The 144,179-nt window shown below is 39.2% G+C and overlaps 1 protein-coding gene across 10 annotated transcripts; it reads right to left on the bottom strand.

Moving 5' to 3' along the window:
- Positions 1 to 43,381: 43,381 nt before the first annotated feature.
- CYRIA (CYFIP related Rac1 interactor A) lies at positions 43,382 to 101,099 on the bottom strand. Of its 10 annotated transcripts, none has more exons than XM_037391976.1 (13): positions 100,948 to 101,099; positions 83,655 to 83,705; positions 81,770 to 81,838; positions 63,491 to 63,570; positions 54,403 to 54,524; positions 53,325 to 53,430; positions 52,120 to 52,256; positions 51,953 to 52,030; positions 51,561 to 51,677; positions 51,385 to 51,464; positions 49,430 to 49,556; positions 46,787 to 46,908; positions 43,382 to 45,539 (listed from the first exon to the last, which is right to left on the bottom strand). In XM_037391976.1, the coding sequence occupies exons 4-13, from the start codon at positions 63,561 to 63,563 to the stop codon at positions 45,476 to 45,478; spliced, it is 1,026 nt and encodes a 341-aa protein (XP_037247873.1). In that variant the 5' UTR covers positions 63,564 to 63,570; positions 81,770 to 81,838; positions 83,655 to 83,705; positions 100,948 to 101,099; the 3' UTR covers positions 43,382 to 45,475. The 10 variants fall into 10 exon arrangements, with proteins under 10 accessions (XP_037247873.1, XP_037247878.1, XP_037247876.1 ...); XM_037391981.1 differs by lacking the exon at positions 63,491 to 63,570 and adding an exon at positions 55,765 to 55,898; XM_037391979.1 differs by lacking the exon at positions 63,491 to 63,570 and adding an exon at positions 63,759 to 63,838 and having other exon boundaries at positions 100,948 to 101,094.
- Positions 101,100 to 144,179: the final 43,080 nt, after the last annotated feature.

The following is a 144,179-nucleotide window of genomic DNA, read 5'->3' as shown; positions in this document are numbered from 1 at the left end:
CCTAGGACAATCTCCCTACCTTCACATCTCCAGAAAGCATGAATTAATAGATGAAGTTAGCTATTCTTCTAACGTCTTAAGTATCCTTGCTTTCAGAAACTGGTATATTCAGAAAAAGTCCAATGTTACTGTCTAACAACGCACTGATGGTGAGCTCTTACTTCTTCACGTAGTATGTAATATTAAGGCAACCACTGAAATGTTAACACCATATGCATGAAATATATATGTTAGATAATACATCTCTATGACCTCTGTAGAACCGCATTCAAAGAAAGACATATGTTGCAACAGACAGTCATGTGTCACCTAAAATCTAGACTCCTTGGAGTAGGGGTGGAAAACACATTAGCTGCTCAGACATGGGAGAGAAGGGTGCTGACAGTAGCTGGCTTGTTCTTCCAGCTGGAGATATGAATGTATCTGAAAATGTGCATCTCTGTCTTGAGCTTTCACATTCAATGTATATGTATAGTTGATGTTTGCTCCTCAGTTAAGCCAGAATGCAGACCCTTGCTATCTGTTGATTTGTGAGTGGCTACAAAATCAGGTGTTTTGCTGCCAGTAACTGGAACAGAAGAAAGCTCTTCTTAGCTTAAGGGAACTAAACTCAGATCTCCTGTACTCTAAGAGGATAGCCATAAGCTTATAGGTACATTCACCACTCTTCAAGCTGTTCTCATGGTAACCACCGTCCAGGTAACAAGTGTGGGACCAAACATACAGAAAGTAAGACAAGGTGTAATAGCATCTTCTGTTCTGCTGCTGTGGATTGCTTCTGCATTTCAACTTAAACAGACAAACACACACAGAAGGAAATTTTGTACGGAGCAGAACCATTTCCGCTCTCTCCTAACAGTGTTAAATTCACTGGAGTACAAAATCATGCTTTATTTTACCTGTTCTTTCTCTGGACTCATGGGTCTTACATCCTTTGTGGCAGAGTTTTCCATTTTCAAGAGCAAGGGAAAAAACAGAGTTACAGTTTTCAGTATGAATTTTTAAACTATGCATACTCTATTCCCTGTGCAAAATCATTAATGAATAAACTGCTCTGTTACCCCTTTCTGTTGTGTTTCACAGTGGTGGAACTCATTGTGACACATTTTATTCTGAACTCCATGCTCTTAGAATGTGTTAAGTCTGACTTGAAGAGTACAACACACTTAAGAGACTTCCAGTGTCTAAAGAGATTCAGGGCTTTAGATTAGACTGCTGTCCTAAATTTAGAGGTCTATATTCTATTTCAGAAACATAAATTGTATTTTTGAGCTTTCCCTAGAAACTCATTTTCAAACTGTGATTTATAGGTATGTGTTATTTATGGCCTTAAATATACTAGCCTGGTTTTGGCAAAGCTGAGGATCTTCTCTTCTCCTGGGTGTCATTAGAATTTTCTGTCACATTGGACCTCAGAAAAATACATTTTTTTTCCATTTAGTTATTAATTGAAAATTTAGGATTTTTAATGATCAGACACTTTGGCCTCAAAGCCCCTAGTGCCCAAATGCTTAGCTAGTGTCAATGATGGTTTACACCACCTGACACTCTGACTCCAGATAGCTAGCTCCTTGCTTTGGGAACTTAAAGTGATCATTTAGGCATTTAACCTTAGACACACAACTTTGCAGTTCAGGTCTTAACTGCTCAGTACTCATCTCCATAAAAGAAACACCTCCCTTCAGAAGATTTCACATGTTATCAGGTCTGTTTTTCATTTAATCAACAAGTAGCATAGCAACTGCCTTGTCTCTTATTAGCTGAGAGAGCCTAAGTAGATACTTCAAAGCCCCTCTTGAAATTATAATGAAAAACAATTTCTAGCTGAGAACAGCAGAACCATTTGCTTTATGTTCCCACGGCACCAGAGGAGAGAGAAGAGCAAAATGAAGCTGAAGAGTAATGTGTTGACAGAGAGAGAGGCTGAAGGCTATAAAGACATGTAAACCAATAAACATTGTATGTCATGCCATCAAAATATTTCAGAGGGCAAAACAGTTCAGGAAAATAGTCTCCTTTCGCAGCCTTACAGTTCGTTTTTTTCAAAAGCTGTTTAGTACAGTAAAATTATACTGGATGCCCCTTAACTTCCCGTTGCAGGGAACAGCCAGCAATCAAGTTATATTGTTACCCCAAGGGCTACCAGAATTGGATATTTAAATATTGAAAACTATTGTTGCAAAAGAGCCTTTGCTACTGCAGGTATTTGAGTACTTTCTCTTTGCTTACACATTCATATTTTATGCATTCTGCAAGAATTGCTTTGTTCCTGGATGTGCTCAAAATATTTGTATTTTCTTCTCTGTATCCCTGTCTGTGTCTATCATGGTATTGTAGAAACCCAGAGGGAAAAGACAGCCTAAAGCCAAGCTGGTGAGTCACTGTCGCTAAAGCTGAGTCCTTACTCTAAATGCAGGGAGAAGAGGAGAATAAGGCCCCAAACACACAAAATCCAACCTTGCTCTGCTGCCCTGAATGATATGTGGCTTGTCCTGTTTCATCATTAGTCACAGATAAAGCAGGTGTATGCTCAGGTCTCTAACTAGGACTCACTGGGGACCAAGGCCAGGCCATGGCAGAAGTGGCTGCAGAACCTGAGACAGCAAATGCTGCCAGAACTTCAGGAGAAGCTGGGGTGACAAAAAAGAAGACCTGAAGATGCTAATGCAGCCCCTGAAAGGCTGAGGAAAGCATCATCCAGGATCCATTTACTGAACCCATCAATGCTGTAGGTTGTTACTGAATGAAGCCCTGAAGATGTAGCAGTGCCCAGCCTACATTCATGAGACACCTACTGCAGCACCCTCCACTCACTGAGGAAACTGGTGTCTAGTCCGTCCTGTGCCAACAGAAGTGGCATATTCTAACTTTCCTATATTCCTGACATATTCTGCCTTTCCACATTATTCATTCAAGGATCTACACTCCGCTTTCCTCCTGGGTTCTTCACTTCTCCAAATAGCTGGGAAACTTTCTGCATCATTGTCCTTCTCAAAATTTTATTTTTCAGTGACTCAGGCAATGGAGGAAAAGAGACATTCCACAGATTTTAATGTAACTAATAAAAATGTGCATACTATGTGCAGAAATAAGCAAGACAATATGCCTTTTCTCTCAGACTTTGAGTACACAAGGCATGAAATGATGCTCCACCTCTATTCACTGGCTAATTACTCCTCCATTGAGGAACTAATTTGCTTAGATACACCTTGAAGTGATGTAATTATATTGCTGTAGACTGAGGCAACCCCTCTGCAGGGACTGCATATTCCCCAAGTAGATATGCCACCTTATTCGGATTTAGAATGGTACTCTGCATTTCCCAAATAAACAGATCTAAACAGGCCATCAATTAATCAGCAAGTATATTTAATAATTGCTAACACTCATTTTAGTACCTTTGATGATAGAACTCTGGAAAGTTTGTTTAGTTTTCATCTCTTGGACCACAAATTTATGTGGGCCTCATTATTTATTTACTTAATGGCTGCTACTTTCTAAATTCTTCAGCGCTTTCCAAATCCAGCCAAAAATTTCTTTTTTTCCCCTCACAAGTCCTACCACTTTCAATGCATTATTTCATTATTCCTATTTTCCACTCACAAAATTCTATATAAAACCTCATTAGCACATTTCTTTCTTCCTTCTCTATCTCACACACTCAGTTGCTGGAGCCCTCGTTTCTAGGCTGAGAGCTGGGCAAGCTGCTCCCCGGGCTGGAGCCAATCTGCAGGTCAGCCAGTCGGAGCTGTGACAGAAACAGTGAACTGTGTATCATCCCCCAGAGGCCAGCAGTCCTCCTCTCAAAATGCAGTAATTCTTTCTCATGTTCTGCTAGCCAGTGGCCTTTTACTTGATGCCCACCCCTCCATCTTCTGAGCTGGCTTTTTGGTTTCACAATGGTTCCATCTGAGTACCTAAGCCTACACTGAAAATGCAAGTGTTTTACGACAAGATCTTACTACAGTGCTTAAAAAAATATTAAGTGAATCAACAGCATAATTTTTAGTAAAGTTTAAACATTCAGGACTGTTGAGGTCTGCAGATATATGAAAACTCACAACTGAAGCTTCTCTTTTGAGCATTCACAAAAGGAAACTCATAAGTTCAAAGACTTCTATAAAGCTAAGTATGATGCAGATGGAGGAATAGAGGAAAAGCTGTCAATCTGTTTCAACACCTTTGGCTTTTAATGGTTCAAATGTGTCTTTTAAGATCTTTAAAACTGGCGCAGGCACAGCCTTTTCATTGCATGTTTGCATCACACACAGCATAAGAAGAGTGTCTTTGAAGCACCATGACGTCTGCAACTCTGGCTGGAGCAGTGCAAGATCAAGCCTGGGCCTGAGCCAGCCATGCCTGTACCAGAAGTGTGGGTACAGTGTCTATGTAAGTGAGAGCCCCTGCCCAGAGACCTGGCTTGCTCGGGACAAGAGCCATCAGGGAGTTCGGGCTCCAGTGCAGACTAACTTGACAAGAGAGACTTCAGGTGAGGTTTCACAGCTGCTCTGTGTTAGTTGACCCTGGTGCTGATGGGCTAATCCTGCTCTCTCCCTACCCCGCCTTCTTCCCACCCAATCCCTTGTGCCAGTGCCTCTATGATATAACCTACATTCCTTGTTTCAAAATTTGTTCTCACTTAAAATAAATATAAAATATAAAAAGTAATTTCAATTTCTTAGCCTTTGCAAATGCAAACCCATGGAGCCAAATGCATTATTCCTAACTGACACCACTATGGTTGATAGCAAGTAGGAGCCAAAAGGGCCCATGGTATTGCTGTTTTTAGGTGAAGTCTGGCTTATTTAAATTGATCTAATGTGGTCAAATTCTACATTTCTTTAGCTTCTGCAATTTCAGGGTCTTTGGCTTATATTCATAAGATCTAATTTCAGTAGACTGTGTAAATCATTGTTTTACACAAGTAACCATTCAGACATTTCCCAAAGCAGCTGTATCAGAACTCTTTTAGGTTTTACATGATTTTATCTAGAAAGATGGAGGATATCTCTTCCAATATATCTTGTATCCAAATCTTTAATGGAAGAGCATTAGTTTACATCCCAAAATAATTCATAATTGAAAATGAACACTGCCTGCAGCATGCCACCCTAGTTAGCCCAATTTATGGCAATACTCCCTAAATTGTGCTGAAGATTTATACAGTACAAACATACACCAACTGAAAAATACTGGAAAAGGTGGAATTTTTAAGGTCATTTCACCAAGAAAATATTTCAATATCACTCTTTAATTGCAAACTACTATGGTTTTCCAAATCAATAACCTTTAATTTAAAGATCCTTAAGTATGCTGTTGTCAGATGGGGCAAGTGATTCTACAGGCACTGGGCTCTCCAATGTTTATTGTTTCAGCAGTGGGCAGAAAGAGGGTTATAAGCAGGTTAGGCAGGATTCTGACTATTGAATCCTCCTATAAATCTGAATCTAAAAGAGCATATTCCAGAGCAAGGGAGCCTTGTCTGTGTTGAGAAGGTCAGTCACTTGTAGTTGATCTCATTGTTCTTCTGCTCTTGAAATACAACCTGCTCAGTGCTTCCACTCCAGCTGGGCTGAATCAGGGTCAGGGCACTCTTTAATCCTTCACCCAAACCAGCTTACAAACACACAGATTTAGCTGCAGTGCCTTCTGGTTGTGTAGTTTTCAGTCTTCAAGAAAACAACACCTTTAGGGAATTTTAGGGATTCTCCTGAAAAAGTCACACGTTCCCAGGATGTATGTGAAGCTGCTATTATTTCTCTGAGACGCCTGGGTTAGGGGGGAGCTCAGTTGGATTAGAAGCCATTTACATTGTTGCAGCAAGGGCATTTTTTATACCTGTGAGCTTAACATTACTGGCATTTCATTTTTCTCTTAATCAGCTTTCAGTGGAGTTGATCTTGACTTAAAACAGGGGATGACCTCTCAAGGTCATACCCTTTTTGTCATCTGAAAAGCATTAATCATAGGCCATTCTAGGACTTTTGTTTTTTTTTCTTTTTCCTCAACTGGCAGGCTTCGTGTCTGAGAGCAGAGTTTCAGATTTGCCCTGTTAGTACTTTCTATTATGGAATTTTTTTTGCTTTACAATTACTTCTATACAGATTATATTCTTCTGCCCATGAGTATAAGATTTCAACTTCTTCCAGTTTAAAATCGGTGTTGGCAAGCTGATTGTTCTGAACAGTAAACAAAAATTGCTACCAGGCCACCATTCTTAAAAGCAGTAATGAGAAAGTTATACAGTGATTTTCACCTAGGTCTCACAGAAATTGCCACCCCCTTTTGCAAAATTATATGCTTCCAAAAGCACAGACGTGACTAAAGCTGGCTCGATAATTTCTTCCAGTGATGTGCATATACTAACTATAATACATTTTAACTCAAATGTGCATGTCTCCAACTTCCAGACATTGGTTCTTGTCCCTTCCTTCCTCCTAGATTGAAGGGTTATTTAATACCCATTATGTTCTCCCTGTGAAAGTACTGTGATTGTGATCAAGGGCAAAACTATATCATGCTGGCAGAGGCATCCAAGGCATCTGAGCAGTCTCAGTTTATACTAACCAGCAGAAAGGGAAGTGTAGAGAGGTGCAGTACAGAGACACCAGAGCTGATTGCATGCTGAAGAGCCTGAATCCAGAGAACAGTGTAGTTGCATTTGCAGGCAGGCTACAATTAGAGGTAATTATCAGCACTTTTACCATGCTGAGACCTCACATTAGGTTGCTCCTTCACTTTGATCCCTAGGTCTTTTTCAGACTTCTGTTTATGAAAAGATCCAGATCATCTTGCCTCATTGCTTTATCCTGATTTACTATTTTACCAGGTTGGGGTTTCCCCCCGCCCCTGTTTAATTACAACTGTTATCATAAGTGATTTATTATTTACTCTCAAAAATAATCAGTGAAGTCGTTGAATTGTATCACGTCTGCTACTGATCCCCATGAAACTCCATTATAAGTATGTTCAGCTGTTGATAATTTCCTGGAGACAATCTCTTTTAAGATCTATCACTTAACCAGTTCTTAATTCATAAAACATTTGCTTTATTAATAGTATATGATGCCAATGTTTAAATCAGAACATCCTGTGCTGCTAAATTCAAATATTTTACAAAAATCAGATTACTGAAACAAGCTTGCAATTTCATCAAAGAATAAAGTGAGATTTCTTTGACATGATCTGCTTTTCATAAAACTGTGTTGTCTGGAATTAATTTTATTTCTATCCTTTAATTATTTTTCAGCTGATTCTCTTCCCAGCTTTTCTGTTATATTTTCTGGAACAGATATGAGATTAATTGACCTACACTTACTCCGGTCATCTTGTCAGACTTTTTGGAATATTGGCACACTGTAAGTTCACTGCCACTCTGATGGAATTTTCCTGGTATTCCAGAATTCAACAAAAATGAGGATTAAACATTTCCTAGAGCAATCTGTGTGCAAACCATCTTTGTCCACTGAATTAAAAATGTTTAATTCTACTTAAAGTTGTTTTGTATTTCCCTGAGATGAAGACAAGCCAGAAAGAAATTTGCTGTTCTCACATGGTAGAAGTACATCATCTGTATTTTGTTTCCAGGAACCCAGCTATTTTATGGATTTTAACTATTCTATGTCTTGTAATAAGAATCTGAGGATCTGTTTCTGACATCAGGAGAATTACCTGTCAACATACTTTTCTCCCAATATACATTAAAAACCTACATTTTATCATGCTGATATTTCCCCTCAATATTTTTAGTTTCTCACATCCTCTTTTCTGTATTTCTTTTTTAACTTCCAAGTTCCGTGCATAGGTATTTCTACATGTTGTATATCATTATGGGTTTCATTTCTTGAGTGTTGCTTTATTTCTTAAAGTAACCAGGCTTTATTTTAATAAACAATTTAGAGACTTGGATGTGAATCATTGGAAGGTTTAGGTAGGTAGCAAATATATGTTAAAGCAAAACCTACTGTCAGCATAGCTTTCCTGTCCAATCCCTCCTCTCCATCAGGTTTTCCAAACTGGTTTTGCCTTACTAAACTGAGACTTTCTGAAGACATTTTGAAGTAATTAATAAATAGAAAATAATTAATATTTGAGATACACCTTCGTTTTTATATATATATATAAATATAGACAAATTGCAATCAAAGGTCTTTAAACAGCGCATTTCCAGTCTAACACCACTCTTACCTTTATCCATCACTTAACCCCTCCTGTTACACTTTTGTGGAAGCTTGAAAGCATGGAAAGAATCTCCACTTGTTACTGAAGAAATTTAGCAGCAAAGCTGACTTTTATGATCACAGCAGCCTCTGTCCTGAAGAACAAAATGAAGTTGTCCCCACTTCAGTGGAAGTGTCCCTCCTAGTTTCTCTGCTGTTCTAAAAATTAAATCACTTTGCAAATACATTTGCTGTGACTGACTATACAGCCAATTTGGAAAAGGTTTAACAACTTCATATGTAAAGGACCATTGAACGAGTGTCCCTAGAGAAGGAAAAACCTGATTTCTCATTGGAAAGGCCAGCCTGCATGCAAAGGCAGGCTTTCCACTGAGTATCCTTCAGGTTTCCGCCAAAGCCAGTTAGTAGGGTAATTTGCAAAATATTACAGCGATTCATAAGATGCTTAAATGAACTCATTACCTCTTCTACAAGCATGTCACAAGCTTTGCAACACTCCTGCAAGACAGATTTTTTTTCTGTCTTTTACGGTAGTTTTTAGCTAAAGGAAAACTGGGATTCAAGTGAACAGTTCAAGATGATACACGAAACATGCAGCAGAGCTAGGATTTGAACACTGTTCTCCAAAAGCTTAGAGACATTAACCCATGGGCTGAGCTCCCTTTCTGTAAAACTACAGCTGTTCTTTGACTGAACAAGGAATTTGCTTCCTGTGCAGTCAATTCACTCCCCAGCAGCTCTCAGATTTACTTTCTTCCAGTTCTGTTATACAACTTATTAGCTTCTAAATCTGAACAGCAGATAAAGAAATGGGCAGCTCTGGAATGAGGCTTATGACAAAATGAATTATGATATTGCCAGATAGCCCACTAAACTGTTATCAGTCTAAAATAACAATAAGCTTACAATAAGCTATATTCTCATCTTCATCTGTCATTGTTCTAGTTAGGTTGTTTATTTAAGCCTCATAAGCTAATTACTGAAATTCATTGTTCTCATTAGTGCCATTTGTCACAAAAAAAAAAAAAAAAAAGTTTTCCTGCCAGAGTTGGAAAACTCCCACAGTATGCAGTTGGCTCCAGCACTTCGCTCATTTTTGCAAGCTTAGGCCAGCACAGAACATCTTTGTTTTGCAGTTGTCAAGGCTCTGAGCAGTTGTTGGGGTCTCTGCACACAGCCCATTTGCCATCACTTATGAACAATAGAAAATATATTGACAGCAACATGGGTATAATTCCCAGATGAGATTACTAAAGGTAATTTTTCAGGAAATGGAAGTGCTGCGAATTGATGTTAGCATAAAGGTTTAGAGGAAGAGAACACAAACAAGCAGGCTTTTCTGTGACAAACATCGTTCTTGTCTTGTGATAAACTTGTAACTAGATGCTGCCAAAGGAGTTTGCAGGAATTACAGTTTGCATTCCTGGCCATCTCATTCCAGTTCATTGGCCCGACTCTTTTTCCCACAGTGCATCTATATTCATGACTGCCTTTTTATATGAAATTGTTTATCCCAGAAGCTCCCCCTCTACTTAATTGAAAATATGGGAAAAGTAAGGATCCTTGTTAGCATTTCGTCAGTACCATCCTCAGGCTCTAGTGTTTGACTTTTCAGTAGTAAGCCAACTTTTACTACAGAATGTGGACATGGTCAGATAAAATTTCAGTTGGAAGTGCAATTTTTATTTGCATAGCAGGTGCACTGAAAATATGTGGTGTAAACCCTTGGAAATAAGATTGGAGTGCATGTCATTTTTTTGTGTGTGACATGACTGAAAAAGTGTGTACTTGTTCTTGTACACAATTTGAGAACTGCCTCGTAAAAAAATCTGCCTTTTCAGGATGACATCAAAGTTTTCTAAACTTTCTGAATTTCAAAAGCTTTAAGACATGGGCGTTTAGGCAGCCAAACCACATGTGAGAACCTGTTTCTAAAATACTGAGTTGTTACATCCCCCACATTTGCACACAAAAATGACCTGGCATCTCTATTTGACAAGTCTGTAATCTTTATTTTTCTGAAGCTACATTTTGTCCTCTTCGCTTTGTCCATAAATTATTAAACACACTGCATCTTATACACAAGCAGAAGTAACCACTCAAATTACCTAACATGAAACCATAACATGGTTGATTCAAAGTTTATTTTAATGAGGCTTGAGGAATTGATTTGGGTAGGAAGAACTTTAAAGTAAAACTTTACCTTAAGCCAACAGGAAGGCAAGGAAAGGGAAAGAGGAGGGAAGAGATACAGAAGTCTGTTGCAGTTTCTGTTTCATTTTACACTTCTGCCCCTTATCACAGAACAAGCAGTGCATGGGGATTAAGAGTCAGAAAACCAGGTTTAATCCACAGTCCTGCCAACTTGCTGTTGTCTGCCCATGTCCCTGCCCAGTTACTTCAGCTTCAGCTGTTTCTTCCCCTGAGATTTGTCCAAGTTATGGCCACTACTCTCTTCAGCAGTGTTTGGCACAGAATTAGCCCTGAATCCTACTCAATAGCATCGTGGCATCCAGTAGGTCGTGTACATGCTATTTAATGTTCAGTATGTAAAATTACACCTTGATCCTACCTGAAAAAGGGAAGGTGCCTGTGCCAGTTATTCCACACTGACAGATTGTACCTAAAATGCCATTTTTTATGAGATGACCAGCATCAAAGCATCAGCAATGTAAATACAGACTAAAAGTATGAAGCAAACTACCCTTTTTACCTCTCCTCTTCGTCCCTTCCTTCCGCCTCCACCTAGAGATTAGTAGTAGAAACAGTTTCTTACTTTCTATTCCTCAGACCCTTTCTTTTTCAGATCACAGGTCATAAACACACCTTTCTTTCCTGACTTTTTTTTTTCTTCTGCTATAGTGAATAACCTGACCAGTTCTAACAGTGACATTCCTTCCTGACATCATGATGAATCATGAATTGCTTAGGTACAAATGACACTGAGTCAATTTAGAGGGGAGAATCCAGAGAACCTACTAGTTTCTTTCATTTTGTAAATGAGGCCAGCCCTTTTAGCATTTGAATAAAATATATTAGAAAAATCAATTAGTAACCAGTTTCAATTGAGTATACCTGCAGAATGTGCTTTTATTTCCTTTGTCCAAAAAACCCACCACTGAATATGTTACCACTGAAGTATGTTGCTGAGCTATTGTTATTTCAAAGAGCTGAGAGACATGGAGGTAGATTTCTTCAATATTACGGACTGAAATCCTAAATTCAGAGGATCAAGGGGACAGTGGCATTTATTTCAATGGCACTGAGATTTCACCTTCTGTAGCAAACTCAGCAATTCTCTTTGCTCGCAGAGTACTTAGATCAAGCCTCTAGGACACTGCAGACACCAAAGCATTTTCTTCTTCAGAAGTTTTTCAAAAAGCCCTTTTGATTTGGATGTGTCTGTAGAGTAGATTCCACCAGGGCAGGAAGGTCACCCCTTCTTCCTTCCTGGAGGTCAGGGGAATGTGAAAAAGAGGATCACCTGAGCACATGCAAGTCTCCTTCAGTAATGAACTACGTCTGTTGCTAAGTAAGCGTAACAATTATATTACATCCACGTGCAGCTTTTTATATCTGAATTAACTGAATAGCATGAATGTATTATTTGATTAATTTTACATGTATATATATAAAATTTCAATTTCTTGGGCTAGGCTTCCTGAGTTTCAGTATTTTATGTTGAATAGTTTTTTGTTGTGACATGGAAACACCGTTGGCACCAGTAAATTGAATGTGGGCCACGTTGTTCTCTGTCACTGAGAGAACATTGCACTCATTGTGAATGCCCAAACGGAGGACATTCATCCAAAGTTCCTGCTGGAAAGGGTATTCACCCCATGATAGCTTCTGAACCATTTCTGAGGCGTTTGGAGTAGGGAGGTTGGCCCCAGTTAAAGACATGTCAAGGATCCTCCTAACAATTTAACAGCACAGATGATGATGTTCCAGTCACTGGGGTCGTTAAGTGGAGCTATTCAAAGCACAGTAATATACAACACAGTTGAACAGCTGCAGGATGAGGACTCAGAAGAGCACACCCCCAGTGAGGCCATCCAGCAGTACCCTTGCTGATGTCCTCTGCCATCACCTGCAGGATTTGAAGGTGCTAGCATACGGGGAGGAGGAGAATAGAGTACCTATGATAGGTGCACCACTAAAGCCAGTCAAGTGACTAATTTAAGTGGTTCTGTGACTGAGTAAGAAGTTGACAGCTAATCTCTGACTGTAGGATGGGATGTGGTGTATTTAGCACTCAGAGCTAATTTCATAATCGAACCAAGCAGGTGCAAATCCTCTGCAGTTCTCTCTTCTGAGCTAATTCCTTGACCCTTGATTAATAAGACTTCATGAAAATTAGGCAAGCTTAGAGCATCAGCACAAACTGAAAATGCAATCTAGTCTCAAATCATGTGAATTAGCATCTTATCTACATTTCCTGCTTTTTACAAGTGCCGGTATTTAGCTTACCACACTGACTTCAGAGTGTCAGTGTATTTCACAATGCAATTAGTCATTCCCAAGTGAAGTATTGTAATGGATTCTTTTTTGGTCTCCGTTGGTGATAAAGGTAATGGATGTTTTTGTCAAGCAAATGGACTTCCTCTAAATATCTGCTTCTCCACATCACTGCCTCTGAAGTAAATGGTGAGATGTATTTCTATAAATAGACAAGTAGCTGGCAAGAGAGGGAAAAAAGGAGAAGGGAAAAAAAGAGTGGGGAATCATATATTTCCTGACATTGCAACTTTCATGACGGTTTAATTACCACAAACGTACATTCTTGAACCACCCTTATCTTAGGGAGCATTGCAGGAAGCAGAGAATAATTTGGATGTTAACAGATACTGCTTAAAATACAAAAGGAAAATGAATCAAATGCCCCCATACAGTGTCTGTGGTTTCATTCTGGGGGAACTGATGTTCTCAGAAAAGGCTGAAGTAGCACCTCGGTACTAAGAGCTGTGGCTTACAGCAAGAACTGATATACTAATTTCCAGCAGCTGGTCTGCACTTGAAAAACAGAGCAAGCAAAGCCTGAGAAAAGCAATCAGTCAGCTGCATTTGTCACAACTCTATGAAGTCTTCAGTTATGGATATCATTAACTGAATAACAGTTTCCCTGCATGCAGTGAGGGGCAACAAGCCAAGACCAGGGGTAGAGTTACCTCAAAAAACACCATTGAGTGCCAGGTTTTAGGGCCTTCCTCTTCATAACGCTTCCTTTTGCCACCTAGAAAATACCCGCTGGCCAAAGAAACATCCTGGATCGCATTAAAATCCCATCACATCCGAATGCTCTGGGAAGAATTTTTTCCTCACGGAAACCAAAACTGCTGATTCCTTGGCTTTTCGCCAGCTCTACAATGTAAGAGAACAGAAATGCCTGGCATTTTGCCAAGAGCATGCACATGATTTTGGGAAGTACACGAGTAGCCATCAGAGGTAGAAAAATATTATCATTTATCTGTCAATAGTGGCCTTTCCCTTCTTGACATCCACCCGCAGACCTTAAAAGGAGAAATTTTGGTATTCTGAGATTTTCAGGAAACTGAAAGATAATAGGTATCTCCCTGGATACCTCACGGATTCCTGGTGGGCTGCTGTAGTTCTGTTTTTCTATTTAGCTGATTTTATGAAACAAGAGCATGCATCACACATGATGGAATATGTTCCACTATATTCACCAGTCCTGCCAGATCTATAAATTAAATCTTAAAGCTTCTAGAACTATACCTAGAGGAGAAATATTTCAGAAAAGTCTAATGATGCTTTCCCTATATTGTGTTAAAGCCCTCCATGCTGTTGCCCTTGGGTGACGTATAAAAATGTGACCAAGTCCTTTGCATATCCCAAGGCATACTTTCAATAGCCAAAAGATAACTAACCTGCAGCCAAACTTCAGTCTTCCGAAATTTCTCAGCATTCTCAGTATGTTATAGCTTTACTCCTAGAGCCTGCCTTAAAATCTAGGGTGCTACTGTCATGCACTTGTAGTATACTGCAGAATTTTATATTAAAGATGGATAAAGAGGTCCATATTTTAAATAATAATTAGGAAATGAATCTGAATAAAAAGATAGGTTAATATAAAATAGGATTTTATTATAATCTGAGATGAAAGGATTGATTAGATTCCATAAGGGTATGACATAGCTCTGAAAAAAACATTAACTGTTGTGTTTCCATTTCCTAGTAACTTAGGTAAAGTGCCTGAGCAGTTGGAGGACTTTAAGAACCTACTGGTTAAAGTAGGCCATTTGATTTGAGCCGAAGGATGACAGCTTCAAGGTTTCCCTTCTTCCACAGGTGAAGAGCACTACAAATTAAATGTGAGGGGCCAGCTAACATCTCTGTGAGTCTATGGTCATCATGTGGGACTGTGTCTCATTGCCTGCTTCTTGGCAAAAAGAATGCAGAGTTCACATCCAGGGTGGACACAGCTTGACTTCACTAGCATCTCACACGTTTGATCTGGTGTTACTACAAAACAGATATTTCCTTTTTAGAATTTTTTCCCCCCTCTAGTATGTTAGACTTCACAAGTGTGTCAGCATTTCTTCCCCTGCTGCTGGAGGAGATGGGCATAGAGAAAGGATGGCAACTTGCTTGGCTCTTCTCAAGAGCACAAATGCCTCCTTGGCATTTTCTATTTAATGAAAATAAAGTAACGTTATTTAAAATTCATAGCCTTAGCTGGTGTTTTGTTAACGTGATCTTATTGATTGTGATGGCTGCTGCTCCCAGTTTATTTCAAATGCGGGCTGGGCTGTCATCAAAAAATCACTTAACTTGCGAATCTCCTTTCTCAATTGGATACTGTGTTCTACTTTATCATGGTAAATTATAGTCCACCTATTTTGAATAAGATTTTGTAACACTTTTTCAACAATGTTCAAGTTTAGGTACCTAATCTATTCTACTTATCCAGATCCACTCTGTATTGGTAAAATATACAGGTGCTGCCAAAGAGTACCTATAAAAAATCCTTAAAAATAGCTGGCATGAATGTCTCTCTTCAGAGATGCCTGCCTTTCTCCATAGAGGGTGATCCTCTAGGCAATTAACAAAGACAGGAGAATCTGGAGTTTATGGAGACAGGAAAACCACTTCACTGATAAAAGGAGGTTGCACCAAGTTTGTTCAGATGACTGGAGTTAGTTTAGGGATGAAACGTGTTTGTTCCAAAACCAACTCACTGGCTTCACTAGCCAACACTGGGAAACTGGAGGTGGTGTTTTTGCAAAAAGATGACAAATAAAGGAGTTGCAGACAATTTTTTCCCCTCATAAATGAAGAGAGCTCTCTATGCAACCTTTACTGATTCACAGCTGCATTGCGATAGCTCAAAGCACTCCAAGATTGGAAGGGGCGTGAATGTGTAGGACTTGCACAGCACAGCACCAGCACTGGAATGGCACAAGCAGAGTTTGCCAAGCAAGAGTCAGGGACCTCATACATCTGTTCCTCAGAGCTTAGCAGGCCAGCTGAAATGGAGAGAGATTAGCTCAAATGAAACGGAAGATGAAAAGTCTGGCGAAATTGCCATAAATAAAGTAAAGAGTGATTCCTGGAGAGACAAGCAACTCCATCTGCAGCCGAACTAATGAAGCTTGGGGGGTTTTATGGATTTGTGTCTTGTGGTCGGATTCTCTGGTGTGAGTACCAATTAAAACTTTTCCTGTGGTTGGGACAGACATAATAGCTGTCTTCTGTGTGAATTCTCTAGTGGGTGGAGAGCCTGCTGCAACCTTGTGATCAGAGAAGGTCTGACTCAATTAGACCACTAATGACATCTCTCTTCCCTGTTCAGCCACCTATTCCTACAAAACTGGATATTTAATTCCTACTAACTTCTGTTATACTGGGTTGAAACTAATTAAGTGATTATGAATTACTGGGAATGTAGATGGACATGATGGCAGACCTATGTGCACAGACTCCTGTGTATGCACAAATGGAGTGTAATCTCATATTGCTCACTCTCCAGGGAGCATCATATGCTGCAAAATGTATGTATATGGACCTATGGTATCATCTCCTTGGTAATGTTGGCTTGTTATTTAAATAATAGAAGCTGAATCATTCTTTCTGTGATGGTTCACGCTACAAGGTGATGATGTTTACTAAGATGACAGTAGGTGCAGAAGTGTTCTTCAAGACACATGCTTTTTGGCTTAACAAGTATCAGTACAGGCTAGTGGGTAGATCTCTGTGTGGGACAAAGGAAACATGAAATCTAAATTTATGCTTTATTTGGAAAAGCAGCTTAGCTACAATTCCTATTTGTAAGAGGAAAATAGTGATCCTTTCCACCCACATTGTTATCCTCTTTTATTCCACATCACATTTTCATGGACTGACACCTCTTAAGCTGAGGAATGCCTACCTTTTTGATGATGATGGTGATGACTGCTGATTGTTGACTGTCCTACTTGTGTGACCAGGGAGCAGCTATTTCAGGTAACAGCACTTTCATTTTTGGAAAGCAGAAGTCACCTTCAAGAGAAAGTCCACAGCTCTAATGTAAAGGTCTGCAAAATCTGAATGAATTTTCCTGACACTCAGTTCTTGGCACTGGAACAAGTGGACCAGTTCTCGGAGCTACTTACTTAGCTTCTATTTTTAGTAAACTTTAGAGTGACAATAAAATAGGAAAGATGGTTTTATATTTGGCATTACCTTGGCTTCATTTCCTGGCTTGTCGCAGACTTTCTGTGTGACTTGAAATCTTGAACCATTTTTCACCCTGTAAAATTCTTTACTAACAGGGTCATTGTAAATTACTACTCCTTTCTCTTTTTAGGTATAGAGGTACTAAAGCACAAAAGTCTATGTACATCTACATGAACACTAAATTAATGTAGTTCCAGAGCTACTTAGTAATTCAGAGACAGGACAAACAGCTGAATTCAGAAAACAGGCTAACTTTTTATAGATTACAGAAAACTACTTGCAGGATTCTTATTTTGATCCATAATTTTAACAAAAACAACCCCCCCCACAAACTAGTTCTTTTTATCTTTTTTCTTCCTTTTTTTTTCCTTCAAAAATCTTCCCCTAGCTAGAGGTTTATACACTAAATAGAACACTTTGGTTAGGGCAATTATTCCACATTGTGTCAAGTTACTATATTAATTATAATGCATTCCTTCAGAACCATTGGCCCAGACTTATTGCTGTGGATTTTGTTGTAATAAGACTCAGAACAGGACCATTTCTATGGTCCAGTCAAAATGGTGATCCCACCTGCTTGCTGTCAGAGCTGGAATATAGACTAAAACCAACTCTTCCCAGATGTCAGCTGAGAATTGCCATATACTTCTGGATCTCATTCTTCAGAAAAGTTATGCCAAGGACACCCCCACTTGGTCAAGGAAAGAAATGGAGTCAGAGAAAGATTACCACATCTGAAATGTATTGCACAAAACCTTACTATTCTGTGCTTATTTTTTTGGAAAACTGTTGTCCATGAATGTCAGCATGAGCAAAATTCTACAGGTTATGGAGGGAGAAAATGAAGTTACAAATACCATTTTTCAGCTTTTTTGTGTTGCTCATTGAAAAATTTTCACACAATCCCTATGTTTCAGATTTTAGTGTAAATACTCAAGGTAGCTTGCCTGGCATCAGCAGTCAGGCCTTTACAACATCCCTAATAACAAAGTAGTTTCATTTGTACTAAGGAACACCAGTTTTCTTAAATAATAATCCTAGCACTAGATATGGAATTCCTGTGCTTATAGGAACTATACCATACTGCACACATTTATTATTGAATTCTTTACATATGACTGTTTATGTTGCCATTTTTTAATTCACAATTAAATCTTACTTTCCAGAATCTAATGGAAAGTACAATATCCATAAACCGTTTCAATCCTCATTGAAATTCCCTATGAGATTTTCAGTGTTACTTTGATGCTTGGACTGTAGCTTGGTCAGATCCCATTGGGAAGTTAAAGCCAACAGCCTGGTATAGAAACCAAAGAATTGAAAAAGTAATGGAAATTAAGCATATGACCAGACTTAGAATCTTATGAAGGAGATATATATATACACATTATATATATATATGATATTATATTTTTTTTTCTACCGCTCCTTTTAAAAGAAATGTTTCTACCACTCCTTTCAGAAGAACTTTTAAGTTAAAGCTGGGTAAAGCAATGGTGTTTCTACCCTGTCTAAGTAATAAGCCCAGGCGCATCCGTTGAAAGAATGTTGTGAATTTGAGGAATTTTTTTTCTTTTTTTTAGCAAGATTTGTACAGCATTGAAGACTCCCAGAGAGGGGCCGCCTACATACAGCTGTGCACAAAACACATCAACACAAACGTTTTTCCTGCAGTCACTCTCAACTTTCCAAGAAGAGCAGAAAAGATAATTAAGACCTCTTTTATTTACTGTAGACAATCAACTTATAATCATCCCTAATTCGGCTTCCAACAAGATGTTTGGTTCCAGTCCAGAAGTTCTTAATTAGCCTATATAGCCATCGATTTCAAGGGGAGTTTTATCTGAGTCAGGATTTTGAATGAGGTCATGAGAAGGGAGCCTCGAGGAAGCAAACGGAGCCTCACCCTTGCCAGGTGTGTGAGTGAAGTTGCAAGGAGCTTCTCTAGTCTCTGTAATCTTTTTGGTCCCCTGTAGGGAAAAGGCTGTATTTTTAGTGTGGTACTACAGGAATTTAGAAGCATCCAGATATGGTTAAATGTGCTTTAGGAAAGGAAAAGATCCCAGAAAAAAAAACAAGAAAAAAATGTAGGGAAAAGAAATTCACAGTAAATTTCAGGAACAGCAAAGCTTTAGAAATATGAAATGGGGAGGCTGAACTTGGCAATTGGTTTCTGTGAAAAAAAAAAAAAAAAAAAAAAAAAAAGAAAAGCTTGTGGCAGGAGACTGGGAGGAAAATGTGAGCAGGATGTGAAGATCAGTGCCGGCAAGGAGCTGAGGCTGGACAGAGAATCAAAGGTCAAACCAGCTGCCTGGGAGAGGGCTTTGGGAGGTCTCTGGCCAAACTTCTGGCTCAGGCACAAAAAAGAAACTTGGCCTGAGAACTGGCGGGTCTGTGAAAGTGCAGACAATAAAATGAGAAAAAAGGATGACTTTACAGAGAGAATGGGGTGATATGTGCTGCTCTGGGAAGACAAGGACTGAGATGCTGTAAAAAACATGGTGTAGTCCTTTCAGATGTCCCATCTGTCCACACACACACCACACACACACACCAAATTTAAAGCCACATAGCATGTGGATAATTGGAGTATTTATCAACAAAACCATATAGTTTTCTTAAAACTGATGTATTAGTTTTCTGAAACAGCTCAAGAATTTTGGACACAACTTTCTATGCCCATGCACAGAATTCCACGCACAAAGCAGATGCTTGGCTTAAAAATAATAGCCCAGAAAATAGGGAAAGTTCTAAACAACTGAAAATGGATTCCTGTATGCAGTAATGCCTATAACCTTAATAAGATACAGGTCCCCCCTAAGCTTTAGATTAAGAATTGAAAGATTTTGCAGACTGTGTGCACGTAACAGTAGGTAGATGATGAAGTCCAGTAAATGTAATTGTAGCAATCGATAGGTATGTATTGGCTTTGTAATTACCTTCCTATTAAAGCTAAATTAGCTAAGGTATATTTCAGGCACTTTTTATAATTCAAAGGACTGCCAATAATTCTTATCTTATTGAAAAAAAGATTACTCCTTATTAGAAAGGACGTAAAGCAAACCTGAAAATCTTTATCCATGGGGTTTGTCTCACATCTCATGGACTGCTCTGCAGAACTGTGAACTATTAAGAGTAGTAATTATTGATAATTTTTTGTCCTGACACACCCCAACATATGTTTTAATGTTGGTATTGCTCATGGATCATGTCTCACTCCTTTAGGACATGTCAGTTCAGCACCCAGCAGACCTATCCAGCATTCCTAGCATACCTTCAGTCAAGCCCGGTGAGCCGATATCCATAAAAAGCCACTTAAGCTGACAGAAAGGGTACAATACCCTGGTTTCAAATGCCTACTTTTAAAAATCTGCTTCATAAAACTCATTTGCGCTTGGGCCACCCAGCTCTGTTGTTCTTTTAGCTGCTTCCCCTGGAGCCGTTACCAGAGGGTCTGAGGGGGCAGAAGGCAGCAGTTAAAACTTCTCACACACGAATGTTAACTCATAAACCACCTGTGGGGGGAAGAGTCTGCCTTTGCACGTGTCCTTCTTACACATTCTGTGCATGCTACAGTTCTCTTCTGTACAGCCCAGTTTTATCAGGATTATGTGGTTTACATTCTGCATAGCTCTATGTGGATCCATACCTCTCTGCAGGAGTGTTGCTTACAGATTTGCTGTACCAGCCAGAGGCCAGGGTAGGATCTGACATTTTTTTCTTACTTAGATGTGATTCACAACGAAGTCCCAAGGACAGAACAACAACCCCTGGCTGCCACAGGCTTAAACTCCTGGGAAAATCATACCTGTCCAAGGTGGAAGTCCTTTCCAAGGCACAATCCCTGCCTGAGACTTTTTAAAGGAGCTAAAGAAAACTGAGGGCTCTGACATGTGACCAAGTTATTGAGGGCTCTGACACACGATCAAGTTATTGAATATTAATGAGTTACCATGCATCAGCTGAACCACAGCAGCTCCTGCGTACTTACTCATAGCCCCTTGCTAATGCCAATGATAACATAAAAGCAATACGTTTTTCACTGAGGTCTGGTGTCACTCATTTTATCTACATTTGCTACAAAATAAAGCACACACACAGAGCTAGCTACTGCCACTCAGCTGACATGCGGTACATCATTAGACTACTGTCACAGGGGATATAGGGAAATCAGTAGTCAGGTTCATCAAAGTTGCTCATGCACTTCTGGAAAGCCATGTCAAATGTCAGTACGGTAGAAAAAGCACTAGCAAATATCTTCTGACTTAAAAAGAGACATCCTTCAACTGTCAGGGGAAGTGATATGCTGAGCGCTACTCTGAATTTGCCTGTACAGTGGCTCTGTTACTAAACTCTCCCTCCACCCTAGGAGCTTGTACCTCACCCCAAAAGACCTTATTTCTCACCAGAACTCCTTTGCATGGCCACCATGCTTCTGATAAGAGGATGAAGAGCTGGTTTGCAGACCACTGCAGCCCCATCTCAGTATGATATCTCAGTCTGGTCCTTTCTTATGACTATGTAGCACAGCTTAGCTTTTAAATAATATTTTTTCAAGTTTATGCACAATAACAAGCCTTATAGGTTGTTGAGAAAAGTGGCCTTTCTGACTTTGGACGTTGGGGTTTTTTTTTGGGGTTTTGGGTTTTTTTTTTGCTAATGCAGAAAATGGTGCATAAGGTCTACCCACAAGGGATGTTTTGTGTTTAGATAATACCAGCAAGTTGGAGGTGGTGGTGTAAGAACACTATTAGGCAATTAATATTTTGCGTGATTACACAGGGCAGAACCCACTGAACACAGAAGTTTCTACGAGCCACCAGGTGTAGCAGTGTAAGACATGCTGGATTGCTGCTATCAAAATTCCTTCCCTGAAGTATATGGTTCAAGTACGGTACTTCAACATGACTTAAAGTTATTTATATTTGTTTCTTTTTTGATACTGTGCAGTTTATTTAATACAATTCAGCCTCAGTATTCTAAGTGAATTGAGTATTCCTATGGGCCTGCACCCAAGAGAGATAAAATCTCATCTTGAGCTTAATTCAAGCTAGCAGCATGCAAACACAACACCATGTGCTTCTGTGATGCCTGTGCATCTAGACCTCCTGTGCACAAATCCCAAAAATTTCCTTTGGTAGGGCTATTTTATGATGAGATAACTTTCAGTGTAGAAAACTCTTTGCAAGGCTTATTCCCTACTTCCTGTAAAAGCTGATTTAAGAAAAAAAAAAAGCAGATTCCCTTATTATAGATGCATCATTAGCATTCTGGCAACCTTACTGATGGTTTCCCATTAAAATCTGAATTTTCCAATGGCTTGTAAATGGACATTCTAAGGTGGGATTTCAAAAAGCATGTCAATAAGTGAATTTTGCACTAACCAAAGTCACTGGGAAAACTCCAGAAAGAGTAGAGTTACAGCAAAGCTAGCAGATTTTCGGGGGTTGTTGTTGGTGGTGGTGGTAGGAATCAATCCTAAGAATCACTAACCAAGAAGTCCTTTGCCATTGTTACTGCAAAATGACTTCACTAAGTGAGATGAGACAACTCTGTTTTGACTGGTGAAGAAATGATATTGAGAGGTGAATGTCAATGTGTGCTTCTTTTCATACCATTTACATTCCAGTACTATGTACGTACCATACCATACTGATGATAGACAGGAGTAATATCTATTGAAAACATTATTTGATTTTATTTCCAGGACTCAGCCCTCTGAGAACTTTATGTCTTTCCATGTAAGACAGATCAAGACCTCCTATGAAGGCATGATTTTTGCCAATAGCTTTCACTTTTAGTACATCGGTATATCAAAGGACTTTTTGCAGCCTCACTTTCTGTCCCCTGCTCATGTGTGTTTCTTGGAGCTGTGGATCCCAGGAGCACAAAGGAGCCCTGCAACTGTCATGCCTGACAGGCAGTTCTAAGGACCTGTCTCTAGTGGCTGCTTCTAGGCGGAAACACTGACCATGCCCACAGCATGTGGTGGCATTCCCACCGCCCTTACATCTTGTCAAGGATGTCCAGCTCCCTCCATGAACTACATATGGAATAGGAATGCATGGTATTCCTGTGATCAGAGGGCCTAAAATTCTGTGCCCCCTTTTTTTTTTTGTTTTTGTTTTGTTTTGTTTTCTCTTTTGAACTAAAGAGTGTTTATACTTAAAAATTAAACCATGCCAAACCCTGTTCCTTGGCCTCCCAGGTCAACGGGCATGAGCTGACCGCATCCACAGTACTAAGCTCTTAGACTCATGGAATCATAGAATAGTTTGCATTAGAAGGGATCTTAAAAGGTCATCTAGTTCAATCACCCTGCAACGAGCAGGGACATCTTCCACTAGATCAGGTTGCTCAGAGCCCCATCCAACCTGACCTCGAATGTTTCCACAGATGGGGCACCTACCACCTCTCTGGGCAACCTGTTGCAGTGTTTCATCACCCTCATAGTAAGACATTTCTTCCTTATATCTAATCCAAAACCACATTCCTTTATCTTAAAACCACTACCCCTTGTCCTATTGCTACAGGCCCTACTAAAAAGTCTGTCCCCATCTTTTTTACAAGCCCCCTTTAGGTACTGGAAGGCTACTATAAAGTCTACCCAGAGCCTTCTCTTCTCCAGGCTGAACAACCCCAGCTCTCACCCCTTCCTCACAGGACAGCTGTTCCAGCCCTCTGATCACTTTTGTGGCCCTCCTTCAGACCCACTCCAATAAGTCCATGTCCTTCTCACGTTGGGGCCCCAGAGCTGGATGCAGTACTCCAGGTGGCATCTCACGAGAGTGGGGCAGAGGGGGAGAATCACTTCCCTCAGCCTGCTGGTCACGCTTCTTTGCTTCTTTTGATGCAGCCCAGGACACAGTTGGCTTTCACTGCTGCAAACGCACATTGCTGGCTCACGTCCAGTTTTTCATTCACCAGTACCCCCAAGTTTTTCTCTGCAGGGCTGCACTCAGTCTGTTAATCATCAGCCTGTATTGATACCACGCGTTGCCCTGACACATGTGCAGGACCTTGCACTTGACCTTGTTGAACCTCATGAGGTTCACACAGGCCCACCTCTCAAGCTTGTCCAGGTCCCTCTGAATGCCATCCCATCCCTCAGGCATGTCAACCACACCACCCAGCCTGGTGTTGTCTGCAAACCTGCTGAGGGTCCAGTCGATCCCACTGTCTATGTCGTTGATGAATATATTAAACAGTACTGGTCCCAGTAGAGACTCCTGAGGGACGCCCCTCATCACCACTCTTGGTGCTTCCAGAACAGGTTGCTTGTGTTCAAATTGCAACTGGGACAAGGTGTTCTTGCAGAATCAAAGATGCTTCTGACAGACTCAGGTCTAACTGAACTTCAGCACTCAGACAGAGCTCCTGATGGTTTAGTACATGCCTAATTTTCAACTTTTTTCAAGTTTACCATCTGCTTGACAGACAACAAACCCCCAGCACATTGTTATTTATCTGCGTCACTATGGTATGTGTCTCGTCTGCTAACAAGTTAAGAGAGAAGAAAAAGGCCTAAACCGGTTACTAAGGCAGAGGTCAGCATTTATGCAACTACAGCTCCTCCATAACACTGAGCTTTGATTCTCCAAGGCTGAGAGACTCTATTTTTTAATTAAGATTCCCAAGATAAAGATAAAGTTGCCAAGCTTTTAGCGTTAAACATCAGGTAAGTGGGAAAATCGCATGCCCTAGGAAAAAAAGATGCTGTGAGGCAGAGTGGGTTTGTTTTTTTTTTAAAGAAGCAAGATAAAAGCGCTCAGTAAAAGTAATAAATGTAAAGAGGGATGTAACAGGGAGACTACACGTGCCACGTAGCGAGGCAGTGACATCCATTTCTCAGAAAGGGACCATTTGCTGTAGGTTGAGAGGCTTAAAAGTTGCCCCCTCCTAACCTTGCGGGAGGTTCCGTGCAGCTTTTCGCAGCCCGGGATTTCGGCGATTTTACCGAACGGCGGGCGCTGGCCTGGCGCCCCCCCGGCTGCGTGCGGGAAGGGCCCGGGCCGGCCGGCGGGGAGGCGACAGGCGACGCCGGGCTCGCCCTCCGGGGCTGCCGGAGCGCCCGGCAGTGAGGGACAGGCGGGCACCGCCGCGGCCCCCGGGCCTCCCCTGCACCGCCCGTCACCCCGGGCCGCCCCCCGCCGTGCCGTGCCACCGCGCTGGCCTCCTGCTGCGGGTGGGGGGGGGGAAGGGGGCGAGTGGGGGGAGGGGGCGGGCGCAGACCGGCCGAGGGCTGCGGCCGGAGCGGTGGCGCGGCCCGGCGGGGCCCTGCATGGGGGCTGCGCTGCTGCCGGGGGCTGCGCTGCTGCCGGGGGCTGCGCTGCTGCCGGGGGCTGCGCTGCGACGTACCGCACGCTGTGTGTGAGCCGCACCGCCCTGCCTGTGCGTGGCTTTGCTCTGCGTGTGCGTGTGTCATTGCGCTCTGCGTGTGACGTTGTTCTGCGTGTGACGTTGCTCTGTGTGTGTGTGACATAGCTCTGCATGTGGCATTGCGCTGTGTGGCATCACTCTGTGCATGGCATTGCTCTCTGTGTGTGTGACATTGCACGTGTGATGTTCTGCGTGTGTGACGTCACTGTGGAATGTTGCGCTGCATATGCATGATGTCACTGCATGTGCATGGCATCACTGCGTGTGTGTGGTGGTGCTCTGTGTATGTGACATTGCTGTGCATGTGACATCACTGTGTGTAGCATCGCACTGTGTGTGGCATCACTCAGTGTGCATGGTATTGCTCTGTGTGTGTGACGTTCTGTGTGTGTGTGACATCACTCTGCGTGTGTGTGATGTCACTCTGCATGTGCATGGCATCACTCCATGTGTGCGTGGCGTTGCTCTGCGTGTGACATAGCTCTGCATGTGTGACATTGCTCTGTGTGTGCGCGACGTTGCTCTGTGTGTGCATGGCATCACTCTGTGTGGCATCACTGTATGTGTGACATTGCTCTGAGTGTGATATCGCTCTGCACGTGACATCACCGTGCGTGTGCGTGGCATCACTCTGTGTATGTGTGGCACCACTGTGTTTGCGTGACATCGCTCTGCGTGTGACGTCGCTCTGTGTGCGACATTGCTCTGTGTGCGTGATGTGGCTCTGCATGTGTGACTTTGCTCTGTGTGTGCATGACGTCACTCTGCATGTGCGCGGCATCACTCTGTGTGTGCATGGCATTGCTCTGTGGGTGTGTGACATTGCTCTGTGGGTGATGTTGCTGCCTGGGTATCACAGTGCTCTTGTGTGTGTGTGTGGCCAGGGCACCCGAGCCTGGGGACCTTTCAGTGATCCTTGTTCTGAGTCATGGCCACCATCACCCCCATCATGCTTTTAGTCACCTGAGGCACTGAATGCCCTGCTCAGTACTCTGTGCTTTGTGGTCGTAATTACCATCAGATGTGAGCACTGCACAAATGTTATGGAATACATCCCTCAAGGCTCCCAGAGGGAGGTATTTAGAGAGAAACAGCAGCACAAGAGGTGCATTCCTCCTGCTCCATCCTTCCCTGGACGGCTGAATTCAGCCCTTCACAAGTCTCCACTCAGGAGGATTTTAGCCTGTGCACATGGTGCTTGTCCAAAAAGATAAAATGATCGAACCTGCTTGGCAGGTCAAGACTTTTTGGTATAGTTGCTTCTATATGTGGAAACACCCATTATGCAACTTCACAGCAGCTTGTTTAGCTCTCAAGTGGCATACACATTTAACTCAATCTCTTCCCTCAAAATTGTCTGAAGTCTAAGATGCTCTACAGTATCTAAAGTCCTCTGTGCTTCAAACTCTTACCAATAAAAAAAAAATAAAGCTTTAAAACTTCTGGTAGCATAGCAGTAGAGCTGCTTCGTAAGCTAAAAAACTGATCTCTGATTAGAAAGCAGGAAATTCCCTGCAGTTTAACCTGGATTTTTTCACTCACTTTCCATTATATTTCAGATAATGAGACAAGAAGGATCACGAAGGATTACGTGCAAACATTATAAAAGAGATAATAGTGTAATTAATTGGGCTGGGTAGGGGATAAGGCATGAATAAAGAATAAGTGATCTTTAAAAAGAGCTCAATTTAATGGAGGGTTATGTGTACAAAATTTAGAATATTTATATCTGTCATCATTAACACAGCTTTAGAAATATCACATCCATGGCCTTTTCTATGCATCAGCACAAGGGTGTGCTCTCCCTGCAAATGCAATTATTTAGCATAGCTAATTTTGACGCTGTTTTTTCTTTTTTTTTTTCCCCCGTCTTCAGGGATGAATCAGAGAGGACTAAATTTTTGTCTTCGATGTGCACGTACAGTCAAGTTGTCGTCTCTGTAGATGATGATTCAGAGACATAAAAAGAAGCTGGGGGAAGCAATGAGACTGTCTGAGCTTGCTCCTGATAGACCTTGATTGATGTCCCCCGTATTCCCTGCGTTACTAGTCAATACACAAAACCTAATACTTCAGTGAAACACAGCAACACAGATTAATATACAGGCCTTTGAGTCCACAGTGTTACGAAGCTGACAGTTTTATAAATTCAGACTTCAGGTGAGCAATGAAGAATGCATGCCATTAAGCTGAATAATACTACTATGACGCTGAACGAGAAAGCATTAATATAAATGACAGCTAGATGGACTAGAAATGCAACAAGATAGAAATTTGAAGTGAACTGTTGAGACATTTGAAGGTAAAAAGGTAAACCTGACTGTCAGCTTTTGGATTGTTTTGCTTCTTAAGACTGGCAATTTCCTGACCTCACAAAACACAAAGACCTGTTCTTACTAATTTCGTGGTGCACTTCATGTTGCTGATTAACAGATTTTATTTAGGTTTTTGTCAGCACATAAATAGGTAATTTAAAAAGCAGAACAGTAAAGCCATTTTAGGCAGTGATGCTTCTATTTTTAATTAAAAAAATCTAGATTTGATACAATGTTAGAGAGACCTTAAAAAAATTCAAGCTCTGTTTGGCATTGATTATCAATTGTTACCCTTCTAATTGAATACTCCAGCTGCAAGCTGTATGGACTTATCTAAAAAACAAACCAACACAACCCTCCCCCCCGCCCCCCCCCCCCCCCCCCCGATTCATTTATTTCTATAACTTGCAATGGATGACTTCAGATTGCTAGTAAGGTTTGTGCCAGCTTTCAAACCATTGCTGGCATTTCCACCACACTGTTAGATGAAATTGGTTGATGCAAACACTCTCTTCTGCTCAATTTAAGGCATGAACTGGTGGTATTTACAAAAATTTTCTGTGATACTTTACATAAAGTGGAATTGAATTAATAAATGCTTTAAACATTTTGTATTTTACTATGATTAATAAATAGAGAGGATTTTGAGACCCAGGCAAAGTTCTCTGTTACCTTACAGGTTCCCCTCCCGCATCCCCCTTGAACTTTTTCATTTTCTGGTGCTGCAATTTCTGCATTCCTGAGACCAGCTTTCATAAGGCTGTAGGGGTGGTGGAGCACACTTGTTTGCAAGCACAGAAGTTTTGCTTTGAAATTACAGGTGATCTTGACATTTCTAGCAGGCAGAACTTCCCCTTGTATAAAGCTGCTGGACTCAGTCCAAAGAATTTGGCTTGGATGAATGAATACAGCTGAACAGAAATCCTGGGAATACTTCTCTTCACTATGCCTCAGAGAGGCACTGCTGGGCATAGTCAAAATCTTGAATTAAAATTAAAAACCTGCTTGCTTTGTCATACATGTGTTTCTGATTATTTTAATGAAACTATTCACATAGGGAAATTGTGCAACATTTATCCCATTTTCCGAGGAACACTACTGTATTATGTAACATAATGCCATTCATGTCTGGCTATCTGCACTGATAAAAGTTAGCTGTGTCACAAGATTCATTTTAAATTGCCCCGATAATATGTTTCCATAAATTATAGTATCTGATCTTTCTATATACACTCCCTGTCCATGTGTTGAAACTTCAACTTGTTCCCTACTGTTCTTTCTAATGAAAAACATCGCTATGAGCAATTTTCTAAACGCATATATTAATTTGGGATTACTGAGATTGCCTAATGAGGTTATAATTCTCAATCAAATATTTCTGACAGAGAACATACAGTACAGAATTTGGAAAACATCTTTATCTCATGATGAAACCAACTTACACCAGGTTTTGTCAGAAATATTCCCAAGAAAGCTTTCACAGTTCTGCAAGAAATTATCCTGCCCAGTGCTAATAAAACAGAACTAGTTCAGGTTGCTGCTGACAGCAAAAAACTTGTCAATTGTTTCACCCTATCAGGCTCCCACGCTCGGAAATTATTACAAGCAACTGCTAGGAACAAGAAAATGAATATGGAAAAAAGTGGAGAATTTTCTTTCCTCTGATTACTTTTGGCACTTTGGGATAATCATCCTAAACCCAGTCATCTGGGTGAAACTGCCTCCAGTGGAGCACCTCTCAACACAGAGGTAAAAAATTAGGTTTGGTTTTCTATGAATTCTAATTTTTTACAGGACTTCTGGATTATGTTTTATTATGCAACACAGAAACAGTAGGGCTTTAAAAGGGGAAAATTATTTTTCTCAAATTATTCTGAAAGATGTTGTATACCAGTGTGCTTTACTAAGTGATGTTCACAGGCAGGAGGAGTTCAGCTCACTGGAGGGAAGGTGGGTGCTCCTAGTTTTTGGTTTCGTGTTCTGGCAGGCTTTTTTTTTTTTTTTTCCGGTTCCTGTTTGAGATGCCGCAGCTCTGGTCAGGCTGATACAAATGTTTTCTTAAGGTGAATAGCTACATCTTCCTACTTTTGCTGGGAAATCAGGGAAGATGCTGAGCCTTTTATCACCATGTCCTCCTGATTGTGGTAAACATCATTGCAATAAAGATGTGTATACCAAAGCTCTGACTAGCATTAAATGTCAATTAATTTGGCCCTTTCCTAGTCATAATGTCTGTACTAAATAGAGCCAAAGCATGAAGTCAAAAAAAAGTTAACTGATCATCCTCAGGTTATGTCAAATTCAAGAACCTGTGTGGCCCAAGAGGAATGGATCTGTAAGGCAAAACTCTTGGTGCTGACATGATGTCCCCTGTATACCTATTTTGGAGGTTTTACTTAAGGCCAGATCTCCTCTGGTGACACAAAGTGAATGCTCATTAGCAACTAGAGCTGTGAAGGGGACTTGTGGAGCACATCTCCTGGTTTAGTGTCAGGGGAAAGGGGTAGCTTCGTGTGGTCCAAGACAGCTCCACCCATGGGCAAGAGTTGCTTCAAAAACTCCATTTCCCTGATCTAAATTAAAAAGCATAATGCTGACACCCCCAAATATATTGCTTAATTATTACTATGGAGCCTGCTACATATGGATGGAAACTCTGCCATGTCACTCGCCCTCAGCTTAAATCCAGCCATGAGCTACAGTGTTTGCAAAAAAAGTTACAGCCATCCTGTTCCCGCTGCACACACATCTCATTTGCAAGAGAAAGAGATGGTAAATGCAACTCAGATAAATTTCCTCCATTCAATCTGCAGATTGGATATTAAGGAAGTGGGAAATACATGTTAGATGACCTCAAGCTATGTTTATGCTTGAAAATAAAACATGCCAAAGATCATAGCTTGGTTCACACCCACACATGTAAGTTCTCTCCCCTCCAAACCCAAGGTCTCCTCAGGTCAAAGCCTTGCTTTCTTGTAGTAAAATCACGTCTCTCTCATCCACTTCCTTTTTTGTTTGTTTGTTTTGTTTATGCTAATGTTTTTAATTTGAAAATTGGATTAAAAATTCTGTCAGAGCCAGATAAATCCTCCCTTAAAAGAGTGGCACTATCGTGCTACTACAGCTTTTTCATGGGAATGACAAAACTTCCTGAATTTATTGTACACACTGGCAAAGACTGGTGGAATAGGAGATGATGCAGGAATGAGATTGCTGTTTGGGAACTTGGTGCAGTGTCCCTATCCCTCATTTTACCATTCTTACTCTGAGGACCAGACCACAGAGCATGCAAGCACACCTTAAGTCTGCAGCACTTCACACTTGACCTCAGAGACCAATGCATCTAAAACCCTCCACACTTTGCACAAACCTGGTACAACTAAATCCCATCCTGCAGATTCTGTATAATTTGCAAATTGCCTTGCTTTCCTGGCACTGATGAAGCTGCTGCTGATGCCCAGGGGTCCCAGCCATCATCACTTCTAGTGCTGGCAGTTCTGTAGGTGCTGTGGTATCTCTCTTAGGTAAAAATTGCCTTTTATCCTCAGCTCACAAAAATCTTCCTGGTCTTCTACTAATTTTGCTTTTTTTGTTTGTTTTTGTTTGTTTGTTTGTTTTATAACTGAACACCAAAAATAGGAGCCTGTGTTTCTACACAGACCATGTAGCTAAACAAGGTTCAAGCATAAACTGCTAGTATTTTGCCTCAGAATGCAGTGCTTCGTAAGACCAAGACACAGCATCCTTGAAGACTGATGAAGGAATATATTCCTCGTATTTGGTACAGACAATTTCTTGATTTAAAATATCTGCACCTATAAAACTCGTGTCCATGGATACTCTAAAATTGCACATCTAATACTTGTCCACATCAGGAGCATTAATTCCAGACAGCAGTGAAGGCTTAAGAACTACCCCTTTAGTCTAACATCTGGATGTACAGGGGGATGTATTTCTTTCAAATCCATTGTCTAGTGGAGACCTTACAGACTATCAGCTTAGCATGAACATGGCTGTATACAAAAACTTGTCTATAAAAATGAAAAAAACTGCCACACCCCAACCTAAAAATCCACATTAATCCAAAATAATTAATTTAAATGATTCTCACAAAGGTAAAAACATTATTTAATCATCAGCAGTTCACTGACAGAAGGAAGGTATGCATCAAAAGATTTGCAAAGGCCTTTCTTAATGCCCAGTGTTCTTCAATATATAAGTCACTGACAATGGGCTAGAGAATACTTTCAATACATTTGTAGATAATACCAATGTGGGAAGGACTGAGAATGCAACAAAAAGACTCAGGTACAGCTTGCTACTGAAAAATGGTCCCATTTCCCTCAGCCACAATCATTCATGTAGCAGTTGGAACTAATGTAACCAAAAAAACCCCTAAATGATCAGTTTTCAACTGCATATTGCAGACTGTGAAGTGAGATGACACCTGGTTCCGAACAAGGAATAGGGAATAGGGTGGGAATGTGTGAGCAGAGCTGGGGGTTGAGGGGGAGCTGCCCTTTTCAGCCACAGGCATTGTGAAGAGACCCTGCAATTGCACCCTGGTAATACACTGAAGGCCAGAAATAGAGTTCAAAGTAATCTTGACAAATGGGAAATTCAATGAAAATAGGATTAAATAGGATAGGAGCAAAGAACTGTACTTAAGTAATATAAATGGCCATTGTAGGTGGATTACAAGATTGCAGTTTCCCCTTTGAATTTTCTTTCCCTGCTGACTTCTGAGTGCACCATCTTGTTCCTGTGCCTCTGTGCTAGCTATGAGAATTTTGGGATGCCTTTCCAGTTTGGTTATGATTAAGTATTAGGGCAAACCAGAGAGAAGGCTGTTCTACAAGTCAGTGAGCTGATATTCAACCTGCTGCCAATGCTTACTGAAGATAACACCTGTATTAATCCCTCTGTCGTACAACTGTTTCAGCTACAGCCTCCAGCTTCTGTCTTTTCAAACAAGGCAGGAGACAAAACAAACAAAAAATCTGCTCCCATAAGCAAAAATCACAACTTAAATAATACAGTTAGAAGGCTTCATGTCTCTCATGGTGTATATCCGCAGCTAAACCCAACACTGAGGTCTTTACTCAGTCTTCAAGTAGTCCTCACTCAGGTGGAAACCTTGTTGGAAGGGTTCAGCACACCAGAGCTCTCAGCTGCCTTCTCTTATATTTAGGCTACATATTAATTTGCTTTTATAGACATGCACCCCAAAGATGTACCTGTGCCCTTCTACTTCAATGGGGTACAAGGCCTATATAGTTTCCTATATTGTCCTCGTTATCTTTCCACTATGAATAGAGCAATACTACATATATCTAACAGGTGAGATGTCTTTTCTAAAGCTTTTACGAGAAGATAATTTATTTTCCTAGCATTTAGATTAAAGGAAAGCCTTTTTTCCCCCTCGCCTCGAAGAATTACCTTCTGGTGTCATTTAAGCTAATGGAATTACACTAGAATATAAACAATATGCAAAAGAAAAGTCTCAGGCTCCTAAGCCATGTTTACATAGGCGTCTGAGTGAAGAAACCCTTTTTCTGAGCTGCACACACATCATTCTCCGTGGAGCGTGGTTTATATAAAGCTGTATGGTTCCCTTTTCCAACTCACTCAGAGACCTTTTTGTGTTTTTGCTGCTCCCCCCGCCATGTCGCCCCCTCTCCCAGCCCATTTTTCTTTTTATTCTTACTGCTGCTGTGTCCTGCTTCCTTCTTTGGCCTCTTTGCAGGATGCAGCAGAGCTCAGACTCCTGCCTCTCAGCACATGAACACTCTCTCTCTCTCTTAAACCAGCCTTAAACCAGGAGCTACTCTAAACAGATCTGAGACCCTCAGCTTCCGGCAGCAAAGCGAACTGCAGGGTGGGGAAGTCCATGGCTCAGCATTTAGCCTGTGTCAGCCATAAATCACACACCCTGGTTTTACTCCACAGGCATATATTAAAAAAAAAACCAAAACAAACAACAACAAAACAAACAAACCACAAATGCGTAATACAGGATTCAAGTTTGCTTGTAAAACATTGTTCTCAACAGCTGATGCTGAAAAGAGAGAAGGGTCTTTTCTTCCCCAGGTAAAATCAAGGAGCAATAGAACTGAGATAATGGTTCACAAAATTCAGCTGTTGTTTGGCACCCATGATCATTAAATGCATCACTATAACTATTATATTTTCTTTTGTTCTTTTCTTACTTATTTTGACTATCTGCTGGTAATAATTACATAGCAGCAATAAGAGAGGGAGAGCAACTTTCTACCCACTTTCAATTATGCTACACTTCACCTTTCTCAGATTGTATTAATTATAATTCATGGCTTTAGCAAACCACTCTTACAGTTAAAGGGCACTTAAACAAGGAAGAAAAACAAATGTAATCTCCGACTCCAGTGTACTCATGCAAGCCCTCTTACCTCAGTGGTTAAATGATCTAGCCTTCCAAAACTATCCCTGTTCCATGACCTGGTAAACACAGGCAAAAAGGTGGCTCTCCTAGTGAGAGCCAGCACAAAAATATCTCATCCTTTTACTCCCATTGAAGCTTTAAAAATATTATTGTTAGAATGTTAGTGTTTTGCCTTAATGTTCACAAACTTCTATCAGGATAAATTCTTACATTTGAAATCAATTATGGTGTTTCAGCAGGGGAGGAGAAGTGACATGTAAGTCCCTCATATTTTAGATGGAATGGCAGTTTGTATTTCATCAGCTGGCTACAGTTTTACACACCACTGAACATTTTCCTTAATACCAATGAACACATTTTGGTGTCTGTTTAAAGGAATATATATATATTCCTTTATATGTATACACAATAGGTATGGTGTAATACAAAACAAATGGCTGCTGAACCATTTTTCTTCCCCACCCAACATCTCTGTCTTCTTGAACCAGTTACCCAGAGGAAGATTTGAAGTGCCTACATAAAAAGGCCACATCACTACTAAAAATTGAACAGGTCTAGCCTCTGGCTGGTGGGCTGACTGGCACCATCTGGCTACAACCATACGCTTATTCTTTCTCTGCCTCCAAACCAGCACTGTCACAACTGACAGAGCAAAGGCTCGAGATGCAGGTGGACCTTCTCTGGTACTGGGGCATGGGGCGGGACTGAGGCATGCCAGGCACCCAGATACCTGGCGGCCACCCCCCTGCCCTGGCTCCATACAGTTGTACAGCTGGAGTCTCTGTGTTCAACAAGGGGCTTTTATTCACCCTCTAACAGATTTATCTAGACTACATTTCTTTGGCTACTTATAGGCGATCAGCGTGGGGAAGTATCAAAAGCCTCACAGAGACAAATAACTTGGTATTGCTGCTTCTCCTCTGCTACTTCTTCCTGTTAAGGAAACTATACTGCTTGACACGGGCTGTCATGGCCCAGTACCTAACCGGGCTCTTATGTTCACATCCCTTCCAGCTTTCTAAGAGCAGGCACTTGCCTGACCTCCTCCCCTTTAGAACTAACCACATACAACTACAGTCTGTGCTGAGCCAGTTCATCAGCTACCTTATGATGAAGTTCATCAGACCCACCCTATGCCAAAATACTGAATTTAGCTGAGGTTGGGGCACTGAAGCACAAACCCGATATTTAAGGATACACTTGCAACACACCTACTACTTGCTAAGGGATAACGGTGAAAAAACACTGGCTAACAAACCCAGCAGCAAGTTGCACTGCAAGCCCCTAGCCATTTGTATTTGCCTCTCATGTTCTGATTTCACTGCTTAAAGGGCAAGGAAAGTTTGCTGAATGGAAAGACCTTGGAGTCTACAATATCAAACAGCAGAGTGACCTCAAAGGAAAACATATTTCATTAAAAAGAAAAAAAAGTTTCCTTGCAAATCCAGCTTGTTTTACCCACCCAGATCTGTCTTCTTGCTGCCTCTGTGGTAACACATGTTTTATATGAATCTATATTAAGATGAATTTTAACCTACAAATAACTAGATACAGCTATGCAGTAGGAGGGAATTCCTACAAGATGATGTAAAGTTTTTTAAGCAGTAAAATTAAAAATAGCATATAAAACCTGACCAGTAGGTTTGGATCTGAACCAAGGCAACACATTTGGGAAACATTATCAAGTTTATCAGGGCTAACATATCACAGAAAATCTGCTTCTGTTTATATACCATTTATTATTCATTTTTGACATTTCCCTTTTTTCTTCAACCTTTTTTACCCCTGAGCAAATATATGTTAGACTTGGCTGAAATGTGAGATAACAGACTGGTCTTTTAATTTTCTTTCCCTGTAAGACAAAAGCAGATCTGACTAGAAAGAAAAAAAAAAAAAAAAAAGTTCTGTGAAATATAAGTACAGGGAAAAACGTTGCCAGAGTAGCACTAGTAATAAAGGAGAAATCTGCCTCACAATGAAAACCAAGAAAAGTTAAAATGCCTAATAAGATTAACTTAAGGACCAAATTCTGTCCTTCCTTATGCTGTTTTGCATTTCATGATGTATAAATAGTACATTACAGACTTATGCCTCACGCAACACACTGTATCTGGGATAAAAAGCTATTTTCTATGTCTAGGACACCTATATTAATAGGGTTATGCCAGAAGAGAATTTTTTGCCCATGGTTATCAGAATGTCTGCAGGTCAAAACACTTTATGGTAACCAAGTCTGACTCAGGGGAAAATACAAACAATGAAAGCAAATTCAGTCTTGGTAAATGATCCAGTCCCTCTGTTTTACTCAGATAAATCCTTACTCATATCATCACAATAGACATGAAATGAGAAAGAGCTGTAACTTTACTTGCTTTTGATCTGTCTTCCAAATAAAGGTAATCATTAAAAGTCGGTTTAAACCTAGTCCAAAGACTAAATCCAAAAACCCCAAGATTCATGCAGTCTTGCATACTTACATACTGAATGCAGTTCAAGTAGAAGGTCAACTTTGAATTATTTTGTTAGTTGTTTGCCCGTCAGTAGTTTGTTACTTTCTTCAATGGATTCAAATGCAAACTATCAACATCTTTGAAAGCTGTTATTGAACAGTGGCTTATTCTGATGCTGAGATTTCCAGCTGAGGTGAATGTTTATTATTCTTTGATTGGGTGAGCAAAACTTTTGGAGTGGTTTCAGGAGCAGATCCTTCCTCTGCGTGTTCTAGAGTTTCTAGAATCCACACTTAGACCCCATCCTATCAGCAAACACTCCTTGTATCTCAAATACACAATAACGGGCATAAAATGGTGAGGACATTTACTCTGAAAAGCAAGCAACCCCCCAGAATGTAATAATATAAATATATATTCTTTACTGTTGATTTATTCTTCAATTTTAGTAAATGCTGCAGTTTTGTAGAGTAGAGACTTTTTTTAGAATCTATGTGATGAAACAGCTCAGTGATATTATCAGTTGTTGCATACTGTTGCTGATGTAAATGCTTTCAAGTAACTATTGAATATTTCCAATTGAACAATTATTTATGGTAATAAAAGGTAACTGTGAAGATTCTTGTAATTACAATGTACAGTAAGTTTGCAGATTCACACCCAGATGTTACTAAGGAAACTTTGGGTAACTCTCCACGACTGTGGCAGAGCATGAAACTCATGTTTTGGCAAGTAAATGTAAGCTAACATGTCTTAAAACATGGTATTTAGAGCATGTTTATTCAAAGTGGATACAGAGGAAGACCAGAAAGAGTAAGTCAAAAGGAGACCCTAGTAACCCAGTAAGGTTGAACTGCTGAACCCTGTTGTGGCAATTAGCATCACTGGTGATGCTGTCAGGTAGCTGAGTGTTACTAGACAGAAAAGATGATTTTTTAGCATAGTGAAGAAAAATTTACAACTTTTCATAATGAAGAGGTTTTGTTTGGTTGGGGTTTTTTTGTTTATTTGTTTGTTTTCAGCTTGGCAATTTGAAGGTAATGACTTGAACAGGCTTTGAATCAGATCCTCAAAGATAAACTAAATGAGACTGAAACCCAAGTAATTTATTCTGTACTGCTGCTTGCATTGCCCGTCTTTTGATGTTGCAAAAATCTCAGTCCAGGATAGTACTAGACACTGCTCAAAGCAAAAACCTGCAGATACTGGGAACACTTAGATGCTTAGTTGCCTCTCCAAGATGAGTGTAAGAGATGGCATTTTACCCAAGGTAACAACCCAGGATCTCCACAGTCCACAGTGGAGAGACAGAGGCATTTCTGGGGGTGATTCATTCCACCCTAATATGTAAGTTGAAGAAAGAATGATAGTTTTTAGTGATCTGTCTCTCTGTACTCTTTGGAGGACTGCACATAGGAGGACATAATTTGCTACCTGAGGCAAAGCCCATGGCTGTTGCAAATTGTGTCCCTTGAAATGTCAAATGAAAATTAAGATTGTAAGACCTGCCACCTGTATTTTTAAGATGTCTGTGGCAGGCAGGACTCAAAAGTCTATGCTTCAAACAACATAACAGGTCAAGATGAACAAAGCTGTGGAAGAATTAATCTACTTCAAAGGGAGGCAAAAATATATTTTTTAATTTTGGAAAGAGATGATAAAAAATTAATTAATGCTATTAAAAAGAAGGTGAGAGGATGTCATTTTAGCAGCTCTGATACCAGTACCTTGATCATTAATTACTTTCATTCTCCTTTCAAGAACAGGGAGGTAAATGACCCGTCACTGCAAAGTCTAGAATGCTATCCTTCATCTTCATGCCTCTTGACCCATGAAGTCAATAAAAGATGTCTCAGAGAATTCTTCCAGCAGAAGTTTCTAATACAACTGTGACACAATTGAATGAACACCCCAGGAGAAATGAAATTCACAAATACACACAAAATCCCAGACTGATTTCCCACATGAGGCCAAACGTGCTATTTCATGGGCCTTCTGCTTCACACCACTACTACCTGGCATAAAAATAATCTGAATTAAACTGAAGCCTGTACGTCTCAGAGCTAAAAACTACTAATGTTTGCTTGTTAGTCTTTATTGGCTGATTTTTATTAAGTATGGCATTTCAAATTGCTCTTGGGGTCAGACAGGACTTTTTTTTTAAAAAAAAACCCCAAACTTATTCAACATGAACAGTGATCAGTGGCTTGGCCACCTGTGTCAAACTCTACCAAAACTGTTCTGTCTTTTCTGAGTTCAGTTACACTGTGCCTCTTGATTCAAACCAGCATACTCATGTAATATCTGTAACAGTAACCCTCCCAGTTTCTATTTGGAAAATACCTATAATAAGGAGGACTACTGATCCTTGTTTGAAAAATAATCTTGTCTCAGAAATAGTATTTTTCAACAAAATAACTTATTTTCAGATAGCATGCATTTGAGTACTTTGCTGAATTCATTTAACCTAATTTAATTAATTTAAAAATCTGGCCAATTCTACCATGAATGACAAAAATAAAGAAAAAAAATTGGTCTTATTTGCATATCCCAATTAAAGTAATTATAGGTGTACAACATACAAACAGAGTAGCAGGTCTCCATGTGAATGTGAAACCACTGAACAAAAGGAATCTTCATTAGGTTTTTAAGCTTTCAAATTTAATAAAGCAAATGTCACTTTGACAAGCTGTGTAAAACAAATGTGGCACTCACCCTGCTGTTTTAAAACACAGCTAAGTCAGTGGTTACAAATAATCTTTTATTGTATAAATTTCATAGATATTATTATGAATGTATACCAGGGTATGCATAATCCAAAATTAATCAGAACATGCATATTTCATTTGATACACGTAACAAAAATCTCTACAAAATCCTTCAATTATGTTGGCTAGACAACACAACTTTTTTTTCTCTAAACTAAAAAAAATAATCAGAAGTAATACTTGATTCTGTCTTACACTGACATATTCAGTATCTCAGTAACTAGGACCATGTAGACCTGTTTGGCGAAGTTCATCTAAGAAACCTAGTTCAAGTCCACTGTACGGAATCTTGTTTGGGAAGGTTTCTATTAAAGAGCCTTTGAGCTCTGATGCTGCATGCTATTTAAGACCGAGTTGAATAGTTAAAATGCCTATAATTAATCACAGCCTTGAGTACAATACAAAAAAAAAAAAAAAAGGGAAAATAAAAAGACAGGAAATGAATTTCAGTATATTTTTTCCCAGCCACCCTAAACTAAATCAAACACAAAAGATCATGGAATTACCCTATTTCATTGTCACACATTTCTTTACTGTAAGTTTATAAAGACGCAAACAGGAACTGTATAGAAAATGCTAGTGAAAAAAATTAAAATCATATAAAACCATAGCATTTGATTTAGAAATATATCTGAAATTGTCAAATATTAATAAAGTTGAAAACCCAGTACGCGACCACTTTTTTCAACAACCTTCTCAGAAATGTTAACAAAATGAGGTTCAGTTCCCATCCCGCTGAATTCACTGGGAAGACTCCATTTACAAGAGCAGAAGGTAGGTGTAGGCTGCACACAGGTGAGCTAAGGTGAGCCAGCCTGCACTCCCTGACACTCTATGTTAACGGATAAAGCCGAGCATCAAAGAGCAGAAGTTACAGCCTGAGGTGCACCGTCAGGCAGCAAGCAGGGTGGAAACTGAAGCTCCACACAGTGTTGTGCTGCTGCCACAGACAGGGAGGCAAGGTTAGTAAGAGCCCTTCAGCCTCCTCCTACCATGACATCCTAAAATCGTGTCTGTAAAGAGACACGTTTCTTCATTTTGGGTAGAATCCTTTCCTGGTCAAAGCCCTTCAGAAGTTCTCTGTCCATCTAACATGATCTGATCTTCAAACGTTGTCACGTCATATAACCACAGGACAAGGGAGTTACTGACCTGCACAACGAGGGCATCCATGTCAAGCCTTGTGTTTTGCCCTCTTTACATTATGGAAGATCTAAACCAGTTGAAGTTGATCATCTTCCACTGTCCTCTTCTAACTTCTTTGTGTATCTAGACAAAATAGGCAAACTCTTCCACAATTTTCAAGGCAGTAAGAGAACAGCTGTTTGACGCATCACTAAAATCCATGGAAAAATTCTTCAAAGCCTAGGATGTCACTGACATGGATGCAGAATCAGAATGAGAAAAATCATGAGCTGAGCTGTAACAGCAATTTTGATCCAAGGCAGATACAAATATTCTAACCTTTAAGTTCTCTCAGCCATTTCAAAATGTCAAGAGACATGCCAAGTTCTTAATACCCAGGTCTACATATTTAACTGTCCACAGCCCAAATATCCAAGACAAGAGAATTATATTAATTCCAGCTGGACACCAAATTAAGATCTGCTGAAAAATTATGATATCTTTTCCTCTTAAACTAGGGATTAGCACTTGGTTGGTCTACTTTTTAACCACATACTTCCAGATTTTCTACAATGCCTACTGCACTGTTCATTTTAGTTTTAATTTCAAAGCAGTCAAGCGCCAGAGATCTCTGCAAGATTATCATGTTACATCATTGATCTGCACTAGCAGAAGACTCAATTTGCTCAGTAATAAGCAACTGAGGTCAAAGGCCGTGACTGAGAAAAGACGTAGAGTATTGTTTACACCTGTGTCAATCAGAAACAGCTCCATTGAAATCAATTGAGTTACATTTGTCTCAAATCAAATTCTGTGTTTGCAGAATTTGGATTATGTGGTAGTCAGGAATTCACCTTCATTAGTCTGTATCAGGAAGCACTGCAGACTACGAAGTTAAAATACTCAATCTGCTATAGCAGCTTTTTAACTAAAAAGGGTTTTATTCTCTTATTGGCAAATACGTCACCGTTTCAGCTCACTGGCTTCCATTGTGTTATCTAACCTGTTTCACGATACAAATTCATAGATTCTGTAATTTTGCATTACAGAATTCATCCGATGTAAGAGAACAGTAATTAGTGTCATTTTTTTTCAAAAACAAAATAACTCTTCCAATTATTTGCAACTTTTAGCAAACTTTTGGATATGCAAGATTTTATATTTCTTCACTTTTGATGTTCATAGAATCACACACTTCTGAAAGTCTTAGAACATGCCATTTTAAAAGCACATTCCTGACTATACAGCCACAAAATCAGGCAAGATTTAATTTGGCAATCTTAATTTGGCTTGTTCAGGGATCTGGTTGGAAGAACTGCATGGGATACAGACCTGGACAGAAGAGGAGCCCAGGAGAGCTGCCTTACTTTCAAGGATGACCTCCTCCAAGCTCACGAATGGTCCTTCCTGATAAGCACGAAAGCAAGCAAAGATGGCAGGAGGCCTGTGTGGATGAACACAGAACTCCTGACTACACTCAGGCACAAAGAGGCAGTGTGCAGTAAGAAAGACCAGGGACAGGAGACCCAAGAGGAATATAAAGGCACCGTCTGAGCATGCATTGTTGGGTTTAGGAAAGCCAAAGCCCTTCTGAAGTTAAATCTGGTGAAGGATGTGAAGGCCAACAAAAAGGGCTTCTACAGATACATTGGCAGCAACAGAAAACGCGTGCCTACTGCTAAATGGGGTGTGAGACCTGGTACAAAGAATGCAGAAAGAGCCAAGGAACTCGGTGCCGCCTTTGCCTCCAACTTTAATGGTAAGGTTATTCAGGAATCCCAGGCTCCTGAAAGCAGAAAGTCTGGAGCAAGGAAGACTTACTCTTGCCAGAGAAGGATCAGGTTAGGGAATATTTAAACAAACTGGACACATACAAGTCTATGGGTCCTGAAGGGATGCACCACAAATGCTGAGAGCATTTGTGAGACCTTGACAGCCTGAGAACTGGACAGACAAGAATCTCAACTGGTTTTGGCCAAAACAAGATGTAGCATGAAAAAATGATGCAGTATTCCCAAATGTGCATCCACCTAACTGGCACTGTATTTTTTAGGAATATATTGATTCTCAAGAAGTAAATGGGTGAGGGGGTAAAGGAATAATTTCATATGAAGAATTTATATCCTACTTTGTTTCATTTAGAGTAAATATAAGGATGCAAGTCATGTTATATACTACTCATGTCTTCCAGTTTAAATTTATCTGAAATACAACACAGAAAGCAACACAGAGAAGATGTTTTGTTGCTTTGTAAATTTTAGCAGACATGGAAAACAATACATAATTTATTTGAGTGATGTGGTCTATTACATACCAGTAAATATAATCTTAATAATTATCCTTTGTGACAGCCACTTAGTAGCAGCAGAATGTTTAGGAGTCATATATTATGTTTCAAAACCATTCACTTGTTTGCAGCAGAAAATTCTAGTCTTTCAAATTTATACCACCTTAAAATAGTATTTTCTTCCACCACAAAACAAGCAAATTTTTTAGGGCTGTTCTGACCCAAAGTAGTCACGCTCACATTCTGAAATGTTGTCTTTATGAGGCTTAAATATTTATCATATTACAAACATGTATTCTTACATTATGGTGAGCCAAAATAAGAAGAAACACTGATGAAATGGAAATCAATAACTTTGACCATCAGTCTACACAGCTCTTCTGAGAGCAATTAATTTGTACTTATCTAAAGATTAACTGAATCATCCTTTGGTGGCCTTACTGATTATAAATGCAATTTGAGATGGCCACCACAGCCTAGGATGATTAATGTGAAGATACAAAAGTCATAGAAGGGAATTCATGCCCTCTACTCTGTATAGCAGTATCAACAATTTCCCATGGTCAAGATGGCAGACAAGTGCCAAGAATTGCCAGAAAAAACCAAATTGTTTAAGTGACATAAGGTTATATTGCTGTGGCATACAAGTAAAACATTTTAAATGCTTTTAAAAACTATAAACTAGAAACATAAAGGTGAGCCTACTATATCTCAGATCCAAAACTTTAAATGAGATATTTCTCAACCTGTTTATGTTGTCTCTAAATATAGACAGTTCCAATGCTTGCTGTACCAAACTTTTTATTATTTCAAACAAACTTCTGTACAAAAACATCAAAGCAGGCAAAGAAATTCAGTGACTTTGGCAAACAGCACATGACAACTCACAGAATGCTTTAAGGTTTACATTTTTATTATACAAGTGACAAATAGCTTTCCTCTGGGCTACTTAAAGATAAGACTTCATTGTTTGACAAATAATTGCAGGTAAGCATGTATTAACTTCAGTTACCAAAGCTCAACAGAAAGACCTGCCATCCACCTAGATTCACCTAACTGGAAGTGACTATGAACAAAGCAGGATTTTCCCTAATAAACACTTTTAAATGTCCCCCCATTAAAAATGGAGCCTGTAAACAGTGGATTTACTACTGTGAAAAAGCAGTGTGATCAATGCTTCCAGAAAAAGAAAAAAAAACCCTAGCATGATTTCTAATTCTGTTCCTGACAACATACAGATCTGCTGCTACAACTGCAGATGTGTGACATGAACACTGGAGCTGCGAAGCTGTCCAGTATCACGCCACATGTAACATTGGTGCCTATGTGTTCAGATCAGGCTGGAGAAACCTCATTCTGCTCAGAAATAAACTCTAAAGCAAGCCCGACTCCAAAGAACTGATGATATTAATACCGTTTAAGAACCGAGTTCAATGACTCAATTTGTCACAGTGCAGCCGAGCTTCAGCAGACCAAATGCATCTTCAAAGACTTCAGGTAATGTTTTTAGAAGTGATATGCATGAAAATTCCAGTGGAAGCACACAAACCCTGATTTAAGTACACAGGAATAAGCAAATACAGATCTGAATCTGTGCACAAGCACTAGAGTTTTCACACATACATGCAAGCAAAGTACACTAAATCAAACACATTTTCAGAACATGACCTCTGCAAGAATATGTACAGCAACTGCAGACCACTCCGAAGACACACTTAACAAAGCATGAGCACTTTGCTGCTTTTGGCAATGTATTTCTATTCCATTTACTGGAAAAATGGCTAGAAAGTAAGAACAAACAACTCAGCAAGGAACTCAACTCCTTGAAGAATCAATCCCATCTCAAAAAACAATGAAGAGCAGTCAGCTGATAAATATTTCTGTGTTGACTCTGAATCACCTAATGAATAATACCAGAACAGCTCAGCTCTTAAAACTTATTTATATCATCCCTAGTCTGATGAGGCCAATTTGACACTAGGGAAGTCTGCTGCTGCAGAAGTGTTGTGCTTTATACTAGTATCAGCAAAACAATTACTTACCAGGAAGAGATATCCAAGAGATAATGTTCATCATGATATATTTATGCTGACAAACCCTTTTGAGTTAAGTCAAGGCATTAGCATTTTGTCTTTACTTTCTAAATCTAACAAAATTTTACAGAACTTTCAAAATCTACTAGTGGTCTTAAAACATATTTTCTGTTTACTTACACTGAATCTCAAAAAGGATATTAATTTCCTCAATTGTTGAAAGGTACAGGTTAAACTTAATAGAAAAGGTAAAATTACCTCTTTGCAATAAATTTTTGAATGTCAGCCAGCACATAATCCTTAAAATTTTGTGGATCTCCACTTTACAGGAAAGACAACATATTTTATGAAAGTGATGAACATTCAGGTATTCTCCTATTCATACAAGTTTGATGAGATTCTAAAACTGGCTAAAAAACTGACTGTGCACATGTCCTTAAAGCTTATCCAATGACTTTTCTCTTACATTAACTTTCTCCTTCTTTGAAGTTCCTTTTCTGTGGCACGTTTGACATTTCAGTTTATTTGATTTCCATTTTGTCTTCACTACTACTTACTTCTTTGATAGAAGATTTTTAAGGATTAAAATGCACAGATAAATTGTCATAGCTGAAGTATCTAAGTAAAAAAAGTATTTTAAAAGTCAGAAGATAAAGGCTAGCATAAAAACTTACGCTGCGCTATACAAAGTCAGTCAGGTTATGAACAGATTCATGTACTTTAGCAATGTGAAGAAAATGGTTATGTAAATAACACACAAGTATTAACATCAAACTGTATTAAATTATGTAAACATACACATCTTCTGTGATCAATACAAACATCTACTTGTCCCAGGATACTACTGCAGCATAGCTCGGATTTGTTTTGAAGTAGATTCATCATTCAGGTGTTTTGTAGTGAACCTAGAAATTGCAAGTTAAAACAGTATTTTATAAAATGAACAAGAAAAGTCTGAAAACTTCAGTACCTGTTTTGAAATCACTGCAGTACAATTCCACAGAGGAGGAACTTATATGTTCCTCTGTCACTGATCACTGGAATTAACTGCTAATAGTCTGGTGCTCTTTATCTTCTAAATGCGCCTTGCAATAAATTACTCCCTCTTAATAGGCGGAGAATTGTGGTTAAATCCTGGCTAAATCCTGTTTGCTATCCGTCTACGACATCGTCATAATTTTGGGCTGAAATTATTTTTTTTTCCCAATTAAAAGCCTTGAAAGAAGTAAAATCAAGGAAATACATAAGAAATATGGTAAATGTTAAAAGAACTTAGGAATCTAGACTTAATTTTGGCATAATCTATAAGCCTAATTTTAAGCAGCTTCCTTAAATATCCTGGGAGTACAGAAGAGCTTTAGTGTGTTTTTTTCCATGTAAGCCCAAACACTCTCCACTGCTTATATTCAAAGGGAGCTTGATTATCATGGAAGCTGAACATATACCTAATACCTGCAGGATTTAACTCCACACCAGTTTTAATTCAAAAGACATGATAAGCAAATATGGAGGTGCAGTTCTCACTCTCCCCAAGCATTCACTAGCTAGAGAATTCAATACAATACAGCTCTGAAAAACTTGGTAGTGACTCCCTTCTCAGCTTCAGAGAAGCGTCAGACCATTGCATCTTGTTTCCCAAGACAGCACCTTAAACACTTAGCTAAAGGACTGGGATTTAGGCTGTTGTTTTCTTGAAGTTGTATAATTTAGCAAAAAAAAAAAAAAAAAAAAAAAAGAAAGTGTAATTAGAAGGGAAAGAGAGAAGGGAAGTATTAAGGGTCTGAGAAGTAAATTCTACTTTTTGCTTTTGAAATGTTGTAGTTTCTAGGGTATTTTATGCAACAAAGCTTAGATACATTTTTTACTTTTGATGTATTATTTACCTTTTAAATTGCTAAGTTTTAGGTGATAAACAAGTGTCTCTGAAGAAGGACATTGTAATTTCCAATATTAATAGTCATTGTTTATCAAAGTGAAATGGGATTGAAAGAAATTAATATAACTTAAGAAAACTCCAGGTGATGAAGGCAAACCTAAAAGGACAATCTTCTTAATAAATCAAAGCTTCTATGGTGAAAAGTCTATAAAGAGATTGGAAGAAAAACAAAGAGGAATTTGTTAAAGCTGATTCAAACAATTATTCCACACGTACCTGAGAGCATTCAGAAGTCCTTCCACAGTGTCAGGTGGCTGTTCCTTTAAAACTTTTATGCATCCCTTCATCTGGGAACAGAAGCATGCCACTATTGAACAACAATATATGAACTGCACTAGCTGAAAACAAGGAAAAATTTCACCATAGGCAGGTTTTTTTCCTACTGAGTGTTAATGCTGCTTTATATGACACAATAAAAGCATTACAACTTATTAAATATTACCTTAAGGTAAAAACCTAACTTTCGAGAAAGTAACATCTACTTTAATGCTTGTAGATAGTAAACTCAATATTAAGTGTATATATTTTAACTTGCACATGATTTCTCCAATTACAACTTAAAAAATACCAAGAACAGCTAATATAAACTAAAAAAAAAAAAAGATATTCTGGAAGAGAGTTCCATGTCACTGCTGTTCGCAACTATCAGAAGTTTCAACTCTGACTTATTTTAATGCTTGCACACAAGGAAGTAATTTTCAGTGTTCATTTTTTAGTTGTAAAACTAACTGGTGTTAACTTATGATTTGTTTCATAATTAGTGTTTACAAATTTAATCTATGATAAGAATAACACCATGTAGATTTTAAATACTATACTGAATTAACATCTTTGTGGAGGCTATAAAAAACAGGCTGAAACAAAAGGGGAAATGAAGCAAAGAAAGCAGAGGTAGAACTCATTTGACCCATTATACAGACTCCCTATCCAGTCAACAGAGAGAAATAAGAAATTCCTCTAACCTGTTCAGAGTATACTTTCATATGTAATGAAACATCCTCCAGAAGTACCTATTTCTTCCCACTGCTATGAAGACATCTAAAAGCTATCCAAAGATTAGTTTAGATTAATCCCATCTTATTTGAAGTGACAGATAAAGACAAGGCAGAGTCAAGATTTGAACCTTCTAATTTTCCAAGTGACATTACAGTGCTAAATCTACATTCCAGTATTTTCTTTGCAGCTGAAGAGCAACTGCCCTATTATGGAAATGGATGATGAAATATTTAACTGAAGTCACGGTCCATGTATTTGCCAATAAAAATTATTTGGAAAATGTAGTTCAGCCTCCTGCCCAAGGACTAGTCCAACAGTCACCGGTCACTGCTCAGCTAGCTAATATCTACCTTGACCATAAAACTAGCTTTGCAAATTGCAGAATTCTCAGGGTAGCAGCACATGTTTTGAAGTGACACAGTTACTTTTCCTGAACTAGAGAAACTCAAGACTATATTCACATAATTCAGTACAGTACATCATATCAAATCAGATAAACTCAAAGGGGATAAAAATTCAAACCATTCTTTTCAATTTTTGTTTGAATCCAAATCCCTAAAACAGTCAAAAAAGAGAGGCTGTTAGGATGTCTAAGCTAGGAACAGCTTGAAATAGTGTCTCCAGTCTTGAAAAAGTAAGGAAAGGCTAATTTGTTCCACTGTCCCTCCCTGAAATTCTCTTAAAATGGCTCCGAAGAAATGAGTAGTTTGGAGAAAATAATTTTTTATCAAGTAAAACAAAATCACCACCTGAAATATTAGATTTTTACATTAGAATAAAGATTTGGGACCATATACTCATTTTTAAAAACTGAGTCACACATCTCCTGCCTCCCATTTACATCTAAGCTAACTTTCCTGTAAGATTACAGGGCTTTAGAGTAAGTGTGAGAAACAAAGCACTCGGATTGTATATTTGGTTCTATCAAAATTTTACTTGTGTACTTGTGTTGTCTCTGTAGGCAAGAGACTGAATTAGCAGTCAGGAAGTCTGCATTCAATTCCCAGGCTCTTTCTGCTGCATGACCTTGAGCAAATCAATCTACCTCTTTGTGATGTACCTTTCCCTCTATAAAACAGAGTCAAAGAGGAGATGTGGTAAAATACTGTATCTGCAGATGAAAAATGCTAACAAAGATGCAGTATCATGGAGCACAATTTTTTATATAAACATGTATATTTTCTTTTCTTTTGAAGTAGCCTTCCTTGTAACGGGAAAGATCTAGCATCTTTTTTCATGAATAACAGCTTATTTCTGCTGAAAGATGTGGCGCATGAGATTTAGGTTTGTAAAAACACGTAGCAAAACTAAGTACTTTTTTGTGTGTGCTTGCAGTACCTCAGATGAAAAAATAAGGTTGATTTCCCTGTGACTGGTCATGTCAAAGCTAAACAGAAGGCTCATTATCGACATCACAACAACATTTCAGTTCTGCTAATTCAGAGCTCAGACAAAGCAGAGAAATGTCAAATACCTGCTTATTTACAACAGAACTACTGCCAAAGATGAGCATTTTAGCATAAATAAATTACATGATTAATGAAAAATTATGACCACAGCACTTATTCCAGGGTAGGTGTAATACAAAATTATTTTAGTGTAACCATACAGGTGGAAGGAAAGCAGAGCTAACAAAGAAAAATTAGTAACTGTCTGGAAGAAAATACAAGGAAAAAAGGACTTATCCTTATTTTCATTTCAAACAAGATGACACTACTGAAGTACACAGGTGAAGATACACTCTAAATTTTGCCGTTTAAAAGTGATTAAAATTATTTATATAAAGTCATAAGCTTGTGCTGAAAAAAAGCTGCAAACTAGTATTCCCAAACCTACAGAGTATTAAAGAAAAGTCACTCTTACATCAATCTTTGATGTCTTTGAGAAAGCTCCCACAGGATGAACGTGATCATACAGAATAATAACTCCCACCATTACTCGCATGCAGAACATGAGAGTCTCTTCACTGGTGAATCTACTCCTGTACTCTCTGGAAAACAGAACAAAATAAATAAACAGTCTTTACTTTTTACTGGAAAATTTTGCAAACTGGACTACAAGCGCATGAAATCTGAACTAAAGTTGTAGTTTAAGGTTTTAAAGATCTCTGAATTGCATAAATCCTTGTCAATTTAGAAGAATGGTTCGAAAGCAAAGAGAGATATCTAAACGCCTTCTAATACCCCCTTTCACAGTTCAGATATTCACTTCAGTAAAATGCCTATCATGATGGCTTCATAGAAGACTTCCACAGGTTCATGAAATATGATGGAGACTGATCATACTTCTGTTTAATACTAGAAACACAACATATTGGGACCTTTAAAGGAAAGCTACTCTTCTTGCTTAAAATCCTACTTTGAAAAAGTGACGTAGGATCTAATTTTGGCAGCTAGTAAGTTCAGGGCTTCACCTAGGTGGATCATAGTCACTGCACCCTCTCTCTCTTCTAAACCCATAGGCAACCTGAAGGACCCAGGTTCACTGAACATCTAAAATGCAGAGGCCTATTAGATAGGACTGGACTGAACTAACTCCAAAGAATTTTTCTTTGACTTTTCAATTGCAAAATAAGAATACTGATGGCACAGTTAAGACAGACACTATCTCCTCTAATCCCTGAAACCATGGTCAGGCAATGAAAAATTAATTACAGAAGAGAAGAAACCCCATTTACAGTACAGAAAAACAAAAAATTACAGTACAGTAAACCCGAAAAACAGACATTATCACAATTTTCCTAACAAATACTGAGTAAATAATATATTGTATTGTTGTATACTGTCATTCACTGATTTTCAATATAAAAAATTATTTTTCACTTAAACATACCTTTAAAATACTAAAATCTGTATTATACTGCCTCTCAGTTTATAACAACTTTAACTTTTACTCTTACACAGCATCATAACATGAACAGATTTAAAGGCCACAGACATTTTGATGGAAAAATGCTTGACTATCCCTTAATTAGAAATATCAGATAATCTTCTGGTAGATGACTCACAACATTCTGTTTCTCTACTGCCAAAAAATGAGCTGACACATAAGGTTACTCTTCAATTATTACTTTGTATGTCTCAAGATTGTGAGATGAGTCCCAACACCTACCTACACTTCTCCAGAATTTTCATAAACAAACACAATAACCTCAGGAATTCAATACTTTACAGGGAATGATTCAAAGACAGGAAGACTACCTTGACTCTAATCTTGTAAGTGTTTTCCACTCAAAGAGGCATCTAACCTAAAATATACTCAACTAAATGCATAGCTAAACAATAGCAACCCACTGTCTTGCACATTTTTCATACAGCTGAACTTTCTCATATCCAAAGTAAGATGGCTGCATCCAAAAAAGACCTACTGAAATGACTGTCAAAATAGTCCCTGTGCATCATTTCCAAAAGTGCTACTTGGAAGAGCTAATATTTTGCACCTGTGTGGGCTGATAATTGAGCAGCACGGGCAAACAAGAGGCAGTTGTTGGCCTATGGCCTTGGTTAGACGAGACACAGGCACTGAAGCCTGTAAGTGCATAAGATTACATTTATATTTTAACCTTTTGTTGAAATGCAGGCTGACCATGTAAGCTCTTCCTAACAAAACTCAATGCTGATTCATTAAAAATATCGTAAGGTGGTTAAAATAGGAGGCAAGGCTTTCCAATACCAGGTCATGCTTTGTATACAAAAGTGGTAACTTAAGGCAAACATACAGGAATTCATTTGGAAAAGCTGTGTTTATCCTAGGTAACCACTTAAAATACAACACACATTCTCTCATACAAGAAAAACAAGATTTAAGGGAAAACTTACGGTGTTTCCAACATGACTTTACATACACTAGCCATAGTACTTAGACAGTCCGTTGTATTTTCAATTGGTAACGTTTTGTTCTAGAAGGGTAAAAAACAGTCAACGTTCAGTAAACTTATCTTGTAAAATTAAGATCAAGAATGTCTGTGTTAGACCTTTTCTCCCCCGCTACCTACTTCTGATACAAAATGTGTAGTTGCATTACTGAGCGTTTTCAGCATTGGTGTGGCTTCTGCATAGAACAGGGACATCCTATTGGCCATTTCATTGTTTACTTCATTCTCAATGTCTAGCTGATGAAAACACGAGAAAAAAATAAGTCAGTAAAATTCTTTTAAAATCTTGTTGGCAGCCAAAAAAAGATACAGTACATGATCATGTCAGCAAGCAGATTGTTGCATGAACAGTTCCACTCTAATCACTTAATCTGGACTGCTGATTAACTCTCAGTGTGAAGGAGAGAACACAACGGCTAGCGAATCAAAGGAAAAAACATTACCATAAATGGTATAAATGCATACTGATAAATACCTCAGTGTGAACAGTAAATCAGATTTTATTTACTTACATGCATGTTATTTATTCTGTTGCGACTTATTGTCCGCCTGTAATAGCTGAAGTCATTCTGAATTGCTGGGTTCCTCATCTTCAAGGAAGACAAACAGGAAATAATCAGTTTCAGTTCAAAATATACGTGAAAAAAAAAATCAACATGGATTAGAAGACTCTATTAACCTTAAGTTCATCAAAACGAAGAGTAAAATGTAAGATTTCAGCAAACTCTTTCGCTAGAGCCTGTTCCCGTTCCAGGTGCTGAGTTGGAGTATAAGGTGGGCATGTCAAGGACTCCAATAAGCTCTGCAGGGCTTTCTCTGAATAAAAATCAGAAGTACAAACTCTATTCAGTCCACATTATGATAACAATTTTAAGTAAGTATCTAAATATACTTTGTTCAAAGGGAAGGAACCCTTCAAACATGCAGACCCCTAACAGAAATGCTTTTTCTTACTATTCTAAGGTGAGAAACATTAGTGAAAGACATCTGCCTCTTTAGGCGCTCTGCCATTTTCTCTCTATTTTGTATCATTGAGCTTTTTTCCCTTTTTATCACCCTTTACCTGGGGTCTTTATCAAAAATTCTAGAGAAAGTGTTTTTCTTGCATTCAACTCTTTCATCTTCCCCAATTAGCTATCAGCTCAGTATAGAGATTATTCTGGCATCTCTGTTACTGAAAGTGTACTCTTAGACATTGATAAGAATGTAATTCAGGTCCCGTAGCTATAATTACTAGCCTCACTCAAAAAGTGGAAGACATACTTGGCAGGAAGTTGTAGAAGAATCCCCTCGCATTGGGAGCTTTCCCACGTCATATATACATTTTTGCACACCGGTTCTCTTTCAGAGTTCTAATTCAAGGAACAATTACATCATTTTGGGGGTTTGTAAGGATGACAAATCAGTGTAAAATATGCCCAACTTCGGATTTTCACCCTGTGAGAAAGTACACTGATATACTTCTCCCCCTTTTATCCTTCATTTTAAAAAGTCTCAAAAAATTATTGGTCTGCATTCCTTTTAAATCTCTGAAGGATCCAAATTACAAAAAAGAAATTTCATTAGTACAATATGGACCACTGAAAAGCAGAAGAGTGGCAGGCACCAGAGTAAACCTTTATACAGTTTTATCATGTTCTTTGCTTGTACTACTCCATTTAGCTAATACAGATTTATTTAAAGTGGCAAACTAAAAAACTATGATAATTTGGAAATTAAATTAAGACTAAAAACATGCTTTGATAAACGTAATTGCTGCTAAATGTCTGTTGATATTAAACAGAAAGAATAATAAACCTTTAAGAGTCTGTGGGAAAAGAAACTTCCTATTTCTTTAAATATAAAAAGTAGCCTAATAAACAGACATACCAAATCAGGGCTCACCTAATCTGAGTGAAAACTCGTAGAAGCGCTTCAGCCTTACGACCAGAGGACATACTGAATTCCATGCTTTTTCTTGTAACTGGATATCATTGGGATTTTGTATTGCCTGAAATGAAAACATTACTGTAAAGAACTGTGATATGCAAATATCAAGCAAAAGGTAGTCTGGAATTTTTCTACTATACTATTTTAGAAAGTATGTACTGTAAAACACAGAATAAACATGCAAAATTACATTGCACAGGAGTAGGGAACTAGTTAGTCAACCCCCCCCCTCCCACGTAGTAGGAAATTAGTAAGTAAAAAAAATACCATGTTTTCCACCGTCCCTCTCCCCCATAACATACTGATTTAAAATTATTCGTTCCAGTGCACCACTGACATACAGAAATGTTTTCACATATTCTCTGGGGAACAAAACTATTGTAGAAGCATCAGGTAAGACCTTTTGCATGACTGCTGGTTGCAGAAATAGTCTTTTTTTTTTTTTTTTTTTTACAGTTTTGATGCTTTTGAAATCTTCCAACATATTCAGGTTCTTAAATAACCAACAGCTCATGTGAACAGTAACTGCGACACTGCTGCAGGAAAAGGTTTAGTCAGCTGAGAAAAAAATTAAGTTACAGTTCAGAATTGTACTTTGGGACCAGTTTCATAGAATAAGATGCATCTGAAGTAGATTTAAGGTTATACTTTACTATGGTTCATTATTTCACTTTCACAGAAGAAAAACTATTTTCAACTTTTTTTATAGTTTATTTCTGACATGTGAGTATTATTTCTTCTGTGTCCTCAACTTTGACTTACACCACGATATATATGTAATGGTGTTACTTGAAGTGAAAAGTAATTACTAATAGTAAACGTAAAAGAAGTTCCAACAGCCATCTTTTAATGGTTTCACATTAGAGCTTTATATTCAATGTTACACATAATCTGTAATGTATTTTCTAAATACAATTTTAATGAAAATTTTTGTATCATTTCATAGAAAGTGCTTGGATACAGAAGAGAAGCAAGGAACACATTTGAGTTTTGCTTGATTTTGCTTCCCAGGAACTGTCATTAACAAACATACATCTCTAATTTCTTGTCCAGCTCCTTTGTAAGCCTGAAGGTCTGCAAGCATACTTTCCGAGTCCTGTAAAACTGCACTGATCTGATTCCATACCTCCCTTTCTCCATCTGTGGGCTGTGCATCTAAGAAACAGAAACGCAAAATATACAAAGTCAAAAGGTAGCTGAAGTACAAAGGGCAAGATTTCAACGTTCTCAACATTATATCCAGCTTGATTATGTGTAGCTCCATTCTGATGTGTTTGGTTTTTTTTTTTTTTAAATACACAATTATACTGCACTGCCATTCTGCTAGCATCCAAGTTTCTGCTTTTTACAGCAAGGAAGAAAAAACAGTACAGTTTTTGTATGCTTTAGCTCATAATGCCTCTTCTCAAAACACAGCATTTTAAAGTGAAGCAGTATCGTAAAGTAATATTATTAGAAAATAGGATAATGCATCAGTCCCTCAGTAAAAATGTCCCCCTCCTTCATGAGCTCCACAGCTCAATTACGAAGAATTGTTCACTTTTCTTGCAGCTTGGGGATAAAATCAGGCCTTTCAGTGGATGGAGCAGAGGGATATTAAGCCACTTTTACTTTCCTCCAGGCTTCCTTAACCAGGGTAATTTATTTCTCCTTTTGTAAATAGAAGAAATGTAACAGATACAGTACACTGTTAAACATTTTTCTTATGTATGTTAGAGATCAGTCCTGCTACCAACATGAATTCAGCTCTGTCAATGATCAGTTTTCAGAGTGGGAGTTGACCTGTAGACCTTTATTGTTCAGAGAAATGGCATTTGGAAGTAGATCAATTTTCCCATTCAAATCCCATCCGATGGGATCTTCACAGAAGTGTGACACCAGGGAATGGTGTTATCCTTATAACATCAACACATTAGACAAGGTAGAGATCTTCTGCCTTCTTTTGCTTTAGAACACAAAGACAACTGGAACTGACTAAAGACGGGTTAACCTATATATAGAATTGTAGTTGGTATTTGCAGAAATAATTACATTGTCCCAGCAGATTCCTACAGGGACACAAAATTTTTTGTTTTTCTTAAATTTATATTAGCTTGTGAAGATAGAATTTATTTTTTTTTTTAATGGAAGAAAAAAACAACTTGGAAGGTGAATCTTAGGACTTAAGGACTACTTGTTTCAATTTAAAGCAGTGAGATGCCTTTGGTTCAAAACTCACCAATTAGGAAGAGCTACTGTATAAATCTCTACATTAATAGGCAAAAAAAAAAAATTAAAATAATTTTTCTATTTAATCTTCTCACTCTCCTTAAGAAATGAGACAGAGTTTTCTACCCATGTATCAGTACAGGGTTCGTTTACCCACCCCCCACTAGAAACAAATGAACTGGTTCACCTTGAGGAGTATGGAAAGAGCAGGCATTCTCCCCATGATGTTTCAGGTTAGAATAATTTGTTTGCATGTGTCAAGTTGTCTACGGACCTTGCACGGATGAGACACAAATGGCTGAGCTTTACATGTCTGTAGGTCTGAAACAACAAATTTTTCCATATTCTTATGTCACCGTGAGCCCCATGAGACTGGGCACATGAAAAAACACCTATTTGACTTTCCTTTTATTCTGGAAGTTTTCCCCAATCTTTTTAAAACACATAACAAGTGAAAATAAAAATAAGATGGGCTTACTCAGCTGGGTTTTGTATCCAAAATACTTGACATACTATCCTTCAAAAAGCAAGGAAAAGTAGCACCAAAGGGAAAAGCTATCCTAAATAGGACAATCCCAGATGGGACACAGCTGTTGAACTAACCTATCAGTCACATTAAGTTTTACAGTGTTACCGACTGGTTCTTTCCCCAAGCTGCAAGAAATCTCAGGTATACACTGTAAGGGGTCTGTCACCTTGTGATAAAGAAACAAAACAGTAAATGCTTCGGAGTTTAACTAAGAAAGTGGTAATCTTGCTAAACAGTTACATATCATAGACCAACAGAGTAGGGGGAAGGTAGGAGTCACCTATAAATCAATATCTGTATTTTAATAGTTAAATAGAAATTAATTAAAATAACATTTTCAGTTAATATTAAGACACAAAAGCAAGTAAGTAATTTATTAGTGCAGTTCATGAGTGTAAAATTTGTATGTTCAGGTCACCTGGAAGCATGGGTTGGTCAACAAGGTACTCCTATGTTACTTTTTACAATGTATTTGCTTTAAAAATTAGCCTCTAATAGAAATGTAAAAACTATAGACTGCTCAGCACTTTGGGACTTTAAAATGGCCTTTAGTATTGTTAGCCTTTTCCAGATTTTCCTAATTCATCTTTTGGAAGCTGGGGGAAGGTTGAATATTTGAAACCTATTGAGCTTTCTGTAGTGTCCCAGCACCTGGGGATGTAGGAGTTGGAGGAAAGTAGGTGGGTAGAAGAGGGAAAGAAAGGTAAAGGAGAGGAAGAGGGCTGCAAAGGCTACAGAGCAACAGGCTTAGCTTGCATTTGCAGAAGCAGTTTATATTTATGCTGAAAGTGTTTAGCTTAAAAATAAAGGTAGGGAGGATGATTCAGGCTTTTTTTAAAAAACAACATGCATCTTACTTATGAAATATATGTTATGCAAACAGATGTTCTGATAAGACCATGGCCATGTTTCAAAAGGGATTTTACGTCAAGATCTTGCCAAAGATGGTCAGCTAAAGTAACTGCAATCACTCACTTTGAAAAAGATTTCATATTGCTGTCAACAACAACAACAATAATAATAGCAACAACAACTAAAAGGAATACAGACTTCTTCATGACAGATTGTGGCTTTTAAAATTGGTTTTCTACTCCAACAATACCACAGTTTGTTTCTCTGTTCTGCGTAAAAAAAAAGCCAACTCTGAATCACAACGTAGGATCACTGCTGGGCAGTGCTTACCTCTTGCCCCCATACCCCCAGAGAACCAGCATGCGCTTAAGCTATTTGAGCCCACTTATAAATAAAACCATAGCCACTGACTAATCCACACTGAATGCAAGCCCCCTCAATAATAAGTCACCATAATCACCCGATTTACAGCATTTCAAGCCTGAGTTTTCGGAGTACGCGTGATTAGCATTCAGAGTACGCTGTCTTTAGTAAGATGAAATAGGAAACGCTTTCACTTTCCTTTGCCCAAATGTTTCTAATGTGAACCCTAAACCTGACAACTAAATGAATCCTCTATCAAATCAATTCAAGAGTCAGACCAGGCTTGACTCTTCCATATATTCTACCAGCAAATCTTCATTTAGAAAGCAAAAAATTTAGCTCTGGAGAGAAATGTCATTTCATTGGCTCCATCAGAAATAACCAGGATATGGCAATTCATCTATTCCATCAACAAATGCTGCTTCTCATGTTTACACATGATCTATTCCACGTTATGGCTGGGGCTTCAGACTTCATTAAAAAAAAGGGGAAAGCTGGACTGATTACAGTCCATTTGTGGATGCATTACATATTTCAGATGCATGGTGGGGTGTGCAGATGGAATCATTATTATTTTCTTAGAAAAATATCTGTCATTCATTTAAAAAAAACCCTCACAGCGCAAAGTATCTCTCATTCTTCACCAAGTGTGCACTAGAAAAAACATAGGAACTGCTATGTAGGTAAGACATCAGTACTCATACGACAAGACTAAATATGAAAAGGCTATGAAAACTTTACCAATACAAAATCAAGTGTAACAATATCCCAGTAATTAATCTTTATGAAGTGGTAAGACAATACTAAAAAGCGCTTCTATCCCACACACCTTTGCTTAATCTGAAATGCAGACCAAAGCACAGAACTTTATTCTACCTTCAAAGTGATCGCAGGTTAAGAGGATTCCCGCTGAAGCTGTTTAGTGCTTGCACTTCAGTGAATATGGAATCATATTTGTCAAAAAAATCATCATACCCTCCTGGCCTTACAGTCTAGCAAAAGAATAGCGAATAAAACAAGATGTCTTGCAGGCTCTGTCTTCAGCTTTTCTTGTCCTGTCCGCTGCTGATGGCGGCCAGTAATTCCACCAGCCACCAACGGCAAGTTACAGAGCAGTACATATATTTTACCGTACAATGCTAAAGTCCTGTCTCAGGTTTGTCATCATGACAATGATTTTTCCCATTCCAATCTGGGACAAAGTTAGACGAAAAGCTAGTTTTATGTCCTTAGAAAAGATAAAAGGCATTATAACCACAGTGAATAATGCATTTTAGAGGGTATCAGAACCTGCTATACTCCATAGATTAAAAACAATTGTATTCGGTAGAAACAGCACCCTATCCAGTGTACACTGGATTTTTGAATTTCATCCTTTCTAAACTAGCTAGAACAAAGTGAAGCTCCCTAAAGTGTAAATACTTGCTATGGGCATGGTGCTGTGCCAGGGATATCAGTGCCAGGTATGGCAGACACAGGGTGGACAGCCTCTCTCTGACTGAGCCGTAGCTTCTCGCCCAGGGCACTCTGCAGTGGGAGACAAGAGTTTAACCTCCCACAGGCTGGATACACATTACATCTCCAGCCTTGCCGCCTGTGGAGAGAGGTTATTAATTAATATCCTATTAAGCAAAAAGTGGGCAGTTGCTCAGCTGCCAGACATGTTCTAATAATTGACACTTTTAATCATACATGAACAACAATAACTGCAAATTTCATGAATCTTTGCAGTACTGGTGGTGGTAGTGAATCCTAGAAAGTAAGTCCCTCATTCTTAGGGGGGATGAGGGGGATTAAGTCAGGATCAGGTAATGAGCCCACCTACCTAACATTTAGGAAAAAAGGGAACCTGCTCAGGTTAAGGTTAGAGAATTTGGTCTTACAAAAGGTATTTGTTTCTGAGGAGAGGATGGGACTGAAGGTGTCACTTAAGGACGCTTCCTCCCAATAATCTATAAGCTTTAGTCCTTTAGATCCAAAACAAACTGTTGTTACCCCAACCTTCGAATTATTTCCAAGAATTTATGTGGAATTATTTGTTTACTTTGCCTGGCAGCAGTAATTTGACAATAGGTTTTCCACAACAAAGAACACTTGTAAGCTGCTATGGAGAGAGCCTCAAATACCCAGAATTCATTTACCTGTGACTAATTTAAACAAGGTCAACATCTAAAGAACAACAAGGTCAACATCTAAAGAACAAAACTGTTCTTGAACTGACAAAATCCATTTCAAGAGAATTTGCCCTATGGGCTCGTGAAATCCTGAAATCCAGAGACTCTTAAGACTTGCCATGTACTCATTCTTCCTAACTTTATTTTCAAGTTGAGAGCCAAGAAGGAATTAAGGTAAAGTAAGTGGTATATAATCAAATCCAATATGAAGCAGTTTGATTAAGAATACCCCCACCAAGATACACCAAAATACAGTACACTTTCTGGGAATGAAGAGAATCTCATTTATGTAAACCTTTCAGTAGACGCTAAAAGAAAGTAATTTGGATGAATGCCTATAGGTTGTATTTCACCTCAAAGAAAAGACTTTTTCACCTGCATAGGAAAACACTATTCTCTGTATCACTTGCTGAAGTTACCATAGTTACCATTTGTCCCTGTTTGCTTTCAAGGCTGGACTGAATGCATCTTCAAATCGCTTCTCCTTGCACAGATCCAGAGTAACTGCCTCACTCTAAAATGATTACCAGGGAGCATACAGAACTGCTTTTGTTACACAACATTAACTGAAAGCAACGCTGGATTCACCTTTTTTCAAGTATGACCATATTGTTACGAAACTAGGTTGCCAGTTTGGAATGAAGAATAGTGCCAGTAAATGGTGTCAAAAGAATTGCAACTGATGATACAGATAGCTGCAGGAACTGGGGGGGGAAAAGAGATTATTTGAACAATTTTTATTGTAGCCTAAACTTTTCTATAAACTAGCTAATAAAAAAATGCCACCCCCACGCCCCGCTCCCCCCCCCCCCCGAAAAAAAAGGCACAATTTGACCAAAAAAATCGTAACTTTAAATTAGGTGAGAAAACTTCATTATTCTAACTGTCCCTGCTTCTACTTGCCCATTTTTCAAGACCTCAACAATTGCAGAGAAGAGATGTATTGGAGGGACTAAGGCTAAATATGAAAAAATCAGGTTGGTGAAAAATATGTAAGAGAAAGGTGAGCATGCAACTGATGGAAAGTAACTTGCAATTAAGTATAGTTTAAAACAAACTAATAAAAAATCATGGATGTTTTCAAACGATGCAGTACAAGACTGTCCTCCTCAAATTTTTCATCAAAACAGAATACTGCCCTGGATAATAAGAACTGACAAGAAAATAAATTTGTTTTTGTTGCATGGAACAACCCTATCAAATGTGTATTAATCAAGGATAATAAGGGAAAACAATAAAATCAAAACCTACTGTGCTGATCTTACTCTGTAGCTTCATGACTGACCTAAGATACCTAAATCTGTACAACTGCTTGCCATCCTCTCCCATTTCTGTTCCTATTCATGTGCTGCTGCTGGGGCTCTTCCAACCTTGTTATCACCCACATCACCCTCACCTGACTGGAAAAGTACTTAGGTGGTGGAGAAAGGTAAGGTGGTAGTTTGGTGGTGTTGTTTTGTTTTTTTTAACAGCTAGTTTGTAGCAAGTTCAGTTTCCCACATAGCTATCATTCACAATGGGTGCAATCGTGTGTTTGTACATTTCAATTCTAGCATAAGGAATTGAGACTATGTGGCAAAGCATCACCCATAGATGACCCCTTTTGGAGCAGCACAAATTACATCAACTGTCAAATGAAGTTAACACCTTAATGTTCTTTTCGCATTTCCTTTATATAAACACTTGTATTCCTTTTTGGCCAACATCAGCCCATAAAGCCTCTGATATGTGAGGCATGGAGACAGACTATATCTGTTCTACTCCTGTGTACGAGGAAAAAGGCTGTTTCCGGTTTTTTAAGCAATATTTGTGTGGCACATTATACACATAGCAGGAAGAAGTATGTCACACACTCTCCTTTCCTTTCAGGTACAATAAATACCAAATGAGTAGCAGGAGGGGGGAAAAAAAAAAAAAAGCCAGGGCAGGAGTAGCCGAAAACTCCATAAACATTTTGGAAGTAGCGCTGACAGACCTGAGATTTCGCTTACAGCTAATGAAAACCTGCACAAAAACTAGAAAGCAATATGCTGCTGCAAATCATGAAATACATCAACTCAACACACCCCTCATCCTCTGAATGGCTGACTGTAATGACTATTTTAGTCCATGAACTCAAACTGAGAACTTAGGCCACAAAGTCACACGTCCAGTGAGCATGCAAGCAGGCTCTTACCTACGCCCACTAAGACTGCCCTTTGACACTACACAATGGTTAATTAAAGGAGACCACAGCATGCAACTACAGGTGTCTTCAGTGACATCCTTTCACCACAATACAGATTTCATGCCACAGAACTCTCCAGGACTTTATTTCACAAGCAAAATATTTTAAACAGTCACTCCAGAGTATCAAACTCATGGAAATTTGGAGATGATAGTTTTGTTTCTCTCTGGGTAGATGTGCCTGCCTAGCATGCCCATGTGCTTGCACTAACCACTGGTCACCTCCTGTGGGAGAAGGTGCTCCGGCCCATTCAGTTCTTGGCAATGTACCTTTGGAAAAAAATCCAACCTTTGCTGCCAAGGCAATAAAACAACTATTTTCTCCTCTTGCCACAACCTCCACTCCACCAAGGCTTCCCACTGCCAGACCACCTGTTTCCCACCAAGTCTGCAGCCTGGGTCAGAATTACTTTCTTACCATCCAGGTCATGATTGGGCTGATTAAACCTGGAAGCTCAGAGCAGCTGAAAACATTCGTAATAGCTTGGCAAAGCCACAGAGCGCTACTGAAGCCTAAGAGAAAGTCTGACAGAAAAAAAATTACTTGGTGGTTTGGATGAAGGTTTGACATCCCGGCTATACAATAAATTCTCAAATTATATAGTTAGAAGAGAAAAAGGAATAACGGCTTGCCGTACCTTCTCCTAAACCAAAACTAACCAATAAACTTTTTTTCATCATTTAAAACTGATCCTTCATAATGAGGTAAATAAGATCTAGATGAGAAGACTGAGATATTTGCAAAGTTGCAGTCATAGACTCTAGCTTTCATCCAAGAAAGCATGTCCGAACAATTTCATGAGATTTAAGTATATGTTTGAATGACTTTTTGAATCGGTGCTTCAGACTGTGTACATGCACACAGTCTCATATATCAGTAACTTTATTTCCAGAAAAATAATTTAGGAATAAATGATTCAAGAAAACTATTTCAAGGGGATAAAATGTGTGTCTAATCACCTGCAATTCTCTCTTAAGCTATGTTTCAAAACAAAGTTATTTTAAAAACACTGGCTTCTCTCAAAACTTGTTTGTTGGATTTTTTTTTTTTTTTTTAGATTAAAGGTATTAAGAGACAAAACATCACACGCTTTTAGGATTTTAAATAAAAAGCATTTCACGTAATTAGTGAAGTAAGATTAAACCCATTATTTAAGGATTTGATGACCAGTTCTCAAGACAATGTCTAGAAGTACATGCAGGGAAACTAACCAGCAAAAGGGAAATAGCTTTGAATCAGATATAGATGTGACAAGGGAATTAGAATGTGAAACGCTGTTTTGCAAACCAATAACCATGCAATTAAGAGAAATGCAATCAAGCACATACACTTTGACCACTTCACAACTTTTTAGAAACTGCAATAATCTGTTAAATCATCACTGAACCAGGCAAAAATAGTGCCACCTCCACTGCTTATATTTTTTCAGCTTTTTATTTCTAACATGTATTTCCATTCAAAGAAGCATAGAGAAATATTTTAGTAATCCTGATTCATTAAATAAAGGTAAGGTCAAGTTCATTCACATGTAAACTTAACAACAGGGTAAGGTTTTACTTGCTTATCTATCTTTCTGCCCCCTTCTCTGCTCAGAATGAATTTAACTAATTTTATATGGCTTTATAAATATCAAAATGCAATATTCAACTGAAGTGTAATTTGATTTGTTTGCAAATCCCTTTTGAATTGCTTTATGATGCATAAGCGCATGCAGTTCATTAGGAAATAATAAGCAAAGAACGCAAGCCAGGCAAGAAGCTTTGCTCACTTTCAAAGTCAAGGAAAAAATTTGGCCCCTGATCAAGCTCTGTGCAAGTGAGTACTTTTAAAAGATTTCCCATTTGGTTCCTGAAAAATAGAAAAGGAAGAGAAAAGGGGTCCTGAGTGAACAAAGGATTTTAGAGACAAGGACTTGGACAGACTGGTTGTACTGGAAAACACACACCGCAAGCAATCAGATTTTAAAAGTTTTTCCTCAGTTTGCTGTTAAGTTAGGGAAAAGATTCTCTCATTGTCTTGTAATTGTTTGAACTTACTTTCAAAATCCAGGAAAAAATGTGGATAGTTTTCAATTTCCCTGGTAAGGACCTTAAGAAGATTACCCATCCCAGCAAACCTAGTAAATGCAACAAAATCGTAAACAGTTATATTCGTAAACTTAGAATACTACAACTAAAGGCTTGACAGAGTCTGTATCATATATTAAACATTTTGGCAATTTCTGGACCATGAGAAACATTTTGATGGTCAATGTTGTCATACTTATGCATGGGGACAGAGAGAGTAAGACCTTGGATAAACACAGAAGTAATTCCATTTGAACAAATTAGAATTTAAACACCAGTATAACATCACAGAGTACAAACAGAAATTTATGAGTTTATTTGCTTAGCCAAAGAAACAAACTCAGAACTGTATCTGCATTTTTATTTCCTGTAGATTACCGGACTTGAGATTACTGAATACCATTGCAGAGAAAAAAATGAGGTCTTAATCCTTGGTTTGGAAACTTTAGCATAAATTAATTTTATTTCATGAATCTAACACAATTTAAGGAAAAAAGAAAAACTAATTGTTTCTAATCAGTAAGCTGTTTTAAAATATTACCATGAAAATCTGTCAGAAAAAAAGCTAAAAAAATTGCTCTTTTTAGCTTTCAAAAATTTATGCATCTGGGGGTAGGGCTTGGGGGGGGAAGAGGTTCAAACTATCTTATCTGTTATTCCTATCTTTATCGTCTTTAAAAACCTTTAGATTTCAAGTTATTAAAAACTCCCAAAAGGAAAAGTGACCAACTCTCAAAAAAGCAAGTCTCTACGGAAGACAAGAAGGAAGGAGATTTGAAGAAAAGTTTAGCAGTACAGTCCTTAGGAAGATACATTATTCTAAAACTATGTAAAAGTATAGCTTTCTTGGGCAAACTTACAACTTTTTCTCAGAAGAGAGAAAAATTAAATCATGAAAAGCACATATAAGGTTAAAGAGGTCTGCCTGGAGGGATGTAGAAAACTGTAATTTTAAACTCAGATTGAAAACTGATTTTTGCCACAAAGATAAATATTCTCAGTACTCTAAACCATGGCTCTTGGGGCTTACATCTGATGCTCATCTGTTTTTCAGTTTAACTCTTTTCCCACTTAAGAAATCAGACCACAAAAAAATTATTCTAAGTATGTACATGGCTGATACTCCATATGAGGAGACAAGTTTTTTTTCAAATTCTACCCCAAGCATTCCAGAAGAAAAAGTATCATCAACCCTAACTTCTACATGCATGTAAGGGATATATTTCTGTAGCGGGAAAAACTAGGAAGGTAATGTAAGGCCTGGAGATTTCAAAGCAGTCATAGTCATTCCATAAAAAGATATAAATTTAACCAGTAATCTGTTTAGAACATACAGCTTCATGTAAACCAGGTTTTTGTTAGACAAATGGCTTTGTTTCGCATTAAATATTTCAAAATCTTCTCTCCAGAACAATTCCAGTGAGCAGACTGTCAAGCCCTTTACAATTAGCAACATATCGCATATACAATATCAAAACATGAAGAAATACTATTATTCATAAAGCTACATCGGTTTCTATGCAGGAAAAAAAATCACTTTACAGTTCTACTTTCAGAAGAAGAGCTACACTGTATGAACAGAGTCTGACTTTTGAGTAGCCTACAAAGGGGAAAAACATGCAAACAGAGCAAAACAGGTTTTATACAGCATTAAAACTTGTATCTTCAATAATTTAACATTTTCATCACACTGGTATAATACATTTATCAACATCAGATAAAAGGGACAAGCTAATGTGCACACACTTATTTTCCTTTTCATAAACTTGAAAGAAACCATTTATATCATTATGAAATACTATCACAATCTAAATTACTGACTCAGTCTGCATTCTTCACCTTCAAGCCGTATCTTACCTCATTGCCTTCAATCTTCAGAGAATATCCGACCATTTCTTCTACTGCCAAGTTAGCAGTGCATCCAGAGACTAGTTTAGTTGATAGCATGCTTTGAACAGTGAGGAAGCCTTTTTGCCAAAAACCTGAGGATATGCTCCCTCATCTGCATTGAGTAGCTTGAGGTCATGTGCCCAGGCTCTGGTTTCTGATCCTTCTTACAGAAGTACAGCACATTAAGTCTCTGGAGATTTCTGAGTATTTTTCCTAAACTTTTAATTATATTTCTAAGCTTGTTTTTAATTTTAATCTCCTCTGTTTCAACCCTGTGTTGAAACTGATTCAGCTATTTAGGTCACAAGTATGAAGTAAGAACCCTGCTACGAAATTTATACACATTTTCATGGTCAACCTGCATTTTCCAGGGATCTTGAAGGCACTGGTTTGACACCATCTATTTCCGATGTACATCAACCCATAAAATAGTGATCGTCAACAGAAAGTAAACATCAACATCTAGAAGATATGGGTCAGGCAACTGCTAAACATGCTTCACTTCTCTATGATTTGAAATAATTTCTTTATGGTTTCCTGAAAAACAAAACTAAAAGCAAGGTCTAGTTCCAAGAAACTTTCACTTTAAACTATAACTCATCATTCAACACAAAGTTTTTAACTCCATATTAAAAGGCCAACCTTCACCTTAATGGAAGTGCTAATAAACACAATTCCTTGGCCGAAACTGAATTATTTTATTCTGTATAGTTTGCTGCTTCCCAGTACCTGCATCTTCCAAAATGTCCTTCCCTGAAAACTCTAATAAAGTATTCCAAACTTCAGGAACAGCAAGTCACTTCCAGGATAATTTTAAATGAGATTTCAAAGTAAATAATGACATAAATTCTGAGTAGGTCAGTATACATACTGTGGTTGCAACAGGAATGCAAATGAACAGCTGATGCACAGAAGCAAATCAGAAAGGTTTAACTTAAGAGCATAAAATTCCATTTCATTAAGCTGGAAAGCATTTCATTTTACTTACTGTAAAATCAGTTTAAATGTTGAAATAAGACTAAATGCATATATAAAAATATTGCTGTTGCAGCACTCCTAAATGATAGCAGCTCCTCTTTAGTGTCTAAATCCCTTAAAATTCCAACTTTTAGCAGTATGCTTCAAAAATGGTGACATGTTGACATGACAATGATGTTTGTATTTTCATGTTTTCTACTGTCTTCCAAACCATTAAAGCTTATCCTAAGACATTACATAAGCACATAGAAAATACCTTCTGAGCTACTGTTGACAGTTTAAAGCGCATTACTGATTTTTGATGCCCAACATTTAATTAGTGGCACACAGACATAATAAACTGTAAAAACAGTACTGAACAAGAAAGTATATTTAGCATTTTGCATTTTATATACCATTACCTAACAGCTTATTTAAAAATGTTGAACACTGAACAAAATAACAGAGGCTGGTTTTCTAACACATCACTTGGTTCATCAAATTTCATTAATTTAATTTTGACATTCTGGAGGCATTATCTAGAACGGGAAAATAAATTCTTTCTCCCTCACTAAACCAATCAGTTTATTCTTGAATTGTGATAAATAAAAAAACTACCCCCCACAAAACAAATCAAAATGCAACTTTCAAATCTGCCATGGATTTTATACACGTATCCTAAAAATACACTAAAATATACATTTATTATATACTGAAATCCAGTTCTGAAGATTTAGTAAATGTCCACAAATTGGGTATTATCAACTAAATATTGCATGTCCAAAGCTAAGCATCATGTTATTTAAATCTTGTTTAAAATCTTTGTTTACACAATGTTATAAGCGATTCCATAATTTTGAAGTGTGGAGTTTCATATTATTTTTAAATGACAGCTACAGTACTATATAAATTGCTAGAGAAATACTAATTTATTTCTTCTTCCTTTGCAGAACTCATTTAATCGGTACCAGCTCAAAACCATCAGCAGCACTGTAACTAAACTGAAGGTATTACATACAGACAAAGCCTTTAAACCTTGTGTTAGTGAAAAAGGACACATTCACCAGCTCAACACTCTGCTGCTCATCGGTGCTCCCTTGCCCGATACTATATGCTAAATTTGCCTGCTTACATAAACACGACTCTAAAAGGCTTTTGTCGAAACCAGCTGGATCAGCAAATACCTACTGCTTAAACTCATTAAGATCATCCTAACGAAGTGGGGCTGGGAGTGTTCTCATGAGCAGCTCCACTGGGAGTTTCAGGAGAAACAGAAGCTGCCATGTTCAGGAGTGGCAATGAAATATTAGGACCAGTAACTTCTAAAGGCACACCTACATGGGTGGAGACGGCATCCAGTCCGCAGTCTGAGGGAACTGGACTCCATTAAGCATATTGGCATCATTAAAGCAGTGGAACTGACCTTACTGCATGAATAATTAACTGTGGTTTCAAAAAACCCAGCAGCATCTGAATTCAAGACCTCTCAGATCAGAAGCATGATTCCCAATCATTGTGATTTGGAGGAAAAGGATATCAGGAGTCGTCAACATGGATGGTGAAACCATGCCTGACCAACCTGATAGCCTTCCACGATGGAATGACTGACTGGCTGGTTAATGAGCAGAGAATGGTGGATGTTATGTACCTTGCCTTCAGCAAGGCTTCTGACGTTGTCTGCCACAGCATCCTCATAGGTAAGCTCAAAAAACCTGAGTTAGATGAATGGACAGCAAGGTGGATTGAGAAGTGGCTGAACGGCAGAGCTCAAAGGGTAGCTCAGGATCTAGCTGGAGGTCTGTAGTTAGTAGTGTTCCCCAGGAGTCTGTACTGGGTCCAGTCCTGTTCAACTGGCTCATCAAGACTCTTGGATGCAGGCACAGAGTGCACCCTCAGCGAGTTTGCCGATGATACAGAACTGGGAGGAGCGGCTGAGACCCCAGAAGGCTGCGCTGTTGGTCAGCGAGACCTGGACAGGCTGGAGAGCTGGGTGAAGCAGAACCTGATGAAGTTCAACAAAGGCAAGTCTAGGGTCCTGCACCTGGGGGGGAACAACCCCACGCACCAGCACAGGCTGGGGCTGACCTGCCGAAAGGCAGCTCTGTGGGGAAGGACCTGGGAGTGCTGGTGGACAGCAAGTTGCCAATGAGTAACACAGTAAGTGTTGCTATGTAAGGAAAAAAAAAGCAAAAATAGCCATACATTTGTGTTTAAGATGCTAACTCCAAAAAAACCTCAGAGATATTCACAGTGAAGTACCTACAGTATTATCTAGCAAGGCACAGATAAAGGAAAAACACACCCAGGTTCTTTTCAGAGCACAAGCTATATTCAGAAAAAAATCAATTATCCCTGATATGCCCTCGAAACACTGTATTTATAAGATTTTCATAACATAAGTAACCTACATAACAAAAGTCACCAAGAAGCAACCTCCACAGAAAGAAAATCTAGTGCCATGCATTCCTTACTCAGGTGAAGCATAAACAAAGAAAACCCCAACAAAACTCAAACCCAAAAATCAGATGTGAAGTAGTGAAAATTGGAATAGAAGAAAGTTGCTGAAGGTGAAAGTAACCCAAGATAAAAGAATCATTCCTGCTTTGAAAAATTATTTTATTACAATTCCTAGATAAGCAACACTTCAAGCCAAAAGATTTTGCTGTTATCTGATATACAGATTGCAGGACACAATCAAAACTTGAAAAAAAAAAAAAAAAAAGTGAGGCAAGTCAAAGGGAGTTAATAAATGGTTTGTAAAGATAAATATATTTTTCACTAATCATAAAATGTTGAAAGAGCTGGCCAACAATATTAGTACCCATAGCCCCAAGGATTAAGAGCTTGTCTTATGGTTTCACTAAAATCAAAAGATTAAAAAAAAAAAAAAAAAAAAAAAAAAAGGATTACCTTAAATGAACTTGTAACTTACTGAAGGGGGGGATTTTCCTATAGGCCACCCCTCACACCTGAACATACTTTGACCAGAATTCCTATATATTTTCAAAGACAATGGCATAATGTCAGAAGAGACATCATGAAAGGATGAAAACCAGGCAACCAAAATATCTGGATTCTGAGTCATAGGTCATAAAAAAAAAAGACAACACAACAAAAAAACCCAACAGAACAACAACCCCTTAAAAATTGTAGAATGGAAGCCAATTATGTAATTAGAATAAAATTATATTTCAAATTAAGAAAACGTTGTTGCACTTTGATCCTTCCACCCGAGTATATAGTAATTACAGCAACCTAGTTTGTATATGGCATAGGATGCACAGATGCTTATACACAAAACAGGGACACAATTTGCCTATACACAATAAATGGAGCCTCTATCAATTGACGCCAAGTAAGCAAAATGGGGGACTAATGTTTACGAAACTGATATACAGGAGAGAGATACCCTTAACATAAACAGAACAGGTTTGGCTAGTTTTAAGTGTTTATTCATTCATAACAAAACCACTTCATTTTTTACCAGGTGGATTTTGACTTAGTTCTTCCAAACTCCTATAGAGAAAAGCAGCCACATCATCATCATTCTCTTAAAAGTTTCCTTATCCTTGCCTTCTCTCACCAAAATCACAGTGAAAAATAAATGACCTTAGAACACATTCAATTTTGGAAATCTATGGATTTGGGCATTTGAAAAGGTATCTGGTTTCAACATTTGTGAATATAATAAATGAAAAATCTATTCTAGATCATACACATCCTTAGATAAAGAATCAAGAGACAGAAAAAAATGTTGCTGGTCCTTCCTGTCTGTTAATAACTGCCAATTACTCAGCCTTCTGACTATGCCACACACAGTATTTTGTATTATACTCCCAGAAAATCCAATGCAAGTGTCGGAAAAAGCAAGATGAAAACCATGATATTCTAGTTCTTTGTGCAACTATGGTAAAGACTTTCCTAAGCATGATTTTATTTTCAAGTTATTTCTAGTGCCAGTTGCTAACAGGAATAAGTCTTTGCATGTTAACTTTATTCTTCATCTATTTTACTTCTCTTATCCGATACAGAAATGCCAAAACAGTACATCTAATCTCAGTCAAGCCAGACATAAATCTTGCAGCGACTGGATTTCTTACTGCATATTTGCTAGTGATCTGCTCTGAATGTGTCAGTATGTAGGACATAATGTGTTTTGCTGGCTAAATTTGTATTTATGGTTTTGGAGGGTAATAATCTATTTGATATGTACCTGAAGAAGTCTCTACAAGTCCTCTTTTCTGGAAAAAGGCAGGGAAAAACAGTATCTTAAAATACTAAGCAGCAAATTAATTCTGATCAAAAAACCATACTGACATTAGTGGAACTAAGCTGTGGCTGACTACTTGTATCAGTAGTTCAAGATTTGAGGAATTAAAGATGAAATGTGGAACTCTGTAGGGATTAGCTGCTCTTAGTTTACACACTTCTATTTAACATAACAGTGGTCTTATTAAATATCTTACTACATAAAATAAGAAAACTTGCTGACCAATTTGCATTATGATGCTGTTGATGGAAATACCAAGAGTTCTACTAGGAAAAAAACCCCATAAAACCACTGTAAACAGACTGGACAATAATATACACTTTTTTTTTTTTTTTATTTAAAATTTCAGAAAAAGGTAAAAGAAAAACTTTCTGTGTGTCTCTGGATGAGGGTGAAGGAGGAAAGAACAGGTACCACCCCAAGACAGCAATGTGACAGACCATCTAATACCTAGAAAGGAGTAAAGAAGGTTTTGCTCAACTATGGAGGCATCCGAGTAAGAGAACTGGGCAAGAAGCTTCAGGAGCGTTAATTAACCATGTATCTATCTGTACAAGCTCCTGGAGTGATAACTGATCTTTCTAGAATACAGAGGAGTGTGCCAGAGGAATGGCTATTTCAGACTTGTTTGATACTTATAGGGAGAATTAACTGAATATATGGATGGAAACATAGAAGTTAATTAAAACCAGCAAAGGTTACTAAACAAGGAGAAAACAGCAAACTAAATATGATGATTTCAAAAAAAGCAGTTTCAGTAATCTCAGGTATCTTGAAAAATAGGTCTCTTGGTAAGCTGATTTATGGGATAAGGAACTGCAGGGAACTCAACAGTTAAGAAAACACACAACAGGTTATTCCAATAGACAAAACAAACAAAATGGAGACTTTGAAGTGAATATGCCTACGCCTATACAGGCATACAGAAACATTGAAGAACTACATAAAGGAGGGAACTTTGACAAATAACTGCAGATGAGAAAAGAGAAAATGCTATTTAATACCATAAATTTGCTGCAACACTGAAAATCTGAAAAAGTAGTTGCCAGTGGTTTACTGCCAAAAAAAGGAGGATGGTATGTTTAAACAGTATCTAGTAGCTGTTGTATAGATCCAGTTTTGTTCAATAGTTTTAATTAGTGACAGACAGAGAATAACAAAATACCCTTTTTAAAATACGCACTAAGCTAGAAGGGAACTAAAATATTCTGGAAAACAGGATCATAATTCAAAATCACTTTGATAAACTGGAGATACTATCCTTAAGAAATTCAGTAAATACAAATGTAAAATACTTTGCTCGAAGGAAAAAAATAAATTCAAATCAATCCCACAAATGCAGATGGACTGGTAAGCAGAAAGGCTGATGAAAAAAGTACTTAATCATTATACTGGACTATAAATTAAACATAAAGCAGGTTATAAAGTTGCTAAACTCCAGATTTTTTCAAAGATTGCTCTCACAGTCCAGTTATGGCATGAGGGGACTGAACATTGAATAAGAACAGCTTTTCTCCAAAACACTAATTTGTAATTATGCAGCAGTAACAGAAAAGTATAGATTCCAGTAAAACATCTCCCTTTTCCTTAATTAGCTTTGTGTCATTTTTTAATCCCTTCTGATATTAGCTTATTAAATTCCTATTCTTTCACATTAAACACTCAGTTCATTAAAACATACAGGGGTGGGCGGGGTTCACGGCATTTTTCTGCAAAATAGCCTGTCTTGAAAATTGCGTTTAGTTAACAGACAAGCACATTAGTCCTCTTAATGATGTAAACATAAAGAGAGTCTTAATTTTGCATTGCGGCCAATACTTTAAGTAGTACATTCCCTAGTAAATCTATTTTCAAATCGTATGGTTTTACTTACACAAAATGCCAAACAAGCTTTTGTGCCCCACAACATGAGCTGCTAAAAACTTATTGCAACTTTTTTCGTTATGTTAACAAGTCTGCTGTTGCTGAAGATGACAAATAAGGAAGGAGTACTGTGGATGGTGCTGAATCAAAACCATCCTTTTAATTAAAAAATTAAGACTTCTTGTAAGCTACATGGAAATTAAAATAGCACACTGACCCTGATGGATTCTGCAGTAATTAACTTAAAGCGCTACTGGAAGCTATTCCTAATTTAGCGACGAATCCCGCACAGTAACTTTTTATTAAGACAATAAAAATGATGCACAGTAGTGACTTCGTACCCTACCCCTACTTCGCCATAAAAAGAAATATAAAAAATTCTATTTTCAGCCGACTGGCAGATCGGCGTGGCGATTCCTCGAAGCCCGCCGGCGGCCCCGCTTGCTGCCCGCCCCGCCACAGCGCGCGCGAGCCCGGCGCGGCCCGTCACACGGGGGGCGGGGCGGGGCGGGGCGGGGTTCCCGCCAAGGCCCGCGCGCGGGGCAGGGGCGCCCCCTGCTGCCGCGGCCACCACGGCGGCCACCACGGCGGCCACCGGCTGCTGCCCGAGGGCAAGCCGGGCGGGCTGGGGGCGGGGGGACACACACAGAGCAACAGGAAAGCGCTCGCTCCAAGCAGAAACCGGTGAGCACGTTGGAAACGGTTTGTTACCGTTAGGCCTCGGCGCCCGGCCGCCGCTGTGTCGCACTGTCCCCTGGTAGCCGTGTGAGGGGCATCGCAAAAGTTCTGCCAGGTCGGGCCGTTCACGCAGGTCGCTCAGCCACCAGGCGCCTGCACCGCCGGGGCTTCGGCAGCGACTGCAGCTCACGGATCGGCAGGGGCCCTTCTCTGCTCCTCCATTTCAAACCAAAGCCAAACTAACCTAGGTTGTATGTTCCTAACCCCCTTTCAGAACAAGTGCAATTATTTTAAAAAAACTATACTGCCTTCCCTTTCCTCCCACTGGAACTCAGAATTTAGTTTAAAAGTAACTGTGACTGCCTCTAAAATGATGACAACTAACATTTCTGCTTGAATGCGAAACAGCATTCAAAGAGGTGACCAGGCTCAGCAGACAGTGATGTCCCGAGGCTGGCGCGTGTACTCAGCAGGGCATCCCAGCCTGGCACCAACACGTGCCACACCAGCCCCTGGCAGCAGCCCTGCCTTCTCCGTGTGAACAGAAACACCGTTTTCATTTACCCTTATTTAAAAAGTTTCAATTAGCATTATTTATTTTGAAGTTAAAAACCACACTAACAGCTGAGAAAGAAGAAATCTGCTTTTCCTTTCATTGTCTTTGACTAAAAAACAGATGCATGGGATGAGGTACACCAACTTTAAAATGCCAGTTATCTGCAATCAAAAAAGAGACAAGGTAGTTACATCCAAGATTTTCTTACTGCCTTTGCTGAAAACTGTCCAAAAGGCAAACCATGCCGTTTAAAACTAGACACCATAGAAAAGCCACTATTACTTGGGTTTAGAGCAAAATTTAATAGGTTTTATTTTTGCATCAGATCTAAGAACCTTGTTTCATTTTCAACTAACCCACCATTCACACTTAAGAGGTGACGTAAGTCACATGCAAAAGAAATACACCCTTGTAAAGGCAATATTCGTTAGTTTCTGAGAAAATTTCAAATTATATACAACTATTTAAATAATTAATTTGAAAATATTTTCAGAACCTTGTTGGAAAACTTAAATTGTATAAAAGCTACACATGCAACACACACAAATGCACATAATGTACACATATATACATGTGCACACAGAGTTGCAAATGCGCGTATTTAACCAAGAACTGAGAATTAGTTGCTTGTTACAGGAAAAAAGTAGATACATCAAGATTAAAACTGTAAAAAAATCAAGATTATAATAATTTACTTAACCAACACTTTCTGCCTGCTGACTCAAAGCCATCTACCTACTCTAGGTACCTGGAAACGCAAGCATTGTACAACAGCACAGCATACAGAGGTATGGGGAGGAAGAACGCCTGTGTGATTTCAGCACTCAAGAGTCGTGAAATTGAAGTTCCTCTTAGCTCAGGATTTAGATCATGGGTGTTCTCTGAAAGACGGGATGCAGCAGAAAACCCCCCTCAATTACTCCCAATTTCATGATAAACAAATGAAAGATACTAACATTATTTTTCAGAAAATCTCTAAGCCAACAAAAGCCTTTGTATTATCTTTCAGTCTTCATCTTTAATACAACCAGCCTATAATACAGCACTGAAACATGCCTGGAAATGGGATTTGTGTTTTCTTCCTTCTCCTTTGAGCCAACCACTATTTTAGTTACAATTTATTCAACTGACTTACTAAACTGAAAACTTCAGAAAAGCCTGAGAAATTAAGTAAAAAAAATGCTCAGTGATTGAAGATTATTAGGGTTGATGGGAAGTAATGGAAATTTACTTAGGGGAAAAAAGTTCAAAGAACGCTGTTTAAAGACTGAAAAGGTATGGAAAGACCTAAATCAATTTATGTTACAAGACTGCAAAAAACCTTTTCCATGAAAAACCCATTAAATTGCAAAAAATAGTATTGTTTTATTATAGAACAGATTTTTTTAATACACTGATATTAGAAGAATATGTACATATACACAGAATATGTATGCATTGGTCTCAGATAAAGTTTGAATTTTTATATATTTAAAGTTTACACCAAGTTATTAACACTTAGCACATTAAGATATTAACACAAACTACTTGGCAAAGAAGAGTGTTTATGAAAAGAATACATTAAAGAAGCAATAGCTGTAAATGACACTGCTGGAACAGACATTTGGTGTCTCTCTCACTTTTCTGATCTTCCAAAGCAGAATTATTTGAAGTCTACAAAAGCAGACCAACTAAAGAGGGATACAGTCCAGTACTATACTCCCCTTTGTGTATGCCCTCCACACCATCATCCAAGAAAAGGCACTAACAACTTTCAATCAGGTCCTCTTCAATTCAATTCTTGAAGAATCTGCTCGTTCTAGTTCAGTTTGCCCAGCCACCAACCTTCCAACCGTAAGAGGCAAAACAAAGCATTGCCTAAAACACCAGAATTATCACCATACTACCAATTACATTTCATCAACCTAAAGAACCAGTGCAAAAGTCCAAGTCTGTTTAATCTTTCCAAACACATTAAGTATGCAAATAAGATGATCCTGGTTTTCCTGTAAGTTTAAAATTCTGTCATAAATGATTCCTACATTTTAATACACTTCATCCAGAAACTGAATTGGCTATAATTAACTTCCCAAAATGGGGATGATAATAAAAGGTCCTTTGAAAACACACTCTGATCAGCATATTCTAGTCAGGAGGAAAACTCGGATATAAATCAAGATAGCCTGATTTGGTTTTGAAAAAAGGGCTGCAGTTAAAGCTGTTATCCACTAAGTGGCATTATCAACTCAAACACCTACATTTGACAAAAAATAATCATAGTACAGTGTATTTCACATCCTACAAATTGATGAGATAAAATTAATCATCCAAATAAAATGTATTTGTTTGTCATAAATTTAAACATCATTCCAAACATTCAAAACCAGCATTACCAATTTACTTTTCATATCAAGACATGCGTAAATACTTAGCACGATGGTCAGGTTGGCAATATAACTGTCTTAATAGACCTATTAAATGAAGCAGCCAAAATATTGGAGTAATAGGAGCTCAAATTTAACATATAAAGCTATAACAAGGTATTTTAGAAGTAGCTGGGGTTTCAGAAGTGTTGTACATCAACAATTCTAGTATTTCCTGTTGAAAAGTGTAAAAGTACAAAAGTCACACCAGACATTTACTTTACTTTAGCTACAATGCTTTAAAAAAAGTAAATCTAATAATTAGATAAACTGATGATATCTGATGCTAGAGAGTATTAAAAAAAATATAGTAATTGGAAAGTAAAAGAAGTATTAGGTTTCACTAATTATTTAAAGATTAATTTTCAAAAATATACTTAATGATTAATGACTGTAAACAGTTTTAAAAGAAACCTTTACTGGAAAAAAGCATTCAGGAACAGTATAAACATCACCAAAAAATACTAGAACAGAACTCTCATTTTAAAAGTTTTTCTCCCCCTATTCCTATTGTTTGTCTCTCGTCTTTCATCACTGTCAATTTGTTCATACATAAACAGCTACTGACAAGAAAAGGGGGGAAAAATATCAGTATTACTACATACAAAAGAATATAGGAAAATGAAATGAGCAACTATTTCTGTCTCTGCCTCCTCAAAGCATGTATTTTAAGCTTGTGAAACATTCTATATATGCATTCAAAATTCTGAACATACTTTAATGCTACAAGGATCAAGACATGCCTTTTTTCTTTTTTAAAGTGATCTTTTTTCCCTCACTGGCCACGGAGGAATTGCATTAGGACATAGTCCTTTTTCCCTACATCCGCCTACGACAAACATTTGCTGCAAGTCAGCGACTCCAAAACCAAATTGTTTACAATTAACTCAAAAAGCCATTAAAAAAATTGTTTCTTTGTTCCAGTTGGAAAGAGAGACAGCCAGATGTGTGGCTTGTTGATCTTGCTCTTTTCTGACCTCTGAGTGTAGGAATAACTGCAGCTGAGGAAGGAAGTCAGCAAGTTGTGTTAATGAAGGTGAACACTAAAAAAAAAAAGTTTGCAATTTTTCTTCATGGAAGAAAAATCTCTTTGGAAGAGTTTTTTTTTATTAAAAAAAGAAGGTAATACATAGCCTTACTTTTTGCTATTGGTGAAAAATTAGAGCCTTTGTTTCAGAAGTGAGTAGTCTGCGTCTTTTGCTACTTTTGAAAAATTCTACCCTTAATTTCAAGAACTTCATGAAGTTTCATGGCAAACACCTCTTCATTAACACCTGCTGGGAACACATCCTCCTCTGAGGATGCAAAATTCAGGAAAAGCATTTTAATTTTAGGCTCTGACTGAGTCACAGTCTACCATTACAGACCAAAATCAGGCCTAAAGCTGAATTCCAGATTAGGAGTGTGCCCACTTCTTTGTAAAACACATCTGGCCAACAACGCAAGGCAGCGAACAACAGCTGCCACAGTACTTCACATTTCTCCTTGAAACACATTTATGCACTGTATCTGTAAAACACCTGGCAATGAATTAACTAGTAATCTGTGTTGAAAACCTGATTACATACTGGTACTCGCAACAATACAATACAGAACACACCCATACAAGATATTCCACGAGCATAAAAAAGAATCTCTCAAAGACTGCACAGTAACAGACGTGAAATATTATCATCTGAACTTCGAATTATTTTCTAAAAAATGTTTCAAATGCATTCTGAAGTTCCATGACCACACTGCTCTTCATTTTATCAAAGAGGCTGAGAAATTAATAAAAGTTATCATGGCCTTAGGTGGTCCCTAAGGACACATTTGTGTGTGAAGTACAAATTCACTCTAGAGATTCAGCTTTAGATGTTAATTCTGGCACCTAACCATCAATCCAGACTCCTTACAGTTAGTGAAGCTTCCCAAATGTACTTCAGGCATCCAGCCTAGCTGTCTGAATTAGGTTACATATTTGCTGATGCTCTCCCTGCATTGCTAACTTCATCTTAGTAGCTCACACTAGTTTTGGTAGAAAATGATGCCTAATTCTTGTCAGCCAGTCACTATTTTGAAAATATACTTATTATCCGAAGACCTGAGTATCAACATCATCATAGCTCATCTTTCAGCTTACGCTTGCCGTCATATTATATAAGAAACCTTCCTATGTATTGTTAGAAAACAGGAAACTGACAATGAAAACTCTTCCCACCCCACGATCTCCTGCCCCCTAATGTTTTTTAAATTACCTTAACGCATGCATATGTACACAGAAATCCATTTCTCCAAACAGTAATAGAAATACTTAATCTGGTAAGAAAATTCAAATTCTGGAGAATTGAAACAGTATTTCATGTCAATGCTTTTTGAAACAGTTGTAAGGGATACTGGACATTTTAAAAACAGCCTATGAGATTCAATCCTCTTTGCACCAAGAAATGAAAAACCTTATCACGTAAGACTTCCAGCACAGCTCATGCAGCTCACAGCTATGAGCACAAAAAAACTTCTGCTGCATTAGTATTTAGAAATTATTATTGGCTTGTTACTGTCATATTAAGATTTGATTTTCAGAACCTTTTCTTTTGGAAAAAAATTGTTTAAGATGCTTCTACAGTTCTTATTTTGTTATAGTCTTCTGAAAGAGTCAATCTTTAAGGTCATTGAAGGCATATTTAACGGCATCATTTTCAAACAATAGTATGTCAGTATCTGCAAAAGGTCTCTAACAGCAAACAGAACTTCAAAAAATCTATCAGGTAAAATAAATTACTGAAAAATCTTTCCTACCAGTTGTAGTTCCTACCAGTTTATTATTTCTTACCAATGGAATTACTAAAAGCAGTGAACTACACTGTAGAGATATTAACTTTCTATGGGCTACATTTAAAGTAATCTATCATATAGCAAATCTCTTATTTCCTCACTTCACCCTCCCTGTTTCTCATCATTTCCTGTTTCTTCTGTTAGTGTTCATCTCCATTCCTACCATTTTTCCTTTTATTCTTCCTTTTTACTCTACTTCTCCTGTCTCTTAAGATCTCCCTTCAGCTCCCCTCACTCCCTGCCCTCGCCTCCCCCCCCCCCACCCCCTCCCCGGGTGGATAAGCCCATGCAGAGCATTATTTTTCAGATCCCCTCCTCTCCAGCTCAGAAAGATTGCCCTTCATTTAAAAATTAGAATGCACCTTAAATTTTAGTTGAAATGCTATCTTTATAGAATTTAATAGGTATGTCATATACATAATTCCTATTTTAAATTCTATATGACTGTAACAAAACAGAAGTCTGGAAGGCCTTTTACAAGAAAAAATAAATTGTAATAACAAAATAGACAAAGTGGCTTTACTGGTTAAGTATACAGTCCTTGTAGAAAAGAGTAATGTCCTACACTGCAGAGATTGTCAAAGCTATGATTATAGTCTTTAACCTTGCTAAGTCTCTCCTTCCTCACCTCACATCCACCTCCTCCCTTGGACCTCAGTTTGTTCACTCACCCGGTGAAATGGAACAGGAACATCACTGTCTTTCAACTATGCCAGTTCCACATCCACAAGAATCCTTTGTGGCCTTAACCTGATCTCTGCACCTTCGAAACTCCTCTGCAGGCAGCTGTATTTTTTTTGGAACAAACATCCACATGATTAACACATTTACTTTGATAGACTGCCACTGAGATCCCTGGGTTCACCTGGCTACTGCAAACCTGCTTTGATAGAAAGCCAGTCAGGCTGCTGCCATGTTGGGCATGTTTTTACCTGCAACAAACTCAAGTTTTTGTGGTTGTTGGATGCCTCTGACGGCAGCTGAATTAATGACAGCATTCACTGTTACTAAAGCAGCGTTAGCTTAAAGAGTCCTCTCCATACTCGATGGTTTCCATCTCTCCAAGAAACCAGTGGGTGAAAGCCACCATCTCACATGGCCTTACTTCCCACAATAAATTAAAATATTATTCCTTTTTGGATTTTAAGTGTTACATGCTGCAACCGCCCAGCTCCAACATCATGGCCACTTCACATTTCCTAAGTCCAGGAAGGGCTGGCAAATAACAGCATGTTTGGGTCAGAACTGCTAGAACAAGTGTCAGTGACTTGTAGCCCTGGAGCCCCAGCACTGTGCTGGCCACAGCTTGGCCACATGTGAAGTATGACACCAAGATCTCCCTTCTGTCCCCTGTAACAGGGCTATGAAGATGATGAGGTGACTGGAGCTTCTCCCTCATGAGGAAAGGCTGAGAGAGCTGGGCCTGTTTAGCCTGGAGAAGACTAAGAGCGGATTTTCTCCATGTCTACAAATACCTTAAGGGCAAGTTCCAAGGGGACAGGCCCAGGCTGTTTTCAGTGGTGCCCAGTGACAGGACAAGGGGCAATGGGCACAAACTGCAACACAAGAAGTTCCATCTGAATATGAGGAAGAACTTCTTTACCTTGAGGGTGACAGAGCGCCAGCACAGGCTGCCCAGAGAGGCTGTGGAGTCTCCTGCTCTGGAGACACTGAAAACCCGCCTGGATGTGACTGTGCAACCTGCTGTAGCTGAGCCTGCTTTAGCAGGGGGTTAGACTAGATGATCTCCCGAGGTCCCTTCCAACCTTGACCATTCTGTGATAATTTATGCAATAAACATGAGTAATGAAACTGGCACAGCCTCTAGTATTTCACTAAGAAGGTAACCTTCAGTGACAAATTCTTCTGTAATTACACCTACAGATCAAAACCTTCTAGCTCTTCTTTATCACCTTCTGCTTCCTCCTCAGATATGGAAGTCCACAGCTGTTTACTTAGTTTCTTAGTCTTAGTCTTCCTCATGTACCAAATCTTTTCTTAGAACGCAGAGAAGTGAGATGTTTAAAGCCAAAATCCAATTTGTTGCTGCAAGTACTGGCACCAATTTCCTTGCATCGACACTAGTACCTGTTTGAGTCCACAGTGAGCTGACACAGAGGTCTGAACTGACAGAAAACTAATCCTCCAGAAAGACTTTGCAATCCTGTAGAATTCCAGCTGCAAACACCCTAAACCAGCACATTCAGGATGAGTACAAGTATTAATGCAAGAGAAGGGGCAGACGCAACTGAACTACCACTTTTGACTGGCAACAAATTAATCAAACAACTACGCATCCAATCATAAAAATAAATCCCATACGTAGATGGACCATGCAGAGCTGCAGGTGTGGTTTCCCTCCAGGAATATAAAAATTCAGCAGAACTGAACTGTTATTATTTAAAACCTCAAAATAACATTGGATTCACTCAATGTAAGACATATACACTCTGTACAAAGTAAAGTCCAGCATATTGCACTTCTTAGCTTTCCCACAATTAATGTATAAAAGAAAGGGGGTACTTAACACAAACACTTGGTTAGGTCTTACCTAGAAATACAGTGGTTCCAATTCACATTCAAAAATCCAAAGAGGTGTTGCTAAACATTCAACGTCCGTCTGTCACGAAAAACATTCAAGATTACATTTGGGATCACTATGCTTTTCCTTCTCTGAAGTTTCAGGTGAAATTTTCTAGCTTAAAAAGGAAATGTCCATGGAAAATGGAAATCATTCTTTTCAAAGTGAAATTTGTAATGTCCAAAAATTTCTGAAGTAATACCATTCACAAATGCTGCTGGGTTGAAATGATCAGGTACTTTAACTAAATTTTATCCCATATAATTCTGCAGAACACATTCAATTTAATATGGATTTTAAAATAAGCTGTTGCCAAGACTGGTACAGACAAAGGAAAATTATGTTCACTGGTACCGGTATGCATTATTTTAAGAATTAAAAGAAATAATAATGAAATAATGAAAAGGAAAATATATTTCTGAAATATTTAGTTATTTATTATAAAGGCTATATTTATTTAAAACAGTATTTACATTGAAAGAAGTCTGATTGAAGTGCTTCTAAGTTTAGAAATGGATTTTCCAGTCTTTTGAAATTACTGAAATAAAGAATGTAATTTAAATGCCTAACAGCAATAATTTCATTCTGCAAGTGGGGGGTGGGGTACTGAAAGAAAAACAAGGGAACCAGGTCCTTCACAAGTATCTAAAGGGACAGCTATTCTTATGCTACTTTTCAACTCTCTATAAATAAAATAATTTAGAAAGATACAAGTTTGCTCCCAGAACAAAGGTGAAGTCCACTAAAAAAAAGAACTCTGCTACAGAAAAGCTTGGAAGTGAACTTCCATTTCAAGCATAACCTCAACAATACTAATATAACTCCACAAACACTCTTCCCAAATATTCTGGTTCACTGTCCTCACGACTATGAGAAATAAAGGTCAAGTCACCAGGTCCATAAATCAGCTGAATTAAGTTTTGGCTTTGAAAAACACATGGTTGTGTTTCTGCAGTTTTATTTATAAAGATATGACTAAAAACTGGTTCTAAGCTAATGATGGATTTTCAATAATTTAATTCAAAAATAGTAAGACTGCTTGATCGCTGCTTAAAGAGGAATTATCTTTTGAAACTCAGGAGCGGTGCACTGCAGATTTTTTTTCTTCCCTTCTAAAAATATATTCCTTACTGCAAATTATAACAATTCATTATAAAAGCAGATTAAATTAAATCAGAATGTAACACTAATTTCCCAAGTAGAGCACCCACATAGGGAACTAATTAGGAATAGCTCCTCTGTGTAAACAAACCTTTGTACCAATTAGTAGCTGGTCAAGACAGGGAACTCCCTTTCTCTAGGGAGGGAAAAAAAAATATCTATTTTCAGCATTTCTTTATTTTGCTGCTGGCTGCAAATTCTCTCCAGTTCTGTAGCAATGCAGGGTGTTTAAACATTAAATTTCATAGCATTTGATGGGAACCTGATCAAGATTTAGTGGTGGGGGCGCAAGGAAAGCAGTAGAAGGCCTAAAACCCCCACAGACCTAGGACTTCAAAAGGGATGAGAACAAATCCCATTTTCTGCCTAAGCCAATTCTGTCCCCAGGGTCTACACAGACCAGAACAGTAACAGTGAAATGATTCAAAACAAACAGTGGAGTAAATTAAAAAAGTACATGGGAAGAAGAATTTTCAGTTGTTGTTCTATAATAAGAAAAGCAAACAAATAAAAACCTCAAGGCACAAATATTATGCTCAGATAGCATTTTGAAAGTGTCGGTTAGGTGCAACAGTAAAACTACGTAACAGGATGCCATTCAAGGGAGGCTGAGTCTTCATTTATCATTTATGGTAATTGCAACTGCTAGACAGCTGGTCTGTGCAAGACAGAAAGTACTGGAGTTGACTCTTACCTTGTTTAAGATGATCCAGAGCCTTCCCAGTACTTAGACAGAGGATGCAGTCTGTGGAAATTTAAAATTTGTTTAAAAGCACTGTTAGTAATGAAAGTCTTTTAATTACTAAGTAAAAATCAGAAAAGTTACTTAAACGCCTTCAAAGCATCGCAATACCCCTTTTTTAAAAAAAAAGCAATGAGTACTGCTGAAAGGTATCTGCTGCTGTGCATTACACCCAGAGTAAAAGGCCAATTATTCGCACAGCACAGCACATCAGGATAGTGAACCACCGTTACCGTTTAGGATGGTTAACTCTGGAGACCAATGCAGAAAGAAATGCATAAGAAAGAAGCCAAGAAGGAGGCATCCAAGAACAGGCAAAGCAGGAACACCTCAGGACAGGAGAAGGACTGGAAGCACCTCACAGAACCCAGAAAACCACTTTTTCCTATGGAGCGGTGATACAGTTAAGACAGTTTCTGAACCTCCAGCCCTATTGGGTTGCAAAAACCAGCTCTAGATACCACTGTTTTCTACAGCATTTACTGGTTGAAGATAAATGAAAATATGACCTCTTCCCTCTTGACCCAACGACAACAAAAATGGCAAGTCTGAAAGACGCAGGAACACCAACACTAATTAAATGAGCATCTGTGAGAAAGTTTCAAAGAGGGTATCCCACTTATCAACCACATTAACTCCCAAGCCACTAAGCGTTTAGGTATTTTCCAAGCTTCATGTAATTAAGGTTGACTGGAAAGAGTGGTTAAGTAACAACACAGCAAGATTCATGTTAAACAGAAACCAAAGCAGATTTACTACCAGAAATGGCAGAAAGTGAAGTCAGTAGAACAGAATGGATGAAAATTATGAGGAAGCATTACAGATGGGAAGAAGAGACTGGAAAGAACAGAAATGGAAACACTGCAGGTAAAGAAAGAGAACTGTGAAATTTAGAGGATTGTGATAAATAAAAAAGATGGAATTTAGATTTGAAAGGACAAGTCTAGCACAGACTATGCTGAAATAACATCAGCTGGCCTTGGAGGAATGTCACAACATGAAAAAAGACCTTATGTCAGTTTGAGAAAGGGCAGGAAAGTATTTGTTAGCTGAATACCTTAAGTACATTAGTCAATCAATTAAATAACTCATACCAAGGCAGATACCTGCAGAACTGTGTTTATTTGAGCCATGACCCAATTAATTTCTTTCATCCACTTCAGAAGGAGTTCATCAATGTTAAAAGATCAAGTTTTAGTCACTGAAGCCACAGGCAACACAGTTTAATTGAACTCACAATCCATTATCACAAGAAAGAAAACAGAAGTAAAAGAGCTTAGTAACGGAAAAAAGGTACTAAATTTCCACTTCTTTCTGGAAGTATTAAAAGGAAACATAACTACAAAAATCATAATCTGAGAGTGAACAACTACTTCATTTCCTTCCAATGCAATGGGATATATCTCAGCAAATTCTATGGAAGTATTTAAACAGAAATGTTTTTCAGGAAAAATTAATCAATTCTAGAACAAAACTTAAAGGTTAAATTATGGCAAAAAACTTCCAGAAACCTTTAAATTAATTGCAAGTGGGAAAGAAAAAAATTCAGGCTACAACTCTATGGAATAAAAAGAAGAGACTGCTATAGAAAATGAAACAGGACAGAAGTTGTGAAATAGATGCAAGAACAGAAGATAAAACATATTTGATAGAAAATTTAGAATGTGTGTGTTGCAAAACAAAAGAATTGGACTGTTTAAAAAACCTGTATGTTCATCAGAGCACATAACTCTAGTGAGTCAATTAAAAATCTTGAGATCTAACACAGACCAAAAGAAAGGTAAATGAGAAGTTTCTTGAAGGATATTCATAGTTTCACTATTTTTAAGTTAGACCAGTTTGTTCTGTTACATAACTTGGCTTATTTGGAGAAAATTAAGAGTGCTGGCAACAATAAGCTCTCATGTAACAGGTGCAAAATATATTTAAAAAAAAGCTTACAGACTGTGGCTTGGAAACAGACTATAGCACAGTTACTTTGGAAGCTGAAACACACTCTATATAGAAAAACTAAATTTTGGAAACAAAATCCCAGCAACTATCAAGGAGTATCTCCTGTTCAGCTGAATCATGAAATCACAAAAAACTCTGCAACTTACACAGAATAACTATCCTAAGCACAACTGAAGTAGTATAGCTAGAACTGAAGCAGATTTTTAATAAAATACATATTACATTCTGGAATTCTGCTTTTAACCTTTTTAAAATTTTATCCCAAATATCCAAATTTCTTCCAATCTAAACCAAAATCCAACTAAAACAATCTCAAATGGAATGTAAAACCAATGTCAGTCCAATTAATAGAGTTAATACGATGAACAGGTATGAAATGGACATTAAAAAAAAAACAAACAAAAAAAAACCTACTATGAAAAAATGCCAGGAAGTACTTCTTGTTCCACAAACAATAACTGTGTGGAACAGGCTTCAAGGCAAGTTCACTGAAGTAAGGCATTTGGACTGAGAGAGATGCCATCAAGTGAGAAAGCAAACGCCATGGGAGAGAGAGGATAAACTTATCTGATGAAAAGAGCTTCAGATTTCCAGTTTTGGGTCTTTAAAAAGGAATATCCCTTTAGAAGTGGAGATAAACAGTCCAAGACTGGTATCAGAGTCTTCCACAGAAAAGCCAGGGGGAAGGAAGAGGGACAACACTTCAACATGTTTATAAATAACTAGATATCGAGATACTCCTTACAGCACTCTGACATAAACACTGCGAAGAAATATGTTTATAAGCAACTGCTCTTCTCCTCAGGAGAATTCATTGGGGTAGAAAGGAAAGTGGTCATTTCTTAAACATCAGCGTGGTAAAAATGGACAGAAATAAGCAGACACTGGAAACTTTAGCAAAAATCTCAATGCTGCTTTAAGGGAAGGATGGCAACAAGGAGGCAAACCATCATATTAATGCAGAAGAGAAAATTCTCTTTTACTGTTTCAGTAATGTCCAGTAAGTCAATTTATCCCTGGTTAAAATGTATTTATACAATGAAACACAGAAGTCAGTTTGGTACCCTCAGTGTAGTAGCCTGGGGGACCTGCTGGGAGTAAAGCTTATTATCCACCCAGGGATTTGAAAAGTCATAGTCCACAACCCATTTGACTTAAAGCAAAACACAGCTGCTACTTTGAAAGTTTCCTGCTGTGTAAGAAATAATTAAGGCTGTATGATCCGTATTCAACAAAGCATAAATAGCAAAGATTGTAAATTAATTCTACTTGCAAATAAAGAGTTAAGTAAAGTTGCATTACAGAATGGACTACATAATGTAGTTCAAAGGCAAAGCAGAAGAGTTAAGTAACATGAAGTGTGCATGAGAGGCCAGACTCTGAATCCTAACTACAACAACGTTATTTCCTGTTTTAGAAGTCCTTTACTCAAAAGTAAAAAGTACCTGTTCCAAAATTAAGTGATAAATCTATGTTTTGCTTTAAGATACTAATACTAATTAAAAAAAAAAAAGGGGAGCAGCAGCAGAACACACTTGTCAATGTATGTACTGAAAAAGTACAGGCTCATTATTTAATATTTATATTAAATGTAAATATTCTATTTAAATATTATGCAGAAAGATGTGAGACATGTTGATAGTAATACAGGTAATAAATAAAAATAACCAGGCAGCTCATCCTTAGAACCTCCTGACCTGAACTTTGATTCTCTCCCCATGCAACCCTCAAACCACAAATCACATCAGGAATTCCCAGCCCAGGAATGGTATTTGGCCCGTCACTGTCCATGTGGGGATCGGGAGCTCAGTTTCTGATTGCTGGACTATTTCCAGGTGGAGGGATATGTGGCCAGCTCACCAGGAAGCCTATGCTATTCCTCAACTACTATATAGAAGAGATGGTGAAACAGACTGAAGCACTCAACAGACTAGAGTCAACTCAAGTCTGTTGGACCAGACCCTGTTAAGTCATTAGGATGCTAATAGCTTTAACACTGCTTGAAAAAAACCCCCACAACAAAACAATAAAAATAAACAAAAAAACCCCAACAAAACCCCCCACTCACACACAAAACCCCACGAACCCACACCCTACAGTTTTTGATAAATTTAAAGTTAGATTTGCACTTCCTTGACAGGAGGCAATCAGACAATTAGAACAGGGCCAAAACATCTGCTTGAGACAGGAATTACCCAGGGAAAACGTAAAGATCATGCCAAGTCAGGTCTGTGCTAGCAGGTTGCTATTGCTCCTTCAGTTGACAGAAGGCAAAGCTCAGGACAGGGGTAAGTTTTACACTACTGCCAGAATATACATGCTCTGGTTGAGGACACTGTAGATGGTATCTGCTTACATTTAATTCATTAACTTTGATTTAAAATGTCAGGCCATAATTCTTCATACTTGTTTTGGTGGGGGTTTGTTTGTTTGTTTGTTTTTTCTTTAAACCTGCACTTTCAAATTGGCAAATTACACCTATGTATTCCCTAGGGCTTTTCTTATAAAAACAACATGAAACTCGGATTTTTTATGATTTTAAGTTGCTCTGGATTATTTCTCCAGCTTTCCAGACCCAGCTTCTCACTTTCAGGTTTGATTGATAGATTTTTTTCTCTTAACCTCTAAGCACACAAAGACAATCCTGCCATTGCCTTCCCGAAGAAGCTGCTGAATCCCAGCTTCCTGGAAAGCAGATCTGTGGCCACATGTGTGTCAGAAAATAAAACAGACCAGAGCACATAGCCATGCTCTGGGCTTGGAACCAGTAAGCACGGTACAGCTCATGGCTGTACAAATAAAATCCTGTCACTCCAAAACAGCCTGGCCAAATCCAAATAGCCTTTTGGAAATGGTCCATCATCTCTCCTAACCCCAGAACTGCGTTTGGGCATTATCTGGCAGTGTTAGTTGGCACAGGACAAAACTGTGTCACAAGAGTACCGAAAATGTAACAGTACAGTCGCATACCATATCCATTCCTTATTTAGTTCCTACTATGAACATGCATCACAATTATAGTACCCAGCTGCTTCTGGAGAAGTTAATTCTGTAACTGGCCAGCACATTTCAGAACCAAATAAATGTGTAACAGTTGAGCACTTGTGTTTCCACATGTATTATATGCAGCACACATGAAAATCTGCACTCTCTAGGTTTTGGAGTTTTTTAATGTGTTCAGACAGACTGAAAATTAGCATCTGACTTCTTAATTTCAGCAAGCCTGCACTGCTACAACAGAACATTGGTCCTGACTCTCAGCTCCTCTAAAGCGGGCATAGGTCTACTGACAGCATCCTAACGTGCAGCAGCTGAGACGCTGCTTCTTCAAACTTCACCCACATCAGGGTGGTGGGCAAGGAAGAAATTCAGTTAACAAGATCAGCAATTCAGGAACACATCTGTGTTCTTTAAAAAATTCTTAAACTTACATATGTTGTCACAATTTTGTTTCTTTCTTCCAAGTCAGAAATCCCAACTTACTTTAAAAAAATTCATGCAAACCTTCACCTAAAACATCTACCCTTGTTCTGCACGAAAAAAACCCCATAAGCAAGAAGTCTTTGTAAACATAACAGAGGCATGTAAAATTTTTCCAAAGGAAAATACACCTACCATGGTGCAAATCTGGATGCAAATATTATCCTTAGCAAGAGTCAGTGCTTAAAACTTTATGTATAGATAGAAGTGATTATCCAATGTCACAGTGTACTAAAAAAAATTAGTTTTGTCAGTACAAAAACATACACACCTTTACAGAACTGCTTACCTACAGATCACACATGCATCTCCATTCTCAACGCTGCTTCCCTTGAAGTAGTCTTAAAAATGTAACGACGCTGTGTATTGGGTTTGCACAGCAAGGTTGGGTAGCCGGGGGCTACAGGGGTGGCTTCTGTGAGATGACGCCAGAAACTTCCCCCATGATGATGGAGCCAGCGCCAGCCGGCTGCAGGATGGACCCACCGCTGGCCGAGGCCCAGCCCGTCAGTGACGGTGGCAGCGCCCCTGGGACAGCAGATTTCAGAAAGGAAAAAATATCTGCGCAACTTTTAGAGTATGTGAGAAACGCCTCTGCAGCCCCCAGGGCAGGGCAGGAGGAGGCCGGGGGGCTCCCGGCGCCGCGGCAGAGGCTCCCCCCAGCCCGCGGCGCAGCCCCCGGCGGGGCAGGCTGTGCCCCCAGCCCACGGAGCCCCCGGGGGGCAGCTCCCCCCCCGCAGCCCGGCAGGGCCCCACGCCGGGGCAGGGGGTGCCCGAGGGAGGCTGTGACCCGCGGGCAGCCCGCGCTGGAGCAGCTCCGGGCAGGGCCCGTGGCCCCGCGGGGAGAGGAGCCCGGGCCGGGGCCGGGCTGCGGGCAGGGCCGGTGCCCCCGCGGGGACCCGCGCCGGGGCCGGCCGGGCCCGAGGGGCTGCGCCCCGCGGGGGGACCCACGGCGGGGCCGGGCGTGGGGAACTGCAGCCCGGCAGGGCCCCAGGCTGGGGCAGCCCGTGGAGGGCCCCCTGCCCTGGCAGGGCCCCGCGCTGGGGCAGGGCAGGGTGTGAGGAGCCTCCCCCGGAGGGGCAGGAGCGGCAGGGACAGCGCGGGAGGGACTGACCCAGCCCCGGGCCCGCCCTGCGCCGCGGCCGGGAGGAGGGAGAGAAAACCAGGGGTGAGGTTGGGCCGGGAAGAAAGGAGGGGTAGGGGGAAGGTGGTTTTAATATTTCTTCCTACTTCTCATTATCTTACTCCGATTTGATTGGCAATAAACTAATTTCCCCAAGTTGAGCCTGTTTGCCCTTGCTGAGCCATCTCTCCCTGTCCTCACACCAACCCATGAGCCTCTCTCGTGTTTTCTCTCCCCTGTCCGGCAGAGAAGGGGAGTGACAGGGTGGCTTGATAGGAACCTGGCATCCAGCCAAGGTCAACCCACCACAGCACAGACAAAACTGCCCATCATTTTATAAAACCTTGACAAACCATTTGTAACTGTTGGAATATTGGCTGCCAATCTGGTCCAGGGAGTCTACCATCTGCTTCAGCCTAATAGTCCCAGATGATGAACAGCCACACCCTAATTTACCTGGCAATACTTTAATCATAGCGCCTTCAATGACAGGTACAATTTCTGTCTTTCAAAAAGATGAAAAGATGACACATCTACCCCAACACTGACATCCACACTCAACTGAAGACAGTCACTCCAATTAAACAGAAAACTCACTATCAAGATCCTCAAAGAAAAACAACCAAAAAGCCTCCCACATATGTGAAGTAACAAATTTATTAAATCCCAGCTATGATAATACTGCTGGCATGAGACAGACATCTGTTTCTTACAGATCTTGGCGTACATCCTAGTTCTGATATAGAAAAATAAAATTAAAAAAAATAGCCTGAAAGTAAAAGAAAAAAGTGACTTTAGATCCAGAATTAGTATGGTCCTTTTCCTCTGTTCCCAGGATACCTATACTGACAGTAGAAAAGGATGCTGATAGAAAATGACTGCTCATTACTGAAATCTTCATTTTCTCCAGCTCCCTTAGAACTCCTTGACAAAATTCTTCATTTCATAAGAAGGTAAAAGTTTGGGTCAAAGATCTCCACTCTTCACAGCTGTCAAAGAAAAAAAGTCTGGTTTCTACAGGTAGATCCATTCGGCTGTGGTTTCTAAAACATCTGGTGTTGGACTGAGCAAGGAAAGAGACAGCTGATTTACGTGCCCCCATACCAAATCATTTCACAGCATCAGTAACTAAAGGGAACATACAAGGCTGACTAAACCCAAGCTGATCAATACTGTGCATCATTGACTCAGAGATGGCTTTGAATGCACGCACATACAGGACATCAGCTGGCAGCATGGTTGAAGCTGACAGTTTGAGACTGCCCTGATGCTAGCTGCACACTCTGATGATGAACCAGGAGCCCGTTAAACACCACCTAGTAACCCATGGCAGAAGCTGGGTGGAACTTAGAGCTGTTACTGTCTTAGCTCTATGTAGAAAATGTGACCCAGATCAGTGGGAGGGCTATGCTTTTTGTCAGAATATGTCAAAGGAAGTTGGGCAACTCTTGCTAAATTTACCATACACTGCAAGTCAATGTAAGACTGCACAGCGAGTGGGCTTAAGGACTTCTTGAGCCACAGAAAGGCATCAAGATATCCAGATTTGATTTCTGGGCAAGTTTTCTGAGAATCACCGGAATGGTCTGTTTTCTGAAAAACTGGAAATGAAACTGTTAACAGTGCAAAATTAAGTATTCAACTTTGGCATGCCCACCTACTGTCACTGCCCAAGATGGGACAATACCACAGACAGTCATTCTTCAACCACCGGCAGGAAAGTGTCTGCAGGTTTGGGGGATGGCTTAATCCCCGAGAACTGTGTTTTTTATCTTCTTTCCAAACCCATCTATATCCAACTTCCCTTCAAAATGTCTCATCCCTAGAGGGAGGGAGGGGGGGGGGGGGGAGTTATTGGAAGAATGAAGCTGAAGGAAATGCTACCACATACTCTGCTAGTAATACCACATTAAACACAGAAAGCAGAATGTCTTGTACCATGTACAAGAAACAGAGCTACCTGAATAACCTCACCCTGTAATCCTGTTCTTCTGATTCTCTCTAAAGTGAGTCATATATAATTGTCACCAAGTGTTTCATGCTGAACTTGTCACTAGAAAATGTATTAAAAACTGAAGGATAGAAGGCATGTAATATATTTGCATTTGCTTATCTACCATCTCCTATCTTTGTGTGAATGTCCTATCAATAGTATGTGAGACTCTTTGGGAAACAACTGTAGTGACAGTATGATGCAGAGCAGCCATTAAAATTATAGTACTTTCTGCTGCACAAGTTTCCACACGTGTACCACAGCACCCCAGTGCCCACCAGCTCACTCCACCTTCCTTTCCTTCAGCAGCTCTACAAGACAGTCAGGGAAAGTAACTAATGATCTGACTTACTAGATTTGGTGCTTTTTTGAGAGAACTGTGTAAATTTCATTAGCTCAGTGCTAGGGAAAGGTAAATAACATACAGAATTCCTTATGTATCAGGCAAAAAAGAAATAAAAGCCTTGTTCTTTTATCAATAGAAAGAAAAAAATCATTGTTTCTGCCTCAATAATGATATTAAGAGTTAAAAGCCTAAATCATAAGGACTCCTACCCATGAATCGCTAAGGAATTAAGGAATTATCCATCTCCTCTCCATGCACATTGATGGGATCAAGAACCTGTAAGAACTCCCACCTCCTGCCCAAGCACAGGCAAGAGGGTGCATCAGCCAGACCATCACTGTGTACACAGAGCCACACACAGCACACCTGCACACGTCTTCTGTGGAGTCAGGGAACGTACCTGGTGGCCTTACAGGTACCTATCATTGATTCAGAACCACCTTGCTTTCCCTCGGCTGTTTCTGTGCAGTCATTCTGAGTTTGTTTGAATACTGCAACTTAATATTTGACTGCTTTGTTTCAGAGTGATCCTGAAAACAACTGAATTCCATTACAGAGTTATGCTTGCTGGGTCATAGCCCACGCATTAGGAGTTAAAATACAGATAAGCATTTTCAGGGTCAGAGTCTCTGTCCTTAAAACATTTTTTTTTTTTTTAAGGAAGGAAACAGTCTGCCCTGATTATCAGATCATTATCAGGCCAGATCAAATGGCCAAAACAGCAGAATTCAGTAAGGAGTTCAGAACAATCCCATCCATTTTTGAAGTCTAACATTGCTCTTACACAGAAAATGGAATCTGTTAAATAGATATATTTCTTATTGTTAAAGATACCATTTGTTCCTTGGAAGCTTTGAAGTATTACCAAAGCGTATTTAATTCTCTTTTGACAAATGTTATTTCCGTATAAACATGTAGAAACAGAAATATAAACATGTATTTCTTTAAAAAGTAGTATTTTAATCTGTAGGTGTCCCTTTGCCTTATGAATAAATTAGAAGACAGTGAATAACAGCGACCGCGAAAGTACAAACACTTTATTACGACTGTGGTGACTCAGACTGCCAGGATTTGGCAGCCCACAGTGTTCCTCAGCAGCAGAACAAAAGGGGATTTTTTTTGGTGGATTTACTTTTAGTTCAGTAAAGGACAACATGATACTGTCTGTGCCATAATGAATCAAAATCTCAGTAAAACAAAAGCGCAATTAGTCAGATCCCAATCATTTTTTGTCTCACAGTATAAAAATGGACAAGCAGATTATCTATACCTTTAAGGCCTCTAATATGTGTGCTCTGTCCCTGTCCTTCAGGGAAAAAAAAGTAAAAGTAGTAACATCATCTTGTTGCAGAAATACCAGTAAGTTCTATAGGCAACATATTCCCAGAACACTTCAAGATCAAGAAATATTTTCTATTTTCCTCCTGAATACAAGAGATGTTGATACAAAATTCTAAGTGGATTTTTTAACACCCTCTCTAATTAAAAACATAAGTCCTGTAGACCTAAGTATCACGCTCTAACAAAATCTCTCAAGTATTCACAGCATGAAACACATTTTGAGACTCGTTTTCCAGCATCCCCATCATGATCTCATTTGGAACAGCAAACCGTCCCCGCAGTAATTGGTATTGCAGAGCTCTGCTGCAGCACAGCCTTGTGAGAGGGTGAGGGAAGTGTTCCAGTCCTATGGGGCATTTATGCTTTAATAATAAAAACATAGGAAAAACGATTACATAATATCAGCTCCCATTTCCTCTGCCACCATCAATTATTAGGGAGATGATTACAGACTAATTTCCAGAAGCTTCTAAAGATGCCGAAGACCATCATGATATCTTTATCTGAAGCAGTCAGTCACCAACAGTCTTACAGATGATCCTTGAAGCAAAACACAATTAAAGAGCAATACAGCACGAGGAGTCAGACCACGTATATGTGGGTGGGAGAAAGTATAACCAAGACAAAATTAGACTGTTCCTGGAAATAAAACATAACAAATTTAACAATCTAGCCTTCCAAAATCTAAACAGGTTTGAACAACTCTGAGGAATACTATAATTTTTTCCCCTCATCACTGCCTTCCTCAATCAATTTCCACAGCATTAAAGGAACCCTCTCTGAAAAATTAGGACCAGCAAATAATCTGTAACAAATAAGTACGACTGTACATCTCTCACAAAGGCTATTTAAACACAATTCTGGAATCATTTTACTGGAGACAGGATCACATGGATCAGTTACCAGAGAGAATTTTCCTTCTTCAAAACCAATTCAGCTCCGTAAGTGCCACCATCACTCAGCATTTCCATACCAGCTAACAACCAACAGTAATGAATTTTTGCCCCACAGCTCCACACTGCTATTAATATGTATGAGAGAAACCAGAAAACGAACTTTCTCCCCCTCTTCCCAGAAAGCTATTAACTCAAGCTAACCTTTCAGACTTAATCCGAGGCAGCTGCAAAATGAAAATTGTAATGATCAAGCTAGGTATCAAATACACTCACAATAAAGAAAATAAAACAGAAAGCACATTTTCTTTAAAATGTCTTTGGGAAACAAAGAAAACAACCTCTTCCTCCCACTTCTCAGTCTAACCACATTCAGCCTAAACAGCAATAGTCTTAGGGCACTACTAGTTCAGTTGCAGAGGCAAATAGTGTTGAGCTGTCTTAAAATATCCCACCTTCCCAGCAGGTGCTAGTCCAAGCATGACATGGGTCTTCTGACCATCTTGCATCTGCTAGCCAAGCATTGATGCAGTAGATGTTGTGAAGCATCTCAACAAGGACAAGATGCTTGTGTTGGACCTGGTTTGATTCAGTTGTCCAAGTTGTGCACTAACCCCAAAATGAAGACTTTCTCCTGAAGGGAACCTCAGTCTTGCCAAACTCCAGCCTTTCTCCCCCCAAAAATCTACACTTGTCTTAGATTTACTAGTCCATGTGAGACTAGAAGCACAAAGTGGACTCTCAGAATTTTGAGCACAGCTACAATAAACTCGTGTATATAATGGAAATTAAGATAACTGGGATAGCAAGCAGGAAGCCATCTAACTTAACAGGAAACAAAATTGTGAAGGCTGTACCCTAAAAGTCACCTACTATAAGCTCAAGAGGCACCCATGTCATTAAAAAGGGTTGGAAAACCCTCAGGCCTCCCCAGGAGCAAGATACAAAGTAATCCCTTTCACAAGCTGATGAGGAAAGGAATCACGCCATTCTGAAGTTTTGGATGAGAAGGCAGAAGCATGCCCCCAAGCACCTTCGAGCAATTTAAAAGCATCCGGAAAGCAAACACAGAGGAAGTAAAAGTGGGTGGCAGGCTCTTTCCAGGTTGAAAGGCATGCCAGGCTAGTGCCCTAACCCACTGACTACAGTCTGCCCTAGATTATTCCTGCTGAAACTATGGAATGGGAAAATACGTACTGGGTGAAAGAATGAAACACCCACAGAAATCCTGATTTCCCTGCCCTGAATGCCTTAATCACAGGGCAGGAGTCACTCTCCCCCTTAGCCTAATTAATTTTTTTTTTTTTTCAAAGTAACACAGCTGCAGGTGAAATAAAGGACAGTTTATGACAAGCTGCTTGTTGCACTCTCCCGGGAAGAGAGACATGTGAGCTCAAGTTGCTTCAGGCTGAAAAGACGACAGAGGAACAAGCTTCACACTTCATGCAGTAAGAGATTCAGTAAGATGCAGTAAGAGATGTAACTAATACACCACCAAATATATGGTGAAGAGGGAGAGAGAAAAATCATTGCAAATGCTTCTTCCTCAAGTTTGAGAAAATAGCTTACACTTACTTATTTCCCAGCAAAGCAAGCTTTTCAAATCCTGAGGGAACATTCCCATCTCAGGGTGCCATAGGCAGTTAGGCAGGAGAGAGATGCCATTCCCCACAACAGTCACGGTGGTAACAGCTCCGGATGGATGTAGAAATGAAGCTCTGTGCAACTAATTTTCTTCACAGCAAAAAAATACAACAGTGTGCTTTCAGACAGGAGTTTTAAGAACATCAACCTTAGCTTTGAGGCATCTAATTGTAAAATAGGCCACTCAAATAATTTATGAATTCAGGCTGCAATACAACAGGGAGAAGGTTTCCCCCCCCCAGTCCCATAAATTATATATAAAAGAAGCTTCTAACAACTACTTAAATATTAAGTTAAAACTATGTTTATCAGAGAGATATAGGAGAGTACAGAATGGCTTTTACCTAAAATGTCAGTGTAAGTCTCCATACCCCCTTAAAAACACTGAACCACCTCCATAGCGTTATTAAATTGCACGAACTCCAATGCCTAGATAGGACTCAGTCATCCAGAACTCACCACAAACACGGGACCAAACTCAAGATCCCAGTATGCTCCATGCCATAATCTAGACATGACATTTCCAATGCCACAGCAATGCTCTTTGACAGGTCTGAGAGACATATGTTCATGAATCACATTTATTAACTTAAGATTTTAAGCAAACTAGACCAGCATCTGTGACAGGCACACTAACGCCACAGTTTGCGCTGCTACTGGAACCTTCAAAATAAACTTTGCACATTTTACGAACTTCACAAATTCGTTACACAGATTTACTCATAAATAAGCTTCAGACTTATGCATTAGCTTCACCTTTTGCACTGCTGGTCATCCAACCATGATGTTAAAAGTCAACCTGTCCATTGCCACTCCAAACAGCCCTACAGAAGCATTATCACGGACACAAAAAAAAAGGATAAAATGCACGAAGAAGTCCATAGAGTAGTGGTTTTCTAGTCTGTTGACATGTTCATAAACTAGACAAGAATATTTCAGCCATTAACATGCAAAAGTAATCACTCCTCAATTAAGGTAAGCCTGAGTGATATTTAACCTAATGTCAACAAGAAGATACCAACCAGGAGATTCCTTCTAAGCATTTAAAATCCACAATATTTTCAAGCACCTGTGTGTCAGTGGTGCAGTGGGTCACATCTGTCCTAAAAGGTATTTGTCCTGTATCTGTTACCGTTATTTTTCATGTAGAAGCGACTACTGCTACCAGTTTAAATCAAGAACTTGTACCAAGAAGTATATAAATACAGAAAATAAGACACACTTTCATTTCAATTGCAAGTGTGAATTGGAATTCTGTGAAAATAGCAGAATGGTAAATTCAGAGCTTCACAATAATAGAACCTGTGCATTTCACATCATTCACATCACTCTCATCATCATTCACACATGAGTGCATAGCAGCTTCTATTACAATTTTAATTTAAACAACAAAATTCAAATTTATGACTGTGTTTTCTGCAACTCCCAAGCTGCACCATACATTAAATATTTTAATTCATGCCTCTCAAACTGTTTTCTCTGATTTAATGTTACTGTTTTGCATTTCTAGATAACATTAGTAGAAAGAATCCTAGAAGAATGATTGATAATATTGAAACAGTTCCAAATACATATTAAATTCAGTACAGATGAAACACTAAGAGGTTTCCTTCAAATCAACATATATTATTAGAATGCATATTCCACTGGCCACTGATGTTATAGGTCACATTGACATAACTCAGTTTGTATTCAGGGATTTAATAGGAAACCTAATGATGTCTGGATTGCACACAGGTTTTGGATGTAGAATACTATTTTTCTGTTTTGTATAAAATGTGAACTGAATGATAAGTTCATGTGCTACTGCATGCATTATGCATCTAGTGCTAAAGAATGCCAGTGATTCTACAGAAGTCTTTTATAGTTTCTCTAAAAACTCTAATTAAAAAGGACATTTGGAAATACATATAAATATGATCAATTAAAGTGGTCTTATTCATAGTATCTGTACACCTATAAAATATGATTTCTGTTAAAAGTATGTGAACTGTTAATTGTCTAAATATAATCTTGAATTTTTGACACACATTTTAAGCTCTCGTTTTGTATAACACATAACATTTGGAAATCTGCAACATACTGCACATGCAAATACTCAATGTCTTTGTGAGACGACCATATTGCTGAGGACAAGATATTTCAGCCTGACAAAACACTGTCAAAAAATGATGTCATGAAGACAAGCGAAGCACACTAACAATGAATTATCTTCCCTGCACTGTAAAATTCACTAATAGACTCGCTATTATGGCAAAATGACATCTGCTGACAGTAACTATGCAGTAGTATCCAAGATGATCACCATTTTTCCTTTGTAAATTAACCAAGTATTTTTTATTCTAATTACTAGCATACATTGTCTTTTTAATCATTTGTGGTTTGTTTATTTTCTGTTTTTAATAAAGAACAAGTTCACAGAAAAAACAAAAGTGTTGCTGCAAAAACAGCAGAGAAGGGTAGTGAAAAAGTACAGAGCACGATACAATAAAATATTGGGCAGTCATTAAGAAACTGTATAAATCCCCCAGAGAACCTCACTTACACTTGCCATAGTTTACATTTAAGTGAAACCTTAAAGAACAGACAGACTATAGTGGTTCGAACTGAAGCCAAAGAATTTTATTCTTCGTCACTACTTTATGCTTTTTATGAATTTAAGTCAAACCCTTCATGCTGTTCCCATAATCTGTAATTTCATTTCCGTAAAACATTTTTTTTTTTAAAGGCTACCCTCGGAAAGCTGAATTCATGAATAGTAAGGCTTTATCATTAGTTTTTAATTTGGGGTGGGGGGTGGGGGGGTAGGGGTATTACAGGCGAGTAGACAGGAGACAGACACAAGAAATTACAAAGTTTACTCCTTAAAAAAAAATACAGTACATTGCTGATGTATAAGTCTTCCTTATACGTTGTAAAAATACAAAAGTTAACAGAGAAAAGGGAAGTATGAGCTTGGTTCTTCCTGGTGTAATCTGAGTTGGGGTATTTTTGTAGAGCAGTGCTGAGCATGTTAAATTCTTTGCCCACAAGGCAACCTCATGTCACGACAGCGTTTCATTCCAGATTTCCCCACCTAAGAGTTCAGAGCCAAAGCCGTTCCCATTTTTTTCTGGCCTTGCAGATGGTGACAACAGGAGAAGCAAAGCAAAACCATCCCTGTCCCCCCTTGAACTTACCCTTTCCCTTACACACATACACTGCCTTTAGGAGCCAGTAAACAAAAATGAGGGTGCAAAGATGGGCTGTATGGCAACCAAAGAATACCAGGAATAGCCTGGAAACATACCCGCACCACCACCCTCGCACGTTAGCAGCAATACCACCGAAAGCATGGGAAGTTAAAAGTCTTGCTGCGTTGCCAGTGGATTATGGAGCATTCGATTTTACACAGTGGCATCATGCATTGCCGAGACCTTAGCATAACAAAACCCAGATAAATAAAATTAAAGCTAAACGGTCTGGAAATTAAATTACGGGAAAAAAATAATAGGAAAAATAGATGCAAAGCATGGTGTCTGTTCACTGTAACACACCCCAACACAGACAGCGATTTGAACGAGATGAAAGCAGTATTACAGATCGGGTTTTTCATCTCGTGTCCAGGTACATCCCTCTGGAAGCACCACGTTTATAGCGCCCTGTGTCCAACAACGACCACCAGCTGGAACGGAAAGTTTTCGGTATTACCAAAGTTGTGAGCTTAATCCCCCCCTCTCCCCCCACTACAGCACCGGAGCACCTACTCCAGCAAGGCACCCAGGACGTGTTCGACCGACCTCCTCGGCCAGTGCTAGAGTTCAGCCAGGCTTCCCTGGCGCGGCTGCAGGCGGAGACAGGTCCCCTCGGCTCCGGCAACCACGACCCGGTGGTTCCCAGCGGGCAGGGCCTGTGCCCGGGGGCAGCGTCCCCCCGGGCTGGGGCAAGGCCAGCCGGGGGAGATCCACCGGGGCCCGCACCGCAACCGCTGCCCTTCCAAAGGCAGCCGGCAGCCGAGGCGAAGCGAGCCCTGCCGGCGCTCACCGCCGCGGCGCTGCCGGAGCCGACACCGCTCTGGGGCCGACGCCTCCCCGGGCAACAGTTGGCTGTGCCCCCCGGCCTCCCTCCGCCACCGCCTGCCCGCGCCGGCCCCGCCGCCGGCCCCGCCGCCAGCCCCGCCGCCAGCCCGCCCCCGCGGGGCACCGGGCCGCCCGGGGAGGGGTGAGCCCGCATCACGGAGCGGGCACAAAGGCGGCTGCGAGGGCTCAGCGCGGCGGGGCGGACCGCGGGGGAGAGGGGAGCCCTCCCGCGGCAGAACGCCCAGGGGCTGCGGAGCCCCGTCCCCGCCCCGCTGCCGGCGCGGTCGGTGCGTGGGGCGCTGTGGGCACGACCGGCAGATGCGGCTCAGCCCGCCCGGCCCCGCACAGCCCCCGGGAGGGCACCCGGCCTCGCCCCGCGTCCCCCCACCCCGCCCCGCCCCGCCCCGCGCTTACCTGAGCCGCCCGTCGCCGCTCGCCGCTGCACTGACCCACGTCCATCCCCCGCGCCTCAGACACCGCAGGCTGCGCTGCGCGGCCCGGCCCGGCCCAGCGCCACGCTCGGGCCCGCCCCGCGGTGGCTGCGTGCGGCTCCTACCGGCGGCCGGCCCCGGGCGGAGGGCGCGGCTCCCTCGGACCCGCCCCCCGGCGCCGCGGGCTGGGGCCGGGGGGGCGAGGTGCCCTCCGACGGCCGCGGGGGCAGGAGCGGACGGGGCGGGGATCGCGGGGCGGTGGCGAGGGGGGGGCAGGAGCAGTGCGGCTCCGAACAAGGGAAGCGGGGAGAGGAGGCGGCGGGGTAGCGGGGTCCGGCGCCTCCGCGCAGCCCGCAGGCGGGGACCCTCGGGCTCCCCAAAGCGCGCAGCTCCTGCCCGCGCTGCTCCCCGCGCCCGGGGGCTCGTCACTGACCCAGGTCCGTCCCGTTCCGCCGCGATCCCGGCCCCGATCCCGGCCGCTGGGCTGGTGTTCTTCGGGGGAGGGGGGGCCGGGACTGCGTGTGTTCAAACGCTGGCGTTCAGCGGGGCTGCGGATGCGTTTTTTGTTTCTGGCTTTGCAGCAGGCAGCACTTCCTCCAGACGTCAAAAGCAGATCTGAGCCCCTTCACGGCTCGTGAAAATACTTGGTACTTCCTCTTGCTGCTGCGAGGGTTAAGTAAGGTTAAAGTTGCAAAGAGCGCTACGAAGCGCTTGGTTTCCCCCTTCCCCAAAAGCCGGGCTGTGAGTCATTTACAGGAAGACAGAAAGAAGGGGGAGGGTGGGGGGAAGGGAAAAAAACCCAACAACCTACAAGGAACAATATTGGAAGTACCGCATGGAAATAACTGGTTATTCATACCGGAGTTTTGCTTGCCGAGCTCTTTAAATGTGAGAAGCCGTGATGCTGACCACAAAGCCATTACAGCACCGTGCCAGTGAACCTGAGAGTTTGCAGCAGTGGTTTGCTGGGGGCAGATGCGTGGCAGAAAGGGCCTGTGCACACCCAGAGGTGTGATTCTCATGAATACGGCAGGTTTTGAAGCGCTGTGAAGCCGAGTGGTTTGATAGAGCTGCAAGTGCATAGGGTACGCTGCTGACTTGACCCTCTGGCCCGACGCGGCCGCTGAGCACGTGTCCCACAGCAGCATCGCTTGCACGCTTTAACTTCTTGCCTTTACCCAGGCTGTATCCAGATGTCCTTGAATTGTTCTTCTTTGGTCTGAAAATTCCAAATTTTCTAGTTAGAAAATAATTCAAGTGACATACTTAGTCTATTAAAAGGCTTGGTGTCTGTTGCTGTAGCACATGTTTTATATAGCTACCCTTGCAGCACCCAGCTTACTAGAACCAAGCTGCTGGCTTGCAATTTTTGTTCGAGTCTCCAAGTACCTTTTAAAAGAAGTAAATAGGGTTGCTTCACTTTCAAGCAGGAGGAACAGTCACATGGAAAACTTGAACCAGGAAAGAGAACTGAACCTCAGGTTCCCAGCTAGCGGCTTAATGTCCCCTTTTATTTATTTTTCTGGGACATGCCTTCTGACTGCTGTATAACGGACATGTCTTCAAGTGGATGCTTTTACAAAAAAAGAGGCAGCTGTCACCCATCATTTGGAAGTATTCTGTCTCTATTAGTGCATGTTATGTATGCTCTCAGACTGTCTGTAATGAACGCATCGGGGACTTAGCCAGAAGAATATTTTGATTCTGGATATGCATAGTATTTAAGAGTTAGAAAAGTCCAACTTTTTTTGCTGCCAAAACAAAGGGACTGTTATGTATTGATGAAATGAACTACGGAGCATCTGCATAGCTTTAGCATCACATACTGCTGTAAGAGCGAAGTTGAACAGCCTGTAGGGGGAATGGCAGGCGAGTGATAGATTTCAGATTCTCAGCTTTGGACAATGACGTTAGAGACCAGGAAATAATTGTTTAACCGGCTACTTGCATATTAGCCAAGCCACAGTAACTGTCTGTGTGAAGCTGTTGTCCCAGTGCTGGGCAGATACAAATTCAGTTTGAGGCACATCGGTAGGGTTCAGATTACTCAATAAAGTAATCTCTCATCACTTGGATTCTGTGAGGAATCTCACATAGCACCCAGTTTTTGCTTTGAAGAGGTGCAAAATTCCCATAAAGTTCTGTCACATTTCTACCAGCCCCATCCCAGTACTTCAAACACCCTAAACTTTCCCAGATTAAAGGATGTGCTTGCATTTACACAGGTGAACTGTGCCTCTAAACTTAGGTGTACAGACACCTGCATGTTTTTAGACATAAATTAGGTGTCTAATCTCCCCATAAAGCCAGGAGTAGGGTCCAGGCCTGGTACTTTCATCAGGTTGTCTCACACATCGCAAGCAGCAGGTAGATGCCTATAATCAGTTCTCTGGTGAGCAACACAATGGATCAGCCACTGAGAGGCTGTGTTATCACAGCTCAAAGTATACCCAGGCTCTGTTCATCCAGGCTCTGATACACAGACAGGGTGATCAGAAACTTTCAGGGCTTTTTCAGAAGTGAGTATCTTGCTTTTTTTTCTACTGTTCTTCCAGAAGCATCAGATCTCCGGTAGGTCCTGTGACCCACAGAGGTAGCTCAGGTAGCTCAGAATGCCCATTGCTGCACAAGTGAATCTGTCTTCACTACAGTGGAAACGTAGACACCTAGCTGAAGACACCTGCATACAGACATTTGAAATTTAGGAGTCTGAATCTCACACTGAATCCCATCCAAATCCATTTGCAATCTCACATCTCAGGGGAATCTAACACATTTTATTTCATAGTTATGGCAATGTATGCACAACCAGTTGCCATGGCTCAGCTGGGACATAGCAGCATAACAGCAATCTCCTGATTTTTTAGATGCTGGCCTTATAACATCTGTTTTAATTGGAATGGTGACATAGAGCTGCTTTTTTTTTTTTTTTTTTTTTTTTTCTTCTACAGAAGTGGTTCATAAGTCATCTACAATGTTGGCAAATGCTCGAATTTTTATCTACCTGGAACAGATTTGTCTAGTCTTTTGTAAAGTATGGTGCCTTGCAAGTCTTGAAACTAATGGTTTTATGCAGAATTGCACTAACAATCATCTGGATGCAACCAGCAGTCTCAGAACAGATGGGAACATGAGTTTTCAGCTTTTGATGTTTAACTTGCTAAGCAGAACTAATGTATTTATCTTTCAGTTTTCTCAAGTATTACATGTAGGAGTTGATTTGTGGAATAAAAGGACATCTTTCTTAATGCTCATTTTAGCTCTGTGCAGAAAAAATGAAGAAGGTTAATACAAAGAGCATTCCCAGGAAAATAAAGGTTTAGAGCCCAGTTCAGAGATTACCAAATTCAAAAGAAAGTGTCTTCAATTTCAGTGGTCATTGAATCAGCTCCTTAATCATCTCCTCAGTATGGAAGTACTTTATTTTTGTGTTTAACACTGAAAAAAAGGATAATGCTAATATATTCTATGAAAGAAATTGTATGAATATTCAACATGATCTTGTCATCACTTGCATAATTCATGGTACTGATATTGTTTGGAATTGTAGCTCTTCATCACTTGTGAAGATGAACCTCAGTGCTACTTTGGCATTTAGGGACATAATTTTCTTCTCAGTTATACCACTAAGAATTAAGAGTAAAGCTAGTAACTTTTGAGACGTGACAAACAAAGAGAGGAGAGGGAAGAGTTAGTCTATCGTTTCACAGCTCTGAATTGTGTCTGAAATTGTTTCCTATGAAAGAATTGTGCTGTTGTGACTTTGTCAGTATTTTTATTTCCTCTCAAAGAACCAACCGTTAGTAAGGGGGCCGAGAAACCTTCTGCATCTCAATTTCTGTAGATGACTTCAGCTTGAAGGGCTTGCTTTCTCAGCATACACTGAGTCTTTATTGCAGTAAACCACCAGTTTATTTCTTGTATCCACTGATGCATGACGCTGGGAGAAGCACTGGCAGCCAGCCCTTGGCTGTCAAAGGACCAACCATGGCAGATTAGAGCAGCTACACCACTCACCAAAAATACAGGAGTCTCAACTGAATACAGCTGGAATTCTGACCTGTGTTTATCTACCTGTTTGGAAATCATTATATAAGAAATATAGTCCCCTTTAAAATACATGTACGTACCATGAATGGCACACAATAAAAATGTATTTATTTCATACATTAATTATCTTCATTAGGCCCTCAATGCAGACTCATTTTCGTTGTCAATCTTACACAAATTAAACAACTTTACTCACGAAAGTGATATAATTAAGCTTCTGGTATAGGCTTTGAAAGATATCAATATGCATGCACACATCTTAAAAATAGTCAAGATTTATAAAATATATTGCTTAGAATAAAAATAAAAATAAATTATATATTTTATATTTTTAGCAAGTCAGAATAATATACATGAGCTAAGGGGACTTTGGCTATGTAATTGTATAGGAATGTGGTTAGACCCTACGACTTTTTTTGAGTATGGTTCTCAACTTTAACTACCTTATCCACATATACATAGGCAAAGCATAGTAATGGTGTTCCTATACACTGATAGATGCTTGTTGGTAATGCTGTAGCACTGAAAATCATAAAACCAAGTAACAGGAAACTTACTTTTTGAACTCACAAGTTTATCAAGAAGCAAGCATAGAATAGTTATTCATTCTGTATGCTGCTTCTGCAATGAAACTTCAGGGTATTTTAGTGGAATTACATTGCACTAAAACTAGTTCAGATTTGCTTGAAATAATATTCCTATTGCAAACCAAATAGTAATAATTTCAGTTGCTCACTGGTTATGTATTGTTTCATTTATCACTATTAATGTTAATAAGAAATTGTCTAAGTACCAAACTATTTTAAACTGGTCGGCATAAACCCATTTTCATTTGCATCTAGCAAGATGTATCCTGGCAACCGTATATTTTTGGATTCGTAACAATTTATTCTATTCATTTAATGCAAATGAGGTAACCAATACTGCAAGGATCATGAGAATTCAAGATGGATAACTTCCATCATTCAGAGCTGTAGATAGATGACTAGGAAGCTATGTGAGTCATAATTCTTTTTTAAGTAATCTATTAAACATTTCCTTCAATATGTCTATCCAGCTAAAATGTTCATCTGACATGATTCATATACTTTTACTCCAAAATGGAAAGCAATAGCAACCTGAGCTGTGTCCTGTGAAGTAATGGTTATCGCACACCACAGCCCTATTTCTGCTTTGTTATTTTTTGAGTCGAAAATCTTGCATTTTTCCCCAAACTCACACAGAACTTGTGGAGGGAAGAGCAGAGGCTCCAAAAATTGACCGAATCTATGTGTGCTGACTTGATAAGCTCATAAGCTAACACAGTCTCTACAGCAAACACTAGGTTTAAGTGATATATATGGGGATTCTATTACATAGTGGGAGGATATAATTGAAAGGACATTTTTCACAAATCTGTCTTCTGATTTTGATGGGTATGTGTGAATGATTTGTTTGCATTTGCTATAGAAGGTTTACAGAAACCTGCATATCTTCAGTATACTCTTATTATTACCAAAACCTTTTCTGTTTGTTTTGAGAAGATCTAAGGAGTTCCGCTGTGACAAAGCTCTGTTTATAGAAATGTACAGCGTATAATACCCTCATAAGTGCAGAAGGTTTATAAAAATAATGCATTCCTTTTTTTTTTTTTTTTTTTTCCCCACTTGTGCTTTTCAAGAGCTTGCAGCCTGGATCAAAATCACTGAACCTGAATACTATTAACAGCCAGGCCTATATAGTTCCTTCTAAATCAACAGTAAATGAAACTTTCTGTAGCAGCATAGCTGGTAGACTGAACCAGAACCCTACCAGCTAGTCCTCAGTGAACATGATAGCTATTGTTCTTCCACTCTAAGGCAATAATCTTCCACTGCGGACCAGCATGACTCAATTATACCCATAATAAATTAAAATAGGGCAACTGAAATGGTCCTTAGTCACTTTTGCTGTCCTTATATCAGAGTTAAAGCATGCATGCAGCAGGAGTGGTTGAACAGTTTCTGAAGCAACTCCCAAGCCACTGAAGTTTTCAGGTGGCCTAGGGCCTCTTTTTTCATTTACCTTCATACATGGTACTGACCAACACAATATTCAGAAAGTGCTTCATGAGATAACCAGTAGAGCCTTCTCTGAGTTACAACAGGCTCTGTCAGAGAAGAGGAGGACATAGCTGATGAAAATGGAAGTTTCAGCCATCTAATTTTGACCTGGAAGTCAGTGAACTTAAGTTTGACTGAAATCTTTGTAGAGAGTTAAAAGGTCAGGACTAAAATTTGAAGATAGATGAGGTGACGAACAGTTGTTACAGGAAATTACACAAGTGTGTTAAAGCAATAGTTGGATTGCTAAATTAGATTCTTAGCTCTGGTAACAGGAAAAGGCAGAGTTTGAATTGCCCATACAATCTCAGTGTGGATCCCAATACATCTACGTTATGATATTTTTGCAAACTCCATATACACGAATGCCTGATGTTTATAAATCAACACACATAGCCTCTGACTCAGCCAGAAAGCAGGGTAGGTGCCCAACTGGACTACAGGAAAGGTATCTTAAAATCTTGATTCTGCTATTTCCTAATTCTTGAAATTTTAACTTTGCAGCTTTAAATACTGTATTTAACATATACTTTATGTATGCAGCACAATTGTTTAAGAAATATATCAAACCAAATAAGATCTAATAACCTGTCTTGCATAGGCTGTTTGGAAAGGATTTGCAGCATCCAGGCTCTCCTTTGTAGGAGCATTAAATTGTGAATGGATGTTATCTTCTCAGTTCTGTTGTATTGGTAAAGGACACTACCACTCCCAGCTGTTTGTCAACTTCTTATTGTCTCCAAAGATTTGCTGGGATGATTTGCTAATATAGTAAAAATCAGACAGGTTAGATTAAACAGTTTTAGCAGCAGGTCTTTCCTGGTTCACTTTGTTTTGACTGAGCCATATTATGATATGCTCACCCTGTCAACTCTGCAAGAAGACATGAGTAAATGCAACAAGTTCCGGCACAAGGTGGAGAGAGATGGTCAGGTTGTTCCTGGAGTGCTCATCTGCTTAGCACCCAGCTAACTTAAGGAATTCAAAACGGGGTTCTCCTACAATTATTTGGCTCTTCTGATATAGCAAAAAAATGAAAGCACACACTATAAGTTTTATTAAAGTCACTCAGATTTCTCTGTTGTGTGATGTGTCAATCAAAACAAATCTCAGGATATATAAAAATCACTAGGTGTAAACCTAATGATTTTTTCCAGCAGGGTTCTTTTTCCTCTTTACCCATGTTTCACAACTTGTGGAGGACCTATACTACATGACCAGCTCCTCTGTTTTCTTTTCAGTTTTTGTTTGAGAACAAGGAGGATAAATACGTTTAAAATAGTCTTACATATTTTAGTCATCTGACAAAAGCACCACATTCAATTAATTTTTTTCCCCACCTAAAATCTGAAAAATAAGAATGGTACCTCTTTAAAAAGAAGTGCTTCTTTCTTTTTGTCAAAAGGTCAAAGAAAATGTAAGAGCACTGTTAAAGACTGCATTTGTGATGGTGCCAACATGAAAACAACTCCTTTACAATCTAGGCATTCCAAGCTTCGACTATCATTTGTCTAGTTTGTAATACAAACAGCACAGCAATAGAAGTGTTAGGAACATTGAGGTAATGCTTTCCTCAGTTCCCGAAAGTGCATTATTCTTTTTCTGTCTTATTAAAGTTAGAGCGATTGTAGCCCAAATACTACCCTCCTGCTAGATGATGTTAAAACTACTGAAAAAAGAAGGTAAATGTCCTCATTATTGGAAAACTCTCTGGGCCTTTTCTGGCATCTGAACTAGGAAAGCTAAACACATTCTCTTGAGTTCTCTACATAACCTTACAACTCTTCTTGCAAGTATGGAGTCTGTATGTAAATGAAATAAAATATTGCTAATCTGAAAGATAAATGCAGAGGTAATTAAGAAAAGGCAATAGTCAGCAGTCAGGCAGATGTTTATAATGAACAGTAATTAATGCCAAGGCAACTATAAGGACAAATGGAAAGTTCATTTATATGGCTGGAAAAAGATCTATTTCCACAATAAACTGAACAATCATAGGATCACAAGATCATAAAAAAAATTATGTTGGAAGGGACCTCAGGCAGTTTCTAGTCCAACCTCCTGCTCAAAGCAGGGTCAGCTGTGAGATCAGACCATGTTATCTGGGGTTTATCCAGCTGGGTTTTGAAACCCCCTAAGAATGGAAAATGCACAACCTCTCTGGGCAAGCTGTTCTACGGCTTACTGTCCTCATGTTGAAAAGTCTTTTCCTTACATCCAGTTTGAACTCCAATGTACATGCATTATATCTCCTCCTTCTGCCATACATCACTCCAAAAAGCCTGGGCATTAGAAAGCTGCTGTTAGTTCCCCCCTAACAGCAATATACAATAGACAGTAAATCTTTGCCTCGTTTTTCCCATCAGTTGTTATAAACAGTAAATAAATACCTTATTCCATCTACCCAATAATTTCATCTTTCCTAATCCCTTGTCCCCCTCCCTGTTATGTCTTTTGGGATTCATTCACCCCAAAGCCCCCAAAGCCATCTTCCATCATGATGTTGCCTTGAGGTTTTATTCTAGGGAGAGGAGCTCCTCACTTAGCAGTGGTGGCAAGAAGTTTCTAGGAGTCAGAGAGCATCTTGTTGCATTGGCATTGCTTCTTGCAACAGCCCTAGTTAGACATCCTGCAGATCTACCTCGTACAGTTATTTCAGCTTTGTCACTGTGATGCAAGACAAAGTATTTCTCTGACAACGTATGCAGTCTTTTCTAGTTCATTAATAGGTGGCAAAGGAATGTTGTTTCTCCTATGGCAAAAATTATGTTTATTCAGTTGTTAGAAGGAACAACAGAGCATTGAATTGTAGAACAATTAATTTTGCATAAAATTAATAGCACTCATAAAAACCTTATCATCAGCTTCTTATAGATCTAATAGGAGTGAAGCATATTCTCTGCTTTAAGCCTTTCAGTGCATTTTCTACATTTCTTTGCTTATGAGATGGCTTACTGCTGCTGGCGTCGCTTTTAAAAGGAGCTGTAAGACTGGGCTGAGAGCTGTGTCTCAGTGCAGCCTTAACAAGAAAATGTCTAACTGTGCCACAGCTTCCATCAGGATGAAGTCAGAAGAAAACCATAGATGAAGACTGAAAAAGCATTAAAATTTTTCCTGGATAAGGCAGCCTCTATGTCTCAAAGACGTCAGAGGAGAAAACAAAAATACCTTTTCTTGCCATCATTGCAAAGTCAAATCATAAGCAGATCTGTCTTCATCAGAGAGTCTGAAACTTAGTTAAAATCTGAAAAAAAAGTGTGACTTAGGTGGATGCTGTTCTTCCTAGTACTGCATGCAGAGCAGAAAGGAGCTGCTCAGTCTTTTGCTGACGTTCAAGAGGAGGGAATACATTTCCTTTCTTTGTGTTTTATTTGTGTGACTAATGATTACAGATGATACTTTCTTTACCTGAAAGTTCAGCAGTAATATGGAAAGCCACGCAATGAACATCACGTAATGTGCCATTAGAGTTTTTCTTTCCTAAGCATTACTTTGTACCACATTTTGTACTGAACTGTACTAACTTCTTGCCACCAAGTAAAGCACAGTATAAAGAGGAGGCTTAGTGCAAAACAGTCAGTGAGGTAATTAGTGTTTTATTAAAACGAGCAGGTTCAATTCATGCAGTACCAAGTAAACGTTTCCAGCTCTGCTTCCCTGATAATCTTTACTATTAATTGAGCACATCTAGCTTGCAGTTTGCTGAATAGCACAAAGATGACGACATGGGCCATGCTGCCACACACAGCTTACAGTCCATTGATTACCCTACAGCAAATGGAGAAAAAAGAGAGAAGGTTAAAAGTTGTATTTTAACCTCTTAATGGCCGTGGAACCTACTGACTTTAGGGTCTGGTTCAGGGTTTCAGTGTCTGAAAGTCAGCAGCTTTCAGATCTCTTAAAGGGTTCCTCTCTCTGCAAGGGTAACTGCCGTGTGAAGCTCAACAAGAAGCAGCACAGATATGCATATTCAGTTCTGGGTACAATAGCTCCATTCTCACTGTCAGGTCAACAGTCAAGTTCAGTGTAACTCCTCCTTCTGTTTCTGAATCAGGACTTTATGAAGATGCTGAGGATTTTTAATAAAGCAACTTTGCTGTGAAACAAATCTGCCCTTCGTGACAGGTCTTTGCTAAAGCAGCACCAGTGTGGAGCTTGTTAAGTCAAAATTTTAAAGTTCAAAGGCAGCATCAGGTTTCAGTAGGCGTCTCTCCTCATCTGCTTTTCACAGCAATATAATTTGTTACCACCCATATTTTTATTACCCAAGCAACGCCTACATGCTCTTGCTGTTGTAACACTCAGTCTATTTTAGTAACTAGTGAACCATACACACATTTTTTCTCAAAAGCTAAAACTTCAGATCTTTAAACTGATTGTCAGCCTGTTTGTACCTAAATTCAGTTGCACTCTGATTTCTAATCAGTGGCAAGCTCTTCCGTAAGCCTGGAAATGGTCATTTTCAGTGATCCATGTCACTGTGCAAAATTAAATTCATGCACCACAGAGCAGAGAAGAATATTATTCCATGATTCTCAATTCAGTCATTCATATGAGCTGACTTATGGACAAATTTTGCTTCATAGAATATAATTTTTCATGTAGGTAAATTCCATCCTTTTAAATTCTAGTGTTATAGCCTTTGCAAAAGAACTGTTGCTGGTGATTATAATCTTGAGTGAAATCAGCATCCAAAATATTTCATTTTTAGAACAAAAAATGCAAAGTATGCCATTTCTGGTAACACTCTAATAAACAGCTTTCCCCCCATTATTGTTATAAAAACCCTTAAAATATCTTTGCACCAATTCATGGGAATTTGTCTGGTTTTATAGTAATTTCCATGCTTTGAGTTGCAACCATGTGGAGCTCAGTTTTTAAGGGCAGGGGGTTGTAGTAGTAGTAAGTGCATGGAAAATGATTTCCTTTAAATGACTTGTTCTTGTGGTGCCCACCTGTAGGCAGTGTCAGTCAGCCCTGCAGTTCCCCCGTGATTCAAATCCAGCCACTGGCTTGAGTGTGGTATTTCTAACTCTGTGACTGGGTCTGTGGGTCCATCTTTTGAGGATTTATGAATGCAAACTTACTTCTTTCCTTCTTTATCCCACAGTAATCCTATAGATTGCTGTTGAGGATCGTTGCCTGATCTCCCTGGATATTTTTCTACTGACTGGGAATCCTTCTTCAGTCAATGCCAGAATGAAGCGTCACCTGTAATTAAAAGGTTTTAGAAAACAGTTTTGAAGACAGCCACGCCTCTCAGAGTGTAGTGTGCAGTGGGTGAAAAAATAAAATATATATAAAAAAGTGTTTTTTCCTAACAATTTCTTATTAAACCAAATAATTCAATACCATATTCTGGGATCAATTTCATATTTGACCAGTGGACTCAATGGGAGCTGGATGGGTGTATCTGAGGTAAGAATCTAACTGATATTTTTTCCAGGGTAAACTCAGTCATAATTTTTTTTTTTTGTTATTGTTGTTTTTTTGTCAAAGTTTCCATTTTCTGTGCAGGAAGTTTTCACCAAAAGAATTATTGTGCTTGAAATGGTATGCGGCATATCGTGCAAGGTGACAGTAGAGTAAATAGGATGCCTGTTAACGAAAGTGAATTTCCTTCTACACAATCATTACTTTTGTCATGTTAACTTTCCACATCCTGTAAATATGAACCTCAGCTCAAGCAGGAAACACATGTGCGCACATTCTTGTCATTGAAAAAAATGATAGAAGGCAAAATTAATTGGCACTGAACTTCTAGACTGCAGTTCGTGAAAAGTCACAATCATACCAAGAGGAGTTTTATATAAAAACCATGAAGCATGAAGTTGTAAAGTAAGAGCTGAAAGTGAACAGTTATATTTATTAGATTTTCTTAAATAAACCTGAGCATTCTGATTTCCTTTCCTTCAGGCTGAAGCCTTTTCTTGTGTATTTAATAGAACCTAAAAAGACCCTAATAATGAGAATTCATCTTTAAAGTCTTACAAGGTTTATAATACTCTCTCTACATAGTCCTATAGCTGTCAAGGGCCAGTTTAGGTCAGCAGAAGCTGATATAGCTCAAACTGCTTGTGAAATACTTGCATGTGTCAAGTAACCTGTGTTCATGTATATATGGAAATATTAGGACTATTTTAAAGAGCAACAAACCCCCATCACTTCACAAAAAATTGTTCTCAAGGGAGACTTTATATACCTCGCACAGAAAACCATTGCACAGATTGAGTTTTAATGAAGTTTGGGAGTGGAACTTCAGGGAGCCAAGGGAGAATCTGCTGAGGAGTATCTCCAATAGCTGTAATTACAGGGAGACTATCTGCATGCAGTAAGGAAAAGTGTGACTCTTCATCCTTGTTTTCCCATTCACAGCTGGATGCACTAGGACTGTGCTGTGCTATGTGCATAGTAAGGTATAATGGCTGTGATGGCCTGGATAAGTTGCTAAGAACAGCAGTAATGGGCTGGGAATATTGATGTAGATATAGCAGCAATACATGTCATGAAGGAAAGAGAAAAAAGGAATCTTACAAAGTATTAGACAAAAATGAAACATGGTTATAGAAATTTACCTTTCTATAGCGTCTGTCATCTCAAAACTCTTAGCTGATGCTTGTAGTGATGAATGCAGGTTGTGGTAATTGAGGCTGAGGCTGAAATTTGATGGCTCAATCTGAAAGCAGTTCTCAAAATCCCTACTGTGTTTCACAGATAGCTCAATATTTCATCAGTAGTGTTTCCTATGGCCTTGATTTGAGCCTTTGCTTAAAATTGCTGCCATTTTAGAGCAAGCATCTACACCCTTATTTCATAAATTAAGACCATTCTAGGAAACAGAAATAGGTCCTCTGCTTCAGCTGTGTGAGGGGCACAACTGTCAACACATTCCTGATGCACACCGAGGACAAGGCACAAGAGCAGAGCTCTACCTGCCAGCCTGGCTGCTCCTTGTGGTCAAAGCTGCCCTTGGAGGTCCCCTGCAAACGATGTGGAGCACTGGGCTTCTCCCATTCATTTTCTGCAGAAGATGCCTTGGGAAGGGCTGAGAATTTCTGCGTTTCAAATGATGTGTCAGGAAGCAGCTGGGTGCCAGGCAGGGGCAGCAGTGTGGAGAGCTGAGGGTGTCCTCATCCCCCAGCACAGGTCCCCAGTGCCAGAGCCCAGGGTGGGGACTGGGCTCAGTCACAGCCCCTGCCATGGTGCAGCAGGACCAAGGACTGCAAAATTCAGTCCTGTTATAATTATTTTATAACTCTATGCCTGTAAGAAATATGAATATTATTGGAAACTGGGATATCCTAGGCTTGAGCAAGAAATTTTCTAAGAAAAGGAAAGCTTCTAAATTCTGTCTTTGCATTGGTTATGTCAGAAAATAGTAATAAGTTTTCTTGATAGTTATTTAGAACTCTAATGTCCCTTTTTAGTACAGGTCTGTTCTGAATCTTCATCAGCGGCTGGTGTTTCTGGCAGCCCTGCAATTTCTGTTGGAGCATTTAATCATCTTTTGCCTTCAGATATCCCTATGAGGCACCACAGGCACTCAAATGTAACATGGGATCTATCACAAGTCCAGTGTTTGTAGAAACTTGTAAACGTACAGATTGATTCTTGATCAAGCCTTGTATGGCTTTTCTTCTTTATAGGCACACACTTTGAGTTAGCTTTTGTTTATAAGCATGCTAAAAGAAAAGTAACAAAGTGTAGGGGGCTGGTGTCCCATGAGAGAGATCGCTTGAGAGAAGGCTTCACTGTTCAAAGAAATGGCAAATATGGGTCTTGACAGCTTCTACATAACCAGTTCTAAAAAGCCCTTACAAAAGATCTAGTGAAATAGGATCTTCTTTATAAAAATAAATAAATTATTACACATACTAAAGTGCTGATTGTAGGAAGTGACACAAGGAACCTTAAATCTTTGTGCCATAGTCAATGAGTATAGCCCTTAAGAGTCATTGCACGTCTTTAAAATGTAGCTTTTTTCCCCCTTTTTTTCTTTTTCCTTTTTTTTTTACTGGGATGCCTTGTAACAAAGTCAGACCACTTATGGTAGCAAGCTTAGGCTGCAGGAGGTATTCATTCCAATTGCGACAATATTTGTAATAGAACATTCCTGGGAGGTCTACTGGCTTATTTCAAGATGATTTTTTTTTATAAAGGCTGTCTTTAATTTGAATACTTGTTTAATGTTGTGTTTGCCCCCCCCCCCCTTTGTTTTTTTGTGGAAAATCTAGGTGCAAAATTCAAGACAGTAAAAGCATTTACAATATTAGTAACTTTTCCAGAGATACAATAATGATAGATGATACAGAATGCATGGAGGTACAACAGAAAAAACATGTTACAGTAATCACTAATGTGCCTTAAAAGTCGAGCCTAAAAAAAAGCCCTTAAGCCACATAAAATCACTTCTAATAAAGATTCACACCTCCCTGACAACTGCAAAATGCAGGTTATTTTCTCTCTCTCTTTCTTTCTATGAAACTTCATTTTCTGGTGCTCTCCTTTTTTAATTCATGTGAAATAGCAAGGTGTTAAACATAAATTTTATCCATTACTATGATGTCCAACTGTTGCAAGTTCCATGTTTAGGGGATGGGGAACAGAAGCAGGTCACCCAATTGGGAGCTGCCAAAGAGAGCAGTCTTCTCATTATAAAGGCATATAAGCAAAGATAAACAGTACTGCCACAAAGGCTTATAAAACACAGTTTTAAAGTAAATATAGGAACACATGTATTTATGTAATATTTAGATTCTAAAGTTTTCTGTCATCCTTCATCTGACTAACTTATAGATGCTTCACAGTCCTCTGGCTAAGGATATGTGTGTACCTCCTTCAATATTAAATCTTCAAGCTGCACAAAAGCTGGTACTTAGCTGAACTTCTGACCTGCCTTTGAAGGATATTCAGGTTCAGTCCTCCATGTCTTTTCCTTCTTTATGGCTTTCTTGGTCCTCAGTTCCATCAGGAAGGCGTTTTGACTTTCCTGTCATCACATGGTTGTTCAGCCCCTTGAGTTTTAGAAACATGATGTGCTTTTGTTATGGTCATATGTAATTATTAGCTGCCTAGTAGTAAACATGTGGCATTTTCTTGACACTGAAGCCAGTTTGACAGTGAAGCCTACTCATCTTCCTCATTCCTGATTTCTACTCCTTTTTCTCCTTCTGTTTGCTGGACTTTCAGATTATGCCAGTTATTTTTAATTCCCATAATTTCACTAATCTGCTACAATGCAGTTTCTCAAGGAATTGTATTTGCATAACTGAAGATTTGATGAATTGGTGCAAGGGGATTCTTTTATGCTCAACCAAGCATTTAGTGAAACATTCACTCGTGTGAGACCTTATTCAACTCTCAGTCGTTGTTTAGAGGATATAGTAAATTTAAGTTTAGGACTCCTAACAGCAGATCAAAGTATAATGAACACATGATAATAGTAATTTTTTCTAGTATAAAGCAACTGCATAAGTTCAAGTCTCTTTTAATGATCAATTTATGTGAGGCATGGACCTTGCAGTGGTAGGTTTTATGCATAGCAATTTATTGTCTATTTGATCCACTTCATGCTGTATCAAATGCTTGCTGTTCTGCCATGTTCAGCATAAAGATGGCACAAAGACATAAAACCAACAGAAATTTTGTGTCATATGTTCAAGGCTAACTCTGTGAAAGCATGATTATCTACTTGTTTTTAATCCCAACCAGTTTAAAATTCTTGGGTGATCAAAAAATTCTTGGTTAGGTATTGATAACGATATACGTATTTTCTCAGCGGGGAACTCTTCATATGTTGAGACTTACAAATAATAAGAACATGTGAATCAACGATCATACTTTGTACAAATACGTAAGTAGAATTAATCTTTTTGACTTCTGACAACCCCAGACACTATGGTAACTAGTCACTTCAGAAGAAATATAACTCCTCCCTTCAACTCTGTCCTTAAGGGATACCATATTACATGATTAATCTGACCTAACTTTAGATGTCTACACCTGAGCTAGCCATAGAGACAATAAAGAGAAATGGTCATGTGATTCATCTGACCTATTTTAGCCACATACTTTAGGATGAGTTTAATTGCAGTCTAGAAATGTGTCATAGTCTCCTTGACTATAAAATTAGCCTATGAGACCTGATCAGATGAAGGCATCTGAAACAGGACAGAAGAATACTATTTAAACTATCTGAAATCAGAGACCAAACTATGTAAGAGATTCCACAAAGGAAGGGGGAAAAAACCCCCAAACAGATTGGATCCTAAAGCTACTCAGTGCCAGGAAGAATGACAGGTGTTGGGTGTTTGCTGAGCCATTTTTGTGTTGTAAAGGGATCCATGAACACAAAATATCCTCTGTTCACTTGTGCACACAAAAGCATCCACTGCTTTTTGAGATGCTTTGGGTATTTGAAAGAATTGGAGAGGCTTGTAAAATATGACATAGGTGATCCAGGCCATTTTGGAGTGGCAGGTAGGGACCAGGTCAAACAGACATATCAAACAATCCTAGATGCCATTGTGTGGGCAATCACATCAGCTCTCTGCTGTCCTTGTGAAAAGATATCTAGGGTGGGATTCAGCTCCAGATGGAGACATCTACGCTTAGGTTTCTACCTGTAGGAGTCTGTGCGTGTGCTTGGTGTCTAAAGGTCTTGTATTCAACAAAACTTACAGCTTGATATTCCCCTGCATATAGGTAGGTCATGGTGTATAAGATGCCCCAAAGCATCATACCTTGCCCCCAACAACTACTACAAAAGACAAGTCTTCCAGGTCCTATGACATTTCTTAAATAGCAGCAGATATCAGTTTTTGCAATGATTGAGTTGAGCTGAGGATGTCCAAATCTGGATTTGAATTCCATTCCTATATTGTGCCACTCAGTAACTGTAAACAAGAAATAATATTTTTTAAAAACTAAGCAATCATCTAAAGTAAAATGTATTTTTAGAATTATTCAACAAGACTATCCAGGTCAGAGAAGATTATCAATGAAAGACTTTATCAAGTAAGGTAAATGCACGGAATCTTCTCCAGGTTCCTGTCCAACATAACTAGTTCGTATCATTCTGTTTATAAGTTTACGTATTAATTTGTATCAATTACACATTGACCTCAAATGTTACCAGGTCAGAATGTTGTTGCTATACATCTACTTTGGCATGTTTAATGAATAAATGAATCTCCCATGTCTTCATTAGCATCAACTTTATTATCATGACCAAATTCACACCTTTTTAATGTGGCATTTGGACTGTTACTGTCTTCTCTATAGTTTGTGTTAATAGAATGATGTTTCTGTTCTGTAAAATTCGATCATTTCTAGCAGAATTATTCAATCATTTTGAAACGCTTCTAGTGACGTTAAAAACAGAATATAAAAATGCAAAAAAATTCAATTTTCGTGTCCCATAAAAATACTCGTTTGTTTCTAATCTCCAAAATATTATTTTCCCATTTTAAAATATTATCTCATGTTGCCAGTACATTTTTTGATGAATGTCATGAGTTACCAGAAAGATTTCAATCTAATTTGTTACACGTTTTATAACACCTGGAATACAGGTAACATACTTCATGTTTGCATGTGGCAGTTTAGAAGTCTGCTTCTAATGGAAAGATTAAAGATTTTTTTTACATACTTCAACCCAAGTTATTTCTAGGTTTGGTTTATGCTCAAGAGGCATGCATTTATTACTATTTTATTTATAACTTTTAGTGTCATACAGATCACAAGAATTGGAAAAAAATGCATATTTTACATAGCAGTACAACACAACTGAATACCCCATAATCCAGAGATTTCTACATTCTGTCATCACTGACATCTGAAAAATATTGATAGGTGACTATTACATGTGAAGACCTTGTCCACACAGTAATTTTGAGCTTTAGTCAGAACTCTGAATATAAATAATTCCTAGATAATATTCTCATGTGAATAGCAAAAAATAATCAGCTTTATGAAGGTCTTAAGCCCATGACAATATTTATTCCCCTACTTACTGTGATAATAAAACAATCACTGAATAAAGGTTCAGATCTGGCTTGAAATTTATGCAAATTCGAGGCAATTTACTCTGTGTTAGTGCAAGTGCATATTATAGATCTTGTTGCTTAGAGACATGACAAGACCGGACTATCTGCAGAATAGGAGCTCACTACAAACATATTTCAGGTTCCTGAGCCAATTTTCCAAACACTATGTCTGTTTTATCCCCCTTCTTGTTTCTTCACCCTTCCCAGCAAATACATAAAGATCCAAGCTGAGAAACCCTTTGCCAAGATTCACCTGTATTATTAATTTCCTGACCTGAATAGGTTAAAATACCCCAAATCGCTCCTCCTACTCCCCCTTTTTTTTCTTCTTTCCTTTTCCATGAATGCTGCTAAAATAATGGCTGCAAAGCTTTTTTTTTTCCTGTAGTAGACATGAATGGACCTTTGATCAATGGAGTCAAAGCTTTAAGACTGACTATCCCAGTGCACTTCACCATGGCGGACTGTGGTGTGGACGTCAATCTCTTTTCCCAAGTAACGACAATAGGACAAGAGGAAACAGCCTCAAGTTGTGAAGCTTAGATTGGATACCAGGAAAAAATTTCTTTACCAAAAAGGTTGTCAAGCATTGGAACAGACTGCCCAGGGAAGTGGTTGAGTCACCATCGCTGGAGGTATGTTACAGATGGGTAGATGTGGCGCTCAAGGACATGGTTTAGTGGTTGACTTGGCAGTGCTAGATTAATGGTCGGACTCCATGGTCTTAAAAGTCTTTTCCATCCTAAATGATTCTATGGTTCTATTAAGAAGAGGATGGAAAATGTTTTAAATGAAAAAAAAAAATTTTTTTGAAAGGCTTCTTGCAATGCTTATAAAATTTGATGTTTCTTTGTTGAGGTAATATTGCTGTACACACACATATATTTTGTATCTAAACATTTTCTTTTCTTGCACGTTGCAAATACAGAAACACAAAAAATAATGGGATATTTAAATAATCCAAATAGGGATATTTTTCATAGATTCCTTGAAATTCATCAGGGAGTTTCCTATTATCTTTGACTTTATGTGAAGAAACAGATCTACTTGTGATGAGGGGCAACTCAAAACTCAGAGATGGTTCTAGGCCTGTCCTGGGCCTGTCTTTCAAAGATATGCCTCAAAAATATTGTAGTTAGATGTTGTCCCACAAGTAAGAAAGTTTCCCCTCATCTGTATCGATATAAAGACAGGCTGTATATTAATTGCATGACATGCTCCCCAGCAGGAATTTGAGACTGCCAATGAGACAAAAGTGTAAGGGCCTACACTTTCCCAGTGAATTCAGTGGGAATGAATGCCTTCCTTTATGTGCCTTTGGGAAGAACATATTCCCTAAGGAATGCAAAGAAGGGTAGGACATGCCCTGCCAGGTAAAAATGATCTTGACATTCATGCAGGAATGTGGAGAAGAAAGCTACCTGAGCTTTATGGAGCAACCCACTAATAGAAGAGCTGTAAACTTTTAGGTCTGAATGAGCATCAACTTAAGTTTCAACCAGCAAAACTAAGTGCATTGGGTGTGCCTGAGAAGTTCGTTTGATCCTCCTTTCTCCCAACATGAAACAAATTCCTGTTGCCCAGGATCAAAACATGGTACTTTGTGTCATGCTGTTGTTCTGGGAAGCTTGCATAAAATTATTCTCAGGGCTGCGAATAATGTTAATACACACATTCTGCACAAATGTGTAAGTGTCCACGTTATAGAACTACTTTCTTTTGCAAAATACTTTCTCTGACTGTAGAAATCAAGCGTAGATGAATTTTATCTTCCAAAGAAAAGAAATGGTTGAGAAATGCTGTGAGGATAAGTATTATTTCCTGAATCTGAAGACTTGCAATGAAAGTTTAAGTACTAGGTAATCATATTGATGAGCTCTTGCTTAATCAGAACTAGACTAGCTGTCTTAACTTCCAGCCCCTGTCTGCCTGCTGAGAACATTAGGGCAGACGTGTCATTCCTTAATGAGTTCTACCCTATTGCTATCGAATCTCCTATTTAGCCTACTTATTTTATATTTCATGTTCATTTATTACTATTCACTTTATTTTTTGTAAGCCTGTATATGCACCCACTACTTTTTATCATCTCTGTTAACCTATTTCTTGTTTTGGGACACAGAATAAATTCAGTGGCATAAAACAGTGCCATCTTGTGGCGTTGTACAGCTATTTCCTGATTTTTCAGTTGGATCATAAAGTCAACATTTTCAGGAGTGTTAATTCTTGTGATATAATAAACAACCCTAATTTTAAGGTCTTCAGGAACATTTTTGAGATCTTTTATTTAACTTTTGACAAAATTTTTCCTGTTGTTAAATAAAAAGAATAAACCCCTACCTTTTCTAAAAGACATTTCAGGATTTGACGCAAGCAACTGTCTAATCATGCTATGAATATACTGTGTTAAAAGGGTAGCTTGACAAGTTGTCCTGATAAAATTGGGCTTCATGGAAAATAGTCTTTGAAATGGATAATGAGTATCCTGGACACCAACATACTGTAGACAAAGCACTGACTATCTGAATTACTGAAATCGTTTCAAGAACCTATCTACTGCTATGCCCATCTACCCTAGCTGGCTATTCCTGCCCCCCCACCCCCCGAACTATGGAATTAACAGATTTTCCCTTTTTTTACTCTGTGTTGCTCATAATGGGAACGTTAGCACTTGGGGAGGAGGAATCTGATTCACTGTTCATGAGTATGATACGCACTCAAAATAAATTAAAGGATTAGAAGGAGGGCCTCCTCTTGACTTCTGCTCTCTGCTTGACCTTGAGTTAGAAAAAGTAGCATGAGATTGTCAAAAGCACTTGGCCTTGACCTAGTTCTCCTCTAATTAAATCATTCCCAAAACTCCTACTCATTAAGAGGTCATTTAGGCCATCACTGCAGACTTTAAATTAGTTCTGTTGCTTATTTATGCTTCAATTCCTCCCCTCTGCATAATGGATGTAATAATTACCTGCTCCATAGGAGTTCTACAAAGCTTCATTAGTGCTGGATAAAACTACAGAAGTGCCAAGTGGCGTGTGCTGCTACTGCAGTTACACTTGCTGTGCATCTGCCCACGTGACATTTTGCTATACAGCCCATAGGAGGAATTTTCCAGCTTACAGAATTTCATTAAAATATTATCTTAAGAATAAATAACATGGCTTACTGCCACAACACTCTCCAAACTATCAAGCTGCAACAAGGTCTTTTACCACCTCATACCAGCATACCCTTCATACAGTCCCTCTGCTGCCTTCACTTCACCTCATCCAGGACACATGTTCTCTCTTCTCTCAGCTTCTTCCTTGGCTGCTCTCTCTTCATTGGCTCTCAACCACTAAACTTAACCAGCCACAGCTGCACCTTATCTACATCGGCCAACCCGCTGCCCCTGAAGCCAGCCCACAGTTGTATATTATCAATGCTAATTAACCCAGCTTCATTCCTCTACACCTTACATGATATGATTACTAATTAAATAATAACTGCAGTTAACTACAGTTTTTCTCTGAAAATTCAGTTACAATCCAACACAACAACATTGCAATTATATCACAACAAACAGTACCCACTGGTGTTTGGTTTATATGCAACCAATTTGTATGTAATGCAGTGAAACCTAAAAATGTACTGGACTTTATTAGTAAGACCACAGCCAGCAGGAAGACGGATATTCAGTGTCTATTCAGTGTAGCACTTGTAAGACTGCTTCTAAATTACTATGTCAAATTTTGTCCTCCTTAGTACAAATAAGACAATGATAAATTGAAATGAGTACAGCAGAGGGCCATCAAGACAATCAGGGGGTGGTACACATGACATGAAGACAGTTGCAGAGAGGTGGGTTTGCTCAGCCTGGAGAAGAGTAAGCAAATTCCTTTTTTCAACTATTTAGTGAGTGTTTATAGAGAAAATGGAACCAGATTCTACTTGGAAGTGCACAGCCCCCAATGCTAGGGGCAATGGGCACAAGGTGCAGACAGTTAAAATTCCAATTAACTAGTAGGGCAAAGCCAATTACTGTAAGGGGGGTAATGAAACACTGGAATGTGTTGCCCAGAGATGCTGTAGGATCTCCAGCCTTAGATACAAGATTTGGTTTGACAAAGCCCTGTGTAACCTCATGGTTTCAAAGTTGGATTCAACTTTGTGGTTGGCTCTACTCTGAGTGGGGAGTTGGACCACACGACTTCCAAAGATCCGTTTCAACTTAAATTATGCCGCAACTCTGGTTCTGTCTCAGTAAATGTGTTTTAACATTAACAGAAATTACAAGAATGTTCTTCTCAGACACTAAGAACATTGGCTCATTCCATTTTTCCATAAATCTTAATATAATGTAAATATAATAATATAAAACTTCTATCACAGTGGCAATAGTACTGTGCCATCTGGAACATGCTAATAATGCTACTGCTGCTGATTGCATTTTTTGAGTATCAGTGGCATAAAATGATTTCCCACTTCTTTATTCTGTCCCCCAGCAATGTATTTCTTCGCTTATAAACCCTTAATATTATAATTTGGAATGCTAAAATAGTCCCACTAGGACTAAGGGGAAAAAACCCTCTCAATTTTTTCATTGCAGAAAGCAAAGCCTCTAAGGAAATTAAAAGGATGTTTTAGGACAAAAATATTTCAGCATTCATGATGACTCTTGCTCTACCCTTGGTAGATACATTTTATTATCTAGAGTCCTCTGTTCTTCATATATTTCAGTAAAAGTAGAAGGAATTTATTTACTGTAAGCATTGTAGACTGCATATTCCATTTGGTCTACATATCCCACGCTACCAAAGGAAAAATAAAAAATAAAAACTTTCCTGAAGTTAGTTTTGTTTCACACGTCTTTCATGGAGTAAATGGCTTGAATTTTGGGGCAAGTGTACAGAACCCCTATCAAATGTTCCAGACAGGCCCTGTTTTGCTCCCTCCTTCTGCACAGCTTTGTCCTGCCTTTGCCCTCAGCAGCAGCTCCGTTCCGCCTCGATTTGCAGAGAGAAATCAGGGTGTTTGTAACAAAGAAAAGGCAATTGCGGAAGGGAGCCTTCTTTCCTAATCTTATTTCCTCTTCAAGAAATATCTTGATCAAGGCTACTTTTGTGCTTAAATACATTTGGTACAGTTCTCTTTGTAACTGTGTTCAGCTCCACACAGGTAATAATTGTATGTTAGTGACTGAGCAAGATAATAAAAATATATTGCCATATTTTCCAAATGATTTGCATGAAATGCCTGTCATAAAACTAATTTTTACAAAATTAATGTAAAAAATCCTTAAGGAGCAGCTAATAAAGACCAGTGTTGACACTTCACTGTTGCAGTTTACATGCACAGAGTTGGTAAGACATCTAAAGTAGGTGTCTTGGGGATTACAAAACGAGAGGAGATTGTGTTTTCCTCATACAAGTCTAATAATCTCTAACAGGGAAGTATCAAAGTCTGTGAAACCAGACCTTTTGGAGCGGTTTGGAGACCTTTGGTTGGGATTTCCTAAGGAGCAAGTATGCCAGTGTATGGCTGCTTCATTACAAGGCAGGGTAATAGGCCTAAAACAATTGTGGAAGGTTAAAAAACTATTTCTACATCTGTCTTCTAACACCAAGTAAACACGAGGCTGATAATTAGAATTAGAGCTTGTCCTTCTACAGGCATGTTCTGGACAGTGTTTGCCTGGTGGAAAGAGCAGATTAGCGCCTGCCACACAAGCATGCAGCTGTAGCACTGACCACTAATTTATTTTAGCACTTCAATGACAGTGTGCAATCTGTTGACATACTGAGCTTCTTATATGCATTTAGAAATAAATGATAAAACATATGTCAGTAGCATACGTTTTATCGGAATTGGGAAGATATCTATATGGAAAAATGTGTTGTCCTTTTATGTGGGGCAAGACCTGCCTCACTCAGCTTGTGTGTGTGAATACCTGTTCTTCACCCTGGGGGTGGGTGTCGGTGCAAGCGGGCACCATCCAGCAGGTGGTGCTCAGTACTAACAGAAAAAAATCACACCAAAAAAAAAAAAAAAAAGGGAAGCAGCAGGGAATGCTTTTTTTTGGGGGGGGTGTGTGTGTGTTGTGTTTTGTTTACATTTTCCTGTGACTAACAGCTATTTTGGTGTCATTTTTTTGTGATTTATCACCCTGTAGCTAATATTTTAATGCCGTTCACAAGTGATCATAATGAGCTTTAGGTGGTGGATAGGTGAGGTGGTGTTGATTAGCTGCTGACAGATATTCTGCAAGCTTCTTAATGGCATCGTGTGGGATTCAAACTGCTTTGAGACTCCTCTAAACCAGACACCATCATAAAGTGAGTAGAAATGACAGTTAATTGCTGTGGATGAGCACCAGTTTTTTAAAGAGAAATTCTGCACATCCTTTAGAGATCTAGTCCTAGTACAGACCATTCACTATACTACGTTACATAATATTTAGCATAACAGTAAAAGCTTTTAAATGCTTGAAGTCAGGGTATTGATTATAAAAATACTGAAAGTAAGTCAAGTATTGTCCATATTTACAAGTGACTTGGTTCCCAGTCAAATTAGCTATTATAAAGGAAAGCCAGATTAGTCTCAGATACTTGTTTTGCCTTTGTACAAGAAAAAAGAGCCTTGAGGGCTGTTGTCAATGGGATCTGACAATGACTTGGAAACTGCCTAGCAGATTTTTCAGAGGCTGGACCTGTGACATCTCCACCCTAAGGGACAGTGCAGAGCCACTGTCAGCCAGCAGTGCTGCAGAGTCCATGTAGAGGACACAGACTGGCTTTTCATCATCTCTAAAGACCGTGTTGGAAGTTGTGTCCTTGCTGGCAAACACAGTGAAAGCTACTTGCTGCTGCCCTGGTGCAGAAATACCAGGATGCTTCCTCAGGGATGGTCATTCCTTAGTGCACTGCTCTCCTCTCCCGTGGAGGATATAACTTCATGCTTCATTTTGACCTTTTAAAGACATCACTGTGTTGACATTTGGTCCTCTTTCTTTTCCTCCTCCATCAATGCAGAAAATAACTGTTATAATCCCAGGCCCAGAGAGAGATGAGAGGCAGATGCCTGAAGTTACTGATAATAAAACAACAGCTACTGAATCCTCTCCCTTCAGAAATCAGGTTAATCTCAGATCTCGCTACATTTAAAATTCAAGAAATCTTTATTCTGGTCTGTATCCAGACTCAAAGATGGATGTGTAAATAGCAGAAACAGAATAAAAAAGTGATTTCTTTTTCTTTCTTTTACTAAATAAAAATCTTCTGAAGTTAGAGACAGCTATACTGCTCCTCCTGCCTTACATAAGGTTAGGAGCGAGTGCAGAATCCTTATGACAGCTGTGTGCTTTAAAAATGTTGCGAGTCCCTAGGACAAAAGCACCAGGTATAGCAGATCTATTGCTGTGTTCCAAAGCAATCATATAGTGTCATAAGGTAAATTAACCTATGTAAGCCCCCCAAATCCATCTACTCTCAGCAAATGCACTGGTGGCATATAAAACCTGGTAGAAAAATGTACCATTGTAAAAGCCTGTAGAAGATTAGGATTTTTGACAAATTTGTCATTGACAATATGCTTTTATTTGCTAAGCAGTAGTTTTTCTCCTTTGTAATATACATATACATATGCATATGTACTTTTCAAACAAAAAGAAATAATAAGAGTTTCAAGAATGACATCAATAATTTATATTGTGCTGAGGTAATTTGCTGTCTCTTAAAGGCCAGTTCTAAGAAATATTTCACTGGTAGGAGTGGATAATAACAGTTTATTTATTTATTTATTTATTTTAGGGGGGTGATGGCGGAGGACTAAGAGCAAAGACTAAATTAAACTCATTTATTTAACAAAAACCCCATGATCCTGACCTAGCTCCCTCTATGACAGACTGCACACGACCGTAAAGCATAGCGCTACAGTACACATTTGATTGCCCTGTGGGCCAAAGACAAAATTTTGTGGAGTTTTTCTAGTGGTTCATAGTGCCTGCAGTACAGCTGGGAACAGCAGATGTGAGGCAGCCTGCCCACCGCCCCAGCATGAGCGAGAGTCAGGGGTGCTTGCTTGCAGATGGGGAAATGGGTGGGCCAGAGGGTACCAAATTTGGGCTAGATTTAATGATATTGCCTCTTAGAGGGTAAACTGCCCCAAGTTTATCCTAGGACTTCTCTTGGAGAGATGTTGTTGGAGATTTCCAGAAAGAGGCAGGGAAATGTACAGTGCTGCAGTGTGGGAAAATGGTCCAAGTGCTCAGCACCCTTCCCAGGATATGCTTCATTCTACAGTACAGACATATAAAGACACTGTGGAGGAGGAGGAGGCAGCTGTGGATTCAGTATCCCAATAATGAGGACAATCCACTAGAGTTGAGAAGGCATATGGGTGCAGCAGCCTGCGTGATAAAAAAAGGGCAGAGCTTGCAAGACAATTTCTCCTGACTCAAACCCTCCAGACTCCATCCATAGTCAATGGAATAATGTGGTGACCCTTATGCTAGTGTGTCAAGGTGACCAGAGGTGCAATGAGTAGATGAAACAAAATTAATTAAACAGATCATATTAATCTTAAAATTAAAAGTATTCACTATAGAAGTCCTTTGGACAGTTCTGTATTGCAACATTCATTTCATATATGCAAAAAGTGGGAAATCTATCAGATGGGAACTTTTCTGCTCCCAGGATCATTCATAGCTTCTTGGAATTATGTAAAATATGACTACAGCAGAATTAAAAAATAACGCTATGGTAGAACTATGTTAGCACTTATATATGACACTACATTAAATTATATTATTAATTTAATTATAATGTCAGCATCAGGCATAGTCTTATTTAACTAGAATGAGTCTTAATAGCAATAGACTTTATTCTAAGAGTAGAGCTAAAACGTTACTTTGGGTTGAGGTAGACAGTGAGTCTAATCTGCAGCAGTTATTCCTGCATACTAATGTATTTAGCAATATCTTTTATTTTATCACTTATTCAGATTAGTCCAGAAACCAAATCAACCTAAATACAAATAAGATACTTCTATTTCAAAACAGGAATATTCAGAAAGAGTTGCTGAACGAATTTCATGTGCAGACAAACTCCCAAGAAGCCAGTGAAAAAGCAGAGTATCAAATAGTGTGCTGAAAGGAGGGGAAGAAAACATTAAATAGAAATAGAAATACAAATGTAATCTGACAGGAGGTTGAGTCTGAGTATTTATAGGTGACAGGGTACTAATGTATTATGCAAAAGGAAACAGAAAGCTGGTTTCTTTGTCTAGATCTTGCACAAAAAACTGTTTAGTAGAAGCATTGTCCTGGTTTCAGCTGAGACAGAGTTAATTCTCTTCTTAGTAGCTGGTACAGTGCCGTGTTTTGGATTTGGTGTGCGAACAATGTTGATAGCACACTGATGGTTTTTGATTCTTACTGGGTAGTGTTTGTACTAAGTCAAGGACTTTTCAGTTTCTCAGGCCCTGCAGTGAGAAGGCTGGAGGGGCACAAGAAATGGGGAGGGGACACAGCCAGGGCAGCTGACCTGAACTAGCCAAGGGGATATTCTATACCATGGGACGTCATGCTGAGTATATAAGCTGAAGGAAGAAGAAGAAAGCAGGGGACGTTTGGAGTTATGGTGTTTGTCTTCCCAAGTAACTGTTATGTGTGATGGAGCCCTGCTGTCCTGGGGATGGCTGAGCACCTGCCTGCTGGTGGGAAGTGGGGAATGAATTCTCTGTTTTGCCTTGCTTGTGTGTGTGGCTTTTGCTTTACCTATTAAATGACCTTTACCTCAACCTGAGTTTTTTCACTCTTGCCCTTCTGATTCCCTCCACCATCCCTGTGGGGAGAGTGAGTGAGCAGCTGTTCGGGGCTTAGTCACAAGCTGGGGTTAAACCACCACAAACATATTCTCTGGACAATGCTATGTTTCTTCTCCAGCTAAAATGGAGTAGCCTTAAGAGATGAAGTCCAGATCATCTTTATTATCCTGCATAATTCCTCAGGGGGCTGGAGGAAGGCCGGTGAGTGTAATTCCAGAGAAGATGTGTGCATCAGCATGGTCATTATAATGCTTTGTTCCCTTCTAGTGCTGACTTTTTCTGGCCTATCTTCAAAAATCAGTAGATCTTTTTATTAGCAAAGATGAATCTTTCAGATAATGCCTGAAGGGTTAATGCCTTATGACCTATAAGTGCAGGTAGAACTTCACAGCTGCTTGGGAGTAGAAAAGCAGGATGTTAATGCCTGAAATTGTGTGGCCAGTTACTAATGGACCAAATAAACCACACCTAAAGTAGATCTTTGTGTTTTTGCAACATAAAACTTGGTGTGTTGTAATAAACCACTTAGAAACTTAAAGTTCTCAGTGTGAGTCCACTTGTTCTTTATGTCATATGAAACATGATGTAGTTTCAGGCTCAGCTGTTGCTCTGATTCCCACAGGGTTTTAGATGGGGTAGAGAAAGTCGTCCCATCTTTTCTTCAGTCCTCCTTCTCCCTGGTGGCAATTTATGGCAACTACTAGCACAGCTCTTGGATCTGAGTTGCTCAAGAAAGGATAGCCACTGGTTTTGATGTGAATTCACAATCCAGATAATCTGAAATCAATTTGACCCTGAACTATACTTTGGAAAAACTATCAGATTTATCCTGCTAATACCATACAGCTATTTTTTCAAGCTATTCTGTACAGTTTTCACTTTCTTTAACTCTAAAGTGAGCATCCTTTTAATGGGAAATATGAATGTTACAGCTTTTCAGCATGTTTACATCCCATATGATTAACTATGTGAAAGCATACCGTAGCATTTATAGATAACAAGTCTCATTTGTCCAGAAATGATTTATGTAGCTTGCAGATTAGAGACTGGCACTTGCTCTGCTTGGAATATTATGAGTCCAAGCACAGTAGCATGTAAATGCATTTATATTGCTTCCAAGGCTAGCAGCATAACCACTTAACAAAGCCCAGGACAACCGCCTGTGGGTAACAAACCTGTTATATCAGTAAGCTGTGTTCCTGGAAGCTGGAGTTCTCGAGGTTACAGGGAAAAGACACATGGCTCTATCCCTTGTCAGCTCCTGTTCAGAAAGATTTATTAATTTTGCCTGAACCCAGGCTCTGCAGGAGATGTGTTAACTCCTGCACATCCTCTTGTGGGTGTTATTTCTAAGAAAAAACCCCAATATTTAGGATTAATTCTACAATGTTATAGGACACATGAAGTTAGAAATACAAAAGCAAAGAAACAGTTTCTATTTTCTACACTGAAAAAAATCATGTTTTCTCAAAAAGTACTTAGCCTTAAAACCAAAATCCTTTCAATGAACAAGGTTTGATGTCTCATATAGTTACTTCTTTATGCTGCAATTATGTTTGATATAATAATCCTCAGAAACACTTTGTCATCCAGACAAGAGTAATATTTGCTATTTTTTCCTCATATATCTTACTAACTTCTATTTTTGTTACTGTTCCAGCATTAGTGTGTGGATAAACTGCAGTTTTCTAAAAACACCATGGCATGACAGATTCTTAGAATCTGACCATAATCAAACTATGCTGACCAATACATATCAAATATATATATAGTTGCTTCCCTCCAAGTGCTGCAGCTTTGAGAAATCATGTGATTACAGGAAATATCCAGCTTTCATAAAAGATGTAAGCTCTGAGCTCTCTTGTTATTGGAGAAAAGGCCTAAAAATGTGCTGAGGTGCACCTGAAGGGTGCAAACCCTAGACTAAATAAACTGACAAATACACTGCATTTTATGAGGACTACTACCACCAGATATGAATTCTGATATTTTAAGCTTCTTATGTTGGGGTCATTAGGTTTGTACTTGAGGTTGTATGTTTGGGAACATGTTATGCACAAGTATAATTTTAGGGCCAAGACAAAATGACTTAAGTCCTTGAAAAACTTATTTGTGGTAAAAAGCTTGCAGTCAACCTCACATGGCAAAGTGTGAAGCCTGGAGCTCTAGAAAGTTAACAGCCTCTACGCTCTTTGAGTCACTGAGGTTTATTGGAGTGAATTTCATAGAATTAGTCCTCTAAAATTGTTCTCTTCCTTAGCTGGTCTCTTTCCCCAGCTTACTCTTCTGTTCTTGTGCTTTGATAATTCTGTTCATAGAAGCAGTCTCATGAAGCATGCAAGAAACCTGCATATAATAAAGCTGTCTTGAGCAGTTGCTTGGTAACTCTGTGTATTAAAAACATCTAATATTCAAGGGATACATGGATTACAATAATAAAAATACAGGAATACAGCAGGGAATCACTAACAGCTGTTAGAGATTTAACACACACATCCAGATGCTTGAAAAAAACATGTTGTACTAATAAGCAATGGATTATTAGCTGTTTGAGTAATTGTTTTGGATGCAGCATAATGATGAATTTTCAAAAATCTTTTGTATTTTTTAATGAATAGTCATTATAAATATGTAATAACATTATAAAATTCACGGTAATGGATTTTAAAATTATTCTCCAATAGCAAGGTTTGAGAATCTAGATATACGAAAGAAATAACAGGTTTTCCTAAAGAATTCACACGTCCTATTCAGTACCTATTGCTTTGTGTTTGATTTTCTGTACAAAGATCATAGCAAATGTCTGTGCAAGGAAGGTTAAGGGGGACAATGTCTTGGAAAGTTGCAGTACTTCTGTAAGTGTGTGTGCTTGTTTTAAAAATGTGTTTTGTACTGAAACAAACTTTATTTAGTAGTGTAAACTAGGATTTATAGGATTTAATATTCATAGATAAAATCTTCCTTCCAAAACCACTAGAAAGAGTATTTGTGTTCCTCTCATACTACCTAAAAGACAATTGATTGTAGCATTTACCTGCAATGCCTGTACTGAAGCCTTACCTTATTCTGGAGCTGCTGTGGAAGCCAGCCACAGTCTGAGATGGGGTGTCAGACTGACTCTGGAAGCTGGAGGTTAGGACAGTCCCCTGAGAAGTCAAGCACTGGCTTTCTAATCCATGCTCCAAAGACTATGGAAGCACATTTATACAAACCTGAACAGATCAGTCAGGAAAGATGTTGTATCCTGGTGGCCAAGGCATTATTGCAAATTTTAAAATAAGTCCTAAACTGGAACTAGAAATTAAACTAGTTAGTTTTTTAACTTTTTAGTTGCTACAGTAAGAAAAAGGAAGGGTAAATATTGGGTGAACGTTGTGAGTGAAATTCAGTTACCTATACAGTTATCTAGTACCATGGCTAAGGCCATCCTGTAAGGTCTGCCGCTGCAACTCTAGAAGGAAAGCCACGTGTCTTTTACAGGTCCTGTGTCATATCTGTCAGCCCCTTGTAGATGCCTTGTGGTCTTCCTAAGATACCCCAAATCCCCTAGACATCTGTGCATGCATTGTTGAATTGAGCTGGAGTTGCCTGACTTTATGTTACACCTGATGGAGATCTAGGCAAATGAGCTCAGTGGAGCCAGTGTACTACTTCAGCTTTTCTAAAGCAGAAGATCTTAGGTACCCCAGGGCATCTTAAATGACATAACATGCCTGTGCTACTCGTAAGCTCCTCCTGGCTGTGCAGACAATAGCTCCATTCTGGCTGTTACTATGCTGTCCTCCAATTTCCACTGTCTGTACTGACTACATCTCTGTAACAACAACTCAGCACAAGTAGACATGTAAATTTAGGTGTTTTAAACTCAGACTGAATCATGACTGATCTGTGCATGTCCACTGGGTCAAGTACCTCATGTATCATAAGGGTGAAATATAGTTCTTGAAATTCTAATAATGGCCTCATCGTGAATCAGCTTTCAGGACTTTGGCAATTTCATGTTGTGTTCCACAAAAAAGGAACACGTCAAAGGAGTTTAGGTGGATTCAGAAAGGATGAAAGTTTTCAGTAATATTTATTTGCTAGGACCTCAGTGCTACAGTCTTTCATGCAAAATAACTTTTTGTATATTTTATTAACATATTTGCAAAATTATCCAGTAGACGTTTCTTCCCTAAAGTGCATTATCTTCTGTGTTAGCATGTTTTTTAATGGTAATAACAGTACAAAAAAATATTCCTTTCCTCTTTGTAAAGACTATGCCATAGGTGATGAGACCTCATGGTTTCTAATTTTTCCCCAATTACTCTTTCCTAATTGAAGATCCAGGTTTTACAATGGGAACATAGCTTTAACCTTTACTAACACTTTTGGGGAGGGTGGGCGTTGGGGAGGCTTCTGGTTTGGGTTCAGTTTTCAAAGTCTATATTATGAAATCTTACTGTCTGAAATTTTTTTTCATTTTTGTCTGTTATGATGCACACAAATTTGTTGTCAAGCACAGCCACAGAAGTGAACTGAATGAAGTCCCTAGACTCCCTCTACTAATATCTGAGAAAGGGTGCCTTCTCTCAATGTGTTTCATTATTGTGAGTTATATGGTTCAAACAAATGGGATGATTTATATTCTGAAAATGTGTATATGTGTGGTCTCAATTCAGATGCCTAAACACAGGATGTCTAACACCATTTGGGATGTCCGACTCTGTCCAAACATCTGCATTGGGTTGACAAATACAACACATGGCTTGGCGGAGACTTGCACCCTTCTGTAGCAGCAGCTTGGGGTTTCTCTAGGCTATCTCAAGTAAACATGAATGCTTATGTTCAGACAACAGAATTAAGTCTGTTGTCTCTTTGTTTCGGATAGAGAGCAAGACATTCAAGTCAGGGAAAATAAATCCAATCAAAAGCACACAGAATCAAGTGAAATTGATGTGATGGACAGCAATGTTGTGCAGATGTGATAAAGGTTTTGTAACATGGATGACAATTCTCCATTCTGTCCTGTATCCTTTTTCCAGAATTAATTATCTGATTTTTTGGGGGGTGATAACTTGTCCTTTATTACAAAAGAAATTGTGTTACCACTGCAAACAGTGAATATTGTGAAGTACAGTATTTTGAGTTTCCTTCACAGAAATATGTCAGTAATATTGGAAATGTGGGGTGTTTTCTAAACCTCTAAAGAGGTTTTCACCTCTTCTTTTTTCTGACATTTGTTAATAATCCTTTCTTTCACTATAATTCTCTGTTGATAAATAGTACAATAACAATGTCATCAGCATTAGACCTTCCATAATGCTGAATAAGATGTAATGTACTATAAAGTAAGAAATAGAGACCAAGATGGTGTGGCTGAAGGGTGAAGAAAAGACAAGAGAGAAATATAAACAATACTTAAGTACCACATGTAGTTACCCTTTTAGAGGAGAGGTGCTATGCTAATACAGAATACTAAGGCAAAAAGAAGTCACCTTAGCTGTCTGAACTGTCAGAAAGATTAAAACTCAATTACTCAAGTGAATAAGAAAATGAAGATTTTGTGTGCATTTACAGAGGCACAAAAATCTAAATATTTATAATATTCTTCTGCATGTTAACTGTTAAAATAATCTACTGCTCCATTTTGTTGCTTCTTATAGTGGAGTCTAATGCTATTATGTTTACTAGAAGTTATGCACCAGGTGCTGAGACTATATAGAAGAAAAGACAGGATTTGTTGTAACAGTACTGAATATCTATCTGGAGCTGCTAGAGCTCAAAGCACAAAGATCACAGCACATGGTGGAAGTAATTTTCCTTTATGGATCAAGTGATGAGAAATCCATCCTTGTGCAAATCATGTTGTGAAATAGATTGCTTAGATTACAATATATAGAATTGGATGTCACAGATAGGGCTTTTATTTGCTGGTCAAAACTAATTCTCATATTTTATACATCATAGCATAATACAATAATAGAAATTAGCTATTTTATATGTTTTAAATTATTACCAAATTTAAAAAAAATACCTTTACTAACTTTAGAAACTTATTAGAATCAAGGAATTCATATTATTCTAGCAATTACTATAGGTTATTCTACCTTAATAAAGAACTTTGAATATCTTTATAAAAGTATTTTCATTGAATGATTACAGAAAATGCATGATTTTATGGTCAATTTTATTTAGGAGTAGCTGAGAATGGAATTTATTCTGCTTGTGATTTTCTTTTATTGTCATATTTACAAAGTGTTTAGTTGTTCGACTGTAGTTTTTCATCAGTATGCCGTGCACAGCCATCAGTAAGTTATGGCTTGGCTATCTGCTATCAATACAGACAAAGATATTTACACTCGTATATTTAATCTGACACAGAGAAGGGACATATAATTAACAGTTCATAAATCATATCATATTGCCAATCTGGTATAGCTATACCAGAACACTTTGATCTAATATGAATTTCTATGTGCACTACGTGAAATTCTGTGCCTAGCTTCCTCCTTTTCCACTAATCAATAATTGCTTTGGCAGTATGACAGATTTAGAACGATAGAATCATAGAATTGTTTAAGTTGGAAAAGACCTTTAAAATCATCAAGTCCAACTGTTAACCTAGGACTGCCAAGTCCACCACTAAACCATGTCCCTAAGCACCTAAGCACCCTACATGTCCTTTAAATACTTCCAGGGATGGTGACTCAGTCACTTCCCTGGGCAGCCTGTTCCAATGCTTGACAACCTTTTTGTTGAAAGAATAATTCCTAATATCCAATCTCAACCTCCCCTGGTGCAACGTGGTGCTTCCTCTTGTCCTATCGCTTGTTACCTGGGAGAAGACACCTACCCCCACCTGGCTACAACCTCCTTTCAGGCAGCTGTAGAGAGCGATAAGGTCTCCCCTGAGCCTCCTTTTCTCCAGGGTAAACAACCCCAGTTCCCTCAGCCGCTCCTCATAACAGTTGTACTCCAGACCCTTCAGCAGCTTTGTAGCCCTCCTTTGGAAATGCTCCAGCACCTCAAAGTCTTTCTTGGTGTGAGGTGCCCAAAACTGAACACAGGATTTAAGGTGCAGCCTCGCCAGTGCTGAGCACAAGGGGACAATCACTTCCCTTGTCCTGCTGGCCACGCTATTCCTGATACAAGCTTTCTTGGCCACCTGGGGCACACTGCTGGACCATATTCAGCCAGCTGTCAACTGCCAGGCATCTTTCCAGCCGCTCTGCCCCAAGCCTGTAGTGCTGCACAGGACTGTTGTGACCCAAGTGCAGGACCCAGCACTGAGCCTTGTTGAACCTCATATCATTGGCCTCAGCCCATTGACCCAGCCTGCCCAGATCCCTCTGCAGAGCCTTCCTGCCCTCAAGCGGATCAGCACTCCTGCCCAACTTGATGCCATCTTCAGACTTACTGAGGGTGCACTAGATTCTATTGTCCAGATCATCGCTAAAGGTATTTGTCCTGGTTTCAGCTGGGATAGAGTCAGTTTTCTTCTTTGTACTTAGCACAGTGCTGTGTTTTGGCTCTGATGTGAGAACAATGTCGATAGCACACTGATGGTTTTAGTTGTTGCTGGGTGATGTTTATACTAAATCAAGGACTTTTAGTTCCTTGGGCCCTGCCAGCCAGAGGGCTGGGGGCACACAGAAAATTGGGAGGGGACACAGCCAGGACAGGTGACCCAAACTAGCCAAAGGGATTTTTCATACCATGTGGCGTCATGCTGAGCATATGAACCGGGGGAAGAAGAAGGAAGTGGGGGGACATTTGGCATTATGGCATTTGTCCTCCCAAGTGACCATTATGCGTGACAGAGCCCTGCTTTCCTGGAGATGGCTGAACCCCTGCCTGCCCATGGGAAGTGGTGAATTAATTCCTTGCTTTGCTTTGCTTGCGTGTGCAGCTTTTGCTTTACCCCTTTTCCTCACATTTCCATTTTGTAATTATTATTATTATTGTTATTATTGTCGTTCTTATCTCTTTATTCTGTTTAAATTATTAAATTGTTCTTATCTCAGCCCTTGACTTACATTCCTTTCCTATTCTCCTCCCCATCCCTCTGAGTGAGGGGGAGTGTACAAGCGGCTGTGTGGTGCTTTGCCAGCTGGGGTTAAACCGTGACAGTATTAAACAGAACTGGCCCCGACACTGAGCCCTGGAGAACACCCTGTGTGACCGGCCACCAGCTGGATGTAGCTCCATTCCCCACCACTCTTTGGGCTCAGCCATCCAGCCAGCTTTAAACCCAGCATAGAGTGCACACATCCAAGCCATGAGCAGCCAGTTTCCCCAGGATAATGCTGTGGGAGACGGTGTCAAAGACTTTACTAAGGCCCAGGTAGACAACATCCACAGCCTTTCCCTCATCCCCTAAGTGGGTCACCTTGTCATAGAATGACATCAGGTTCATCAAACAGGACCCCTGCCTTTCTAAAATCTGTGCTGGCTGGGCCTGATCATCAGGTTGTCCTGCACATGCCATGTGATGGCACTCGGGATGATCTACTCCATAACCTTCCCTGGCACTGAGGTCAGGCTGACAGACTTGTAGTTCTCCAGATCCTCCTTGTGGCCCTTCTTGCAGATGGTCATCACATTGGCTAACCTTCAGTCTTCTGGGACCTCCCTGGTTAGCCAGGGCTGATGATAAATGGTGAGCACTTCTGTCAGCTCCCTCAGTACCCTCGAGCGGATCCCATCCAGCTCCATAGACTCATGCATTTCTAAGTGGTTGTCACTGACCATTTCCTCTTGGAATATGGGAGTCTCATTCTGCTCCTCATCCATGTCTTCCATCTCAGGGAGGTATGGGTACCCTGAGAACAACTCATCTTACTATTAAAGACCAAGGCAAAGAAGGCCTGAAGTACCTCAGCTTTTTTGTCAGCCTTTGTCACTGTGTTCCTCAACGCATCCAGTAGAGGATGGAGATCACCTTAGCCCTCCTTTTGTTGCTAATGTATTTATAGAAACATTTTTTCTTGTCTTTTATAGCAGTAGCAAGATTAGGTTCTAGTTGGGCTTTGGCTCTTCTTTCTCCCTGCATAACCTCATGATATCCTTGTAGTCCTCCTGAGCTGCCTGCCCCTTCCTCCAAAGGTCATAAACTGTCCTTTTTTCTCTGAGTTCCAGCCAAACTCTCTGTTCAGCCAGGATGATCTTTTTCCCTGCCAGCTCGTCCTTTGGCACATGTGGATGTCCTGCTCCTGATCCCAAGATTTGCTTCTTGAAGAATGTCCGGCCGTCCTGGAATGCTTTGCCCTTTTCAGGACAGCCTTCCAAGAGACTCTGTCAACCAGTCTCCTAAACAGGCCAAAGTCTGCCCTCTGGAAGTCCAAAATAGCAGCTCTGCTGACCCCCGTCCTTACTTCTCCAAGAATTCCTATAATTTCATGATCACTCTGCCCAAGTCAGCCTCCAGACATCACATCACCCACAAGTTCTTCTCTGTTCACAAACAACAGGTTTTCATATACTTGTAAAGGGCACTGAATAACTTGATTTCTGTTTGCATCTTCACAATTTGACACCTCGATTTTATTATCAAATTATTGAAACATTTCACAGAAAGGCTTCATTGCAAGTAGCAGTTGGATGACTCTTGTCTGTAACCCAAACTGCATATGCAGTGTTGACAGCAACAAGGATAACCCTTCGAGTTTTGCAGAATAGTTTATTTGGTACTCTTCAGATGGATGTGGACAAAGAAAGAAAAAAAACCCACAAAACATAACCCCCCAAAAATGGAAAATTCAGTGTTATGTACATGCAGGATGTTATTTCTTCTGTAGTGGAAGCTGAAGAGCTAATTTGGTATTAATTCATTGTTTCTAATCACCTTCTTTCCTTCACTAAAAAGCCATGTTCATATTTTCTTCAATACTCAGCCTAGCTGGGGTCTAACTGACCTTAAAGAATCTTGAACGTTGCTTTAAACAGCAGACAATTCTGTAGCCAACCTATAGGTTTAACCTTGATCTTCTTAGTCCTGATCATGTGCATTAATCAGAACACCATCACTATTCTTATCAGCACTATCTTAGAATTAGCTATGTCTGAAACCTGTTAAAACAGCTAATAGTTAAAACCAGAGAAAATCTTAGCATTCTGGAATCTTTGACGCCTTGTTATAACCCTTTGCTGAGCGAACTGCTGGGTAATGTACTGTAGCTTGCAAGAAACTTTTCATCTGTAGAGGAAACAGAAATCATAATTTTTTTTCATATATGCGCAGGAGAATAATTGCCTTTTATTTTAATTTCTTCTACAATGGTCTGTATATCTGTGCTATCTGAGATTGAAGATATAAGTCATTTATCAAAGACAAAGAAAAATTATAGGAAAGGAAGTAGGGCAACATTCTAGTTTGAGTGCTAATGGATAGATGCTTTCTGTAGTTTGTGACAAATTTACTGAATAATAAAAGAAATACCACTTCATGTTTCCTTGGTTACAAATATCTCTATTTAAGGCATTAGAATTTGAAAGTCAAGCACACAGTAAAAACAGGTTAATATAGTCCAGGCTGAATTTCTGAATGTCCCTTAACAACAGGGTAAAACATATTTACCTCACTGACCTAAGTCAGTGAGTCAGTCTTCACAAATCAGAGGTCTGTGCGTTTCCATTAAGAATAAGGTGTGAGAATATAGAAATGGAGCTGCCAAGGCTTTCTGCCTTTGTGGATGTGTGTATGTTCAGATCTAGGAGTCACTACTGTTCCCAGTGGGTCCAACTTGTAATACAGTTGTTCCACTGTGCACTTTAATCAACGTCTTGCTGTAACAGAAGTAGACAAAAATATGATCAACCCCCTGTCTCAGAAAACAGGATAGTTTTGGTGTGATCAAGGAAATAGATAGCCAAATTACGAAAACAACTTGTAGATCAAGAAGTCCCACCCAAAGTGTCCAGAACAAGCATATTGTGAGCGCCAACAATACTGAAGCAAATCAGAAATCAATTGCAAATCAAAAGCCAAATGGCCTGATTATCAGTGAGGTGTTCTTGAGTCAGTCCTGCAGCTAAGGACACTGAAGAGTACTGCAATAACCAAAAGTGGCTGAAAAACAGATTCAGGGAGGAAAGTTTCACAACCATGCACCAGGATCTGGGACCATTTCTCCATCTGCTGGGGAACCCATGGAGCAGAGTAGAGCCCTGGAAAGCCTCACAACCCTTCACCAAGACTATGCATAACACAGCAGGAACCACTGCGCTCACTGCCAAGACTCCCTGCAGGGAGGGTGTCACATGGAACAAGGAGGTTGTGTAGGAGCCTCTGTGTTAATCCAGCTGGCTCCTCTCCCTCACTGCACCATCTCCACCACAGCACAGAGAAGTCAGGTGATTAATAAAACTGCACAGATCTGTGACCGAAGTACTTTAGTATGCAAATCTATTTACCCTGCACGCTGTCATTTGATTTATATATGATACATGTAAGCCGGACTTACTGGGGCAAAGGGGAGTCAGGGGAAGCAGACCTACAAGAGCAACCTAGGGTAACTTGGTGAAATGGATGGTGATGCATTACTTCAATCCTTTTTGGAGCTGAATACTATTGAACAACACTAAGATTTGAATGAGGAATCTGCAAGTAAAATGTGCTGACATTGTGACTTCTTGCACTTCGAGAGGAAGATAATGTGAAGAGATCTTTTCACTGTTGCTACTTTCATTAACATGATCTGTTTGTTGGAAACTAAAATGTTTCCACTCTTTTGTATAGAAAATATTTTAATTATTTTGGTTTTAGATTAAAAAAAACTTCATGGAAAAGTTTCTCAGATTCCACTTGATTTAGATAAAGTACACAATTCAGCAGGGTCAAAATGCCAAATGAATGGAAATTATTACTGTGATGGAAAACAATCTGCCTTTCACTTATCTGGCTGACCCTTTCATGTTGGCTGCAGAGTACTGAGCATTATCTCTGAGCCCCCAGTATCTTTTTGGCATTTGTAGCTTTGTGCAGAGAGTGGTAATTTGCAGTAAATCTCCTCACAGAGGGTTATATTCAGAATGACTTCTTATCTGAATGGTGCAGTGAATACTGATGATAATGTACTGAGCTTTCATGCTTGCCAATAAAAGAACAAGTATTTCATAACTTCCGTCCAAAAGATAAAGGTGAAATCAACAGGTAGGGGAAACTAAAAATAAGAAATATAGGTAAAGGATTAGTACCCAGGAAGAACTAAAAGGAAAAAAAAAAATTAGATAATTACTTAAACACAATATCCTTTTTCTCCTTACTCCCCTATTTTTCTTACATGTTTGATGTGACAAATCAATCCACCAGCACACATATGCCTCACACCACTCTAGCTTTTGGCTTCACATACATCCAGAGGAGCAAATGTCTCCTTCTGATCCCACTAACAAGTAGACTGAATATTCCTCAGTTCTTTCAGGTCCCAGCAAGGAATGTGGTATGAGAGCAGAAGCTGCTGTAGTCCTATTCAGTTTCATCTTATAAAAAATTAGACTGCTGTTAATGAAATATTTGCGAGTCTTGTAAGAGAAGTAAAGTTTCTGTCTAGTGAACATTATTAGTCTACAAAGACATTTCCAAGAGTAGGTCTTCCCTCTCTTCATATATCTGCGCTAATAAAATATATCAGGCACATTCTTGATCATGGTGCAGTCTGTGTCCTTATAGCTGGTTTTCCTTATTCCCATAAAACAGAGGGTTCAAATCCAGCCTTTCTGTTGCTCACACTTCTTGCAGGTGCTAACCCTGAAGCATGCCCAGGCATTGTCTGAGAGACCATTAGTAAGCTGGAGCCAAAAGCATGCCATAGACCATAGCAATTTAAGAGTATGGATGATTACATGGCACAGCTCAGGCCCGTTCCCTGTTCAGTTTACTAGTGTAGACATAGACACAGAGAACAGCTGGGAGTGCCAGGGAACACAAAACAACATACTTTTTTGCAAAGACCATTTCACATAGGTTTTGGTACTGTTGACTATCAGGTTAAAGAACATGCGTTTAATAGAATCCTCTTTCTATAGCAAGCACCGGAACTCTGAAATTTTTGTGCTTACAGGGAAGAAAAATTTAAAGAATATAACTTGGTTAAGACAAGAAAAATGGAAAGAAGGTGATTCACATTTATTAAACATTTCACTAGAAAGAAATCTGACATGTCAGAATGGAAAATTCAAGAAGCAGCAACAAGGTCAAATATGTTTCATGTCAGAACAAAACTAGAATGATTTGTATTGCATGTTCTCTGTAGAAGATATAACTAAAATAGAAAAATTCATGCAAAAGATGACATTTTTCATTGGAAAATTATTTGGCTAAATTTTTATTAACCCTTTATTAACCCTTTTAAGAACTCTTTATCAATGTTTTCCTCCATGGTTCCACTGTATGTGTTACAGAGGGAAGGATGGGTTACCCAACAAATGGGACTGACGTTTAAACTAACTATTGAACACTTCCAACTGAAATTCTCATCATCGCTTCATTTCAGATTATTTTTGGTTTTGGGAGAAGGAAAGACAATTCTAGGCTACTGCTGTGTATGAATCCTGGTTTTGTATAGGAAATGCATCACATTTCAAATACACAGAGTGCCTCATTCAAAAGAGCTGACATCAAATTGTGCAGTATGTTGGCATAATCTTACACACATTTTACAGAACAGCTTTGCCCGTGGTGCACTGGACTGAGGAATGTCTTAAGCTTCTTTTAGATTTTGACTTTAGATGAGCCAGGAGTTCTGACATAGCCTTCAGCTTCCACAGAAGACCATCCTGCATCTCTACATGCTGACATACATACACCCAGTTGTAGTTTTTTTCACATCAGACTAAATCCTGCTCCTAACTACTAGTTCACATTAGCATAATATATATCCAGTTCCTAGAAACATCATTCATTAAACATAAAACTTGATATGAACAATTCAAACACTGTTAAACACAGACCAAGTTTGGTAATGGCTATAAAAAGAATGTAAAGATGTTTAAGATAATGCAATAATGCTATAAAAGACTTCATGTGTGTATATATACACATATATAAAATGCAAAACTTAAGAGAGATACTCAAAATAATACTTTTTTTTCCTTCTAGGATGATACATCATTTAATCTTACTTTTCTTTAACTTTCTTATTAGCTTTTACACTAAACAGCCTAAATTTAATACATCATTTCAATCAGGAAGTCTGGCACTATTGATCCCACAGCATTCTCCTGGAGAACGTGGCTGCTCATGTCTTAGATGGGTGTACTCTATGCTGGGTTAAAAGCTGGCTGGATGGCTGGGCTCAGTGAGTGATGGGAATGGAGTTCCATCCAGCTGGTGACCGGTCACAAGTGTTGTTCTCCAGAGCTCAGTATTGGGGCCAATTCTGTTTAATATCTTTATCAATGATCTGGACAAGGGGATTGAGTGCACTCTGTGGGAGATGGTGTCAAAGACTTCGCTAAGGTCCAGGTAGACAACATCCACAGCTTCTCCCTCATCCCCTAGGTGGGTCATCTTGTTGTAGAAGAAGATCAGGTTTGTCAAGCAGGATCTGCACTTCTTAAACCCATGCTGACTGAGCCTGATCCACTGGTGGTCCTGTATGTGCCACGTGATGGGACTTAGGATGACCTGCTCCATAACCTTCCCTGGCACCGAGGTCAGGCTGACAGGTCTGTAGTTCCCTGGATCCTCCTTATGGCCCTTCTTGTAGATGTGAGATGGAGCTGCCTACCTTAAATAAAAGTATGTAATGAAATCTCAGCATAATTACGGGTGATAATTTATTACATGTGTATTATATGCAGAATAGCTTTGCATTAAAGGTTGTATCAGAAGCTGCAGAGGCTCTTGTAAATGACTGGCTGAAATGAATTTATGAAACTCTCCAGTAGGAAAAAGCCTAATTGTATTGGAAATGCTTGGGAATTTAGGTGTTAGTTTTGAGGGGCTTATATTTATAGCTGCTACTATTTAGAATGGTACCATCTCCCCCTCCAGGTTATCACAGCTGTTATGGCTGAGGTGCACTTGCAAGGCAATTTGGAAATGATACTGTAGTGAAACCAAGCATTTCTAGGTAATGTTGTTGATGGTGAGTTGTCTCCTCTATCATCTGTGATTTCCATGATCATTTTTTATTCAAGTTTTCAGAATTCAAACCCTGATTATTTTTTTTTTTTTAATCTATTCTGCTTGAAGTGATACTTAAAGAATGGTTTTGGAGAATTATTTTATATTTCTTAGAGTTCATAAT

Source organism: Falco rusticolus, chromosome 6 (assembly GCF_015220075.1).
Source record: "Falco rusticolus isolate bFalRus1 chromosome 6, bFalRus1.pri, whole genome shotgun sequence".
Lineage (NCBI taxonomy): Eukaryota > Metazoa > Chordata > Aves > Falconiformes > Falconidae > Falco > Falco rusticolus.
The sequence above is the reverse complement of the archived record's forward strand: the minus strand, read 5'-3'. Positions and strand labels throughout refer to the sequence as shown.

Excerpts from the sequence above, each read along its gene's own strand:
- CYRIA (XM_037391975.1), bottom strand. Across the intron at positions 49,557-51,384 it reads AAAGTCATGTTGGAAACACC|AGAGTACAGGAGTAGATTCA; the intron begins GTAAGTTTTCCC and ends TCTGTTTTCCAG. Across the intron at positions 46,909-49,429 it reads CAAAGACATCAAAGATTGAT|CTAGTGCAGTTCATATATTG; the intron begins GTAAGAGTGACT and ends CCTTGTTTTCAG.